Source organism: Adiantum capillus-veneris, chromosome 18 (genome assembly GCF_014529385.1).
Source record: "Adiantum capillus-veneris isolate H3 chromosome 18, ASM1452938v2, whole genome shotgun sequence".
NCBI classification, from domain to species: domain Eukaryota; kingdom Viridiplantae; phylum Streptophyta; class Polypodiopsida; order Polypodiales; family Pteridaceae; genus Adiantum; species Adiantum capillus-veneris.
Genome location: NC_140948.1, coordinates 12,604,508 through 12,748,686, shown reverse-complemented (window position 1 = coordinate 12,748,686; position 144,179 = coordinate 12,604,508). Strand labels below are relative to the sequence as shown.

The window sequence follows — 144,179 nt, the reverse complement described above, 5'->3', positions numbered from 1 at the left end:
TATCATAGCACATGTCATAAAATCTAATATCTAACTAACCCAAATGATTTTCTCATATTAAACTGATCATTTAATGTGGGAGAATAAACAAGAACAAGATTTAGAATAGAGACATGTGCTTTTAGATTTATCTCAGCACGGGACCAAATGCAATGGGTCCACATGGGAGATGGTCTAGCAAAGAGAAATGCCAGCTAATGGAGCTTAAAAGACCTTACAGTTAGCTTCATTAAAGACCTGCAAAGGTTAGTGTTAAAAGTCCTTAAACCTAGGACCTTAGGCAAGCTAGGGTTGAGCTTGAGGTGGGAACCCAGCCCAAGCTTGAGGTGCTTGTCGTGCTTACTAACTAAGGTGCTTGAGGTGCTTGTCATGCTCGTCGTGCTTGCTGACTAAGGTTCTTGAGGTGCTTGTCATGCTCGTCGTGCTTGCTGACTAAGGTTCTTGAGGTGCTTGTCATGCTTATGGGACAAGGTGCTTGAGAAGCTTGAAGTCAAACCCAAGGCCTACAATGAGGGGGGTGGGTCCTACAAGTAGGGGATGTGAGAGACTGCCACTTGCACCCTCTCAAGGGTCACCCCTTCCACAAGAGGCAACATGGACACATGTCAAGCTCCTCTTCATGTTTCCCTCATGGTGTGCTTGAATCCTATTGGCTAGGCTTTAAAGGGATCCAATGAGCATTTAGTTTAACTAAATAATTATCTAGGCATTATCAAGCCCTCTCTCTCAAAGGGGTAAGGAGGACACTTGTCCAAATTCTACTCTTGTTGCTTGATATGCACTAAGCATGTGAAGGCTTGCACGGGTCCAATCAAATTCAATCATGAGCTACAAAGAGGGGTCAACCAAGGCAAGTTGGGGGTGTGCTTGGGGGTATAATCCCTCTCACACACACTCACAGGTTCTCATTCTCACTTTGTGAAGTGCAAGAGCTCCTTCTCCAAGCTTGAGAAGTTGAGAGCCTACATCAACACTCTTGGCTATGGAATGCAAATCCAACCAAGAGCCATGCTTCAATGCTATGCTTTCCATCTTCTTCATCTCCTATGCTAAGCTCTATGAGTGATGGTATGAAAGTACATTACTTCTTTCTTGTATGTTACTTATTCTTCCTCTTCCCTACCCTCATTCCCTGCTAGCTCTCTCCAGGGCCTTTGAAGGTGTTTGAGGTCTTGGGACTAAGGCCAGGAAAAAGTTAATGCTTTCATTAGATTAAATTACGGGCATTATTGTGGTGCATGAAGCTCTTTATCTTCATTGTTCCATCAAGGTTTCAAGGAACACAAAGCTTGTAGTGTACCAAGTCTCTCTTTATGGGAGAAGCTATAATACAAAAGCCTTTTGGAGGCGCGACTGGATCCATATAAATCTGGTCCTCAAGTGGTGTCAAGTTCTCTAATTCTCTCTCTTGCAAAGTATTTTTCATGCCAAGCTAATTAAGTATAATGATTATGTTGCTACCTCTAATCAAGTTCTCTCTCTATTTTCTCAAAGTATTCTCATAAAAATGTTCACTACAGTTCTCTAAATTTTGCTATTCTCAATGTTCATAGTCCAATTTTGTTACATTGGTATCAAAGCTATTGGTTTCTCTTTTCTTGCTTAAGAAGAGAGGTCCTTAAGTTGTCCATGAAAGGTTAGACTTGTTCATTGCAAGAGGGTAAGTGGGAAAAGGACTTAGTTCGAGGTACACCGTTGGGAACTATAGACTTAATAATGGAGTCTCTTGAAGCTTGCCTTTGGCTTCAACCATTATTGAGCTATTAGCAAGCTGCTAGCAAGCTCAAGAGGAACCATAATCAATCGAGCAATGTTAGACCCTCTTCACTACTCTTTGCAATCAACGGTCTCTAAACCATGGGTGTGGCCACTTGAGAGCTAATTTTCAAAGGTAAAGAAGAGTAGCAACTAAGGTTTATTAGGGTACCAAAGCACAAAGTATCATATACATAAATTTAGTTAGCATGGTTGACAATAATAAAGAGAGTAGAATGAATATTGACAACTTTGATTTTGCACATGAAGGTGCTATTGATGATGCCCCAATGTTTGTGAACTATCTTGTTACTAGGTTGCAACAAGCTATGGGCAACCCTGCCTTGCAAGTCAAAGTTACCCAAAAACTTTATAATTATGGGATTTCCCTACCTCTACAAGAAGAGAGAGAGAGAGCTTAGGAAGCCTCTTGTTGAGACTTCCAAAAGAAGACTTTCTCCAATAAGAGAAGAGGTGGAATACGATGAACAAGAAAGAAGTGAATTTTTGAATTCCTTTGAAGATGCGGCTCCACGAAGACGACGGTCTCGACAATCCCCAACTCTCCAAAGAGGAAAAGATCATCCTATAGTCCTTCTCCTCGTCACTCCAAAAGGGGAGAGAGGAAACAAAGGTCCCACAAGCTTAATAAGTTCAAAGAAAGAGGAAAGAGTATCTCTTTTCTCACCTATGATGGCACCTTTGGTGCTACGAACAAAGTATCGGCCTTCATCCAGCAATTTGATGCAGCCTTTGGAGACGAGGGCTTCATTGAGTCCTCCAAGCTACATCATGTAGCTATGCACTTTCAAAAATCTTCTCTTCAGTGGTGGGCTAGTCTTTGTGGCAATACAGAAGCTCCAAAGGCATGGAAAACTCTACGAGTTTCCATCATGAAGCAATTCCTTGCAAGCGACGCCAAAGATAAAGTGCTCAATGAATGCACAATTTAAAGTTACTCTCCAATGAGTCTATCTATCCACGAATATGTAGACAAGTCTTAAGATTTACATCTCAAAGCTACAGTCTTTCAAAGAATAGAGTTCACTGAGAAAAAGCAACAATTTTGTGTGGGATTTCCTGAAGAAATGGCCGAGTATGTCAACTCAACGACCTGGTTCTATCACTGAAGCATCCATCACACTATGGTTGCTTCTTGTATTAGTTTCCAACAAGTGCCAAGTCCATGGAAAACAAAGATAAAAATGATTCAAAGGGGAAGAACAATGCTCAAAGTTCTTCCCAAGGCAATTCCAACAACAACAACAACAACAACAAGACCAAGGAGAAGGGAGTCTACAAAGGTAAAAATAAACTCTTTCCTGAAGAGCTAGAGGCTTTTTGCAAAGATCACATATGCTTTAAGTGTGGGGAGCAAGGACATGATTACCGTTCTTGCTCCAAAAGAAATGCCCATAATGAGACTCCTAGAGCTTCCACAGTCGAAGCTCCAAAAGAGGATGCTCATTGAAAAGGGTCGTCCCTTTCCTATGCTTGGTGAAAGATGAGGGAGCATGATGTCTTCATCTTCTTTTATCCTGGCTCTACTCATCACAACTTCATATCAACGGATTTGGCCACAAAGTTGGGCCTACAAGCTTTTGAGATGGGAGAGATACTGTAACTACCGATGGAGATTTCAAGGGATAGCAAGCCTCCGTTACTCCCTTGATTGGGAAGTTGAGGCTTCATGTTCAAAGCTACACCGACAAAGAAGACTTTTTCATCCCTCCTCTCCAACATGAAGATGTTATCCTAGGGTCACCATGGTTCAACCGCATGTCTACCAACATGAAGTTCCCTAAAAGGAGAATTTATTTCACCTACAGGTAAAGGAACATGTATATAGATGCCAATGAGTCGGGTTGTACCATACCTCTTGTAAATTCACCCACTTTTCATAAGTAAATGAAAAGCTTGGTTTCCTTATACATGATTTTTGTCAAAGAGTATCTAAATGATACTAATGTTTTAACAAAACAAAGTGGTAGGAATCAAGAAGAATTAGACTTGTCTAATTCTCTAAATAGATTCCAAGATGTATTTATTGATGATGTATATCATGATGTTTGAAAAAAGTGTGTGTGTGTGTGTGTGCTTTGATCTGGGTATATTTTTCTTGTTTGTATATGAGTGTGCATGTGTATGAGTGCACACAAGTGGGACAAAAAAGAGAGATTTATTAGAACAAAAGTTGGATTGGATTATTTTGGATTGTAAACCCTCAAAGAGAGATTTATTAGAACAAAAGTTGGATTGGATTATTTTGGATTGTAAACCCTCAAAATTGGCTCCTGCTGTGAATGAGTCAGATGAATGCCTTGCTCGACATATATGATGACGTTTGAAAAGATTGCATGTGCAATGATTCAAGTGTATTTTGATGCTTGTGTATGAGTGTACATGAATGAGGTAGAGAACAACCTTGGTTGTAGTCTAGTTGGTGGTTATTTTGCTGCTTGATATAAATTATGATGTGTGAAAGAGTGTGTGTGTGTGTGTGCGTGTGCACGTGCATGTGCAATGATTTGGGTCTATTTATGTGCTTGTATGACTGTACATGAGAGAGGCAAAAAAAGAGAGAGAGATTTATAAATGATGGATGTTTGATCGAGGTGTGTTCGCCAAGGGATAAGTTGAGAGAGAGAGAGAGAGAGAGAGAGAGAGAGAGAGAGAGAGAGAGAGAGAGAGAGAGAGAGAGAGAGAGAGAGAGAGAGAGGAATGAGTTGGTATGTTCCGACAACTATTCCAGGTTGGTACTTAGAGTTAGTGATATCATACTTAGAAGGATTGGATCAGACTTTAGAATACTGAAAGACAGAATTGGAAATGAAATGATAAGAGACACAGAGACTGGAACTAAGACTGTATTTAGAAGAATGATTAGAGTACAACTAGCAGTGATACTAGAAAGTACAAAGTATGCTAGTGAATGGCTCCAAATATCGTAACAAGACTTTGGGATTACAAGATATCCAAAGATCAAAGTGCTCAAGAAGAGAGGGAGCATAGGATTACAAGGTGTTGTCCAAGACCTGAATAGGTGCCACAAGGTGTCCCAAAAATAAATAGTGGGTCCTATTTATAGGTCCTCAGACTGGTGCATGATTGACTGTGCATTGTCAGTTACTGTGGTAACTCTCTGGTTACTACTTTTGGAAGGCTCTGGTATATGTAAGCCGCCTATTAGAGGTTGTTCCCACCTTCTACATTCCTCCTCCCCTTTCATGAATTTTGGTATGATACCAAAATTTCTAGAAAATGCTGGTGTCAAAGGTAGCTCCACTGCTTCCTTTATCACTTGTATTTGGGCAACCAACCCTCTAATGTCCGCATAAGACTTCAAAGGTGCCTTCTAAAACCATTGGATCTACTTCATCTTGCAAAAGGCCTGTGTTAGAGCACCAATAGCTCAACCAATGCCTGTCCAACAAACCTTCTTCTTGTCAGGTGCCTTCTTCTTTTTAGATGGTGCCTAGGATGCATCTAATGTGGTTGTTCCAGCATTTTTCTTCTGAATCAATCTCAATAGTGCCTCTTGCTCCAGTCGGTCCTTCCTGGTTGTCTTCATCTCAACTTCATAAGGTATTAATGGATTCCATGTCTTGGTGTCAGTGTCATACATAATGATCTTGCTCTTTGTTAGTCTAGCCTTGGCTAGCTTATGACAATAGGATGCAGTGTGCAGCCATCCTTGAGGCAATGGATGGTTAAATTTAACACATGCCTTGAATAGATACTCCACCATTTCTCTGAACTGGGATTTACAGCTTGCCTTGTTAGTCAGTTCTTTCTCTAAAATCTTGGATGCTTCATTTGTCAACTACAGCAGTTGGTTCATGATCTTTATGAGCCTTGTGATTTGGACTTTCCATTGACCCATTAAGAGTTGGAACTTGTGTAAATCATTGAGTAACTCACCGACCACCATCGTCTTTTGGAGTGCCTCTTGTAGCACTTGATTCCATGCCAGCCATTCCAATGTTGCCTCCTCGTACCAGACTTTGAGTCCATCTGCAATCTGAATATATCAATATGGGTCTACCGGCTCAGCATGGAGTGGATAGAGAGCTAGAAAGAAGCGTGGTAACTTAGCTTCTTTGGTTAGCATATAAGAGTGTTTGAGAATCTAGTACAAATTGCATGAAATTCAAGATCGTTTGATTCTCCTGCTGCATCATATTTTTGGAGATCCGCACCATGTGATATAAGTTATTCAAGTGCCACTCTTATTCACCAAGATTTATCCTGGTCTAAGGCCCTAGATTGCTCATAGAATTATTCTCTAACAAAATTTTGATCTGTTGATCCTAATTTTCCCTGGCAGTTTGCATTTGGATGAGCATTTCTTTCATCTGCTTTCGAACATCCTTCATGCACTTATAGGTTGGCATGTTACCTAGCAGCGTTTCTACGTGAACTCTTAGTGACTTAAAATTTGTTGTCATTAAGTCCTTGGCAGCTAGGTTGAAAGCTCTGTCATCGTTTGTTAGTTCCCATTCTAGAGTTCTTTCCAATATAACTGGACATAGCTGGGATGTGGAGGCAACTGGTAGATTGTCTGGTCGTGATAGCTGGCTAAATTCTATGCTGCAACCATGCGTCTGGCTCCGACATAGAACATTTGAAATCTCTCCAGGTTTGAATATATTGACTTATTGTCATAAAATATAATATCTAGCTTTACCAAATGATTTTCTCATATTAAAGTGATCACTTAACATGGGAAGATAAAAGGGGAACAAGAGTTAGTATATATATATATATGTGCTTCTACACCTATCTCAATAGGGGACCGAAAGGAGAAATGGTTGCATCTCAATAGGGGTCCAAAAGGAGACGGTCTACCAAAGAACAATGCACAATAAGTACTTTTAGATTTACCTCAGCAAGGGACCAAGAGAAGAGATGGTTACATCTCAAAAGGGGTCCAAGCGCAGGTAGTCTATCAAAGAGAAACCTGCATCTAATGGAGCTTAAAAGACCTTAGGGTTAGCTTCATTCAAGACCTCCAAAAGTAAGTGTTAAAAATTCCTTTGACCTTACGCAAGCTATGGCTAACCTCAAGGTGGGAATTGTACCCGAGCATGAGGTGCCAAGACGCTTAAAGTGGTCATGGGAACCTTGCCCAAAGCTTGAGGTGATTTTTATTCTTAAATGACTAAGGTTTTTGAAATGTTAAATTCAAAGATAAATTCCCAAGAAGCATGAACATCCATGCTTGATTGACTAAGGCTTGAAGTATTCAATTCAAAACAAATGACTTAAGAAGCATAAAAGACACATGCTTGCTTGATTGACTAAGTCCTCTAAATATTCAACTCAACCAAATGACTTAATAAGTATAAAAGACACATGTTCAAATGATCCTCCAAATGTGGCCCTCATGATGTGTTTGAATGCTATTAGTTAGGTTTTAAAAGGGTCCAATGAGAATTTAGATACATAAAAATAAATAATTAAGTTCTTTCTCTCAAAGAGGAAAAAGAGGACACATGTACAAATGAAATAATAAAATAATAAGAGAGAGAGACACACACACACACACAGAGAGAGAGAGAGAGAGAGAGAGAGAGAGAGAGAGAGAGAGAGAGAAAGAGAGGTGGACCAAGCATGAGAGGGAGGGCATACTCTTCCACACACACACACACACACACACACACACACATTCTCTCATTGTGTGGAGTGCAAAATGCAAGACCTCCATCTCCTTCTCCAAGATTGTTGAGAAGTGGAGAGCCTACACCAACACTCTTGGCTATGGAATGCAAATCCAACCAAGAGCTATGCTTCAATGCTTAAGCTTTCCATCTTCGTCATCTTCATTACTATGCTATTATGCTATACTAAGCAAGAAGAGTGATGATAAGTGAGGAACTATTTCTTTCTCCTATTATGGAATGTTTCCTCTTCCTCTTCCCTCCCCTCATTCCCCGCTAGCTCTCTCCACCTTCGAAGGTGTTTGAGGCCTTGGGACTGAGGCTTGGGATAGTTAATGCTTTTTGCAAAGTTTATGTTAAGCTCTTGATGCATGAAGCTTTCCATCTTCATAGCATCACCATGGTCACAAGGAACATCTATAGTACAAACGCCTTTTGGAGGCGGGACCGGCTCCAAGTAAATCCGGTCCTCAACTATTGTCATGTTCTCTAATACTCTCTCTCTCTTGCAAAAGTATTGTTCATGCCAAGTTAATTAAGTACTATGTTTATGTTTCTACCATCAATTAAGTTCACCCTCTATGTTCTCAAAGTGATCCCACAAAAATGCTCACCTTAATTCTCTTAATTCCGCTATTCTCAAAGTTCATAGGTCATTCCCATTACATTGGTATCAGAGCATTTGGTTTCTCTTTTCTTGCTTAAGAAGAGAGGTCCTTAAGTAGCCTATTAATGGTTGATTTTGTTAATTATATTAGGGTAAGTGGGACTGGGATCTATTATCGATTTTGTTGAGCCCACTATGTGGGATATGGTGCACACCTCGGGAGCTTTGGTCTTAATAATGGGGTCTTTTTAGACTTTCCTACGGCTTTACCATTACTGAGCCATAAGAAGTCCAAAAGGAGCTATCCCTCGGCAATTCTGCTATGTTAGACCCACCACACTACTCTCTATAATTAACCAATTGGAGCCATGGGTGTAGATACTTAAGTGCTTATTTTCAAAGGCTAAGAGGAGTAGCAACTAAGGTTTTGAGTTGCCAAAGAATACACTAAGTAAACACATAAGTATATTTAGCATGGCTGACAATAACCAAGAGAGTTGAATGAACATTGATAACTTTGATTTTGCACATGAAGGTGCTAATGATGATGCCCCCATGTTTATTAATTATCTTGTTACTAGGCTGCATCAAGCTATGCGCAACCCTACTTTGCAAGTCGAAGGTACCCAATAACTTCGTGCTTATGGGATTTCCCTTTCTCTTCAAGAGAAGAGAGAGAGTTTAGGAGGCCTCTTGATGAGACTCCCGAAAGAAGACCCTCCCCCATAAGAGAGGAGGAATACAAAGAACGAGAAAGAAGTGAATCCCTAAGTTCCTCTAAAGATGTGGCTCCATAAGGACGGTGGTCTAGACTATTGCCAACTCCTCCCAAGAGGAAACGGTGAACCCATAGTCCTTCTCCTCGTCATTTCAAAAGGGAAGAGAGGAAACAAAGGAAGAAAAAGGCAAGAAAGAGGCTATTGGGGTATAGGTGCCTGTGCCTTGCCCGGTCGCCCAGAGTCTGGGCGCCCACTGACTTGTATACCTTATACATAGCATAAGAGTATAGGGGGTTGCTCACTCTTTGAGTCTCCCACCCATATCTGTGTGTCGTGTGTCTCCTTCTCTCTCTCACTCTCCGTCTGTAGTGCTCTCCGATCCCCTTCAATTGGTATCAGAGCTTTGTAGCTCAAGTTATGAGCAAAACAGTAGACTGTTGTCAAACTGCCAAAAACTGAACGAGTTTCTTCTGTGCTTCTTTGATCTCATAGAAAGGCTCAAACTCACTTCCAACCTCGATGCGTGAGCTGAATGCATCAATCTCAAAATGCTTCCATGTCTATGGAAGCTCCAAGCTCCAATCTGTCGTCGATGTAGCCGTTGCAAAGCTTGCTGAGAAGAGGGAAGATGCTGTACACAATGGACTGATCTGTAGAGGAACTGTGGACTGATCTGTGAGCACTAGGAAGCTCTTGAGAGCTCTCTTGCAAGCCTCTGTATGGCTATCCACAAGCCTCCTCTATTTCTTTGTTCAGATATGTGACCTCTCCGCCATAGCCGATGAGTTTGATCTTATGTCTACGGATTGCACTTTGTCTTCACATTGGTTACTAGATTCAGATGCTACTTTCCCTGTCACGTCGCATCGTGAGTGGTTTAGCACGTTTTATAGTGGGAGACTTGGGCTTCGCCGATCTTATGTCTACGGATTGCATATTGGATTGCACTTTGTCTTCACGTTGGTTACTAGATTCAGATGCTACTTTCCATGTCACGTCGCATCGTGAGTGGTTTAGCACATTTTCAAGTGGGAGACTTGGTTGTGTGCACATGGATGATGGTGTTGTGTATGACATTGAGGGTGCAGGAGACGTATGCTTGTCCTTGCCCACTGGTATGAGATTTACCCTGCGTCATGTGCGTTATGTGCCAGATCTGAGACGGGATTTGATCTCAGTCAGACAGTTGTTACGGGATAGTGGATGTCGGGTATCATTGCTTGAGCGATCTTTTGCGTTGCATTTGGGTTCGCTAGTGATTGCGAGAGGTGCTAGAGTTGGCACATGGTACCCATTGCACGTAGTACTGGTGCGAGATGGTCGAGTCTCAATCTTGTTACAGCCATGCAGAGAGCGAGAGACCCGGACAGTCTCTTTTGCTCATGGGTTGCAGGGTGCTTTGCATGGAGTGTAGAGTAGTGAGCTCGTTGTGCACACAGTTGGGGCACGACTTGACCAGTCACACAGAGAGGTGACAGATTCAGACATGCATGCTTTGCTAGTGACTGAGCAAAGCAGAGAGTCAGTTGTGCGAGATACTTCTATGCAGGATAGACAGGTAGAGTAGTCTTGCTCTAGTGAGTCACGACAGGAGGAAGTTGTGCAAGAGTCTATGCATAAGGAGTTAGAGCATGAGAGCTCTAATGAGTCACAACAGATTGAGTGGTCATGTTTGCAGTGGATGATTGTAGAGGAGATTGAGATGTCGACGATTATGCAGTCATTCCTTTCTATGCTCGAGAGTTAGCATAGGGATATAGTTGTGCAGGATATGTCTTCCAGCAGACACCTAGAGCAGCTGGTTTGCTCTGAGGTTGCACGACAAGTTGATGCGTCTTTTGCGACAGTCAGGAGATGCATGTGACTAACATGCCTTGTCAGTCAGAGATGCCTATTTCCAGGGATATATATGTTGATGCATGCTCCGTAGAGCTAGCAGAGCTCGCTAGCATTGCATCGGAATTCGGTGGTCTCATGTATGAGATGCTCATCTTGAGACCGAATATCGCAGCTGTAGTGGGAGCATTTGTAGTTGGGGTTGTCAGTCGTTTGTGACTGATGATGGCATAGTGCACGAGGGAGATATGCAGGTATTGCGTACATACTTGCAGTACGTGTGCGGTACGTCTGGTGGTGTATGGACTTACACAGGAGCAGGACAGTCGGATGCACACGATCACAGCCAGCCAGTGGGCATCGATTGAGAGAGGTTTTCTCTCGCCTTTTGTAGTCTTTAGACTAGGTTCTCTTGCTTAAAGGCACAATCACCTTTAAGTGGGAGGTTGTTGGGGTATAGGCGCCTGTGCCTTGCCCTGCCGCCCAGAGTTTGGCCGCCCACTGACTTGTATACCTTATACATAGCATAAGTGTACAGGGGGCTGCTCACTCTTTGAGTCTCCCCACCCATATCTGTGTGTCGTGTGTCTCCTTCTCTCTCTCACTCTCCGTCTGTAGTGCTCTCCGATCCCCTTTAGAGGCCACCCTCTTCTCCTTCTTCTTCACCTTCCTTCTCTTTCGACGAAAGCAATAGTTATTCTCCTAGAGAATACAAGAGGAGAGGACATTGAAAAAGTTACCCTACATGGCAAAGGTCCCAAAAGTTTAAGAAATTCAAAGGGGAAGGAAAGAGTATCTCTTATCTCACCTATGATGGCACCTTTTGTGCCACCAACAAAGTACTGACCTTCGTCCAACAATTTGATGAGACGTTTGGAAACAAGGGCTTTATGGAGTCCTCCAAGCTACACCATGTAGCTATGCACTTCCAAAAATCTACTCGTCAATGGTGGGCTAGCCTTCATGGCAATGCGGAGGCCCCAAAGACATGGAAAACTATATAAGTTTCAATCATGAAGCAATTTCTTGCAAGCGATGCCAAGGACAAAGTGCTCACCGAATGGCGAATTTTGAAGCTGCTCTTGAACCGGTCTATCCACAAATATGTAGACAAGTTTACATCTCAAAGGTACAGTCTTTTTGACAAGCATAGAGTGTGTTTTCTTATTAAGCCTGTCACAACTGAAACAATCTAAGTTGCTTCCCTCGATCAAATTTCAATTTTTGGTATACCACGCATTTTGAAACATTATGTTGTATGTTTACTTTTCATGGTAGACCAATAGAAATACATTTCTACTCCTTGAAGAGTAGATTGTGGAATCCCTCTTTGCCCTGCATAAGGAGAAGCATGGGATTCATACATGACTTTCTTATTATATGGGTGAGTAACACATAGCCTATTGCTATTTGGAAGATAACCATCCTTCAAGGTGAATGGTTCTTTTTTTCTTCCCTAATGCAAAGGTTGTAATTACAACTTAACGTCTTGGTTAGTAGCATACCCATCTATCATAAAAGATAGATCATTGTTGTGAGTTGCTATAGACACCACCTTTTGTTGGGGTATAGGCGTCTGTGCCTTGCCCAGCCGCCCTGAGTCTGGGCGCCCACTGACTTGTATACCTTATACATAGCATAAGTGTATAGGGGGCTGCTCACTCTTTTGAGTCTCCCCACCCACATCGTGTGTGTATCTCCTTCTCTCTCTCTCACTCTCCGTCTGTGGTGCTCCCCGATCCCCTTCAATTGGTATCAGAGCTATGGTGACCGCGGAGAGCACGACGGCTTTGAGAGCTTCGAGGCGATAGCTCACTCGCTCTCGACGGTGGAGTTCGATCGCAGAGTTTCACGGAGAGCGATTTTAGCTTGAGGAGCATTGTCTTTGGAGCTTAGGAGCTTGGTGTGGTCAAGCTTGGTCGAGGAGGTGGTTGCGGCTTCCTTGGTGAGAGGAGCTTTTGAGCTCAGTGGAGCTCGTTAGAGAAGTGCTCGGCGGAGGAGAGCTTGACATTCGAGTGCTTGGATGCTGTTGTGGCAGAGCTCTTGCGTTGGAGCTTGCATTGAGAGGACATTGCATCATGCAAAGTGGAGCAGGAGCAGGTTCAAGACTGTGTGTAGCTCGTTTTTGCCATTTTCGGGCTCTAAAACGCAGTTTTTTTGCGTAGCTCCGTCATATAGAGTCAGATCTACATGATCCAGGAGTCTAGGTCAGGGTTTTGGCACGCTCCGGACGCGATGGTGATGTTCATATGCTGAAATTATGCTTTGAATTACAGCAAGTACAGCAGCAGGTTTATTTGAGCACTTTCGGGTCCCAAAAACACTGTTTTTGGTATATCTCACACACACGGAGTATTTTTTGCAGCAACCAGCAAATTCATAGGTGTACACAGGTTTTTGGATATGCATTTGTCCAGAGAGCCACTCATGCGAGAGTGAGCTATGTTGCCATGGTCTTGGCGGTTTATGTATGCCATATATGGATTTGTGTATTTGTTTATGGCTGAGATTATTTGAGATTTGGCTCAATTTATAGAAGAAACTCTGTTGGATTTTATCCAGGTTCTCGCCATAGCTTCTACGTATCCGTAGGTTGCTCTTTGACAGTTTAGTGGTTGAGTTTACTCCCACTTTGACAGGTGATTTCCAGTCATCATTTGGTTGGAGTTTGGAGTCACTTGTGTATGCCCTTGTGTGCCGTATTTCGTATTGCGCATAGCGACATATCTTGCAAGGTTTTGCGAAATGTTGCTATAGTTATCTGGCAGACATTTGGTCATCGATTGAAAGGTATTTTGGCAGCAATCATCACTCACATGTATGTCATTTGAGGTGTCGTTGAGTGGTACTTCGGCAAGAGCGGGTATGCTCATATGTATGACTTTGTGAGGTGATTCCGGTCGAGTTTATTCCCGGATTGGCCATTGTGGCATATATTATTGTCTCTTTGAGGTTTACTGTTAAGATTTTGCTCCAGTTACAAAGGAGACTCTGCCAAAATTTTGTCAGATATTTATGCGCGATTGAGTCATATTGACTTGTGATTTTGTGCAAGGCTTTGCACGGTTATTGGTGCAACTTTGCATCAGATTTTATAGCCATATTTGCATAGCTTATGCATGTATGTTGAGTGTAGTTTGATGCGCATTGATTGCTCATTGTATTGAGCTTGCAGAACAATGGTTATTTTGTGTTGATAGCCATTGTGCGTCGAAACTCTGGCGAAATTTTCCCAGGAGTTTTATGCGTATCATTTATGTGATCTAGGTAGAGATTGCGGGTTGCACTCAGCATTTGTGTGCGGTGTTCTCTGCAGGTGGGAAATTTGTGCGTGTGTATGCATCGATACCGCACAGTGTGGGCTTGGTGATTAGCTCACAGATTGCAGTGTGATACTAGAGCATGCGAGGCTTGTATTGACATTGCGGGAGCTCTACTTTGGAGTGTGTCTCACAGGTTTTACATTGTGTTTCTGGCCATATTGGTAGACAGTTTTCAGGTGTTGTTGGTGAGGTGGTTTTGCTTTCTAGTTTGCTACATTGTGCTCATGGCAGAGATAGGTGATAGATCAGATTGTGACCTCTCACAGATGCGCATGTTTGATGGGTCAGACTTTGCGGCATGGAGAGAGTGTATGCTTGATGCATTGACACAGCGAGGGTTGCATCGACCATTGAGTGGTGATGCAGGTAGACCTTCAAACATGTCTGACGATCAGTGGCAGGAGCTAGAGGAGATGGCACTATCTACACTCTCTTTGCACCTTGCGGAATCTGTATATGCTCTTGTTATGTATGAGACTACTTCGAGAGCACTTTGGCGCAGATTACATGATATGTATGATAGATCTGAGTCATCAAGGACTCGTGTGAGACATGTACATTCACGAGCACGCCGACACGTGACATGTTGGTATTGTGGTCATTCTGGACACGTTAGACGGTGCTGTTTTGTCGTATGCGACATCGTAGGAGACATGGCAGTCTCAGAGATGTATGTAGTGATGCCATGGACTCAGTTGCTTTGACAGTTGAGGCACATGTAGTGTCGGAGTATACTAGTGACGGGGATGTCACTTTTACCTCGAGCTATGCACGAGATGCTATACATGTGGATAGTGCACTCCCTTCGCAGTGGTTGCTAGACGTAGATGCTACTTTCCATGTCACGTCGCATCGTGAGTGGTTTAGCACGTTTTCTAGTGGGAGACTTGGTTGTGTGCGCATGGCTGATGGTGTTGTGTATGACATTGAGGGTACATGAGACGTATGTTTGTCCTTGCCTAGTGGTGTGAGATTTACCCTGCGTCATGTGCGTTATGTGCCAGATCTGAGACGGGATTTGATCTCAGTCAGACAGTTACAGGATAGTGGATGTCGGGTATCGCTGCTTGAGCGATCTTTTGCGTTGCATTTGGGTTCGCTAGTGATTGCGAGAGGTGCAAGGAGTGGTACAGGTTACCCATTGCATGTGGATCACAGGAGAGACAGTGTTGTCTCTGTGATCACGCAACCAGGTAGAGAGCGAGAGAGCAGGCGAGTCTCTTTTGCTTGTGGGTTGCAGGATGCTTTGCATGGAGTGCAGAGTAGTGAGCTCGTTGTGCACATAGTTGGGGCACGACTTGAGGAGTCACATAGAGAGGTGACAGAGTCAGACATGCATGCTTTGCTAGTGACTAAGAAAAGCAGAGACTCAGTTGTGCTAGATACTTCTATGTAGGATAGACAGGTAGAGTGGTCTTGCTCTAGTGAGTCACGACAGGAGGACGTTGTGCAAGAGTCTATGCATACGTAGTTAGAGCATGAGAGCTCTAGTGAGTCACAACAGATTGAGTGGTCATGTTTGCAGTGGATGATTGCAGAGGAGGCTGAGATGTCAGCGATTATGCAGTCATTCCTTTCTATGCTCGACAGTGAGCATGGGGATATAGTTGTGCAGGATATGTCTTCCAGCAGACACCTAGAGCAGCTGGTTTGCTCTGAGGTTGCACGACAAGTTGATGCGTCTTTTGTGGACAGTCAGGAGATGCATGTGGCTGACATGCCTTGTCAGTCAGAGATGCCTATTGCGAGGGATATATATGTTGATGCATGCTCTGTAGAGCTAGCAGGGCCCGCTAGCATTGCATCGGCATTCGGTGGTCTCATGTATGAGATGTTGATCTTGAGACCGGATATCGTAGCTGCAGTGGGAGCATTTGCAGTTGGGGTTGTCAGTCGTTTGTTGACTGATGATGGCATAGTGCACGAGGGAGATATGCAGGTATTGCGTACATACTTGCAGTACGTGTGCGGTACGTCTGGTGGTGTATGGACTTACACAGGAGCAGGACAGTCGGATGCACACGATCACAGCCAGCCAGTGGGCATCGATTGAGAGCGGTTTTCTCTCGCCTTTTGTAGTCTTTAGACTAGGTTCTCTTGCTTAAAGGCACAGTCGCCTTTAAGTGGTAGGTTGTTGGGGTATAGGCGTCTGTGCCTTGCTCGGCCGCCCAGAGTCTGGCCGCCCATTGACTTGTATACCTTATACATAGCATAAGTGTATAGGGGGCTGCTCACTCTTTTGAGTCTCCCCACCCACATCGTGTGTGTATCTCCTTCTCTCTCTCTCACTCTCCGCCTGTGGTGCTCCCCGATCCCCTTCACCTTTACCCTTGGCCATTGTGAAAGTGCATTGACCACTTGATTGTGCTTGCCAACAATGTGAGCAATATGAAATTTAAATTGCAAAAGAAAATTTACCCAACACATTTGTTTGTCGGAAAGCTTGGTTTGCATCATGAAGTTCTTGAGGCTTTGTGATCCATTTGTAGGATGAATGGAGTCCCTAAGAGATAGTGTCTCCACGTGTTTAGGGCATATAGAATAGCTAGTAGCTCTTTTTCGTATTTGCCCAATACTCACTTATCAAAGTTGAGTCTTTGACTCTCATATGCTATGGCATGCCCTTCTTGAAGCAAAATACCTCCAAGGCAATTACCACAAGCATCACATTGGACCTCAAATGGCTTTGAGAGATCTAGTATTGTGAGCACACGTTAAGAGATAAGATTCTCCTTAAGCTTCATCAGAAGCTTCTTGCACTTTTGCAATCCATGAATACATAATGTTCTTTTTTTGTTAAGTCTTGTAATGGGCTTGCTATTAGCGAATTTTTTTTAATGAAGCATCTTTAGTATGCACACATACCTATGAACTTCGTACCTCCTATAGATTCCTTGGATTAGGCCATCCTTTTATTATCTCTAACTTTGTTGGATCCATACGGGTGCCATCTTTAGAGATAATGTGACCTAAATATTGAATCTCTTGTAGGAAAAATTCACTTTTCTTTTGCTTAATGAAAAGCTTATTCTCTCTCACAACTTGAAAGATTACATGGAGGTGTCACTTGTACTCCTCAAGAGAATTTGCATGGCCTGAAGATTTTTGTCCATCATGAGTTTGAATGCGTCTGGAGCATTTGTCTGGCCAAAACTTGTAAATGATCAAATAGATCTTCTACCCACGGCACGGGAAATCTATTTTTGATAGTATTCTTATTTAGTGCTCTATAGTCGACACACATGTGATATGTGTCGTCTTTCTTTTGCACTAAAAGCAATGGTGAAAAAAATGGAGAGGATCTAGGCCTCACCATCCCTATTTCCACCAATTTATGCACTTGCCTCATGATCTCCTCTTGTTGCACTTGTGAAACTTGATAAGGAGGCTTGTTTGGCAGTGAGCTTCCTAATAGGAGCTCAATTGCATGGTCAAGGTAGCTCACTAGGGATGTCATCAATGAAAACATCTTGGGATCCATTTAGGAATTTAGACAACTCTAATCCTTTTGATTCCCTTTATTGCAAGGATATGGTGTTCCCCGCCCCCTCATTAACATCTATGTACACGCTCTTTTCCATGTATGTGAAGTACATTCTCCTTTCAAGGAAATTCATGTTGAAAGCCATGTGGTTAAACCATGGTGCCCCAACGATAACATTATCATGTTTGAGAGGGGAGATGAATAAATCCTTTTTGTCCACATAGCTTTGGCATGAAGCCTTAATTTTCCAATTAAGGAAGTAACTGAGACGTCTTGTCCCTTGATAGCTCCATTGGCTTCAATGCATCTCCCATCTCATGGGCTTGTGTGCCTAGCTTGGTGGTCAACTCCATGGATATGAAGTTGTGAGTTGAGCCAGGGTCAAACAAAATAAAGGCATCATGCTCTTCCATCTTTCCCCAAGCACAGGAAAGGAGAAATCCTTAGCAATGAGCATCCTCTTTTGGAGCTTCAAACATAGAGGCTCTAGGAGTCTCATTGCGGGCAATTCTCTTGGGGTAAGGACGATAACCATGGCCTTGCTCCCTACACTTAAAACATTTGTGGTCCTTCAAAAAAAAGCTTTTAGCTCTTTAGGAGAGAGATTATATTTACCTTTGTAAACTCCCTTCTCCTTGGACCAATTGTTGTTGTTGTTGGAATAGTCTTGGTCAGAATTTTGGGCATTGGTTTTGTTGGGGTATAAAGCCCAATGTGGTCGCCCAGGCAAGTGGGCGGGCTGCCAGGTATGTACACATATTCTTTTGTAAAAACCTAATAAGAACTCACTATGCTCTACACATTACAGTAGAGCGAGTTCACCATATCGGCGTGCTCTTCTTCTCGCACTCTCTCTCGCGTCACACTTCCGCTCGTACTCCTTCAACTGGTATCAGAGCTCAGATCGAGGCTCGGGGCAGCACTGCAGGAGGCTAGAGTCACCAACTCAGATTGGAGTGAAATTCGACAGGCGAAGACATGGCCCCAATTCTCGTGGGCGAAACGGAAGGGCTCGGTGTTGTCAGAATTTCATTATGAGGTCATCTCGACCACCGTTCGGCTTCGACAAACGTCTGCGCAGGCCATTTTCGACTACGTGGTCTCAACGGGTGCAGATCCGACCCTGCAAATTTGGCGTTTTACGCCTACGACTGTAGGTGCTGAGGATATTGACACTCCCAGAGTGTTGATTTGTGGTTGTCTACACATCAAAGGATGGCTCACAGTTCTTGGAGGCGTGTCACATACGACACGGGCGCATCTACACATAGACTGTAGGCGACATCCACTAGTTCATCAGGTAGCTTGTGTTTGCTGCTTGATATTCCAGATTTCATCCTGACATTGCAGGTACTTCCACGTGGGATGTATTGTCAGAGATGACGTATGTCTGTTGAGGGTTTGCTGGCTGTGAGTCACGCAGCAAACAACCGCCGCAGCGGTTACAACATACAGTGGGAAATTTGTGGATGTATGACTTTGTGGGAAGTCTATGTACTGTTAGATTTACTGCAGCCTTTGTTGAGGGTTGAGTGAGGTTTTATTGAGCTGGGGGATTCTCGAATGTTGAGATCCTTTCGGTGATACAGGTCTTGGAGCGATCCCTCGAGCACCCTTAGATAGGTAGCTAGGATGTATTGACTGTGAGTTAGACAGTTGGGATTTGCATCTTTGCTTTACTGCCGTTGAGGCATTGTCACAGTCTATGCTTACAGGACAGTGACAGGATAGTGAGAGACAGTACAGGGGCAGGACAGGTTTACCCACAGCTTATAGTGTCAGAGAGACAGTGGTTTTTTGAGCTGTTTTTTGGTATGTTTTTAGTACACCAGAGCCATTTTACAAAGGAGACTCTGCCAAAATTTCTGCAGAATCTGAAGCTTTCTTGGTTCATTTGACAGGTTGATTTTCGTTCAGAGGTCAGTTTACAGGGAAAACTTTGCCGAATTTTTCCCAAAAAAGTAAACTACTGTGAAGCGTAGCTATGGCTGGATCACAGGACACTGCTCTTTACAATATCAAGAAGCTGGATGGAACCAATTTCCCATTGTGGAAGAAGCAGATTTGGCACGTGTTGGTACAAAAGAAGCAGATAAAACCTATAAAGCTCAAGGGGATAAAACCAGAAGATATGGACGAAGATGAATGGAACGAAATGGATGAATTGGCACTTTCTACCATTATGCTGACTTTGGCAGAAGCGTTTACTTCAATGTAGCAGACGAGATGTCGGCTTATCAAGCATGGTTAAAGCTGAGTGATCTTTATGAGAAGCAGAGTGCAGCTTCAGGGTATACTGGCTTAAGAAGCTTGTTGACTTGAAGATGAAAGAAGGGACACCTATGTCCAATCATCTGAATGAAGTCAACACAATCTATAGTCAGTTGTCAGCTCAAGGTGTCAAGTTTGATGAACCTGCTAGAGCTCTGTTCCTGTTGATCACATTGCTGGAAAGTTGGGACACTTTTCGCACAGCTTTGAGTAATTCTGCACCTCCATATGGTTTGAACATAGCAGGTGTAGAAGGAAGTCTGCTTACTGAAGAAACCAATAGAAAGACAATGGACAAAGGCAAAGGAACAACCTTAGTTGTCAGGGGAAGGACCAAAGAAAAGTACAAAGGTGGAAAGAGGAATCAGTCTCGTAGCAAGTCCCGCAGTGCTAAAGGCAAGAGTGACATAGAATGCTACCATTGTGGCAAGAAGGGTCACATGAAAAGAGACTGCAGAGAATGGAAAGCAGAAAAAGGCAAAGAGAAAGCTGAAGACCATGGTGAGAAGAACAAGTCCTCAGTGAAGATTCAAGAAATAAATGTGACAAACACTGTTGCAGAGGATGACAGTCTAGTGTGAGGGGACATCTACTTCTTGAAGAATACAATAGACTCAACTCTTCTTACAGCATCTGATGGAAATGCACTGAGTGACTGGATTATAGACTCAGGGGCATCACTTCATGTGTCTCCAAACAAGGAGTGGTTTACCTCTTAAGTGACCACTAAAGATCATGTTCGGCTAGGCAATGGGCAGACATGTGAGATCTTAGGTGTTGGAGATGTTCAATTGAAGTTTCAGAATGGCTCTTCTTTCACGCTGAAGAATGTGAGACATGTTCTCGCAATTACAAAGAGCTTGATCAGCACAGGTTTACTTGATGATGCTGGCTACGTCACCACTTTTGGACAGAACATGTGGAAGATATCCAAGGGTTCTATGACAGTAGCACATGGAGTAAAGTCTGGAGGACTTTACATGATTTATGTATCAAATGTCTCTAAAAATGTAATCAATGTAACCGAGGAGCCGAACGTTTCTTTGTGGCATAGCCGGTTAGGACATATGTCCAAGAAGGGAATGGAAATCTTGTCTCGTTCTGGTTATTTGCCTGGCTTTTCATTTAATGATTTTGAATTCTGTGAACATTGTCTGTATGGTAAGCAAACACAGCAGCCACATAAGCATAGAAGCAGTAGAAGAGATACACAGTTGGCACTTGTTCATAGTGATTTGTGTGGACCTATGCCTAACCTATCTCTAGGGGGAGATTCTTACTTTATGACATTTATAGATGATTACTCGAGGAAAGTATGGGTTTACTTTCTCAAGCACAAGGATGAAGCGTTTAGTGTTTTCAAAACGTTTGTGACACTTGTGGAGAATCAGAGTGGCAAGAAGCTTAAATGCTTACGCATTGACAATGGCGGAGAGTATGTTTCAAAGGCCTTTCAGGACTTTTGTGAGTCAAAAGGTATAAAACGTGAACTTACTGCTCCTTACAATCCTCCTCAAAATGGTGTTGCTAAGAGGATGAATAGGACCATACAAGAGAAGGTCAGAAGTATGTTGTCTAATGCACAGCTGCCAAATGGGTTTTGGGCTGAAGCTGTATCAACAGCTGTTCATCTTGTAAATAGATCTCCTAGCAAGGTTTTACAGAAGGATTCAGTGCCAGAGATGGTATGGTCAGGCAAAATGCCCTCATACAAACTTGAGCGAAAGAGTAGAAAGTGCATCTTTCTAGGCTATGGTAATTCTGGTGAGATGCGGTACAGACTTTGGGATCCCGAATCCAGAAAGGTTGTCCGTAGCAATGATGTTCACTTTAAGGAATCCAAATATCATGTTGCAAGGAAGCAGTGCAAATGAAGGACTCCGGGAATTGGCAATTGGCCATGCAGTCAGAGATGACAACTCTGCATAAAAACAAGACATGGAAGCCAGTTAAATTACCACAGGGCAAAAAGGCTCTACCTTGTAAATGGGTTTACAGGTATAAGATCACCGCTCATGATAGTCAGCCAAAGTACAAAGCAAGGCTTGTTGCCAAGGGCTTTAAGCAAGAACAAGGCGTTGACTTTGATGAAGTATTCTCTCCGGTGGTCAAGATGACTACATTGAGATGCTTTCTTGCATTGGTTGCTATATTAGATTTGGTGTTGCACCAAATGGATGTCAAGACAGTGTTCTTGCATGGTGATTTAGATGTGGAAATTTACATGCAGCAGCCAGAAGGGTTTGTTGAGAAAGGCAAGGAAGATTGGGTATGCCAGTTGTTAAAGAGTCTTTATGGCTTAAAACAATCACCGAGGGCATGGTACCATAAATTCCACAAGTTTATGCTTTCTCAAGGCTACAAACGTAGTGAGTTCGATCACTGTCTATATACAAAGAAGGCTAAGGATGGCAGTTGGCTGATCCTTATTTTGTATGTGGATGACATGTTGATTGTTGGCAAGCACTTGGAAGAAATTTCAGCTTTGAAGTCAAAGATGGCAAAATCGTTTGACATGAAAGACATGGGTGAGGCAAGTCATATACTTGGTATGCGCATTTAGAGAGACAGATCAAAGAAGTTGATTTGGTTATCTCAAACAGAGTATATTGACAAGGTTTTGCAACGTTTCAATATGGAGAAGGGAAAGGCACTGAGTGTTCCATTGCCACCATATGTGAAACTTAGCAAACAAGATTGTCCTGTGTCTAAGGAAGAACAGGCTGAAATGGATAAGATTCCATATGCGTCTGCAGTGGGTAGTTTGATGTATGCAATGATTGCTACTCGCCCAGACATTGCATTTGCAGTGGGAGTAGTAAGTCGATACATGTCAAACCCAGACAAGAAACATTGGGAGGTAGTGAAAGGAATATTGAGATACCTGACAGCTACAAAGAGTATGCGTATATGCTATGGGAGTCAGGAGCTAAGTGTAAAGGGTTTTACAGACTCAGATTATGCAGGTGACTTAGACAACCGAAGGTCTACGTCAGGGTATGTCTTTACATTGGCTGGTGGAGCAGTATCATGGCGTTCTAGATTACAAGATTGTGTTACTCAGTCTACTACAGAGGCTGAATATGTTGCAGCATCAGAGGCATGCAAAGAATCAATTTGGCTTAATCGACTAGTAACAGATTTGGGAATCAAAGAAGAGATGCCTGTGTTATATTGTGATAGTCAAAGTGCTATACAATTGGCTCGCAATCCAGTTTATCACTCAAAGACAAAGCATGTGGATGTGAAGTATCATTTCATCAGGGAAATGCTCGAGGATAAGCAACTTCAGCTTGTCAAAGTTCACACCACAGAAAATCCTGCTAGTTACAAAAGGACTTCCCTCAGAGAGCTTTGCGCATTTCCGCAAGCAGTTAGGTGTAGGGTAGTACATCACTTCTCTACATCTCTTGTATATTAGCTTGTATAGTAGCTTCTCTCACACTTAAAGTACCACATTGGAATTTAAGTGGGAGGTTGTTGGGGTATAAAGCCCAATGTGGTCGCCCAGGTAAGTGGGCGGGCCGCCAGGTATGTACACATATTCTTTTGTAAAAACCTAATAAGAACTCACTATGCTCTACACATTACAGTAGAGCGAGTTCACCATATCGGCGTGCTCTTCTTCTCGCACTCTCTCTCGCGTCGCACTTCCGCTCGTACTCCTTCAGGTTTTGCTCTTGGCATCACTTTTGTCTTTATTTTCCATGGGCTTGACATTCAGTCTAGCCCCTTGTTGGAAATTGATGTGCGAAGCAACCATGGGCTGGTGGATTACTTTCGTGATAGAACCAGGCCGTTGAAAGTTGACATACTCGGCCATCTCTTTGGGTAATCCCACACATAATTTTTTCTTTTGCACCAAAAAGTCTATCTTTTGAAAGACAATAGTCTTGAGATGTAAATCCCAAAACTTTTCCACATATTTGTGGATAGACTCATGAGAGAGAAGCTTTAAACTTCACCATTTGGTAATCACTTTGTCCTTTGCATCACTTGAATTGCTTCATGATGGAAACTCATAGAGTTTTCTATGTCTTTGGGGCTACGCCGTTGCCATGAAGGCTAGCCCACCATTGACAAGCCGATTTTTGGAAGTGCATAGCTACATGGCATAGCTTGGTGGACTCTGTGAAGCCCTCATCTCCAAAGGTCGCATCAAATTGTTGGATGAAAGCTAATACTTTGTTGGTAGCACCAAAGGTGCCATCATAAGTGAGAAAAGAGATACTCTTTCCTCCCTCTTTGCACTTATTTAGCTTTTGTGACCTTCCCCATGTAGGGTAAGATTTGCAATGGCCTCCCCTCTTGTATTCTCTAGAAGAATAACTATTGCTTCCGTCAGAAAAGGACGAAGGTGAAGAAGAAGGAGAAGAGGTGACCTCTTTATTGTCCTTTTCTTCCTTTGTTTCCTCTCTTCCCTTTTTGAAATGACGAGGAGAAGGACTATGGGTTAACTGTTTCTTCTTGGGAGGAGTTGGTGATCGTTTGGTCCGCTGTCTTCGTGGAGCCATATCTTTGAAGGAACTTAGGGATTTGTTACTTTCTTCTTCTTTGGATTCCTCCTCTCGTATGGGAGAGAGTCTTCTTTTGGGGTCTCATCAAGAGGCCTCCTAAGCTCTCTCTCCTCTTGGAAAGGAAAGGAAATCCCATAAGCACGAAGTTGTTGAGTAACTTCGGGTGCAAAGAGAGGTTGCCATAGCTTGTTGCAACCTAGTAACAAGATAATTAACCAACATGGGGGCATTATCATTATCACCTTCATGTGCAAAATCAAAGTTATCAATGTTCATTCAACTCTCTTGGTTATTCTCAGCCATGTTAATTAAACTTATGTGTGCTCTGGCAATTCAAAACCTTAGTTGCTACTCCTCTTAGCCTTTTAAAATAGGCACTTAAGTATCTACATCCACGACTCAAATTGGTTAATTATGGAGAGTAGTGGAGTGGGTCTAACATAGCAGAGTTGCCGAGGATAGCTCCTTTCAGACTTCTTATGGCTCAATAATGATAAAGCCGTAGGCAAGTCTAAAAAGACTCCATTATTAAGACCAAAGCTCCCGAGGTGTACACCATATCCCACATAGTGGCCTCAACAAAACCAATAATAGATCCCAGTCCCACTTACCCTAATATAGTTAACAAAATCAACCATTATTAGGCTATTTAAGGACCTCTCTTCTTAAGCAAGAAAAGAGAAACCTGCCAATGTAATGGGAATGGCCTATGAAATTTGAGAGTAGCGGAATTATGAAATTAGATGAAGCACTTTTGTGAGATTACTTTGTGAGCATAGCGGGTGAACTTAATTGATGATAGCAACATAAACATGGTACTTAGTTAACTTGACATGAACAATACTTTTGCAAGAGAGAGAGAGTTTAGAGAACATGACAATAATTGAGGACCGGATTCATACGGATCCGGTCCCCCCTCCAATAGGCATTTGTATTATAGTTTCTCCCATCAAGAGAGACTTGGTACAATACAATTTTTTGTGTTCCTTGTGACCTTAGGTGATGCAATGAAGATGGAAAGCTTCATGCATCACAAACATAACATAAACTTTGTAGAAAGCATTAACTATCCCAAGCCTTAGTCCCAATGCCTCAAACACCTTCAAAGGTGGAGAGAGCTAGCGGGGAGGGTAGGGAAGAGGAAGAAGAAACATTCCATAGGAAAAAGAAATAGTTCCTCAACTTATCATCACTCTTCTTGCTAGCATACATAATAGCATAGTAATGAAGATGGAGAAGATGGCAAGCTTAAGCATTGAAGCATGGCTCTTGGTTGGATTTGCACTCCATAGCCAAGAGTGTAGGTGTAGGCTCTCACTTCTCACAAGCTTGGAGAAGGAGGTGGAGTTCCTCTACTTTCACCAAGTGAGAATGATCCAAAAAATGAGTGTGTGTGTGTGGTGTATACCCCCCAAGCACCCCCTTGCTTGCTTGGGGTGATTTCTAGCCTTTCCACATGCTTCAAGTTCATTGAACCCTCTCTCCCTAGCCAATCACATGCAACATGCATTCAAGTACATGGGTAGTCTTTGGACAAGTGTCCTCCTTACCCTTAGAGAGGGAGAGAGCTTGAAAATATCTAGATATTTGTTGGATGGAACTAGAAGTTCATTCGACCCCTCTTTAGCCCAACCAATAGCATTCAAGCACACCATGTGGCTAAGCATAGGGAGAGTCTGACATGTGTCCCATGTGCCCCTTGAGAAAAGGGGTGCCCTTTGGGTGAGTGGGAGGTTAAGTCAAAGATTCCCCTAACTTTGGGACTTTCCCCCTCCTTTGTAGGGTCTCTCTTTGACTCAAGCACCTTACCCCCCATGCATGGGAAGCTTCTCAAGCACTTCCTCTTTTAAGTTTGTAGGGTGTCTTTTTGACTCAAGCATCTTACCCCCCATGCATGGGAAGCTTATTAAGTACTTCCTCATTAAGTTTGTAGGGTCTCTTTTTGACTCAATCACCTTACCTCCTCCCATGCATGGAAAGCTTCTCAAGCACCTTCTTCATTAAGTTTGTAGGGTCTCTTTTTGACTCAAGCACCTTACCCCCCATGCATGGGAAGCTTCTCAAGCACCTTCCTCATTAAGTATGACAAGCACCTCAAGTACCTTAGTCATAAAGCATGACAAGAACCTCAAGCACCTTAATCATCAAGAACGACAAGCACCTCAAGCACCTTAGTCATCAAGCACGACACGCACCTCAAGCACCTTAGTCATCAAGCACCTCAAGCTTAGGTCGCGCTCGCACCTGAAGCTCACCTAGCTTGCCTAAGGTCAAAGGACTTTTAAAACTAACCATTGGAGGTCTTTAATGAAGCTAACCCTAAGGTCTTTTAAGCTCCATTAGATGCACATTGCTCTTTCATAAACTAACTCCTTTTGGACCCCTATTGAGATGTAACCATCTCTCCTCTTGGTCCCCTGCTGAGGTAAGTCTAGAAGCACTTATCACACATTGCTCTTTGATAGACCATCTCCTTTTGGAACCCTATTGAGATGCAACCATCTCTCCTTTTGGTCCCGTCTTGAGATAGGTCTAGAAGAACTTATTGCACATTTCTCTTTGATAGACCATCTCCTTTTGGACCCTATTGAGATGTAACCATCTCTCCTTTTGGTCCCGTGCTAAGATAGGTCTAGAAGCACATGTCTCTATTCTAACTCTTGTTCCTGTTTATTCTCCGATATTAAATGATCACTTTAATATGAGAAAATTATTTGGTAAAGTTAGATATTATATTTTATGACATCTAGTTTCCTAAATGGATTCCAAGATGTTTTCAATGATGACATCCCTAGTGAGCTACCTCCAAAACGAGGGGATGATGAGACCATGCAATAGAGCTTCTCTAGGAAGCTCACCTCCTAATAAACCTCCTTATTGAGTCTCACAAGCTCAACAAAAGGAGATCATGAGGCAATTGCATGAATTGGTGGAAAAAGGGATGGTGAGGCCTAGCTCCTCTCTATTCTGTTCACAAGTACTTTTAGTGCAAAAGAAAGATGACACATATCATGCATGTTGACTTCAGAGCACTAAATAGTATCACTATAAAAAAAAGATTTATCGTGCCACGAGTAGAAGATCTATTTGCAAGTTTTGGCGGGACAAATGCTCAGCTGCATTCAAACTCACGATGGACAAAAATCTTCAGGCCACTCAAATTCTCTTGAAGAGTACAAGTGACACCTCCAAGTAATCTTTCAAGTTGTGAGAGAGAATACGCTTTTCATTAATCAAAAGAAAAGTGATTTTTTCCTACAAGAGATTCAATATTTAGGTCACATTCTCTATCAAGATGGTATATTTATGAATCCATCAACGTTGGAGGTAATAAAAGCATGCCCTAATCCAAGGCATCTACATGAGCTAAGAAGCTTTATTGGTATGTGTGCATACCATAGGTGCTTCATAGCAAAATTCTCTCAAATAGCAGGACCATTGCATGAATTAACAAGGAAGAATGTTAAGTACTCATAGACAGCTAAATGCTTTTGACAAGCTCAAAGAGAAGCTTACCTCTCAACTAGTCCTTATGTTTCCGGATCTCTCAAAGCCATTTGAGGTCCAATGTGATGCTTGTGGTGATTGCCTTGGAGTAGTTTTGCTTCAAGAAGGGCATCTCTCATTGTGTGGAGTGCAAAATGCAAGAGCTCCATCTCCTTCCCAAGCTTGTTGAGAAGTGGAGAGCCTACACCAACACTCTTGGCTATGGAATGCAAATCCAACCAAGAGCCATGCTTCAATGCTTAAGCTTGCCATCTTTTTCATCTTCATTACTATGCTATTATGCTATGCTAAGCAAGAAGAGTGATGATAAGTGAGGAACTATCTCTTTCTCCTAAGGGATGTCTCTTCTTCCTCTTCCCTACCCTCAATCCCCACTAGCTCTCTCCACCTTCGAAGGTGTTTGAGGCCTTGGGACTGAGGCTTGGTATAGTTAATGCTTTTTGAAAAGTTTATGTTAAGCTCATGATGCATGAAGCTTTCCATCTTCATAGCATCACCAAGGTCACAAGGAACACAAAGATTTTATTGTAACAAAGTCTCTCTTGAAGGGAGAATTTATAATACAAACGCCTTTTGGAGGGGGCAACGGCTCCAAGTAAATCCGGTCCTCAACTATTGTCATGTTCTCTAATACTCTCTCTCTTGCAAAAGTATTGTTCATGCCAAGTTAATTAAGTACTATGTTTATGTTGCTACCATCAATTAAGTTCACCCTCTATGTTCTCAAAGTGATCTCATAAAAATGCTCACCTTAATTCTCTTAATTCCGTTATTCTCAAAGTTCATAGTCTACATGCTATTCCCATTACATTGGTATTAGAGCATTTGGTTTCTCTTTTCTTGCTTAAGAAGAGAGGTCCTTAAGTAGCCTATTAATGGTTGGTTTTGTTAACTATATTAGGGTAAGTGGGATTGGAATCTATTATCGATTTTTTTGAGCCCACTATGTGGGATATGGTGCACACCTCGGGAGCTTTGGTCTTAGTAATGGGGTCTTTTTAGACTTGCCTACGGATTTACCATTATTGAGCCATAAGAAGTCCCAAAGGAGCTATCCCTCGGCAATTCTGCTATGTTAGACCCACCCCACTACTCTCTATAATTAACCAATTTGAGCCGTGGGTATAGATACTGAAGTGCTTATTTTCAAAAGATAAGAGGAGTAGCAACTAAGGTTTTGAGTTGCCAAAGAATACACTAAGTAAACACATAAGTATAATTAGCATGACTGAAAATAACCAAGAGAGTAGAATGAACATTGATAACTTTGATTTTGCACATGAAGGTGCTAATGATGATGCCCCCATGTTGATCAATTATCTTGTTACTAGGTTGCATCAAGCTATGGGCAACCCTACTTTGCAAGCCGAAGTTACCCAAGAACTTCGTGCTTATGGGATTTCCCTTCCTCTTCAAGAGGAGAGAGAGTTTAGGAGGCCTCTTAATGAGACTCCATAATCTACTCTTCGAGGAGTAGAAATGTATTTTTGTTGGTCTACCATGAATGTAAAAATACAAAGAGTATGTTTCAAAATACGTTGTATACAAAAAATTGAAATTTGATCGAGGGAAGCAACTTGGATTGTTTTAGTCGACAGGTTTAGCAAGAAAACACACTCTATGCTTGTCAAAAAGACTATTAAGGCACATCAAACGATAACCCTCTCTAGATCTCCACTTTCTAAGTATCATGGCTTGCCAACATCCATAGTGTCGGACAAAGATCGTAGAATGACCATTAATTTCTAGAAGGGTCTCTTTGAAAATCTAGGAAGTAGATTAAATTTCTCTTTTGGCCTATTATCCACAAACGGATGACCAAAGTGAAATAACTAAAGATTCTTAAATGTACTAAAAGCCTATGTCATGGAAGTAGATCAACGTTACCAATGAGAAAAGTACCTATCTCTTATAGAGTATGCATACAATGACATTGTACATACTTCTATGGGGAAAGCACCTTTCGAAAATAAAGAGGAAAGATCCAAAAGTCTCCTACTACTTAAGATATATGGGAAGATCTTTGCTGCTGATGAATAATCCAAAAGTCCCCTACTACTTAAGATATATGGGAAGATCTTCGCTACTGATGAATATAGCCGAGACTTACAAGAATCTTTTCCAAAGAGTAAAAATGGTTATATCCATCTTATAGCAAACGAAAAAAGGGTTGTTGCTTATAAGCACAGAAGAGCCTTAACCTTTAAGAAAATAATTGGGTCTTTCTAAAGTTTCTCAAGGCTCATCTAAAACATACTACGGGTAAGATTCTATCGGGCCACCAAGAGTATTATGCTAAACTAGCAAAAAGATACTATCATCCTTTTTAAATTCTTAAGCCAATCAATGAGATGGCTTATCAATTAAACTTGCCCAACCATTGGCTCATTCACAATGTTAACCATGTGAGCCTACTCAAGCCTTACAAAGGAGAGCCACCAAAAGAATCAATAATGGAGGACCCGCTAGAGATCGAAGATCAAGAAGAGGTGTTGTGGTCCAAATCGATTCTTCGACAAAAAGGCAAGGTACTAAGATACGGTAAGATTGTCCAATGATATCTTGTTAAGTTTAAGAATTATCATTTTAAAGATGCTAGATGGATGCAAGGAACCTAGCTTAAAGATAATATGAACCTTGTCAATGCTTACAATGCTAAACTAGAGTAAGCAAATGAAAATGCAATTTAAATGAACAATGTTTTTGTCTTATAAGACTCATTCTCTTTCTTTTATTGTGCACAAAATTTAAGAAGTATGCATGCTTAGGATCATGTTTGTGGTGACGACGTCTCCCAAACACCAAGTAGAACTTGTCACTCTACTTTGGAAGTATGATATGGACTAAAGAGCAGACATACTTACGGCAGCTAAGACTCCCGACCACCAAATGGATTAGTAATCCATTCTGGAATGATGTCGTAGGGTAAAAAGGGATCCTCTACCCGCTAAGAAACATGGACTAATGGCTAAGCTTTATCTTCTCTACCTCATAGTCGAGGTAGTCGAGGATGACTATGATTTCAAGAGAGAGGTAATGTCATAAAATATAATATCTAACTTTACCAAATGATTTTCTCATATTAAACTGATTACTTAATATGGGAAGATAAAAGGGGAAGAAGAGTTAGTATGTATATGTGCTTCTAGACCTATCTCAACAGGGGACCGAAAGGAGAAATGGTTGCATCTCAATAGGGGTCCAAAAGAAGAAGGTCTACCAAAGAGCAATCTGCAATAAGTGCTTTTAGATTTACCTCAGCAAGGGACCAAGAGGAGAGATGGTTACATCTCAAAAGGGGTCCAAATGGAGGTAGTCTATCAAAGAGCAACATGCATCTAATGGAGTTTAAAAGACTTTAGGGTTAGCTTCATTAAAGACCTCCAAAAGTTAGTGTTAAAAATTCATTTGACCTTACGCAAGCTAGGGCTAACCTCGAGGTGGGAATAGTACTCAAGCATGAGGTGCTAAGACGGTTAAAGTGGTTGTGGAACCTTGCCCAAAGTTTCAGGTGATTTTTATGCTTAAATGACTAAGGTTTTTGAAATTTTAAATTCAAAGATAAATTCTCAAGAGGCATGAACGTCCACGCTTGATTTACTAAGGCTTGAACTATTTAATTCAAAAAAAATGACATAAGAAGCATAAAATACACATGCTTGCTTGATTGACTAAGTCCTTGAAGTATTCAATTCAACCAAATGACTTAATAAACATAAAAGACACATGTTCAAATGATCCTCCACATGTGGCCCTCATGATGTACTTGAATACTATTGGTTAGGTTTTAAAGGGGTCAATGAGAATTTAGATACATAAAAGTAAATAATTAAGTTCTTTCTCTAAAGGAGGAAAAAGAGGACACATGTCCAAATGAAATAATAAAATAATACGAGAGAGAGAGAGAGAGAGAGAGAGAGAGAGAGAGAGAGAGAGAGAGGTGGACCAAGCATGAGAGGGGGGGTATACTCTTCCACACACACACACACACACATTCTCTCATTGTGTGGAGTGCACAATGCAAGAGCTCCATCTCCTTCTCCAAGCTTCTTGAGAAGTGGAGAGCCTACACCAACACTCTTGGCTATGGAATGCAAATCCAACCAAGAGCCATGCTTCAATGCTTAAGCTTGCCATCTTCTTCATCTTCATTACTATGCTAAGCAAGAAGAGTGATGATAAGTGAGGAACTATTTCTTTCTCCTATGGAATGTTTCTTCTTCCTCTTCCCTACCCTCATTCCCCGCTAGCTCTCTCCACCTTCGAAGGTGTTTGAGGCCTTGGGACTGAGGCTTGGGATAGTTAATGCTTTTTACAAAGTTTATGTTAAGCTCGTGATGCATGAAGCTTTCCATCTTCATAACATCACTAAGGTCACAAGGAACACAAAGATTGTATTGTAATAAAGTCTCTCTTGAAGGGAGATTCTATAATACAAACACCTTTTGGAGGGGGGACCGGCTCCAAGTAAATCCGATCCTCAACTATTGTCATGTTCTTTAATACTCTCTCTCTTGCAAAAGTATTGTTCATGCCAAGTTAATTAAGTACTATGTTTATGTTGCTACCATCAGTTAAGTTCACCCTCTATGTTCTCAAAGTGATCTCACAAAAATGCTCACCTTAATTCTCTTAATTCCGTTATCCTCAAAGTTGATAGGCTATTCCCATTACATTGGTATCAGAGCATATTAAGAAGAGAGGTTCTTAAGTAATCTATTAATGGTTGGTTTTGTTAATTATATTAGGGTAAGTGGGACTGGGATCTATTATCGATTTTGTTCAGCCCACGATGTGGGATATGGTGCACACCTCGGGAGCTTTGGTCTTAATAATGGGGTCTTTTTAGACTTGTCTACAGCTTTACCATTATTGAGCCATAAGAAGTCCCAAAGGAGCTATCCCTCATCAATTCTGCTATGTTAGACCCACCCCACTACTCTCTATAATTAACCAATTTGAGCCGTGGGTATAGATACTGAAGTGCTTATTTTCAAAAGATAAGAGGAGTAGCAACTAAGGTTTTGAGTTGCCAAAGAATACACTAAGTAAACACATAAGTATAATTAGCATGACTGAAAATAACCAAGAGAGTAGAATGAACATTGATAACTTTGATTTTGCACATGAAGGTGCTAATGATGATGCCCCCATGTTGATCAATTATCTTGTTACTACATTGCATCAAGCTATGGGCAACCCTACTTTGCAAGCCGAAGTTACCCAAGAACTTCGTGCTTATGGGATTTCCCTTCCTCTTCAAGAGGAGACAGAGTTTAGGAGGCCTCTTGATGAGACTCCCGAAAGAAGACTCTCTCCCATAAGAGAGGAGGGATCCAAAGAATGAGAAAGAAGTGAATGCCTAAGTTCCTCTAAAAAAGTGGCTCTATGAAGGTGGTGGTCTAGACTATCGCCAACTCCTCCCAAGAGGAAACAATCAACGCATAGTACTTCTCCTCGTAATTCCGGAAGGGAAGAGAGGAAACAAAGGAAGAAAAAGGCAAGAAAGAGGCCACCCTCTTCTCCTTCTTCTTCACCTTCCTCCTCTTGCGACGAAGGTAATAGTTATTCTCCTAGAGAATACAAGAGGAGAGGACATTGCAAAACTTACCCTACATGGTGAAGGTCCCAAAAGCTTAAGAAATTCAAAGGGGGATGAAAGAGTATCTCTTTTCTCACCTATGATGGCACCTTTGGTGCCACCAACAAACTATTGGCCTTCATCCAACAATATGATGAGAGCTTTGGAAATAAGGGCTTCACAGAGTCCTCCAAGCTACACCATGTAGCTATGCACTTCTAGAAATCTACTCGTTAATGGTGGGCTAGCCTTCATGGCAATGGCAAGGTCCCAAAGACATGGAAAACTCTACGAGTTTCCATTGTGAAGCAATTCCTTGCAAGCGATGCCAATGACAAGTGCTCACCAAATGGCGAAGTTTGAAGCTGCTCTTGAACGGGTCTATCCACAAAATATGTAGATAGGTTTTTGGATTTACATCTCAAAGGTACAGTTTTTGAAAGGACATACTTTGCCAAAGAAAAGAAACAATTTTGTGTGGTATTACCTAGAGAAATGGCCGAGTATGTGTAACAAGACTTGATTTTGAAGTGTTTTAGCAATAAATTTTGTTTTTCTAGGAAGTTTGGTTGTTTTAAAGTTAGTCCACTGTGTAGAAGGATGTGGATTGTTTTCGTCCAATAAATTTTTTTGATACGGAAGGCACTTTCTGGGGCATTTTTGAAGGTGTTAACGTGGGATTTTGGAAAAGTGATGTATGAAGCGATTGAAGCCTGTGTTATGAGGAACAACTTTGGTTCTCTGAGTCTTTAGAGATTTTGATGTTTTGGTGCTCGTTGAGGACCAAAGATTAAGAAAAAAGTGGGATTTACTGTTTTTGCATCGTTTTTGTAGAAAATGTTGTTTTACAGGTTGATTTTTAGCCAATCAGAGCAGGCTATGGAAATTTTCCATCACATAGTCGTCGAAGAGCGCAACGAGGACAACAAGATTGTGTGAGACGGACTTGGGCTGTTTTGGCTCCGTTTGGGAGTTATGTTCAGTTGAAGACAGTTGAATTTTTTTTAAAAAAAAAGTTTCAAAAATCTAACCTTTACGGATCGCTTCGCGATCACATTCTTATCTTATTCTCGCAGGTATACTTGGCGCGCAAGTTGAGTCGACCGAACGTCAAAAATAGAAAAGCGGCTATTTTGAGAGGTCGCATGCTTTTGGAGGCAAAATCAGAAAAGAAAGACGGGTGGTGCGTTTTGGGGATCATTCACCGATCTCTTCTTCTGCGAGTGCGAGTGAGACGCTGCATGCAAGCGAACTGAAGCTCGGGGGTGGTCGGGAGGTTCGAGCTCCGTACAACGGAGTTCGCCCATATATTTTATTGCTCCTCTGTTGTATCAAAACTCTATCAATACAAAGATCTCTTTCTCTATCTTTTTCTGTCTATCTCTATTATTTCGTTCCTGGACAGTATGTCAATTCTCAATGGCCTAGCACTATCACCGAAGTCATCCACCACACTATGGTTGCTTCAAGGATCAATTTCCAACAAGGGTCGAGAATAAATTTCAAGCCCATGGAAAACAAGGATCGAAATGAAGCTAAAGAGAAGAGCAATGTTCACAACTCTTGCCCAAGGCAACACCAACACCAACAACAACAAGGCCAAGGAGAAAGGATCTTACAAAGTTAAAAGAATAATCTCTTTACCAAAGAATAAGAGGCCTTTCGTAAAGACCATAAATGCTTTAAGTGTGGGGAGCAAGGACATGGTTATCGTTCTTGCCCCTAAAAAAATGTTTGCAATGACACTCCTAGAGCTTCCGTGGTTGAAACTCCAAAAGAGGATACTCATTGCAAAGGCTCATTCCTCTCCTATGATTGGGGGAAAGTAAGGGTGTATGATGCCTTCATCTTGTTTAACCCTGGCTCTACTCACAACTTCATATCAACGGAGTTGGCCACCAAGTTGGGCATTCAAGATTTTGAGATGGGAGATACTGTAATTGATGACACAGCTTTCAAGGGATAGCAAGCCTCCGTTACTCCCTTGATTGGGAAGTTGAGGCTTCTGTCCAAAGCTACGTCGACAAAGAAGGATTTTTTTAAATCTCTCCTCTCCAACATGAGGATGCCATCCTAGGGGCACCATGGTTCAATCTCATGGCTGCCAACATAAAGCTCCCTGAAAGGAGAATCTACGTCACCTACAAGAAAAAGAGCATGTACATAGATGCTAACGAGTCGGGAACACCATATCCCTGGTAAATACACTTGCTTTTGATAAGTGAATGAAAAGCTCTATTTTAAAATATATGATTTTGGTTAGAGAATCTGTAAATGATTCTAATGTTTTCACAAGTAGCAATAAAGGGAATCAAGAGAAATTAGAGTTGTTTAGTTTCCTAAATGGATTCCAATATGTTTTCAATGATGACATCCCTAGTGAGCTACCTCCAAAATGAGGGGATGATGAGACCATGCAATAGATCTTCTACTAGGAAGCTCGCCTCCTAATAAACCTCCTTATTGAGTTTCACAAGCTCAACAAAAGGAGATCATGAGGCAATTGCATGAATTGGTGGAAAAAGGGATGGTGAGGCCTAGCTCCTCTCTATTCTGTTCACAAGTACTTTTAGTGTAAAAGAAGATGACACATATCATGTGTGTCGAGTTTAGAGCACTAAATAGGATCCCTATAAAAAATAGATTTCTCGTGCTGTGGGTAGAAGATCTATTTGCAAGTTTTGGCGTGACAAATGCTCCAGCCGCATTCAAACTCACGATGGACAAAAATCTTCAGGCCACATTGCTCACATTGCTAGCAAGCACAATCAAGTGGTCGATGCACTTTCACAATGGCCAAGGGTAAATGTGGTGTCTATAGCAACTCACAATGATCTATCTTTTATGATAGATGAGTATGCTACTGATCAAGACTTTAAGTAGGTAATTACAGCCTTTGCATTAGGGAAGGAAAAAAAGAACCATTCATCCTGAAGGATGGTTATCTTCCAAACGGCAATAGGCTATGTGTTACTCACCCATACAATAAGAAACTAATGCCTGAATCCCATGCCTCTCCTTATGCGGGGCAAAGAGGCATTTGATAATCTACTCTTCGAGGAGTAGAAATGTATTTCTGTTGGTCTACCATGAAATGTAAACATACAAAGAGTATGTTTCAAAATGCGCGGTATACCGAAAATTGAAATTTGATCGTGGGAAGCAACTTGGATTGTTTCAGCCGACAGGCTTAGCAAGAAAACACACTCTATGCTTGTCAAAAAGACTATTAAGGCACATCAAATGGTAACCCTCTCTAGATCTCAACTTTTCAAGTATCATGGCTTGCCAACATCCATAGTGTCGGACAAAGATCCTAGAATGACCATTAGTTTCTAGAAGGATCTCTTTGAAAAATTAGGAAGTAGATTAAATTTCTCTTTTGGACTATTATCCACAAACGGATGACCAAAGTGAAATAATGAACGATTCTTAAATCTACTAAAATCCTAAGTCATGGAAGTAGATCAACGTTCTCAATGAAAGAAGTACCTACCTCTTATAGAGTATGCATACAATGACATTGTACAAACGTCTATGGGGAAAGCACCTTTCGAGATTAAAGAGGGAAGATCCAAAAGTCCCCTACTACTTAAGATATATGGGAAGATCTTTGCCTGCTGATGAATAATCCAAAAGTCCCCTACTACTTAAGATATATGGGAAGATCTTCGCTGCTGATGAATATAGCTGAGACTTACAAGAATCTTTTCCAAAGAGTAAAAATGGTTATATCCATCTTACAGCAAAGGCAAAAAGGGTTGCTGCTAATAAGCACAGAAGAGCCTTAGCCTTTAAGAAAATGATTGGGTCTTGCTAAAGTTTCTAAAGGCTCATCTAAGGCATACTACGTGTAAGATTCTATCGGGCCACCAAGAGTATCATGCTAAACTAGCAAAAAGATACTATGGTACTTTTTAAATTCTTAAGCCAATTAATGAGATGGCTTATCAATTAAATTTGCCTAATCATTGGCTCATTCACAATGTTAACCATGTGAGCCTACTCAAGCCTTACAAAAGAGAGCCACCAAAAGAATCAATAATGGAGGACCCGCTAGAGATGAAGATCAAGAAGAGATGTTGTAGCCCAAATCGATTCTTCGACACAGAGACAAGGTACTAAGGAATGGTAAGATTATCCAATGATATCTTGTTAAGTTTAAGAATTATCATTTTAAAGATGCTAGATGGATGCAAGGAACCTAGCTTAAAGATAATGTGAACCTTGTCAATGCTTACAATGCTAAACTAGAGTAGCAAATGAAAATGCATTTTAAATGAACAACGTTTTTGTCTTATAAGACTCATTCTCTTTCTTTTATTGTGCACAAAATTTAAGAAGTATGCATGCTTAGGATCATGTTTGTGGTGACGATGTCTCCCAAACACCAAGTAGAACTTGTCACTCTACTTTGGAAGTATGATATGGACTAAAGAGCAGACATACTTACGACAGCTAAGACTCCCGACCACCAAATGGATTAGTAATCCATTCTGAAATGATGTCGTAGGGTAAAAAGGGATCCTCTACCCGCTAAGAAACATGGACTAATGGCTAAGCTTTATCTTCTCTACCTCATAGTCGAGGTAGTCGAGGATGACTATGATTTCAAGAGAGAGGTAATGTCATAAAATATAATATCTAACTTTACCAAATGATTTTCTCATATTAAACTGATCACTTAATATGGGAAGATAAAAGGGGAAGAAGAGTTAGTATATATATGTGCTTCTAGACCTATCTCAACAGGGGACCGAAAGGAGAAATGGTTGCATCTCAATAGGGGTCCAAAAGGAGAAGGTCTACCAAAGAGCAATCTGCAATAAGTGCTTTTAGATTTACCTCAACAAGGGACCAAGAGGGGAGATGGTTACATCTCAAAAGGGGTCCAAATGGAGGTAGTCTATCAAAGAGCAACGTGCATCTAATGGAGTTTAAAAGACTTTAGGGTTAGCTTTATTAAAGACCTCCAAAAGTTAGTGTTAAAAATTCATTTGACCTTACGCAAGCTAGGGCTAACCTCGAGGTGGGAATAGTACTCAAGCATGAGGTGCTAAGACACTTAAAGTGGTTGTGGAACCTTGCCCAAAGCTTCAGGTGATTTTTATGCTTAAATGACTAAGGTTTTTGAAATGTTAAATTCAAAGATAGATTCTTAAGAGGCATGAACATCCATGCTTGATTGACTAAGGCTTGAAGTATTTAATTCAAAACAAATGACTTAAGAAGCATAAAAGACACATGCTTGCTTGATTGACTAAGTCCTTGAAGTATTCAATTCAACCAAATGACTTAATAAGTATAAAAGACACATGTTCAAATGATCCTCCACGTGTGGCTCTCATGATGTGCTTGAATACTATTGGTTAGGTTTTAAAGGGGTCCAATGAGAATTTAGATATATAAAAGTAAATAATTAAGTTCTTTCTCTCAAAGAGAAAAAGAGGACACATGTCCAAATGAAATAATAAAATAATACGAGAGAGAGAGAGACAGAGAGAGAGAGAGAGAGGTGTGGACCAAGCATGAGAGGGGGGGTATATTCTTCCACACACACACACACACACACACATTCTCTCATTGTGTGGAGTGCAAAATGCAAGAGCTCCATCTCCTTCTCCAAGCTTCTTGAGAAGTGGAGAGCCTACACCAACACTCTTGGCTATGGAATGCAAATCCAACCAAGAGCCATGTTTCAATACTTAAGCTTGCCATCTTCTTCATCTTCATTTTTATGCTATTGTGCTATGCTAAGCAAGAAGAGTGATGATAAGTGAGGAACTATTTCGTTCTCCTATGGAATGTTTCTTCTTCCTGTTCCCTACCCTCATTCCCTGCTAGCTCTCTCCACCTTCGAAGGTGTTTGAGGCCTTGGGACTGAGGCTTGGGATAGTTAATGCTTTTTGCAAAGCTTATGTTAAGCTCATGATGCATGAAGCTTTCCATCTTCATAGCATCACCAAGGTCACAAGGAACACAAAGATTGTATTGTAACAAAGTCTCTCTTGAAGGGAGAATCTATAATACAAACGTCTTTTGGAGGGGGGACCGGCTCCAAGGAAATCCGGTCCTCAACTATTGTCATGTTCTTTAATACTCTCTCTCTTGCAAAAGTATTGTTCATGCCAAGTTAATTAAGTACTATGTTTATGTTGCTACCATCAGTTAAGTTCACCCTCTATGTTCTCAAAGTGATCTCACAAAAATGCTCACCTTAATTCTCTTAATTCCGCTATTCTCAAAGTTCATAGGCCACTCCTATTACACTTGTCATAAGGACTTCTAGATTTCAAGATGTTTCTATTTCTGCAGGCTCTTGTTTAATATCAACATCTCATTGGAGTTATTGTGGTCAGACTCATAATCAGTTTCCAACAAGATGGCTTTACCCTTACGTTGACTATCGTCTACATGTCCGATAGTTTGTCGATCAAGTGAATTTTGTTTGTCCCTAGCAGGTGGTGCTGCTAGTTATTTGATCAAGTGGATTCTGTTTGTCCCTATTAGCTGGCTTGTCTGTAGCATGATTTGGAGGTTTACTTCCAGTGGTTGTTGAGCCACCTCTGCAGCTAAGCCTATATTGTGTTCACATTGACCATCATCATCATCATCATCCTTCTTATGAGTCCTTTGGTCCTAGGTTTGATCATCATCCTCTTCTTCCTCATCCTCATGGTCTTCATTTTGGTTTTTTTGGCTTTCTAGATTTTCTAGAAGGGCTTGATTGGCTAACGTTGTAGTGTACTGAGTTGTCTTTCCTTGGAGATTAGACTCAGATGTCTCAATAAAATTCTCCAAATCAGTTACATTGAGGGTCAAATCTCCATTCCTATCAACAATCTGTACTAGCTCATGATAAATATATTTTGGCATGATGGCATCCTTCACAAGGTTATGCTTCTGATACAGTTCCATGTAGTATGATCTTTTGTCCTCAAGCAGGGTTTCAAAGCAATCAGCTTCTCTCTTTGCTTCAACCTTCATTTTTGACATGACCCTATTTTCCTCAGTAAGCTTGTTGATTTTATTTTGAAGTCCCTCCATCTCTCTTTCATGTTGTTATTTCTGCATTTGTAATTTCAGAAGTTGAGCTGGCCATCCCGCATTGTCTTTCCGCAGTCTTTCCAACTTAGCATTGGCCTAACGTAGTTGTTCCTTGAGCCTTGTTATGTCTGAGTTGGAAGTGGAAGCCTGGACTTCCATCATCTGGCTGATTGCATTGACAATGGTATTCCAAACAGATTAGATGGCTATAGCACATCCTTGGGTGATGACATCCAAATCGGTCTGGTTTGTCTCATATATAGTCATAGCAAAAGCATAGGATAAAGTAGACCGATTGGGTTTTTTCATGACTAACCTACCTTTAAGAGGTTCTCTTTGTAGTTGTTTCAACTTATTCAGCTTCACCATAGGTAAATTGCCAGTATCGATTATTGGGTTGTTGCCATACTCATGGTGTCCCTCTCCTGCAATGCTACCACTAGTTTGTTGTTTCTCCGTGGTAGTCATTCTTTGCTTAGTAGGCTTCTTTTGTTGTGTTGTTTTTCAATAGTGGTTTGTGCTTTCCTTGTTGTGGTGAAAGTACCCACTAGTTTCTATATTCTAGCCTTGAATTGTTTCAGCAAACTGAGTGGTATTTTGCTTCTTGCTGGTCGGTCCAAATCTTGTCTCAACGAGAGATCTTTTCTCTAAGATGTACTCTTTGGGTTTGTTGGTGACTCTCCTTTGTAAGGCTTGAGTAGGCTCACATGAAAAGCATTGTGTATGAGCCAATGGTTGGGCAACTTGAGTTGATAAGCCATGTCATTGAGTGGCTTCAAGATTTGAGAGGGACCATAATATCTTTTTGCTAGTTTAGCATAATACTTTTGATGGCCCGTAGGATTTTTGCACGGCGTCAAGGCCCTTCTGTGCTTATCAACAGCTTTTTGCCTTTGTTGAGAGATGGATATAGCCTCCTTAATCTTTTGGAAAGGTTCTTGTAGGTGCGGCTATACTCATCGGCAACGAAGATCTTCCCATGTACTTTGAGTAGCAAGGGACATTTTGGTCTTCCCTCTATGGTCTCAAAAGGTGTCTTTCCTGTAGTAGTATGGGTAGTATTATTGTACGCATACTCTACAAGGGGTAAATACTTCTCCCATTGTGAGCCTTGATCTACTTATGTAACATAAGTCTTTAGTAGATCAAGAATCGTAAGATTGGCTATCTCACTTTGGCCATCCGTTTGTGAGTGATAGGCTGAAGAGAAATTCAATTTTGTACCTAGATTTTCAAAGAGACCCTTCCAAAAGTTACTGATCATTCTAGGATCTCTATTTGACACGATGGATGTTGGCAATCCATGGTATTTGAAAATATTTTATATGAAGAGGGTTGCCATTTGGTGTGCCTTAATAGTCTTTTTGACCGGAATAATGTGTGCTTGCTTGCTAAACCTGTCGACTATTGTCCATATTCTCGTATTCCCATGGATAGACTTGGGTAATCCAAAGATAAAATCCATAGATATACTTTCCCATGTTGAATTGGTGATGGGCAATGGCTGGAGGAATTTAGGTTGTTTCCCTTCTCATACTTGGTCTTTTTGCATACCACACATCTTGAAACATACTCTTGTATGTCCACTTTCATGGTAGACCAATAGAAGTATGTTTCTACTCCTCGAAGAGTAGGTTGAATCCCTTGATGCCCCCCATAGGGAGAAGCATCGTATTCATACATGACTTTCTCACCAAGGGAGTGAGTAACACATAGCCTATTGCCATGGAGAAGATAACCATCTTGCAAGGTGAATGGTTCCTCTTTCTTCCCTAAAGCAAGGGCTGACAATATGTCTTTCGCACATTTTGTTACCATATACATGTGGTAGTGATGTGTGTGAGCACACTAGGACCGTCGGGGCATTTTTTCCCTCTTTAGGAGGTTTTTTCCCCCGTGCATTGTATATACGCCCATCACTCTAGGGCTAACTATCTTTCCATTGCACACTAAGTAACACACTCTCTATTGTGTGCCTTGAGCTTCCTTCGTCTTCTCCAAGCTGTGTGTGTTTCTCTGCAACCCTAATTCCAACAATTGGTATCAGAGCAGGTCACGTCCTCCCGGGCTTAGTCGCCAGCTGCTCCAGCACACGTCTGCTCAGAATTTTGATTTGGGCTCATTTCGGCCTCTGTTTCCACTACAGGCAGTACTGCACAGGCTATTTCGTCATTTTGTGCAGATTTTTTGTCAGTGCCGTTTTCTGCATAACAGGTGCCTTATAGTCTTCTACGGTTTGTGCTATATAGCACAAGTTGTTCCCGCTCCATTTCTCCTATTTTCGGGCAGTTTTCACATCAGGTGCAGCATTTACCATGGCTGACAACAACAACACAGATGTGTTCAAGATGTTTGCTGCTGAGGACAGGTTGGATGGGGACAACTACCCTATGTGGGCTTATATGATGCAACATGTTCTTGTGTCAAAAGGTGTCTGGAACATTGTGAAGGGCATTGATGTACGTCCTGGTTCTGAAGATGTAGGCGATGTTGAGGATGTTGCAGGTCTTGCTGCAAGGATTGCAGCTGTTAGAGTTGTTTTGCCTACGGCAGAACAAGCTCGTTGGGATGTTAAGGATGCGCAGGCTCATGCATTGATTGCGTTGTCTGTGAAGCGCACCATTATTCCTCACATCCGTTCATCAAAATCTGCAAAACAGGCTTGGGATATTCTAGCAGGTCTTTATGCAAGCCGCAATGAGGCTAAAATTGCTTTGCTGCGTAAAGAGCTAGAGTCGAAGATTATGCATGAGGAAGATGATATGGACACTTTCCTTGCTAGTGTCAAGGATATCAATGAGCAACTCATTTCTGCAGGTGAAGTCATTTCGGACAGTTCCCTTGTGCAGACTGTTCTTGATGCCTTACCAGATTCCTACCAGACTTTTGCTAGTACTTGGAGACTGATGACACAAGGAAATCCTGAAGTTGTCAAGTTTGATGCATTATGCACATTGCTGTTGCAAGAGTCACTTTCTAGAAAAAACAGGACTAGGCAGCGTGCAGTTGAACAGGCTTTTATTGCTTCTCAAAGAAAGGGTGGTAACAGTAATGCAGCCACTTCTTATGGTTCTGCTGCGAGTGGCAAAAATTCTGTTCCTAATGCTTCTGCTGGCAGCACTTCGTCTGGCAATTCTGGTGATAAGGGCAAAAAGAAGATGCGTTGCCATTATTGTAAAGCCAATGATCACTTGATCAAGTCGTGTCCTAAGTTGAAGGCCAAAGAGGCTAAGAAGAAAGAGGGTGGTTCCACTGCAAATGCTGGTTCCACTACAAATGCAGCCATTGTTGAGTCTTCTGTGAAAGGAGATTGTGATGCTGATGTTGATGCAGAATGGGCTTTTAGCGCAGAGTGCACTTACAATCCTGCTGTCCATGATGCATGCTTGTCAGTTGCTGCAGATTCACATGTGTGGTATTTCGACAGTGGTGCTACAAAGCACATTACCTCACATCGTGAATTGTTTACCTCTCTTGAGTCTGTCCCTCATGGGAATTCAGTCACTTGTGCCAACAACGCCTCTTATCCAGTTCAGGGAGTTGGAAAGATTGTGCTCACTGCTGCTAATGGCAGTTCCTTCACACTTGTTGATGCACTTTATGTACCTGGGATCAAGAAGAATCTCTTGTCTGTATCCGCACTTGCTAGACTTGGACTCGTAGTCAAATTTGTGGATGACAGATGTACAGTTCATGATCTCAGTTTTGGTGATGAAATTGTTGCATCTGGGCTTTTGTGCCGTGGGCTGTATAAGCTCACTTTGTATGACAAGTGTGGACAAAATTTTGCAAATGTTGTTGCAGATTCAAGGGCTATTTCAGATGCAAAACTTTGGCATGCACGTTTTGGTCATCTGAATTTTGCCAGTTTGCTGCGTTTGCAGAAATCTGATATGGTTGCTTCTTTGCCGCCTCTTGAAGCACCTGTCAAACATGTTTGTGAAGGCTGTATTCTGGGTAAAATGCAGCGTTCTAAGTTTCCAAAGGATGGTTCAGTTAGGGCCACATGCAGGTTGCAGCTTGTGCATAGTGATGTTTGTGGGCCCATGCAAACTCCGTCCTTGGGCAATTACCTGTACTTCGTGACTTTCATTGATGATTACTCCAGGCATGCATGGGTATTTCCGCTTAAAGCGAAGTCCGAAGTTTTTATGTGCTTCAAACAATTTTTGGCTATGGCTGAAAATGTCTCAAAATGTACTATGGGCACCCTCCGTTCCGATCGAGGGGGGAGTATATGTCTCATGAATTTAATGCATTTCTGGCTAGTCGTGGGATAAAACACCAATGTACAGTGCCTTATACACCTCAGCAAAATGGTGTTGCTGAGAGGAAAAACAGGTCACTAACGGAAATGGCACGATGTATGGTCAAAAGTCAAGCTTTGCCGCATTCTTTTTGGCTTGAGGCCATCATGTGTGCCACTTATGTACTTAACAGGTGTCCTACGAAAGCTTTGCAGTCTATTACTCCATATGAAGCATGGCATGATAGAAAGCCTTCTATTGAGCACATGCGTGTTTTTGGCTGTTTGGCATATGCTTTGGTGCCACAAGTGCAGCGCAGAAAATTGGATGATAAGGCTGTCAAATGTATTTTTGTTGGTTATAGTGCTGAAAGCAAAGGTTACAGGTTGTATCATCCGCAAACAAAACGTATTCTGGTTTCACGGGATGTAGTGTTTGTGGAAGATTCTGTTCAGCCCTTGCTGTCATGTACTAGAGACAGTAATGTAAGCTCACAGGACATTTATGACACTTTGTTGCCTCTTTTCAGTGGTGGAAATACGAATGTAAGTTCCAATGAGGCAAATGTACAGCCTATGGGGGTTTCTGAAAATGTTTTAGAACAGCCTATTACTGATGCAGATGTACATGATGTACTTGATGAGGAAAGGGCTGAAAATGAGCAGGCTAGAGGTATGCCAAAATGGCTGGTGCACACATTGCGTGACAGTAAATTGGATGCACCTTTATCTAGTCGTACTCGTTCAGGCTCTCGCCATGCATCTTATGCATCAGATTGTTATGCTTTGGCTGTGTCTAGTTTACATGATGTTGAGGAGCCTCTGTCTTTTGATGAAGCACAGAATTCAAAAAATTGGATTGCTGCCATGAAATCAGAATATGATGCACTTATAGAGAATGACACATGGACTTTATGTGATTTGCCTCCTGGCAAAAAGGCCATTGGTACGAAGTGGGTTTACAAGTTGAAACTCAAGCCGGATGGTGAGATCGATCGCCATAAGGCTCGACTTGTTGCAAAGGGTTATGCACAACAAAAAGGCATAGATTATGAAGAGACTTTTGCTCCCACTTGTCGTATGACTACTTGTGCGTTTTCTATGTGCATTGGCAGCTCATTTTGGTTGGGATGTACATCAATCAGACATTGTTACTGCTTTCTTGAATGGTGACATATTTGAGGAAGTTTATGTAACGCAGCCTCGCGGTTTTGTCATAAAAGGACAAGAGGACAAAGTGTGCAAATGTAAGAAGGCTTTGTATGGGTTGAAGCAATCTCCTCGTGCTTGGTATGAGAAAGCTGACACTCATTTGGTTAAACGAGGCTTTCGTAACAGTCCAACAGAAAGCACATTGTATGTAAAGCGTGAGGATGATGTATTTCTCATTGTGGTTCTTTATGTTGATGATTTGCTGATCACTGGACCAAATGAGAGACATATTGTTGAATTTAAGGCTGATTTGAATGCTACTTTCAAGATGAAAGATTTGGGGCTGTTGCATCATTACTTGGGTATACAGTTTAAGCAGTGTGATGGTGGTATTGCCTTGTGTCAGAAAAGTTACATAGAGACATTGCTATGTAAGTTTGGACTTGAGGATTGCAAACCTATTGCCACTCCCATGGAAACAGGTTTGAAGTTGAGTCTACATGATGCTGGCGATCCTGCTGATGTCACTCTTTACCAAACTGTTGTTGGCTGCCTCCTTTATGTATGCAACACGAGGCCAGATATTCAGTTTGCAGTCTCGCAGGTCAGCAGATTTATGCATAGCCCAGGGTCTAAGCATTGGCAGGCTGTCAAGAGGATTTTCCGCTACCTTAGTGGCACTTTACATCTTGGCTTGTTTTATCCCAAGGGGGGATCATTGCCGCCAGACTTACATGCTTTTTCGGACTCAGATTGGGCTGGTTGTTTTGACACGCGAGTGTCCACAAGTGGTTTTTGTTTCATGCTTGGCAGTTCATGTATATCATGGTTGAGCAAGAAGCAACCTACTGTGGCCACTTCGAGTTGTGAGGCTGAGTACAGGGCAGTCTTCACAGCTACGGTTGAGTGTGTATGGCTCAGACGCCTTATGGCTGACTTGGGTGTTGGACAGGACACTGCCAACACTATCTACAATGACAGTCAGAGCGCATTGGCAGTTGCGAGGAACCCTGTTTTTCATGCTCGCACAAAGCACATTGAGGTGCATTACCACTATGTCAGGGAGAGACTCTCAGCAGGAGAGATCAGCTTGGCTTATGTGCCAACACAGGACAACCTTGCAGATCTTTTCACAAAGGCATTGTCTCGTGAGAAGCTTGAAGCTTTCCGCAAAGCTTTGGGCTTACTCCCCTTTGTGGACTGATCCTGTCCTCAGGGCATGGCACTTCCCTTTACTCATGTGCCAGCTCTCGTTCACCGCATCACTCCAGGGGGGATTTGTTACCATATACATGTGGTAGTGATGTGTGTGAGCACACTAGGACCGCCGGGGCATTTTTTCCCTCTTTAGGAGGTTTTTTCCCCCGTGCATTGTATATACGCCCATCACTCTAGGGCTAACTATCTTTCCATTGCACACTAAGTAACACACTCTCTATTGTGTGCCTCGAGCTTCCTTCGTCTTCTCCAAGCTGTGTGTGTTTCTCTGCAACCCTAATTCCAACACATTTACCCTCGATCGTCGCGATAGTGCATTGACCACTTTATTATGCTTACCAGCAATGTGAGCAACATGAAAACTAAATTGCAAAAGAAAATTTCCCACCTCCTTTGTTTGTCGGAAAGCTTGGTTTGCGTTATGAAGTACTTGAGACTTTGGTGGTCCATTTGCAAAATAAATGGAGTCCCCAATAGATAGCGTTTCCATGTGTCTAGGGCATGTAGAAAACCTAAAAGATCTTTTTCATTTATGCCGAAGACCCGTTGATCGATATTGAGCCTTCGGCTCTCATATGCTATGGCATGCCCTTCTTGAAGCAAAACTGCTCCAAGGCAATCACCACAAGCACCACATTGGACCTCAAATGGCTTTTAGAGATCCGGAAGCACAAGCACCAGTTGGGAAGTAAGCTTCTCTTTGAGCTTGTCAAAATCATTTTGCTCTTAAGTAGTCCATGAGTACTTAACATTCTTCTTGGTTAAGTCATGTAATGGTCCTGCTATTTGAGAGAATTTTGATATGAAGTGTCTATAATATACACACATACCGATAAAGCTTCGTAGCTCATATAGATTCCTTGGATTAGGCCATGCTTTTATTACCTCCAACCTTGATGGATCTATATGGATACCATCTTGAGAGATAATATGACCTAAGTATTGAATCTCTTGAAGGAAAAATTCACTCTTCTTTTGATTGATAAAAATGATTTTTTTCCTCAAAGCTTGAAAAGTTACCTAGAGATGTTGCTTGTGCTCCTCCAAGGACTTGGAGCAGATGATGATATCATCAAAGAACACTCCAGTAAACTTGCCATTAAACGTTGAATGTGGCTGGAGCATTTGTCAAACCAAAAGGCATGACAAGATATTCATAAAGACCAAACATTGTATGGAACGCGGTTTTTACGATATCTTCATTCACGATCCTTATTTGATGATAGCCACTTTTAAGGTCAATCCTACTAAAGTAGGTCAAACCTTGTAGCTTATCAAATATATTTTCTATCTGCGGTATGGGAAATCTGGTTTTGATAGTGATACGATTTAGTGCTCGATAGTCCACACACATGCGTTATGTACCATCTTTCTTTTGCACTAAAAGGATTGGAGAACAAAAGGGAGAGGAGCTAGACCTCACCATCCCCTTGTCTACCAACTCATATAATTGCATCATAATCTCCTCTTGTTGAGCTTGAGAAACTCTATAAGGAGGTTTATTAGGCGGTGAGCTCCCAGGTAGAAACTCTATCATATGATCATTGTCCCCTCGTTTTGGAGCTAACTCCATAGGGATGTCATCGATAAATACATCTTGTAATCTATTTAGAAAATTAGACAAATTTAATTATTATTGATTCCTACCACTTTGTTTTGTTAAAACATTAGCATCATTTAGAGACTCTTTGACAAAAATCATGTACAAGGAAACTAATCTTTTCATTGAGTTATCAAAAGCAGGTGAATTTACAAGTGGTATAATATGACCGGACTCATTGTCATCTATATACATGCTCTTTTCCCTGTAGGTGAAGTAGACTCTCCTTTTAGGGAACTTCATGTCAGCAGCCATGCGGTTTAACCATTGTGCCCTAGGATAACATCCTCATGTTGGAGAGGAGAGATGAAAAAGTCTTCTTTGTCAACATAGCTTTGGACATGAAGCCTCAAATTCCTAATCAAGGGAGTAACGGAGGCTTGCTATCCCTTGAAAACCCCTAGATAGTTACAATATCTCCCATCTCAAAAGCTTGAATGCCCAACTTAGTAACCAACTCCGTTGATATGAAGTTGTGAGTAGAGCCAGGGTAAAAAAGGATGAAGGCATCATGCTCCCTCACCTTTCCTGAAGCATAGGAAAGGGATGATCCTTTGCAATGAGCATTCTCTTTTAGAGCTTTGATCGTGGAAGCTCTAGGAGTCATTGCGGGCATTACTTTTAGGGCAAGAATGATAGCCATGTCCTTGCTCCCCACACTTAAAGCATTTGTGATCTTTACAAAAAGCCTCTAGCTCTTCAAGAGAGAGTTTGTTTTTACCTTTGTAAACTCCTTTCTCCTTGGTCTTGTTGTTGTTGTTGTTGAAATTGCCTTGGGAAGAACTTTGAGCATTGTTCTTCCCCTTTGCATCATTTCGATCTTTGTTTTCCATGGGCTTGCCATTCCTTTTAGCCCTTGTTAGAAATTGATATGAGATGCAACCATAGTGTGGTTGATGACTTTGGTGATAGAACCAGGCCATTGGGAGTTGACATACTCGGCCATTTCTTAAGGTAATCCCGCACAAAATTGTTGCTTTTTTGGCTCGGTAAAGTCTATCTTTTGAAAGATTGTAGCTTTGAGATGTAAATCCCAAAACTTCTCTACATACTTGTGGATAGACTCGAGGGAGAGTAGCTTCAAGATTCTCCATTCAGTAAGCACTTTGTTCTTGGCATCGCTTGTAAGGAATTGCTTCATTATGGAAACTCGTAGAGTTCTCCATGTCCTTGAGGCTTCGCCATTCCTACCGAGCCTAGCCCACCATTGACGAGCATATTTTTGAAAGTGCATAGCTACATGGTGTAGCTTGGAAGACTCTATGAAGCCCTCGTCTCCAAAGGCTGCATCAAATTGCTTGGATGAAGGCCAATACTTTGTCAGTAGCACCAAAGGTGCCATCATAGGTGAGAAAAGAGAATTCTTTCTTCCCTCTTTGAACTTCTTAAGCTTTTGGGACCTTTTTCAAGTAGGGTAGGATTTGTGATGTCCTTTCCTCTTGTATTCTCTAGGAGAATAACCGCTACTTTCATCGAAAGAGGAGGAAGGTGAAGAGGGTGACCTATTTTGCCCTTTTCTTCCTTTGTTTCCTCTCTTCCCTTTCGGAGTGACAAGGAGAAGGACTACAAGATGATCTTTTCCTCTTGGGAGGAGTTGGGGATCGTCAAGACCGCCGTCTTTGTAGAGCCACATCTTCAAAGGAATTTGGAGATTCACTTCTTCCTCATTCATTGGATTCCTCCTCTTCTCTTATCGAAGAGAGCCTTCTTTTGGAAGTCTTGACAAGAGGCTTCCTAAGCTCTCTCTCTCTCTCTCTCTCTCTCTCTCTCTCTCTATATATATATATATATATATATATACTTGGAGAGGAAGGAAATCCCATAAGCACAAAGTTGTTGAGTAACTTCGGCTTGCAAGGCAGGGTTGCCCATAGCTTGTTGCAACCTAAGTTCACAAACATTGGGGCATCATCAGTAGCACCTTCATGTGCAAAATCAAAGTTATCAATACACATTCTACTCTCTTGATTATTATCAGCCATGCTATTTAAACTTACGTGTATGCCACTTTGTGCTTTAGTACCCTCAAAAACCCTAGTTGCTACTCTTCTTTACCTTTGCAAATTAGTTCTCAAGCAGCCACACCCGTGGTTTAGAGACTGTTGATTGCAAAGAATAGTGGAGAGGGTCTAACATTGCTCGATTGATTATGGTTCCTGTTGAACTTACTAGTAGCTCAATAATGGTTTAAGTCAAAGACAAGCCCCAAGAGACTCCATTATTAAGTCTATAGTTCCCAACGGTGTACCTCAAACTAAGTCCTTTTCAACCAGGATAATAGATCCATGTCCCACTCACCCTCTTGCAATGAATAGGTCCAACCTTTCATGGACAACTTAAGGATCTCTCTTCTTGAGCAAGAAAAGAGAAACCAATAGCTCTGATTCCAATGTAATGGAAATGGCCTATGAACATTGAGAATAGCGGAATTAAGAGAACTATAGTGAGCATTTTTATGAGACTACTTTGAGAAAATAGAGAGTGAACTTGATTAGAGGTAGCAACATAAACATTATGCTTAATTAACTTGGCATGAACAATACTTTGCAAGAAAGAGAATTAGATAACTTGACATCAGTTAAGGACCGGATTTATGTGGAGCTGGTCTCTCCTCCAAAAGGCTTTTGTATTATAATTTTTCCCATAAAGAGAGACTTGGTACAATACAAGCTTTGTGTTCCTTGAGACCTTGATGGTGCAATGAAGATAGAGAGCTCGAGGCACCACAATTATACTTGTAACTTAGCTAAATGAAAGCATTAACTTGTCCCCGGCCTCAGTCCCAAGACCTCAAACGCCTTCGAAGGTGGAGAGAGCTAGCAGGGAATGAGGGTAGGGAAGAGGAAGAAGAAGCATTCTTATGAGAAAGAAATAGTTCCTCACTTATCACCACTCTTGTTGCATATCATAGCATAATAGCGTAGTAATGATGAACAAGAAGATGGCAAGCTTAAGCATTGAAGCATGGCTCTTGGTTGGATTTTCATTCCATAACCAAGAGTGTTGGTGTAGGCTCTCTCAAGCCTTGGTCACAACTAACAATAGAGGTAGCCTTTGGACAAGTGTCCTCCTTTCCCCTTTGAGAGAGAGGGCTTGATAAATGCTTTAACAATCAATTTAATTGGCTAAATTCCCATTGGACCTCTCTAAGGGTCAACCAATAGGCTTTAGGCACACCATGAGGGCAACCTAGCTAGGGGCTTGACATGTGTCTCTTTTGCCTCTTTGAGCAAGGGGTGCCCTTTGGATGAGGGGGTGGTCACTCAACCCCATCTCATGGCTCGCTCCCTCCTTTTTAGGCCTTGCTTTGACTTCAAGTACCTCAGGCACCTTAGCCCTCAAGTACCTTAAGAATTTCAAGCACCTTAATCATCAAGCATGACAAGCACTTTAGTTAGCAAGCACGACAAGCACCTTAGTTAGCAAGCACGACAAGCACCTCAAGCTTGGGCCGGGTTCCCACCTCCCTAGCTTGCCTAAGGTTCTAGGTATCAGGACTTTTAACACTAACCTTTGGAGGTATTTAATGAAGCTAACCCTAAGGTCTATCAAGATCCATTAGCTAGCATTGCTCTTTGATAGACCATCTCTCATTTGGACCCATTGACTTTGGTCCCGTGCTAAGATAGATCCATAAGCACATGTCTATATTCTAAATGTTATTCCCATTTATTCTCCCACATTAAATGATCAATTTAATATGAGAAAATCGTTTGGGTTAGTTAGATATTAGATTTTATGACAGTTCATCTCAAGGATTCAAGACTAAGGAAAAAAAAATGAAGGCACTAATGACACACCTATCTATCCATGCAAAAAATGTGGGCGTTTACTTTTTTGCTCGCAAGTTACACAAATGTACCATCCAATATGCTCACATAATGGAAATAGAAAGCACAAGAGAGACTATTCTAGATACTAATGTCGTACGTGTAATCACAAAACAAATAGTTCTAAGGTGCCGTTCGAGAGCTTCCACATGTTAGACTTTAACCTAGCACCAGTCATGCAACTTAATTCTATCGAAGCATGCCTTGTCTCTATTTGTATATCGTTCGCAAAGATTCATGAACTAACGTATGATGGCCAATATGGCTTGCGTGAAAGTGTAGTTAATATTCTTGCAAACATTGAAAAAGCACAACAAGTTCTCCCTCGCTTTATCGAAGATGAGGCTTCAATGTTGGTAGGCATTAAACGCAAGTTAGACTTTACACATTGCTACTTATCTGGACTTGTGAGACCATTATTGACATTAAAGGCCACCCATGCTCTTCTTAACAACTCTCTATAGAAAAAGGAGAACATAAGTATGAACAAAAAATGACTTGCCCACTTGCAACAAATCTCGAAAACATCAATTTCCTTGCAGACAAACATGACGATGAGGAATATACTCATACTTATGTTATGCTACACAACATCACTCTCGTTTTATGCTACACAACATTACTCTCGTTGAACAAGTAGTTGATTACAATGACAAAACTCTATATGTAGCACCATCAGAGGGCAACACCCCGTTTGGCTTATTTTTTGATGAGTTTTGTGAAGAGCTTAGCTTTCCTAAAATCTTCTTTGAAGAGACTATGAAGTACCATCATCACTTGTCAAAAAATTACAAACAGTAGCTAAATGGGAGCTTATGCACAAAGATACACGTTTTGCTCTCAATATTGAAAATTTATTCTTCAAGTCCGTAAAAATCATGACACAAAAAATACTAACCTCTAATTGGATACGTCTTTGCAAAGCAAAGCTAGACGGAGCAACATTGTGTGTTGGGAAAGTTTGTCAAGACACAAATATTGAAAAGCTACTATTATCACGACTAGGCTATAGAGATTTTGAAGCACTTCGTACTTCACCTAACTACAAAGAAAATTTGAAAAAGAATGTTTTTGGCATGATTTGGCAGTTAGGTTCACCAAATTTCTTTGTCATATTCTCTTTAGCCAAGAAAAGGTACAAACCCATTGTCACGCATCGCAACAAATAGGTGCACTTGAACAAGAAGACAATGAAAGCGATCGCTCTTTCACAGACGTCTGATCCGCGTAGATCTAGTAATAACAACTCGATTTTATCTTAACCGCTTCGCATCCATGAAAAGACTACTCCTCAACGATAGTACAATCTACGGAAAAGTTGTCGACTACTTCTTTGTCACAGAGTTTCAAAGCCATGGTAGTCGACATGATTATGGCATTCTGTGGGTTGAAGAAGGTCCACTATTTGATTGTGGTGATGAAGATAGCACCATCACTACATTTGTGGATAAGAACACAACTACAAGTATGCCATAAAATCTAATATCTAACCAACCATTAAACTAATCATTTGATGTGGGAGAATAAACAGGAACAAGGGTTAGGATATAGACATGTGCTTATGGATCTATCTCAACACAGGTCCAAGGTTAAAGGGTCCAAATGAGAGATGGTCTATCAAAGAGCAATGCTAGCTAATGGAGCTTTAAGACCTTAGGGTTAGCTTCATGAAAGACCTCCAAAGTTTAGTGTTAAGAGTCCTTAGACTGTAGGCAATCTAGGGTTGTGCTTGAGGTGGGAACCCGACCCAAGCTTGAGGTGCTTGTTGTGCTTGCTGACTAAGGTGCTTGTCGTGCTTGCTGACTAAGGTGCTTGAGGTGCTTAATGACTAAGGTGCTAAGGTGCTCCATGACTAAGGTGCTTGAGGGGCTTAAGGTGTTCCCAAAGTCAACCACAATCCCTACTCATGGAGGGGGGTGAGCCCTTATTGTAGGGCATGAGAGAGAACACACACACCCTCACACAAGTCAAGCATTGTCTAAAGAAGCAACAAGGACACATGTCAATTCTTCTCCATGTTACCCTCAGAAGGTGCCTAAAGCCTATTGGTTGGCCTCTCAAGTGGTCCAATGATAATTTAGCTAATTTAATTAGTTTATTATGCATTTATCAAGTCCTCTCTCTCTAAGGGGAAAGGGGGACACTTGTCCCAAGGCTAGCATGGCTACTTGATATACACTATGCATGTGATTGGCTAGGCTTGTAGGGGCCCAATCAACTTCTAGCATGAGCTACAAGGGGGGGTCGACCAAAGCAAGTTGGGGGTGTGCTTGGGGGGTATAGTCTCTCTCACACACACTCACATGCTCATTCTTGCTTGGCAAAGTGCAAGAGCTCCATCTCCTTCTCCAAGATTGTTGAGAAGTTGAGAGCATACACCAACATTCTTGGCTACGGAATGCAAATCCAACCAAGAGCCATGCTCCAATGCTTAGGCTTGCCATCTATACACAACAAATTAGTGCGCAACAAGCATTTGATATAGCACAATCGGTCATGTACATAAACACTAACTCCTTTGATCAAGGTGCATTGGTCCTAAAAAAAAACCCCTCCTTGCAAAAACTTGATCCATCAAGAAAAGACATATTCTTTCAAACTATTTTCCATAAATACTCTGAAAGACCAGAAAGCCTCCACCATATATGCTTGGCTGAATATACATCAACAATTAAGCAAGATGGAAAAACATACAAAATGCTACGTAAGGGTAAGATCATACGACTCGTGAAATATAATATTCTCAAAAGCTTAGAAGACTACTACAGGGAACAATGCTTACTGTACCTCCCTTGGACCACAAATGAAAACCAACATCTAAAAGAATCCTCTTCATGGAAGAACACATATGATGAATATTCACAAATCATAAAATTAAATGAAAAAAAGTTCAATAAAGATAGCATCCCAATAGAAAAACTAACAAAACAATGTATTCTCTCCCCAACCACAACTAGCATAACAAACAATGACCCACAAGAATCACATCAAATAGATACTCTCAATGACTTAAAAATGCCACAACTCTCTAAATGCAACTGTATCTACACAAATTCAAGTACCTCACAATGACAAATGATGACTACTATGCTGGCATTGAGAAACTTAACCCCCAACAATGACACATACTCGACGATGTAATGCTCAAAAAATGTATACTCCTAACAAAGTAATACATCTATTCCTCACAGGAGAAGCGAGAATAGGCAAAACTTTCACCTTGCTATTTGTAGTAGAAGGATTGCAAAGATTCTATAACCATAAATGTCACCAAATCCAAATTTTCCGAAGGCACTGCTAATGGCCTATATAGGAAAGATAGTTTTCAATATCGGTGGCACAACTATCCACTCCGCTCTTCACTTACCTCTAGTTCCATCTTCACAAACAAGTTTAAGTGCCGAAAATTTAGATGCACTTTCCCTCCTCTACAAAGGTTAAAAAATTGTAGTTTTTGAGGAGGTCTCCTTAATCGGCTCTAGGATGTTCTCAATGGTAGAGTCATGCTTGCGCGCAATTAAACGATCCATGACAAACCATTTGGTGGATTGGATGCCATTCTATGTGGCAATTTATGTCAAGCGAGTTCTGTAAAAGACACATGGATCTTTGGAAAAAAACATACACTGCTAGAAATTGTGTCTTCTACATATTGGCATACATATCCAAAGTGCTATGAGCTCACAATACCTATATGACAAAGCGATCCAATATTCATAAATATCCTTAATAGGCTTCAAGTTCGCCAACATAGCATTGAAAATCTAGATTACCTTAACCAAAACTACTATAGACCTGTTCCAAATAACATTCAAGTTTCTCATTTATTGTACTCCAACAAAGACAAAGACAATCACAACCTTCAAGTATTTAATCAAATAGAACGAGAATCGCACACTTTCATCGCCATCGATAAAAGAAACAACTCATGCAATAAAACAAAAAATATTCAAGTAGATCCAAAATTAACTGGAGGGTTGCATGCCACTCTAAACCTAAACACATGCATGGTTGTCGAGCTATGTGCAAGAAACTTGGACATTCTTGATGGATTGGTTAATGGCGTTGAAGGCGAGTATAAGAATTTCACTAAAACACTTAACAAAATAATAATCTAGGTCTATTTTGCAACCCCTATCGTTGGAAAAAAAAAAAACGCTATGAAAATCAAACACTATACTCATGGAGCATAATGGACTCCAATAGAACATGTCGTATGCGAGTTTCAGGTGGGCAAAAATTACTTGAATACGATGTCAAGATCACAATTTCCAGTGCAACCAACTAGTGTACGAACAATCCACCGTTCACAGGGCCCGAAATTGCAGACCCTAGCTTTCAATCCCAAACACATAAGAACACACGGCCTTGCATACACATCACTGTCATGTGTGTGAGACCGAGCAAACCTACACCTGCTCAAAAGAATGCAACCTTCCCATATCAAAGTCGACCAAATTGTGTTAAAAGAATTAAATCGCCTTCAAGTACAAGCCAAACGGATCTCCACTCAGAAGACATTGGAAGCTTACTCAAACACACATATCATCATTTAATCACTAAATGTCGCGTCTTTCAAAAAACATATTACAAAGATTATAGCAAATTCCACGGTAATGGCATCACATGTGCTCTATTTGCAAGAAACAAAAAAATAACTTGTCACATGCCATACCAGGCTATTTGCAACACCAATTCAATGCAAATATGGACGTCTCTCTACTGCACCGACAAAATCTACCTCACTTGAAATCTGTCCATATCTCTCGTCCAAGAGTAGAGATAATACACACAACCAATACCATAACCGTCGAGGTCGCTTCCCTTTACAGTTCCCCCGCAACACCCTACCAAATTTGATCAATGCGTTATCTCTGATTCTCAAAACCGCGATACAAAAAATTCAATCATTATCCTAGGTGACTTCAACATTGACATTAATGCTCAAAATACTTCATACAATCGTCTGTCCTCCACACTAAATAAATGGAGCATCAACCAATTGTTAAGATATCACAACTATCCACGATCATCACTGCACCACATCTAGGCTAGCTCCACAATCTCCACCTATGAAACAAGAACAAATTTTATGTATTGGTTAGATCACATACATTATGATGCCTTATTAAACCTTTAATATTTCCATTCCACACTCAATCAAGCTCGATCAACTTTGTGCAAGCCACTGGACGTATGTCCATAGCGTATTGGTTTGTAGCCTCTCCTGGATTGCGCTGGCCAGAGATCAAGCACAAGGAGTCTTGGCTGCCCAAATTTTTTTCTGCTGCCGTCTCACGCTGCCAATATCTTTTTGACATATGGCTTCCAGGCCAAGCTTGGGCGGTGTGTAAGCAGCTTAATAATACTGCTTTCTTCTTTTTACATCGAAGCAGAGAAGAGCACCTTGTGTGGCGGGGAAGGATGCAAGGCACGACTACCGGAGCTGGTGTCCCTTGCGTCTCAGTTCTGAGCAACCGGACACGTTCATGCTACGTCTTGCGGGTAGTGGGATCAGTTCGTCTTAGCCCTGCCCATCGCAGAATTTACAACACCACAAGCTTAGCAATTTTTCAGCGAGATGAGAAGAAGGACCTTCTGGCAGGTGTACACAGAGACCATATGCAGTCCATTGCTCGCATCGTGGAACAAGTTCGTTTCTTACCCTCACTATGTTTGCAAAACTGTGCAAAAGATGATGCTAATCATGCATACCACGCACATGTGTACACACAAACTCTCTCCAAGCCTGGAGCTTTGAGATTACCAAGGACAGGCTTCTGGTATTTAGATTCCATCTGCCTATAAACTGAAAAGGAGTCTTTGCTAGCCATGTTGAGTATGGACTCTTTGGATATGAAAGATATTTGCCAGAAAGCAATCATGATTTTCTTTTGACCATAAAAGGGAAATCCCAAGGAAGCTAGACGCTTGTGATTGAGCTGATGGTGCAAATTGATTCCTCAGTTTTGGTTTGGAATGCATATATACAGCGAAATGGAAAAACAAAATAGAAATGCGAAGAGAATGGCCAAAGGTATACAATGAAGGGGGACTAATGTAATTAATATACGGCTGGGACTTGCTTCAGAATCTGAGATAGTGACCTGTTAGGACTGTTTGGGACTGCTTTATCGTTTGCAACTTCTCTCTCTTACTCTCATCAAACATTCATGAATCAGTGATTTCGCCTTCTTCTGTCAGTCTTTGCATCAGTGAATACCTAGCCTTGCAACCAATTTTTTTCTGTGGGGTCTTTTCTGTCCCTTTATATCCTAAACGAAACTTTTGTAAGAACCTTAGTTTCTTCCACTAACAATCTTTTGTGCTCGATTTTGCAGCAATCGCTTAGTTTTTGCCTTAATTGCATGCTACATTGCTCTGTTGCCCTACACCACCTCTGTTAGTACCCTTATAGGTAGTGGGATAGGTGCCACTTGGAAGCTGGCTGCCCTCTCAGCTTGTATCATGTTATTATTGCAGAACGTCAACATGCGGGGTCTGAGGCCTCTTTTTTTGAAGCGATAATGCAGGGTGCTTGTTCGACAAGCTGTCACAAAGTGATGATGTGGCATGATGGTATTGGATCGGAAGAGAGGAGTGAAGGCCGATTGGAGCTGGATTGGAGCATAGGACCGAAAGTCTGAGGCTGGGCTGGCACGAATTGCGATGCGATTCGTGGGACGCTTACGTGGTTGATTTTTTGGAACGCTATAGCTTTTAAGCGGCAGCTTTCGATAGCGATTGCTTTTGGGCCTATGTGCCTTTAAATATGAGGCCTTGGGGGTCTCTGTGAGATCGAGTTGGCTACATCCTACTCTTTATTTATGCTTTCACATGTATGATGTGCTCATATTTTTGGCATGCCAAATTGCTAATTCTTGCATGTTGTAAATGAAAAATAGGTCAATGTAGATGAATGCAAGCTCTCCATTAAGACTCTTAAGAGTCTCAACAAAGATCGTGATCCAGAGGAGGAGCAAATATTTCGAGACCTCTACTTGGAGTTGGAGGAGATTGATCGCCGTGTTTTTCGCACACGGTCCTGCAAGAAGGTGTTTGTGCGAGCTTCGGCAACTACAGGTAGAGGAGCTTCCACTCCGGTTGAGGAGCTTCCACTCCGGTTGCTCCTGGGAGTGGTAGAAAGCGGCACAAACACCCAGGATCTATGTGTGGCGAGGCTCAGGTAGCGGATCTACTATGGCGGCCACCACTTTGGAGAATGTGCCAATTTCTAGGTCTGTGGATGCTAGAGAGCAAGAGTTTGATGATGAGGGCAACATCCTTAGTGAGGGAGATTATGGTCTTGCATCCAATACATTTGATTCAACTAGTGATGAGGATGATGCAACTACCGCTAGCTCAAGCTCGGATTACATCTCCGATGATGAGAGCGATATGTGCACTTAGGACTCTCTCTTTATGCTTTAAAGTTTGCACCCATGGTCCATGAGACTATGAGTTGTGTCACTACTTTTTGTCACTTGTATCTCTCGAGCCTCGACTCTCTACTTTATGTAATGAAATTAAATGCAATCATGATCTTCTTTTTCCGAACATTGCCGTTTCCAATGTCCATGGATACATCTTTCATGTTCTAACTTGTAAGACTTAACTTTTAATTTGTAAGTACTTAGTACTAAGTACTAAGGTCTATGTTATGACTCATAATAGAGTATAGGCTCTAAAGATGTATGATTTTTTTTTTTTTGTATCGTACATTACGTCAACAGACGTCTAAATTTTTTTAGTTCGATTAGTACCGCACGTCTTCGTACGTGTAACCATCGTACGTGACCGTACGTGTCAATCCTGCTGCCAGCTAGTACACCCTCTCTCTGTCCATATGCTCAACTCATGCTCAAGTCTTAGGTGACCCCTCACACATGGCCTTGTTTAACATGAAGGTCAACAAACCATCAATATGATCCCTAGCATGTATGAAATGCTCTATCACAATACCATTATAATCATGCGCCCTCTCTGTGTGCAATTTGTCAGTGGCTCGTCTCACCATCTCTGTTGTGAAGAAAGTAAAAGTGGGAGGACACGACTTTGGTGTGTGGCCGCTTTTGGGGAGCTAAGTTTTTAGCATAATCCGAGCGGGCTCGCTGTTGCCCTCGCCCACCTCCCTCGCGCACGCACTTCACCCCCCTCTCTCGCCATCGCTCTCCCCTCCCCCCCCCCAAAGCCTCCCTCGCGCTGCCCTGCCCGCTGCTTGCTGTCAGCCCAGCGCACAGCCACTGCCGCGCCTCAGCTCGCCCGCCCCAGCCTCTCATTCCCGCCAGCAACCCGTCCCCCCCCCCCCCCCCCCCCCCCCCACTTCTCAGCTCACAGGGAGTCGTCTTCTCAGCTTTCTGGGAGTTTTGCGTCACCTTTTCCCTTCTCGATTCAACAGCAGACACAGATGGCGGCTTCTGCTCCACCTCAGAGGGACTCTACAGAAATCCCCTCGCCCGACACCGCGGAGCCGACCCTTCGACTTGCTCTCTCGCCAAAAGAGCTTCCTTGATGGCCGAAGTGGAAGGTTTGCAAGCCACTTCAGTTATCTGCAAGATCATAGGCACTCTACCCAATCGGGGCGAGGTTCGGGATCTACTTCAGGCCCGCCTTCTCTCCAATGTGGGCAAGATCACCGATGTCCACATCCTTGGGAGAGGGTACTACCAGATAGAGTTCGAGTCTCTAGAGATGACGGCCAAGGTGATTTCGATGAGCCCGGTCGGCATCCGAGCAGCTCGAGCCTACTTTAGACGATGGCATCATGGTTTTGACACCTCTAAAGATGTGCTCGAGGAGGAGGCAGACTTGTCGATTTTGGTCTGTTTCCCAGGCTCGAGACGAGAGTACCTCTCTCTTCTCCACAGGATTGGTTCCATGTTCGGGACAATTCTGGAGTCTTCGCGCATTGCAGCTTCTGCTATGGTCAAGGCTGCAGCAGGTTTACCTACTGTGTGGGTTCTTGTTCGAGACACATTCCCTCCCCAAGGTGGTACTGCTGCCTCGGGTGAGTTGGGGATGGATCAGACAGAGTGCGGAGTATGCGGGTCTCCCGAATCAGTGTTTCATTTGCAGACAGATGGGCCATTTGGCAAAGCCTCTCCTCACAAGAGACCTCGACCCACAACGTATGCGCAGCCTCCCAAGGTTGAGCATGCCCAGCAGCTATATACATAGGACGCACATGCTGGTACCTCGACTGAGACCAGCGATCAGACAACTGATGGTTGGCAGCAGGTGCCTGGCCGCCTCCGACATGGGCGGGCTCGCCCCACTGCTCCCCCTGGTGGCCGACCTTCTGCAGCTCAGCAGCACTTGGTTCCGACCGGGGATTGTTTTGACCCCCTTCAGCAGGACCTGCCTGAGGAGGCCCCGTCCACTTTATTTCCTCCACCTCCAGCTCCTCCTTCCTTAGACGCTGCCGCTCCGCCTCCCTCGCCTCCTCCCCCTCCCCCACCTCCACCCTCGCCTCCTGCCCCTCCTCTCTCCCTGGTGGGGCCCACAGCCTCATCTCCCGACCCCTCCTCCACTCCTCCTCTGACGTAGGGGACTGAACACGCGTTTGCCGCCGCGAGGCGATCTCTTCGTAGTGCTTTTGCTACGAGTTGTGTAGCTTGAGAGGGACAACCCGACCCGAGGCCGCCTTTTTTGGTGCAGACTTCTCCTTTTGCAGTAGTCCCTAGAGGTTTGGCTAGCTTTGACATTCGCAGACGCTGGGACTTGAAGACTACAGCTCCACATGGTTCTTGGGTGACTCTTCTCCTGACCTGGAGGAGGCTTTCTTTCGAGTCCACGTCCTCTTTCTTGCAGCTAGAGGCATTGAGGCTTTGGACATAGCGGTGGGTTTCTTCTTTCCGCTGTGCGGTAGGGATCCCACAGAGTGGACCCTGCACATAGTTCTTGACTGGCTCCAGATTCAGGCTACCGAGTTCTCACACCACACAAAGGACTTAGGGGTGACACATCTGGTGCAGACACTTTTGCCTCTTGCCACGTTCAGCATGACGCCTCCGCCCTCCGCATGCAGCGGGTTGCAGGCACATTGTGATGTAGTTGTTTGCTGACACTGAGAGCCCTCCTTGTTATGTATTTGTTCATGAGGATTCTTAGATAGAGGATGTAGCCCTTCGGGCTGCACGCTCGGCTTGGGCCTAGGCGGGACAGTCACTCCTTTCGCGCTTGTCTAGGGGTCGTTCGGATGCGGATTACTCCCCATCCAAACCGGCCTCAAAGATAGCGAGGTTGGCTGCTGTTGCAGTATTTGTTTTCTCTCTGTGACTCCATGAGGATCATCTCATGGAATGTGCATGGATTAGGAGGGCCCTAGTTTCAACGTCAAAGGGGTCTGCTGCATCAGGACCTTCAGAGATGCCTTTGTTGGGTGTTCAAGCCCAAGTTTGGTCCAGTGTGTCAAGCCCGTGGGAACATCTCCCAAAGCATGCAGTTAACACACTTAGTTTGCATGGAAGGTTTAATCTATATATATGTAACACTTATTTTTAATCAAATATATCATAGCGTGTCTTCATATTGTGTCGACTCTCTCTCTCTCTCTCTCTCTCTCTCTCTCTCTCTCTCTTTCATCTCCTCTCTCGTTCTTTGTGTGCTGCATGCCTCCAAGGCCTCCATGGATCCTCATCGCCGACATCCACCATAGCCGTTGCACCCAACACTCGTATCAAAGCCCCAGGTTGGCTAGGGCGTTGGCATGTGGCGCTAGCAGAGCCCAGGCGTAGGTGTTCTAAAACGCTCTCTCTCAAGCGGCTCCCAGGCGGGCAATACGCAGGTGAACTGACTCCATCGTGGGCAAAAGACATTTCAAGACGCAGGGGCAATCGGCAGTTGTAGTGCATTTCAAGAAGCCGTTCTTGGCGCAGTTTCCAGAGCACAAGCGGCGCTTTAACATGGTTGTGGAGCCGCAAACGTGAAGGCGTTTTTGCTGGCGTATCAAAACACCGCTAGAGAAGCTGTCATTGGTGGCGCAGGCAAAACAGCCTCCGATAGTGTTTTGAAATACTATTGCAGCAGGCCTAGAGGACGTTCAGCTCAACAGGCTGCCCGTGGAGCAGTCCTCTGCAGAGCGTGTTAAAACGCCTATTGTAGAGTGGGACGAGCAAATAAACAAGCTTTCACAATTAATATCCAACTCTCTTACTCTATTGAATACCGCAAGCCTCCAAAGGTTGTTAATAGTGTTAAGAGTATCAACATGATTATCTTGTGGGTGTTACGCTGCCCATTCTTGAGGGAGATGAAGACCGCACAAATCGAAAGTTTGCTACAACACATGCAGAGTCCACAAACTATTTTTTCAGTGTCATAGAAGTTTTTTTTCTATTTGTCAACACAATCATATACTTTTTAGTCGAAGCCTTCTTTTAACTTGTCTGTTGTCAGTTATTTCCATGCAGTCAAAATTTTGTAAAGGGTTATAGACACTGCCACAAACAAAAGTGGTAAGACCTCCCTGTTTTGTTTGGTCAAGCTCTTGTTGTCTCACATTGATAGCTGTTTGAGGGAAGTACACACCTATGTTGTTGTCCAGGGGGGGACTTCTACTCATAGTTTCAGGTGATTGGACTCTGCCATGGTCTGTATCAAGTCCATAGTCAGTGGTTTGGGCTTGAGGGGGGCTTTGTTTGGTCCAGTGTGTCAAGCCCGTGGGAACATCTCCCAAAGCATGGAGTTAACACACTTAGTTTGCATGGAAGGTTTAATCTATATATATGTAACACTCTTTTTTAATCAAAAATATCATAGCGTGTCTTCATATTGTGTCGACTCTCTCTCTCTCTCTCTCTCTCTCTCTCTCTCTCTCTCTCTCTCTTTCATCTCCTCTCGTTATTTCTGTGCGTGCTGCACGCTTCCAAGGCCTCCATGGATCCTCACCGCCGACATCCACCATAGCCGCTGCACCCAACAGCCTTGTGGGTGGTGAGATTGACATTCTTATGCTTTAGGAGCATCATTTTTGTGAGAGTTGCATTAGATAATGTGGTCAGATTTTGCGTGGTAGCTATGAGACGTTTTGGTGAGCTACTATACAAACTGGTGACATGGCTAGCCCCGTAGACACGCAAACTATGGCAGTAATGCCACGTTGCAATAGGACGGAATCCCTGAAAAATGCACTGGTAGGCTGACATGGAAAAGCGTACGGAAATTCCGCTTTTTACGGTGTTGGTAACGTGGCAGCGTGTACGGATTTCCGAAAAAAAGCACTGGATGAATTAATTGCTTTATGGAACTATTGCTTTTGATTTTGAAGCTTTTAGGGCTGTGCTTTTAGCATCCCTTGTAACCTTCATAATGTCTGCAGAGCATCTGGACGCAGAGTCTGAGAGCGAGCACCCGCGGGAGTTGTACTTTGCTCAAAGATTAATATAAAAAGAAATACTGAAAGGGGCGCCTGTCTTTGGGGCCAAAACCTCTTGGCACGGAACTCCGCCGGGCCGTGTCATATCAATTGTGAATTTTGTGAACTGTTTTGAAGTGAGACTCTGCTGTGTCGCGGTAGAATCTTGACTTAGAGTGTCCAAGTTTGTTACAGTGGTATCAAAGCGGAGAAAGATTCTTCTTCTACGGAGGATCCAATCCTTTTTACAGCGCACACAGCTTTTGCGAAAGAATCTTCATGCCATGACCTCGAACTTATTAGCCACTCCCACCCTCATACATCGCGTATCGGGCACGCTCCCGTCTTCATTGCTCTGTCTTATAGGGCATAAAGCCATTAAAAATCCCAGATTACCCGGGTTCTGGTGAAGAATCTGATAGAGATGACACCTCTTAGTGGGAAGGCAAAGAAAAGTTGAAGATCCGGCACGGGTACTGAAGAAAAGAATGAAGATTTGAACAAATTTTTTTTCAGACAAGTTTGCCAGAAAAGGAGTACAAACGTCAATTGCAGATTGGCATATGCGTGAACAGATTGATTAAGTACTCCAAGGACCGATACACCTGAAGAATTACCAGATTGATAAGATTTATTTGAGACCGCGTGTGGCCATTGCTTCTCCTCTCAGGTAGGGAGTGAAGCCGAAAAGACAGACGAGTGTAGAAAAGCAGAACCTATACTCGTTGAAAGACATGGACAAGCGAAGCAAAAAAGCAAAGCTTCGGAAAGGGCAAGAAAAAGGCAAAGCAGCCTAGATTTCGCCCAGTTTCTGACTGTCACGAGGACGTGGCAATTGCTAACTTGAGTTGTTGGTTTCTTTCCGATGATTTTTGTTTATTTTTGGGACCCTCTTTTTGAAGTTGCAAATGGTCAGACATTGTATGGCTAGTGTGAAACGGCCGAGAGTTTCACCCGCAATCGGGAAGGGCAGGTCACCATGAGTTGGTCGGGCCAATCGGCACTGGAATCCGAGCAGTAAAAGGGTGTCTAGGCTCAGTTCAAAGTCATTTAGGCCCCTCGCGACACTTATAAATTGGTGGGTACTAAAGAATTAACTCAAAAGAGGCAAACTGGACACATGGCGGCTCCTGAGAAGCTTTCCCAGTCTGCATGAAGAGGGGGCGCCCATTTCAAGAGAGGGGGCTGATTTCAGCCCATAAGTGAGTGCTACAGTTGTGTGAGTAGTGGGTGCAGGTGCTCACAACTTTAATGGAAAGCTTGCCTTCTCCCTTGCTCTATGTAGCGCGACGATTTGCTCTCGCGCATCTCTCCCCCCCCTTTGCACATATGGTAATGCCCCACTAGTTGGGCTTCTCAGATGACCATGTACAGTTCTGGGGGTTTATGCGCGTTTGCCAAGCAAGAGCCTTCTGTACTAGGAACTGGATTAGCTAATTGGTAATCCCCTTCAAGTATGCACAGTTCCATAGTGAAGGAATGTGAATACGGAGAGTTTTCTCACGTGAAAACTTGTCCGATTTACAAGGGAACTGTCCCATTGTGTGTGGGAGTACCTGAGACGCGTAGGCGTGTTCGCTCCGTCTGAAACGGTCCAAAACAGAGAATTACAGCCTGCTGTGTTTTTCTGCAGGTTTAGAGTTTCGCACCTAAATTGCAGGAAATTGCCATTATTTGCCAGGGGAGCCTGGGAAAGGCCTTGGGATGCGTATACAGGGCAGTAGGCACCTAATAGTGGCCAAACAGAAAATTATAGTATGCTGAAATTGACCTGCAGCTCACTGGAAAGCTTCCATACCGCAAGGGAAATTGTCCTTGACGTGTACTTTTGACCTACAGGGATATTTGCGCCGTTATGTTGGCGAAATTGGGTCAAAAACCTGCAATTACAACCATGGACAGGTTTTGACAACTTGGTGAGGGTTAGGTGGAAGCGTTTGGATCGTTTTTTTTTTGCCAGGGGAGTCTCGGGAAAGCATTGGGTGCTTGTACAGGACAATTTAGAGAGATTTCTTGCGAGGAATCTCGTCTAATTCAAGGGGCAAGTGACCCTGCAGGTGCAAGAGCTCGAGGGCTACCCAAAAAAGTGATCGGCACGCGCATCGGAGCGCAAAACAGAGAATTCAGCGAGCTGCAATTTCTCGCTAGGCTCGGCAAAGAGCTCTAAAGTGTGTGGAAAGTCAATGTTTGCTTGGGATTTTGTCCGTGGAGGATTTTCAGCCCGATAAAAGTGTGACAGCTAGAAGGTTACAGGTTTTTCTCAAGTTTAATAAGAATAAAGAAATATCAAAAGGGGCGCCAGTCTTTGGGGCCAAGCGGTGTCGCTGTCTGCTTGGTAGCGCTCTAGCTGCCAGGCTGTGGTTTGTCTTGAAGTGTTGAATTCCTCACAGGTTTATTCGTGAAGTTCCTTTGTGTTGTAAAGTTTCGGGTGAAAGCCAAAACTTACTGCCCTAAGGGCGGGCCGGTTTCACTGACAATTCTACCGAGGACTCATCTTCAGATACTTCGGACTCTGACGATCACATGTTTTATGCAAAGAAACATTTTTATAAAGCCAACCAATATGACTTCCTCGAAGATAAAAGCAAGAAAGTAAAAGAATTTAAAGAAGGTGGACACTCGATTTGAATCCTTTCCGAGATGCTCGAACATGGTGGTTCACTCTTCTATTGAGAAAGGAAGCTTCGGTTAAATGGTTGAAAGGTTTTTTATTTCTTCTTGGCTGACTCGGGAGTACGAAAGAGATATACGAACTGCTTGGAATTATCTTCGGATGACCAAGGGAGATTCTTTGGACGCTTATTGCGAGAGATTTTGGAACTCTTTTCTACCAGCCTCTTCATTTACGAAGGTCTTGTTTAAGGAACAGATTGAGCGGTTTTGTTGTGGACTTCCTACAGAGTTCCGACACTACAGCTCGGAACAGAAGTTGCATTCTTTTGAAGAATTGATGGGTCATGTGAAACGGGGTTTTTGCGATACAGTCGGGAAGTTTGACTTACCCCACGGATGAGATCTTGACTCAGAGAACGCAACAGATCTTTCACAATGAGAGTAGAAAGAGAAAGAGTTCCCAGAACAAAGAAAAGAATGATAGACGTCCCCGACAGACTCTTAGAGAAAGGGTTATCTATCTCAAAGAGGGGAAGTGTTTTGGATGTGGGGAACATGGGCACATCTCCGCAAAGTGCCCCAAAAAGGCACAGCAAGAACAGCCTACAAACAAGCCAGAGAGTTCTAGAGTAGCAGAGGCATGTGGCAGAAAAGGTAGATGAAAACAGAACTAGTACCACATTGCGTGGGACCCGAACCAGCCAACTTCTTTTCACTTGAATTGGCGGCTCGATTTGGGATTAAGCCCGACAGGCTGAGGCCACAGGCGGAGGTAGTTCTAGCGGCACCCGGACGGGATGATGCCATTACATCGATCATTAGCAAACTTCGTTTGCAATGTCAGGGGTGTTTAGGGCACGAGGACTTCTATGTAATGCCCTTGGGAGGTTGTGACGTCCTCCTTGAAATCCCTTTGTACCATACGACAATGCTGTGGTTGACTCTCGGGCTGAGAAAGCGACTTTGACAAATGAAGGGCACAGAGATTGTATTTGATGAAATTCAGCTTCTTTCCTCTTTTTCTGGAGAGAACTGAATGATGATTGAAGGTCGAATATGTTTTGACCTAGAAAAAGAACGCCAAGATTTTCTCCACACTTATGCCGATTGCTTTTCTGACGGCCTGCCAGGCGAGTTGCCACTAGCTCGTCCTGAGGATCATACCATTGATCTGATACCTGGAAGCATACCACCGAACCGGCCACCTTACCGTGTGAGCCGAGCCCAAAATGAAGAGATTATGAACCAAGTGAAAGACCTCCTGGAAAAAGATCTTATTCAGCCGAGTACTTCACCTTATTACTCTCTGGTGTTGTTGGTTTTGAAGAAAGACGGATCTTGGAGAATGTGCATCGCTATAGAGCTCTCGACAAAATCATCATAAAGAGCAGATTTCCGATTCCTAGGATCGATGATATTCTAGACCGACTACAGGGATCCTCTTGTTTCAGCAGGATCGATTTAAAGAGCGGACATCATCAGATCCGAATCGTGCCGAGAGATGTCTATAAGACAGCTTTTCAGATGACTTTTGGTTTATCTGAGTTTTTGGTGATGCCTCTTGGCCTAACCAATGCTCCAGCGACATTTAACTGAATGATGGACATGATTTTTTGAGAGTACAAATTATTTGTTGGCACTTTCTTTGACATCATTGTTTTCTCCAAGGATGAGACAAAACATAGAGAACATCTGCTACGGGTCTTTCAGGCATTACGAGATCACAAGTTGGTGATTAATGCAAAGAAAAGTGAATTTTTCCTACCTGGAGATACACTTTTTGGGACACATCGTCTCACCAGCAGGAGTGCAGATGGACCCGGCCAAGATAGAGACCATTCGTGATTGGCCCGATTTGAAGAATGTCTATGAAGTTGGAAGCTTCTTGGGCTTATGTTCTTACTATCGGCGGTTCATTAGAAAGTTTGCAGAGGTTGCTTCCCCTTTGCATATCTTGACACAGAAAGGAGTCCCTTTCTCGTGGGGACCCACAGAGGTGACTGTCTTTCAGACATTGAAAGAGAAGTTGACTACAGGACCAGTTTTGACTTTGCTGGATTTGCAGAAGTCATTGAAGTATATTGTGATGCTTGTGGTCGTAGTCTAGGTGCGGTCTTAATGCAAGAAGGCCATGTCATTGCCTACGAGAGCCGATTGTTCTCAAGGCCGGAATTGACAGCACAGATTTATGAGAAAGCTTTTGGCGGTTATCCATGCTCTTACTCAGTGGCGACATTACCTACCCGGAGCCGATTTTACGGTCTTTACAGATCACCAGAGTTTACGCTACTTCTTGTCACAGAAGCAGCTATTGAAAAAGCAGATGCGGTGGGCGAACATCTTGTCATAGTTTCACTTCCAGATTGTCCATGTACAGGGACATAAGAACTTGGTGGCAAAGAAAAGGTCTCGGAAGCCGTTGGTTCTTGCTATTTCCTCGATACATCATAAGAGCTTCGAGGATATGGTCGATCAGTATGCCACAAATACAGATTTTGCAGATATTTTCACTCGGGTACGGAATGGAGAGATATTAGCGGGATATTCCATTCGGGATGGCTACTTGATGAAGAAAATTATGTTGTGGGTTACACAGCTGTTAAGGGAAAAGGTTTTAATGAATGCCAGTGTCCACCTTTTACGGGTCACCGTGGCATTGCTTCCACCTTGAAAGGTGTGGAGAGATACTTCTTTTGGCCGAGATGTCACAGGACGGGCACCACGTGCCAATAGAAAAGAACAGACTGAATAAACTTTTAGCACTTCAATAACAACTGAGAGAGAGAGAGAGAGAGAGAGAGAGAGAGAGAGAGAGAGAGAGAGAGAGAGAGAGAGAGAGAGAGAGAGAGAGAGAGAGAGACACGCGACACGGAGTGGCGGAATTCCACCCAAGAGAGTATTGGCCCCAAACCTTGGCCCTTTCGGTATTTCTTTATATTGCATCAACACAGTACAAGCCGGTACTCGAGACTTTGCACCTTCTTTAGGAAGCATACCAAAGAATGAGCCCTAACCTCATATTTAAAGGCCCTAGACCCCAAAAGCAGTTTACAGTAAAAAGCCTTTAAAACTCAAAAGCTTCCGGTCCAAAAGCAATGCTCAAAAGCTACCAACGTAAATCACAGAAATCCGTACAGCCTGCCACGTCATCAGCTAGTGCAAAACGCAGAAATCTGTACAGCATGCCACGTCATCATGCCAGTTCAATTTTCGGATATCTGCAACGTCATCAGTTTTTGCGTGTGTGCGGGTCCTGCTTCATTTTAATCCTTTGTCACTTGGGGCCCCATCGGACGGGGTCCCCATAAGTTGGGCGGACTTCTTCTGTTACTTGTTCTTCTTAGGGTTTAGGCCCCTCGGCCGGCATCTGCAAGTTGGCTCCATTCTTTAGGCTTTGACACGTCAGCAGTTTGTTACACGAGACTCAAGGACCGCCATTTGAGATTGTTGAAGGTGCTGCGAAGGTTCCACCCTTCTTAAGCACGAAAGATAAGATTTTTGAAGCGGATGAGTACACACACGATTTAGATACGGCTTTTGCCAAAGTCCGCGAGGCTTTACAGAAATCTCAAGAAGGACAGAAAAAGGCAGCGGATCGCCATCGTCACGATTTGAAATTGAAGGAGGATGATTGGGTGCTCTTACGCTTTGAGAAGGCACGCCTCAGAAAGAAGAAGGGAAAGGAGAGGTTTTTTCCAAAGCTTAGTATGAGATACACACGATTTAGATACGGCTTTTGCCAAAGTCCGCGAGGCTTTACAGAAATCTCAAGAAGGACAGAAAAAGGCAGCGGATCGCCATCGTCACGATTTGAAATTGAAGGAGGATGATTGGGTGCTCTTACGCTTTGAAGGCACGCCTCAGAAAGAAGAAGGGAAAGGAGAGGTTTTTTCCAAAGCTTAGAATGAGATTTGAAATTGAAGGAGGATGATTGGGTGCTCTTACGCTTTGAGAAGGCACGCCTCAGAAAGAAGAAGGGAAAGGAGAGGTTTTTTCCAAAGCTTAGTATGAGATACTACGGATCTTTCTAGATCTCTGAAAAGATCAATGATTGTCTCCTTCTTATTGAAACTGCCCGACACTTGGAGGTTTTACAATGCATTTCATGTGAGCCTCTTGAAACCTTTTAAGGGTGATGTGCCTGAAGATGGGGAGCCTGATGAGCAACCCGAAGTGGAAGAAAACGAGGAGATCCTTGTTCCTCAACAGATTTTGGCACATAAGACACAAAGAATAAAGGTTAAGTTCGAAGGCGGTTCTTGGTTAAGTTCAAGAACTATCCTGCATTGGATGCGAAGTGGATGGAGGAGGAGGACCTAGCAGATACTCCTCAGATTGTGAAACTTTACCTCGAAGCTTTTGATTTATCATAGTCTATCCAAATGGAACCCAGAATTCAGCTTGGCCGGAGATCTGGTGTAGTGGGATGCACAAGAGGGGAGTTACTCCGCTCCTTTCTCAACAGATGCCTTGATTTTTGAATACTAGAGTCACTGATGTCTCTTTGAGCTTCAGGGTACTGAGAGTTGATAGTATTCTGCTCGATGACTTTATGAAATGAAATTCCGGAATATGAAACTGATTTGTTCTTGACTTGTTTTTAAGTGCAGGAACTGATAGGCGAAATGACTGCAGCATTTTGGTCTAATTAATCTCGAATAGACATGGTTGCAATAGGGGTTAGTCAATCGGGCATCGATAAGGTCTCGACTGGATCTAGATGCTATTGCTAGCTACATTACCGATAAATCATGGTCTAAGATCCGAATGAATGTTGAATGTCATGTGATGTCCTGTGATGTCGTGTGATGTGACTGTCGATTGGTACATGTGCTAGATGTGTGCTCCTAGTACGCAGGTACTAACAATCAGTGTCTGCTAAGACGGTTTATGGCCTCTGTCTGTTTTGCAGGCGTAATCGAGGGTGATTACAATGCTTTCAAGAGGGGAGTAGGTCACAAAGTGATGATGTGGCTGCCAGAACCCTAATTCTGCTGAAACCCTAACTTTAAAATAAAAAACCCTAATTCTTTTGAAACCCTAACCCTAAAATCAGAAACCCTAATTCTGTTGAAACCCTAACCCTGAAATGCTGACTGGCTGGCTGCAGCGTAAAACACGGAAAGGCTGCCACGTGGAAGGCTGTACGGACCTCTGTGATTTGCGGCAACAGCTGGACTTGCTTTTTCCACGCAAGTTGGGAGAAAGAGAGAGAGAGGCTTTTTTGGCTTTATTTTTAAAAGCTAAATATGGCTTTTTGGCACTTGCTTTATTTTCATAAGCAAGAGAGAGAAAGAGCCTTTGCTTTATGGGAAAGCTTTTGATTTTCAGCTTTTGGGGCTCTACTTTTGGCATCCCTTGTAACTTTAAATATGTGAACAGGCCTCTCACAACTCAGAGCATCTGGACGCAGAGTGTGAGTGTGAGCGCCTGCCCGCACTCTTGTACCTTGAACTCAGCTCAATACAAAAAGAAATACCGAAAGGGCCCCCAGTCTTTGGGGCCAATATCTCTAGGCACGGAACTCCGCCGGGCCAGTGTCGAATAAAATTGTGAACTGTGAACTGTTTTGAGGTGGTTATTTGGTGCTGTCGTGGTAGATACTTGACTTGGAGTGTCCAAGTCTGTTACAAGGGCAGCTCTGATCGCATGTGGGAGCGTAGAGAGGCTTTCCTTCGACTCTGGCGCCCTGAGCCTTTCTTCACCATGGTCCAGGGTGGGCTTAGATGACACTACCGTCCACCTATGTGGCTTTTCCCTCCTCCCATCTCTTGATTTAGCCTCATTGTACATATGCTGTTTTTCATTGGGAGAGTCTCCCCTTATGATTGTTGTAGCCCTCTCTAGCAGAGGTGGTTGTAGCCATATGGACAGTTTCATGAACTAATAGAAGGATCTCTCTCAGAAAATAAAAAGTTTTTAGCAGTTCTCCTGCTTTTGGGGGTGCCCAGTTGAGGGGCCCTCTTGTACCTGTAAAAGTGCCTTGAGAGTGAGTGTTTGTTTGGCAAATCATCGCATGGTTGCAAATTGCAGAGCTTATCCCTTTTGGCGGTTGTAACATGTGATTATTAATAAAGAAAGAAGTACTGAAAGGGACGCTAGAGTTTGGGTCCAGTGCATCTGGAGTGGAAATGCGCCGCTCCATATCGACTCTTCTTTCTCTCTCTCTCTCTCTCTCTCTCTCTCTCTCTCTCTCTCTATTCGGTTCGAGTTTGTTGTAGTTTTTGTTTGTGTGTTGCTATTGATTTCTCGGTCCAAGTGGTATCAAAGCTCCTGGGCTACGGAGGATCCGATCCAATTTGTTGCAGTACACATGGGTTCCAACTGTGAATCCGACAGAGAAGAACACATCCCACCTACTACCATTTTGCGGGAGGATGAAGAGCAATCACATCCCAGTGTGGAGACGGAGAGGACCAACGGAGACTATAACGAGGGCAAGCCTTTATCTGATGAGTCAGGAGAGGACCATGGCAGGCCTTCGATAGAGGATCTTGAGAGATCAGAATACAAGCGACAACGTTAGGCATACAAGTTTGCAAGGTGACTTGTCAAATGCTCCAAGGATCCGAAGTATGTGATGTAACAGGCTTAGACACTTCAAGCGAGAAATCGATAGCAACACACAAACAGAAACTTTATAATCACTGAACTTTTGTACAGATAGAGAGTCGACACGGCCCAACGTAGTGCCAATAGAGATTGGCCCCAAAGACTGGCGCCCCTTTCGGTATTTCTTTTTATATTAATCTTTGAGCTAAATACAACTCCCGCGGGTGCTCGCTCTCAGACTCTGCGTCCAGATGCTCTGAGAAGTGAGACCCTTGGGACTTATTTATTGATACAAGGGGTGCTAAAAGCAGAGCCTCAAAAGCAGTTAAATTCAAAAGCAATGGGTTCTCAAAAGCTACTGACTTTCAGAGGTGCCAAAAAGCACTAGCGCTTTCTGCGGAAATCCGTACAGCTGCCACGTTAGCATGGTCAATGCAAAAAGCGGATGTCCGTACAGTGCCACGCCAACAGATCCGTACAACCTGTCCGTACAGTCCACGTCAGCAGTCTATACACTACCTCTCCGTACAGTGCCACATCAGCAAGGTCGTGCCATGTCATCATTTTGTGACATACCCCCCTCTTGAAAGAATGGTAATTGCCCTCGATTACGCCTGCAAAACAGACAGAGGCCATAAAATATTTCAACATACATTGACTCTAAGTACCGACACACTAGATACAACACATCTAACACTTGTACGAAGACGACAATCACATCATTGCACATGACATCACAGGACATCACATGACAAATCAATCACAAAGAAATTCATTCCAAATCTTAGACCATGACTTCTAGCAACGTATTTAGTAACCGCATCTAGATCCATCTCGGACCTCACTGATGCCGGATTATGTCTATAGAGATTTATGAGACCGAAATGCTGCAGTCATTTCGTCTTTCAGCTCCTGCACTCAAACAAGTGAGATGAGAGAGTACAAATCATTCATGTTCAATTTCGGGAATTCCATTTCATGAAGTTATACAGCAGAATAATGTCAGCCCAACAGTATCCCTGAAACCCAAAGGGATATTAGTGACTCTATTCAATCCAGGTAATCTGTGACAAAGGAGTGGAGTGACTCCCCTCTTGTGAAATCCCTCTGTACTAGATTCAACCTTGCTGATCTGCTGGATCTCTTGGAGTAGACATAACTAAACCGAATGCTTCAAGGTAAAGTTCCAAAATTTGAGGAGTATTTGCTAGGTCCTCCTCCTCCATCCACTTCGCATCTAATGCCGGATAGTTCTTGAATTTAACTAAGAACGGCCGAATCACTTTACCTTTCGCTTTTCTTTCCTTGTGTGCCAAAATCTGTTCAGGAATGAGTATCTCCTCGCTCTCTTTCACTTTGGGTTGTTCATTTGGCTCCCCATCAACTGACACCTCACCTTTAAAAGGTTTCAAGAGATTCACATGGAATGCATTGTGAATCTTCCAAGTATCGGGCAGCTTGAGTCGAAAGCAGACATCATTTATCTTTTCTTTAATCTGGAAAGGGCCATAATACCTCATGCTTAGCTTTGGAAAAAGCAGCTCCTTTCCCTTTCGTTTCCTTAGGTGTGCCATTTCAAAATGAAAGAGCACCCAATCGTCTTTCTTTAGTTTCAAGTCTCGTCGATGTCGATCTGCTGCCTTCTTATGTCGTACTTGAGACTTCTCTAAAGCCTCGCGGACCTTGGCAAAAGCAATATTCAGAACTAGATCATACTGACCTACTTCAAAAATCTTATTCTAGGTCTGGGGAATGTTCTGATCTACCAGCTGATTCCCTTTTTCCTTTATTTCCTTGTGCCCTGGGACTTGCGGGTACCGTCTTTTGCTTCCCCTGTCCATTGGCACGTCAATGTCAATCATCGGAACCCTAAAACGCACTATCATCTGATTTCTTGTTCTTTGGAATCCTTTGATGAACTTGCATTTGGTTCCCTTAGTTTGTCGGAACCCTCTGATTCTTTAGAATTCGGTGATGAGCTGTCATCCGGTTCCCTTGATTCATTCTCTTCGTTGGCAAACTCTTGCCTTTTTGAGGTGGATACTATCTTGTTCGTCGCATAAGTCAATGAGCCGGCATGCATTTCAAATCGTTGCTTAGTCATGTCCCATAAGTCTTCGAATGGAGTTAGACTTCTGGTTCAAAGGATAGTCTTGAATCTCTTTAGCAAACCACAACAAAACCGCTCAATTCGGTCTTTCGAAGTAATCTTCCGAAATGAAGACACTGGCAAACAAGTATCTCAAAACCTCTGACAGTAGTCATCCAATGTATCTTCTCAGTCATTTTCAAGTGATGCCAAGTCGTGATGACATCTCTTGCATATTCATCTAATATCCAAGTTGACGTGAATTTAAAAAAAAAAAACCACGTGGCATTGCGTTTCTCTACGTAACAACAAAGTAGATCACCATGCCTGCACCGTTCCTTTCAAGTAAGATGCCGCCTTTCGCTTCCTGGAATGTTCTGAGAACCGCTCTCCAGAGAAGGCGACGTCAAACTGTTGTACAAACTCAAGGGCTTGATGGGTGTCCTGGTAGCTTGGAAACGTCTGAAACCTGACGACTTGACTCCCTTCCTTGACCTCCTTGGTTTTCTTGTTGATCTGGTCATTGTCAAAAGAGGACGAGCTCTCCTCCTTTAAACGGTTAGATGGCCTTCCATGCCTGCTAGACTTTGTTTCAAAAATCTACTTCAAAAGAATCTTGTCTTAGGTAATTCTTCAGGTGTTTCGCCAATCTTGGGTCCCTGGATTACTTAATCAATCTGTTCACACATATGCCAATCTACAGTCAACATTTGTACTCTGTTCTGGTAAACTTTTCTGCCGAAAAATTTGCCCAAATCTTCATTCTTTTCTTCAGTTCCCATTCCAGATTTTCAACTTTTCTTTGCCTTCCCATTGAGAGGTGTTATATCTGTCAGATTCTCCACGAGAACCCATGTGTAATCTGGGATTCTTTATGGCTTTATGCCGTGTAAGACAGAGCGATGAAGACGGGAGCGCGCCCGATGCGTGATGTACGAAGGGTGGGAGTCGCTAATAAGTCCGGGATCGGGGCACCAAGATTCTTTCATAAAGATCTTTCACAAAGAAAACTTGCGTGTGCTTCAAAAAGGATCGGATCCTCCGTGGAAGAAGAATCTTTCTGAGCTCTGATACCACTGTAACAGGCTTGGACAGTCCAAGCTAGAAATCGATAGCAACATACGAACAAAAACTTCATAATCATTGAACTATTGTAGAGATAAAGAGAGAGAGAGAGCCGACACGGCCCGGCGTAGTTCCGTGCCAAAAGAGATTTGGCCCCAAAGACTGGCGCCCCTTTCGGTATTTCTTTTTATATTAACCTTTGAGCAAAGTACAACTCCAGCGGGTGCTCGCTCTCAGACTCTGCGTTCAGATGCTCTGAGAAGTGAGACCCTTGGGACTTATTTATTGATACAAGGGGTGCTAAAAGCAGAGCCCCAAAAGCAGTTAAACTCAAAAGCAATGGGTTCCCAAAAGCTACTGGCTTGCAGAATTGCCAAAAAGCACCAGCGCTTTCTGCGAAAATCCGTACAGCTGCCACGTCAGCATGGTCAATGCAAGAAACAGGCGTCTGTGTAGTGCCACGTCAACAAATTCGTACAACCTGTCCGCATAGTCCACGTCAGCAGTCCATACACTACCTGTCCGTACAGTGCCACGTCGGCAAGGGCGTGCCACGTCATCATTTTGTGACGTGAAGTATTGACTAATCATTCGATTCCTGAGGTAATAGGTAGAGATGGCAGAAGGTCATCAAAACACCGATCAAGCTAGCAATGAAGACCAAGGCAAAGCGAAGTGCAGAAAAGTGGAAGCTTTATTCCATGGAAGAGTTTGATGAAGCTCTTGAGATGAAAATCAGTGAGTTGATGAAATCTAGAAAGCTCTCTCAGAAGGGAAGCAAGTCAAAGCATTATGCTGGCTATTTGGTAAAAAAATTTCTTTTGAGGCGGCAAGGGGATTAAAGAAATGTGTTCACTTGGAGGAATCAGGATGATCCCAATTCTTCTTCTTCTTTGTCCAATTCTAGTTCCACTTCCATCGAGGATGAGAAAAGACGGTCGAAGCGAAGAAAAAAAAGCAAATCAAAGAAAATAAAATCTAGAAAGCACAAAAAGCATTATTCTAGCAGCTCGGAAAGGACTGTGTTCACCTGTGATAGTTCTGACAATGATACCCACACTTTTGGTACCCTTTATGGAAAAAGAAGAATTAACTATAACGAGTTACACAGTACGACAACTTGGAAAAGAAGATAAAGGAGACAATAAAGTTCAAGGATGGTGGCCAAGCGGTAAAGTTTTATACTTTTTTGGGCTACAAAGATGCTTCTCGAATCTCGAGCTCTCTTTCATACAACAGTTTGAGAGAGGAAAAAAGAATCGAAGGAGACAGAGGATAAACCAGAGAGTTCTAAAGCGGCAGAGGAGCGAGCAAAGAAACGAAAGACAAAGGCAGGACTTGTTCCGTATTTTGTGGAGGCTACCTTAGACCATGGGGATGAGAGTACCGAGCTCTACAGAGTGCGGGGCAATGGTTTCCTTACAGCCTTGTAATTCCTCTTGGTGATAGGCTCACATGAGCATTCCTAGAGGTCTACATGTACACAGTAGACAGCTCCTTGTAATTCCTCGTGGTGATAGGCTCACATGAGCATTCCTAGAGGTCTACATGTACACAGTAGACAGCTCCTTGTAATTCCTCTTCGTGACAGGCTCACATGAACATTCCTAGAGGTCTACATGTACATAGTAGACAGCGTCTTTTTCATCAAGAAAAAAAAAGAAACAAAGTGAAAATGTTCATGGATGTCTGCGAAAGGCCTAAAAGACCTATGGGGCCGAAAACTTATACCATTGATACATGATCCAAATTCTGATGCAAAAGACTGTCTATGGTAAAAAATGTCCAAATCGTGGACAAACAAATGAATCAGTGGAGCCATATCTCACAAAGCCTGATCTTCTGAGTAGGCTGTCACTAGACACTCCTTTATTTTATAACTACAATAAAGAGAATGGAGTACCACACATAATAAGAAATGTCAAACAGACATGCAGCATTTTGCCAAATTTCTAACCTCTTTATCATTGAATCATTTTCACAGTTGCCTAATCCAGTACATGTGCTCCCTGATCAGACATTTCATAACATGAATAGTTCACCTGCTGTTTTGAAACAGGCATGTTGAGAGTGAACAACTGTGTGGGTATAATTCTGCTCTTGTCCCGAAATGGCTGCAGGCAAAAACAGCAGCTGCTAGATGGGAGATCATACATTCCGACTTTCTGACCCCACCAGCAATTGAAGATGCTTCTAGAGTGCTAAGGCGACTCTCAGATGTTGGCACTGTTGTGTCTGGGGGCTATCCCCAGGTAACTTTCTACACCCTGTGTTATGTCTTGCAGCTGAGAGCAAAGTTCTCTCTCATGCTGATGTCCTGCCTGTTCTCATTCTGTCAGCATAGGCAGAACGTTGTAGGCTCTCATTAGGGCATAAAGAGGCATTTCTTTCAAGTATCCTAACAGACAACACTGGGTATCCTGGAGCTGTTGTAGCAGTCAGGTATTCTCATCCTCTCACAAGTTTTTAAGGTTTTACCCATTCTATTTCTGATGGATGGGGCTCTTTAATTCTTGTCATGGCCAAATTTCAGCATTCTGGGAGACTTTATGGTTGACCGTGCCACACATAGTGATTTTCTTGGTTCTATCTTGGGAACAGGCATTGCCCGAGAAAAAATTGGCGACATACTTGTGCAGGTTGATGTTAGCTTCTGGTTTTTTGATTGATAAAACTTTGTATGGGGTGTTCAATGTTACCAACTCTATACTTCACTTTTTTGCATCTTCTTTATATCTTTGTTTTTACAGTCTTACGGATGTCTTATTCTAAGTATTAAATTAAAATAATGCAGGGTGACACTGGTGCTCAGGCAATAATTGTTCCTGAGCTGATAGATTTTCTAGAGACCTCCCTCACACAGGTACCATCTATGTGGTCATAGTACTTGTTGGATATTGGGCTTGATGTAAAGATTGTTATTGAGTGGTGTGCAGGCAATTTCCTTCAAAGTTTGGCAGCAGCTGCATTTCATTTTGTTTCATTTTTTCTGTGGGACTGCCACAAGCGATCATTTCATATGATGTTGTCAAAATTTCTGTTTGATTCTGCTCGATTCAATATCTCAACAAGTTGCTAATCTGGCAGCAGAGATGATGATGTGGCAGCAGGTGCTGACATGGCAGCAACACTGCTGATTGTGGCAGATCTCACATGGACCTGCACAAACTTTAGAAGGCAACATCAGGAGCTATAAATGAGAGCTGGGTGCTCACTTTTTTACCAAAAGAGAATTTCTGGTTGACCCTCTCTTGCAAAAAGAGGAACTGTTATAACTCGCTTGAGTACTACAGAAAGAAATACTGCCAATGGCACTACTTAGGGGATGGTATTTCTATAGAGGGAACTCCGCACCACTTTGTGCAGTGTGCAGGTGATTGTGTCTTTTTCATTTGTTAAGGAAAGTTACTTACAGGTTGTTCTCCATCCATAAGGTCAATTACATGATCGCGCTTGGAAGGGTAGAGGGACAATCATCCTTGAGAACAAGTGATTAAAATTTTAAAATAAAGTCCCATACTCGTCAGGAATACAGAAATTCTTTGCTGTAGGGCTGACATAGATGATCGCTGCCTGGGCTCCACAACATAGCTCTCTCTTTGGTTGGATGTGTGAGGTGGGAGGATGAGAAGGAATACCGCTGTTTCTCCCTATTGTAATGGGTTTCAATCTGCGAAACCACTTTTTGCCCCAAATAACATCACACCCAGCAGTTTAGAGACTACAATCGTCGGGTGTTGTTTGATTTTGGAGATCACAAGATGTTATAAGTGAGCTGAAGTCCAGAATTTTGTCTTCGCGCTACCCACGTTCCCATCTTTCCAATGCAAGGGTGGCGCCTCTTGCTCTCACCAGTGTAACATTGTCAACTTGATCATTCAGAAAGCAAAATTTACTACTCTTTGACAATTGACTTCACCTTTTATGAGTTCCTCATCATTGAAAGTCACCCTTGCTTATCTTCTGGCTCTACCAAACTCAAGGCGTCAACCTGAGGGGTAGAACTAGAAGTCGAAGCAATAGAGTCAGTTTTCTTTATTTTAGTAGGGCACTTTTTAAGTTCTTTTTCATGTGACCTTTATTGCGACAATGAAAACACCAATGTTCTTTCCCATACAACGCTTGTTGGGCCCCTCTGAAATTCCTTGAGATGTTTTTTCATAAGAAGAGACTTAAGATCTGTGAGATTTACCCTTATTTGAAGCGTTTTCATTTGTAGAATTAGAGGGAGAAGCTGATCGAGAAGATCGTATTGATTTATTGCTACCATGTCCATTAGATTTCTCGTCTTTAGAGGAATCAAGAGAGGAAGAGTCCGTATTATGCTTCATCTCTTGAAGCTGAGCTGACCGGATAGCTTGCAACAATGTCTTTGGGTCTTTTGCTTCCACGTTTTACTTGATTGAGTGGTCCAACCCAAATAAGAAAGCCTCCAACCTCTCATCTTTCTTCCTCAATTGCCCACCTAGTTGCAACACTTGGTTAGCCTAAGGCATAAGAGGTTTGCATTTGTAGCAAAGTCCGAAAGTCCTCGTTCCATCTTTTCAAGTATTGTGGAGGGAAGGAGAGAGATCTTTTTGGAACTCTTTCCACTCGTAATTGAGAGGGATTTCCTGAATAGACGCTTCATCCACTCTTCTTTACATATATTGGTGTCACCTGGAAAGAGGCATAGAGGCAAGAAGAACCTTATTATAATTTTGAAGCTGGAATAACTTCAAAGCATTAAACTGATGCAACCAAGAATAAATGACGTTAGTATCCATCTTACCATCATATTAATTCGGGTTCTCCTAAGAATTGGTGCTTCAGTAGTAGCCTCCACGATGGTTTTGTAAAGTCTTTTTTCATCCGGCTTGGAAGATGCATCAGACCAATGAGTTACACATAGCCTTTTGATCCTGCCTGCAGGCCTTGTTTTGGTGACCAAGAATTGTGCATTCGCCTCCAAGGGCTTTACCTCTTCACTGCCTCCTCAAACAACCACTCACGGTCTAAGACCAACCGTCGTCTCTCTTGCTTCGCCGCCGCCTCGTGCTTCTCTTGACGACGCACCTCATCTTGCATGTTTAAAGACGCCTTGGGGAAGTTTTTTTTGTCAGTTTAGTGACGCCCTAGGAAAGTTCTTCATTAAGGTTTTGATGGATTCTCAAGTAGGATTAGACTCTCAGCAAATACACTCAGATTCATTTATAGTTGAGTGGCTACACTTGAAGCATGCTATTCGGTATGCAAAGAGGTTGGAGAGTGGCTGTCGGCGAGCCAGGCTTCTAGATTTCCTCAGAGCTGCCTCTGCCTATACGGAGAGGACTCTGCTTCCTCTGCTGAACCCATTTCTAGGATTGTGATGATCTCTCCGTTGGGAGAGGATGCTACAGGGTTCAGTTTTAGACATCGGACAAGGCTTGCCTATAGAGTCCCCTCAGCATCCGTGGCTTATTGTTATTTGTATAGGTGGAGGCAAGGGATGGATTTAGCTAGCCTTGGCAAGAGTTTTGCAGTTTTAGTAAAATTTCCAGGTCTATTGTTCGAGTTTCATTTGCATGTTACAAAGATTGGCAGTAGCCTTGGTGTTGTGTTGGTTTCGATTCTTCACCCCTCTCTCGTGAAGAGTCCTCCTCGATTCCTCTCTATGGCTATTATCCATGGAGGTGACATACAACAAAAGGTAATTCTCATTGGTTTACCAGGACATTGTCTTGTATGTGGCAGAGCAGGTCATAGGGCAACTGGACGCACTAGGAGGATAGACAACCAATAGTGTTTTAAGAGACACAGGAGGTATTATCAGGATTGAGGAGGACAGAGGCTGAGAGACCTAGGAGGAGAGAGGCAAAGAAGAGGAGAAGAAGGCGATAGAGGTGCCTCCAGTCAGATAGGTATACAGACGCAAGGATCCACTGCTTGATCCACCTCTACAGGCTTGCCCTTATTTGGCGAAGATATCACTTGCTTCATCAGAACCCATTAGGGTTCCTTGGGATTCTACCGTACCTGCATGTAGCGATGACAGAGATGATGTTCCTCTTGCTCTACTTATGACATAGTATGAGGAGAGCTTTGTGGATCAGATTAGAATGCATATGTTAAGAGATCTGAGAGACTTTCTTTGAAACCTAAGAACTAATCTTGGGCACTTATTGTATATTTTATGGACACTTTTTGGGATCATACTTCTATGTTAATCAGCTTTGTACAGTTATCTTGAAGCTGTGCTCTTGAGATGTTTAAGATTTTCTCTTGGGAGGGGGGGGAGAGAGAGAGAGAAATGAAATGTTATATGAAACGTCTTCAAAAGGCCAAAACGATCTATGAGACCAAACTGATACAATTCTTGTGGACCTAATCCAATGTCTGGGTACAAAAATAAAATGAAGTAAAGTGAGACCAAACTAAAAGACTAAAATCCTCAGACTGAAATCATCGTCATCATCATCTATGCCCAAGGATGCCTGGCATCGGGCGTTGTCCAAGAAAGTATTGCCGGTCGCTGAAGAGATTCGTCTGGTGTGCACATGGCTGGCCCTACCTTTTAAAAACACTCCCGAGTAACTCTTATCACCCAACCTGGGTCCACTGAGATGCTTGCTGATGGAAGGCAAACTCATGTCGCCGCTCCTCAATGCTAGCCACCTCCTGTCTAGCCTGCTGCGTCCGTTCCTTCAACCAAGGACTGTCTGGATGTTGCTGCTGCATCCTCTGCACGGAAACTATGCCCCATTAGAGACGCTTCTCCTCCTCCCTGGCTGCAGCCAAGCAAGCTGCAGACTCCTGGAGGAAGAAGCGATTGAGCTCAGCCAAGTGAGAGGCCACTCTACCAGTAGGGGTGTCGTGCGTGTCCAAGCTCTCTGACCAAAGTGCCTCCTCTTGCTCTCTAAGCTCCGGATCCAGCAAGATCCTCTCGAGGATGCGTAGCATCGCACCCTCCCTCCTCTGTCTGTCTGTCACGGTGGAATCACTGGCGCATGGTCGGAAAAAGTAGTCCTTGCCAGGATACAAACAGACCCCCCCATGTCACAAATGTGGTCACTGGCGTAGAAGCGATCTATCCAAGATAGATTCGCTCCTCCTACTCCGTGGTAAGAGCGAGAGAAAGACAAGCTGTCTCGGGCTCTCACAGAGCCCGAGTGCTGCCAAACATCAGAAACTGTCAGTCATACATAGGTGCTCCCAAGCTGCCAACTCAGCCCCGTGCACAGTAGCATGACCACCTCCAATCTTGTCAGAGGGATCCTCCAACATGTTGAAGTCTTCCCCAACACACCACTGCTCTGCATGCGGCAAAGACTCTACAATAAGAGACCAAAACTCTGCTCCTGCACTTGCCACATTGGGCGCATATATGTTCAGGAAGCCCATGAGGCAACCCTGAACCTACATAGTAATTCACTGAGCCCTGCCTGGCCCACAATGGCCTGTTGCCATGAGTCCGCAATAGTCATACATACCCCTCCCTCGATACCACCAAGTCCAAATGCAGCTGACCAAAATGCCTCATAGCAACCATGCAAAATCTGACCACATCGTCTAATGCGTCTCTCACAGAGAGATGCTCCTGTAGCATAAGAATATCGATCTCACCACCCACAAGGCATCGCTGAAGCTCCCGACGCAATCGACCCCTTTGACGTTGAAACTGGGGCCCTCCTAACCCTTGCACATTCCATGAGACGATCCTCATGGAGTCAGTGAGAAAAACAGATGCTGCAGCAACAACAAACCTCGCTATCTTAGAGGCCGGCTTGGATGGGGAGTAATCCGCATCCGAGCGACCTCTTGACAAATGTTGCTGAAGTGACTGTCCCACCCAGGCCCAAGCCGAGCGTGCAGTTCGTAAGGCTACATCCTCTTTCCAAGAATCCTCATGTACAAATACATAGCAAGGGGGGCTCTGAGTGTCAGCAAACAAGTGTACCACATTGTGTCTGCAACCTGTTGCATCCAGCGGTGTCACACTAAACTTGGCTAAAGGCCAGACTTTCTGTACGAGAACTCAATAGCCTGGATGCGGAGCCAGTCAAGAACTGTGTGCAAGGTCCACTATGTACGGTCCTTGCCGCACAATGGAAAGGAGAAACCTATCAGTGTATCCAGAGCCTCAATGCCTCGGGCTGCTAAGAAGACGACGTGAACTCGAAAGAAAGCTTCCTGCAAGTCCGAAGAAGGGCACCAAGGAAGCATGTGAAGCTGTAGTCGAAGAAGGCCTATTGTCTGCGAATGTCGAAGTTGGTCAAACCACTAGGGACTATTGCAAAAAGAGTGGTCTAGACCAAGAGAGGCGTCCTTAGGTGGGGCTGTCCCTCTCGAGCCATGCGACTCGTAGCAAAAGCACTACCAAGAGAACGTCTCGCTGCGGATGTGTGTCCAGTGCCCTACGTTTGAGGAGGAGTGTGAGATGGGTTGGGAGATGAGACTGAATGCCCCACTGGGAAAGAGAGGAGGCGGAGTGGAGGAGTCTGAAGGTGGAGGGGGGGGAGGTGGTGAAGGATTTGCGCTAGAGGGGGCCTTCTTAGGGGGCTCCTGCTGGAGGGGGTCAAAACGGTTCCGTGTCAGAACCAAATGTTGCTGAGCTGTATGAGGACTGCCACTAGGGGGGGCAGTGTGGCAAGCCCGTCCCTGTCTGCGTCGGGCACCTCTTGCCAACCGTCATCTGGCTGATCGCTGGCCTCTGTCGAAGTACCAGCCTGTGTGTCCTGGGTACCTGTCTGCTAGGCATGCTCAACCTTGGGAGGCTGCGCATGTGGTGTGGGTCGAGATCTCCTGCGAGGATAGGCCTTCGCTAAGTGGCCCATCTGTCTGCAAACGAAGCATCGGCTCCGGAGCCCCGAATACTCTACTCTCTTGCGTAACCATCCCCCACTCACCCTAGGTAGAAGGACCACCTTCGAGAGAGTGTGAGTGTCACGAACCAGGACGTGAACTGAAAGCACACCGACAACCTTGGCTGCAACTAAAGCTGCCGTGCGCGGGGTCTCCAAGACTATCCCGATCTTGGAACCAATTCTGGAAAGAAGCGGTAAGTACTCCCTCCGTTGGCCAGGGAAGTAGATTGAAATAGGCAAGTCTGCCTCCTCGATAAGAACATCCGATCCTGGATCGAACCCATGGCGCCACTGTCGGAAATGAGCTCTGACCGCTGGAATGGCCAACGGCCTCATCGAGGTGACCATGGAAGCCATCTTGGGAGTCTTAAACTCTATCTGATAGTATCCTCGTCCGAGAAGCTGGATGTCAACCATCTTCCCCACCTCTTCTAAAAGGCGGGCGTGCAGAAGGTTTCATACCTCTCCTCGACTAAGACGATTGCCAATAATCTTGCAGATGACAGAGGTGGCTTGGAGGCACTCCACCTCTGCTACGAGGCTTGCTTGTTCTGCTAGCGACGGGCTCTGCGGGGTCGGTCGAGGGGGCTTCGTCAGAGTCCCTTTGGTGTAGCATGAGTCTCCATTTGTGTCTGCTACTGTGGAAGAAGGTGAGTGACGGGGGTGATGGAGTGTTTGCCGACGAGCTGAAATCAGCCCACCAACATTGCTGCCGAAACGAAAAGAGAGGGGGGGGGGAAGGGAAGGGGGGGTGGAGGGTGGAAGGTGGATGGATAAGAACGGCGGGGCACGTGGCGCTGGTTGGCAGATAGCTCCGGGCTGGTGCGCAACATGAGGCGGGAGGGAGAGGGGAGGGGATAGCGATGGCGAGAGGGGCCAGGTGCATGGCAGTGGGGGGGATGATGCGCATGTGAGCGGGCGAGAGGGAGCGGGTGCAGGGCAGCCGGCGGGGTGGATGACCTGCAAGCAAGCGGGAGCAGCAGCGAGGGCTATCAATCGTGGATACCCCTCGGCCATCCTTGTCAAACTCTTTCTACAAGTACAGTTTCTGCTTTTTTGCATTTGGCTTTGCTTTCTGTTTCGTTACCGACTTGCCAAGCAAATGGATGGCCTCTCGCCATCTGGAGTGAACCTGGTCAATTCTTCACATATTTTGGGTCTTTGGAGTACTTGATCAATCTTTTCATACACGTGTTAACTTGTAGTTGACATTTGTACCCTGCTTTGTCGAGATTCTCGGCCGGAAATTTGTCAAAATCTCCGTTGGTTTCTTTATGCCCATGCTCGAATTAGCTTTTTTTCATCTCCCCGCAGACCAAAGGTCGGAGGGGTGTTGTCTCGATCAGATTCTTTGCGAGAACCCATGTTTGCCACAGATTGGATCGGATCTTCCATAGAAGAAGAATCATTCTGAGCTCTGATATCGTTGTTACAGGGTTGGACACTCCAAGCGAGAAATCAATAGCAACGCACGAATAGAAACTGCAAATTACTGGAGAGAGAGAGAGATTTTATTATCGTCCTCGGGGGTCAAATATGACCTATGGGACCAAAGTTACATGTGATGTAGTATGTGTATGGGTGACGAGTGACTCTCGATGCTCCAAAATTGTGGTGATGAGAGTCGCAATGGAGAGCCCACACTGTGGCTGGGAGAGGAAAGTGTAGGTCTAAGTCATGGCTGAAAATGTGAGAAGCAGTTCGGATGCGACCAAAAGCTGAGCACTCTAGTAGTGTGTGGTACTCAGACTCTCGAACTTGCAGTGAGCATAATGTGCACAATCGATTTGACTCTTCTCCATTGCCCCAACGCCTTGTCTCGCATCGAAGGAAATGGGAGCTAAGCCGAATGGTTGCGATAGTGCGTATCGCCGACAAGGGGATAGGCTCAAGCATGTAAGTGAGTACGGTTTCCTCTTTTAGCGAAGAACATGGTTTTGTAGTTGGGGGCAATATGGGTGGTGTAATGTATGAAGCGTGACCCACAGGATTTCTCCCAAGCCGTAATACATTGGCGTTGTAGAAAAGCTTCATTTACTTGGGAGTCATTTGAAGCATCATGTAGCAAGTGTAATGCATCCCATCTCCCAAACCACTTCTATATGTGTTGCATCCATCCCGTGCTCAAGATCTTGCTTTTATGCGTCTTTTGAACTTTTTTGCTTGCTTCCCATGCAATTGTAGGAAGTCGATGTGAGGGGTTTTGACGCATCTTTATCCTGTACTCCACAACCCTTTCCATGCCCATAACCTCAATTGGAAGACATCCCACCTTAAGAAGTAGGAACATATATGGTGTTTGTGTCTTAACTTGGAGAAAGTTTGTAAGAAAACGCTTTTGGACATTCTCAAACTCTTTCCAAGTAGACTTTGAGATGCTCTTACCCCACACTTAAACTCCATAAAGAAGAACCAGTGTCACCAATGCATCAAAATGGTACTTCTTGAGAATCCAACACTTGATGTTTCCCTCAGTACACATGTTCTCAAATGCATAATATGCTCTCTTTCCCGCTTCCAAACAACGCATAGAACATTCATGCCACGATTGGACTGAACCTCAAGGCCAAGGTACTTAAAGCTCTCAACAACTTCAAGTGTCTCATTGTTGTACACAATGCATGGCTTCTTCTTATGGTTGGTTTTCACAAGCATAACCTTTGTTTTGGATTCATTCACAATTAGCCCACTATGCAAGCAAGAGTCCTCAAGGACAACCATAAGCTTTTGTACATCTTCTAAAGTGTGTGCTAGAAGCACTACACCATCCGCATACAACAAAAGCATGATTATTGAAACCGGCCCGTGGGACGGTAGGCTTTGGCTTTAACACCCGAAATTCTTTACTCTAGACACACACAGAGAGAACGTGCAAAGAAACCTACGATGGGAATTAACACTTAAGTACACACACGGCTTGGAAGCTAAAATGCTCCGAGCAGACGCCGAAAACCTGTAGGCCCCAAACTTGGCGCCCCTTTCGGTATTTCTTTATACTTTGAGAGGGTAAATTACAAAGTAGAGTCCTGGGAATCCTTTACCTGTATGCCGCTAGATACTATTTGATTTGGCCAACTTTTGGCAGCATAACAACCCCAAAACTTACGCGAAACCAATTCCCCTGCTAGAACTCACTTCCATTGGCGTATACCCTCCGATTCCTACCCAAAAACAGTAGATTCAGCCCATTGTATTTACTGGTTTTTGCATTGTTTTTAGCCCCAAACAGTCCCCTAGCTGTCCTCTGCGAGTGGGGCACGATTCCCAAGGGTTCCAGCGTCTGTATGACTGAAAAACAGTCAATTTACAGCGCATACACAGCGCTGAATTCGCACCTGTACGGTGAGGTTATGACCCTCACCGGTGCCTGCTTTGGAGTAGCAGCTAGCTACCCTTGTTCCTGCTCAAGGAGGCTCTTGCCTCAGACAAAAGCATAAACCCACACAGCTGTACATCAGTCAAATGAAGAGCCCTCTTGTGGGGCATCACATAACTGCACGTAGGGGAGATAGAGAGCAGTGTGTAGCGTGCAGGGCATCACTCCTAGCACCACACTGTACATGAGAGGGAAAGAAAGCACTCCATAGCTCTTAACCTGTGACAAAAACCAAATGAGGCCTCTTCCCAGCTTAAAATTCAGCGCCTAATTTTCTGATTGAGGCAAGTGCATGAAAATTTGCCACTTGGCGCAGTTACAAGCTTTTGCCTGTTTCATGGTTGTCGCTAAAAAATCTTCCGACTGGTTGCCCAGTTGACTTCGCGGCAGAGTTATTAAATGTTCCCCTGGTCATACCGAAGGTAATGACGTGAACACATTTCATGGCCCAAAATAGCAGTTCCCTAATTTTTAGGAGATGCTTCCGTTGGGCTCGCACTGGTCATCTGACCATCCATCCTCATTGGGACCGCATCCAAAAGTGCAATGTGGCCCAAGTGTCGGATACTTTCTGTTGGTAGTCTGACCTTGACTTTATGCCTTTATTGAGTTTACTTCCTAGTATCCACCAACTTGCTAAGTTCGAAGGGGGGACCTACATGATCTTGCTCTTAGCCTAGACATCCTCTTACTATATGAATTCCAGTGCCCACCACTTCCCGTCTGCGGGTGAAACTACCGTTCACATTGGCCATACAATGTCTGACCATTTGCAACTTCAAAAAGAGGGTCTCAAAAATAAAACAAAAATCATTGGAAAGAAACCAACAACTAAGGTTAGGGATTGCCACGTCCTCGTGACATAGTTAACAACTGTCATAACACATAGATACAAATGACTTAATGAGACCTTCATACTTTTGTCATTTTCATCTATTACACTGAATTCATATGTACATTTGATGTGCTAGCTCTATCATTACCCCTCCTTTGCACACGTTGGGTAGGGGCATAAGTAGGTTGTAACCCAAAGGCTTCAAGGTAAAGCTGCAATACATTTGGTGACTCTGACAGTTCATGCTCTTCCATCCACTTTGCATCCATAGGCGGATAGTTTCTGAACTTCACCAAATAACGTCTTGCAACTTGTCCTTTAATTTTTCGGTCCTTATGTGCCAAACCTTGCTCAGGTACTAGGATCTCATCAAGTTCCTCAACTTTTGGCTGATCCTCATTTGGCATATCTTCTGGCACATCACCCACGAAGGGCCTTAGAAGACTCACGTGAAACGTATTATGAATCTTCCACGCATCAGGCAATTTCAGCCTGTAAGCCACATCGCTGATCTTGTCAAGCACTTGAAAAGGCCCATAGTAACGCATGGTGAGCTTAGGAAACATCCATTCCTTGCCCTTCATCTTCTTTAACCTTGCCTTTTCGAACCTTAACGGTACCCAATCACCAGGTGATAATAGCAATTTACGACGGTGACGATCAACAACCTTTTTCTGCTTTGCCTGAGTGTTCTCCAAGGCAACTTTAATTTTCTTATACATTTCATCCATGTTCTCAACATATCGATCTGCCTCAAAGATCTTGTCCTTTGTATGCAAAATGGGAGGAACCTTTTTGCCGCCTCAAAAGGTGCTTTGCCAGTTGACGAATGCACCGTATTATCATACGCATACTCAAGCATAGGCAAATATTGTTCCCACTTGCCTTTATTATCTGACACATAGCATTTCAATAGATCTAAGACATTAGAATTAGCCTCTTCTGACTGTCCATCAGTTTGTGGATGAAACGAAGACGAGAACTTGAGCGTAGTGCCCATGTTCTCAAACAATCCTCTCCAGAACAAACTGGTCATGCGAGGATCACGATCACTGACAATCGATTGTGGCATACCATGGTACTTAAACACATTGTACATGAACAAGCGTGCCATCTGATCAGATTTTATCTTCCTCCTGACAGGGATAAAATGGGCCTGCTTGCTGGATATGCACATAATGGTCCATATACCATCATTCCCTGTTGGTGTTCTTGGAAGATCAAAGATAAAGTCCATAGCAATGCTTTCCTATGGCTTATCCGGAATCGGCAGTGGTTGTAACAACCCTGGTGCCTTTTGCCTGTCAAACTTGACCTTTTGGCAAATTATGCATGCTTGCACGAAGGCATCCACATCTCTCCTCAAGGTAGGCCAATAGAAGAATGTCTCTACCGCCTTAACTGTCGCATCAATACCACGATGCCCTGCATACGATGGGACATGACTCTCTTCCATGACCTTATGTCGCAATGGCCTAGTGACACAAAGTCTGCCATGCATCATCATAAAACCATCTCTGAGGAGGTAGTGCTCATGATGTTGCCCCTCTTGCAATTGTTCAAAGATCCTTGCAAAATCTTCATCAGTAGCATACTGTTCCTTCATGTCATCTAATTCATGATGATAAGGGATTGACACAGCTGAAATTTGTGGCTTCCTTGATAACGCATCAGCCACAACATTCTTCTTGCCTTCCACATGCATAATCTGGAAGTGGAACATAGAAAGAATGTTTGCCCATCGCATATGTTTTTCGAATAACTTTGACTGTGTCAAGAAGTACCGCAAGGTCTGATGGTGTGTCTGGACAACAAAATCAGCACCTAAGAGGTAGTGCTTCCAGCTAGAAAGCGCATGAATCACGGCCAAGAGCTCTTTCTCATAGGCTTACATAGTCTTATCTGGCCCTTGCAAAATTCGGCTTTCATAAGCTACTACCCGTCCATCTTGCATTAGCACTGCTCCGATGCTACTGCCACACGTGTAACAAACTGCTGACGTGTCGACCTACTGAAGAACGGAGCTACTGGCCAAGGGGCCTAAACCCTAAAAGGAACAAGCAACAGAAGAAGTGTCACAGAGTGATGACGTGGTTGATCGAGAGCAGAAACCCTAACCCTAATTTCTGCCAAAAACCCTAACTGCTGAAACCCTAATTCTGGAAACCCTAACCCTAAAACCTGCAAACCCTAATTTTGAAAACCCTAACCCTAAAACCTGCAAACCCTAATTTCTGCCAGAAACCCTAACTGCTGAAACCCTATTTCTGGAAACCCTAACCCTAAAACCTGCAAACCCTAATTTCTGCCAGAAACCCTAACTGCTGAACCCTAATTCTGGAAACCCTAACCCTAAAACCTGCAAACCCTAATTCTGCTGCCAAAAACCCTAAAACTGCAGAAACCCTAACCCTAACCCTAAGGACAGATTTCTGCGTTTTGCGACATGGCAGGCTGTACGGATTTCCATGATTTACGCTGGCAGCTTTTTGGCTTTGCTTTTGAACGAGAAGCTTTTGAGTTTTAAAGGCTTTTTACTATAACTGCTTTTCAGGCGAAGGTCCTTTAAATATGAGGCTAGGGCTCATTCTCTGGCATGCTTCAGTACGAAGGTGCAGAGTCTGGAGTACCGGCTTGTACTGTGTTGATGCAATATAAAGAAATACCGAAAGGGGCGCCAAGGTTTGGGGCCAATACTCTTTGGGGTGGAATTCCGCCACTCCGTGTCGCATGTCGTCTCTCTCTCCATTTCAGTTCAGTTGTTATTTGAAGTGCTTAAGGTTGTTCAGTCTGTTCTTTTCTATTGGCACGTGGTGCCCGCCTTGTGACAGTGGTATCAGAGCATCAGGCGTGTGCTTTTCTGAAAGCATACCGGTCCTACAAAAGAGCAGACAGAGCTTTATTCGAGGATATCTTCGCCCTCCAACCCGGACTTATTAAAGAGCAGACAGAGCTTTATTCGAGGATATCTGCGCCCTCCAACCCGGACTTATTAGCCACTCCTCCAACCCGGACTTATTAGCCACTCCTCCAACCCGAACTTATTAGCCACTCCCACCATTACTTCATCGCGCATCGGGCGCGCTCCCGTCTTCATGGCAGTGTCTTACAGGGCATAAGCCAATTAAGATCACTTGCAAGAGAAGGATCCAGATTTGTTTCAAGTCACTGTTTTTCTCAGAAGCAGTGCTATGCAGATGTTGATTTCTACAGCTACCAAGCAGCATACTCCAAGTACTTGGTAAGCTTTCAAGAAAATTTTTGCCCAAAGTTGTATGGTTTCTGACATCTTCCTTCGGAGTGCAACTTCTGGCAAAGTGGGGTATCTTGAAATGCTTGCCATGGAAACCCTAGCAGATTATAAATTGAAATTTCTCGACATCTCTCAGTAGATGTCTCTTCACGAGCAGATGACCTTGGAGGTTCAGTGTGATTGCTATCTCTTGGGACTACCATCGCCGCCAAAGAAACACTGTATGTCCAAGAGCTGATGGACCATGTTGTGCTTGGCTACGACCTCATGGAAGGAACCTAACCCTAATTTTTGGTGCAGGTTTCAAGATGGAAAGTCAGTCGACTTTTCGAGCTCGATTGATGTCGAGATTGCTTTTTAAGTTTAAGTTCTGTTTGATCTTGTTTGGTGATCCTGTTTGGAATTTGTTTGAAATGGATGATATCTGTTTTGAACCTGTTTTGGTGCCGATTTGAATTGTTTGACTCTGGTTTGATACTGGTTTCAATGATTGGTGATTTTACTCCCGGGTGGAGAAGTGAGCAATACTGTTTTGGTATTGTTTGAACCTCGGAACGACGCAGGCCGATGCCTGGGGAGCGTTTGGTTGTATGCTTGTAAAATAATTGTTGGTGTGACTCCCGGCCCGGACCTGGATGGTTATGCGGGAGGAGTATTAAGAAGTCTGAGCAGTGGTTACTCTCAGCACCTCCAAACGACGCAGGCTGCGGTCTGGGGGGCGTTTGGTTGTAAAAGGCCTCTATATCTCCCGGCCCGGACCTTTCTAGGTTATGCGGGAGGAGTGATGAGGGAGTCGTTGAATATCTCCCGGCCCGGACCTTGTTAGGTTATGCAGGAGGAGTGTTCATCGACGGCTTTATGTTTCTATGTCCTATAACATGCATATGTGAGCATTTGTGTTGCATTGTGATGTGCCAACCACTGAATATTCCTAATTGGATGAGATTGCCTGGGTATGTAATTTTAGTGCATCAAGACACTCGAGGAAGATCAGTACGGTCTGGGTGTGATGGCTAATTTTACTACGCCGGAATATCAAGAGTTCCGATCTGGACGAAAGGAGAAGCTAACTCCTTGATCAAAACAGCCGATAGGAGCAGCTAACTCCTTGATCAAAAGAGCAGAAAGGAGAAGCTAACTCCTTAATAAAAAGAGCAAATTGATTGTCCCTCGGAATGTCCCTCGGAATGACCCTCGGAAATTTTTGAACTAACTTGAGTTGTTTTGCAGATATGCTGTAATCGCGGACGATTATTCTCTTTCAAGAAGGGGAGATGTAACAAACTGCTGACGTGTCGACCTACTGAAGAACGGAGCTACCGGCCGAGGGGCCTAAACCCTAAAAGGAACAAGCAACAGAAGAAGTGTCACAGAGTGATGACGTGGTTGATGGAGAGCAGAAACCCTAACCCTAATTTCTGCCAAAAACCCTAACTGCTGAAACCCTAATTCTGGAAACCCTAACCCTAAAACCTGCAAACCCTAATTTCTGCCAGAAACCCTAACTGCTGAAACCCTAATTCTGGAAACCCTAACCCTAAAACCTGCAAACCCTAATTTCTGCCAGAAACCCTAACTGCTGAACCCTAATTCTGGAAACCCTAACCCTAAAACCTGCAAACCCTAATTCTGCTGCCAGAAACCCTAAAACTGCAGAAACCCTAACCCTAACCCTAAGGACAGATTTCTGCGTTTTGCGATGTGGCAGGCTGTACGGATTTTCATGATTTACGTTGGCAGCTTTTTGGCTTTGCTTTTGAACTAGAAGCTTTTGAGTTTTAAAGGCTTTTTACTAAAACTGCTTTTCAGGCCAAGGGCCTTTAAATATGAGGCTAGGGCTCATTCTCTGGCATGCTTCAGTACGAAGGTGCAGAGTCTGGAGTACCGGCTTGTACTGTGTTGATGCAATATAAAGAAATACCGAAAGGGGCGCCAAGGTTTGGGGCCAATACTCTTTGGGGTGGAATTCCGCCACTCCGTGTCGCGTGTCGTCTCTCTCCATTTCAGTTCAGTTGTTATTTGAAGTGCTTAAAGTTGTTCAGTCTGTTCTTTTCTATTGGCACGTGGTGCCCGCCTTGTGACAACACGCGTCACACTGGACCACAAATGACTTCCTGAGATCTGGCAAAACAATTATTGGATCTGAAGTCAACTTTTTCTTTAAGAGACTAAAAGCTGAAATCTCTTTTTGGGTCCAGTTGAAAGTGACCTCTTTCTTTTGCAAAGTGTAAAGAGGCGATGCTATCTCTGCAAAATTCTTGATAAACCTTTTATAGTAGGAACACAATCTCAAGAAGCTTCTGACATCGTGCACAGTCTTCAAGTCTAGCCATCTCTTAATAGCTTCGACCTTTGCGGGATCCATTCTGACACCATCCTTTGAGACTATGTGGCCAAGAAAGTGGATCTCTTCCAGGAAGAATTCACTTTTCTTAGGATTGACAAGTAGCGTGTGTGACTGCGTAGCTCTTCGAACACAATGGTTAAATGACGCCATCATGTCATCGAAGAATGTCCCAACAAACTGCTAATGCGAGTGGAAACTCCGGTCCATCATTCTGTTGAACGTGGCAGGAGCATTTGTTAGACCAAACAGCATCACTAGAAACTCATAAAGACCAAATGTCGTTCTAAAAGCAGTCTTGTGCACATCCTTTGGCCTTATACGAATGTGATGGTACCCACTCTAAAGGTCTCTCCTGCTGAAAATTGAAGCACCCTCTAAACGATCGAGAATATCATCAATTCGAGGAATAGGAAACCTATTCTTGATGGTATTCTTATTCAACGCACGGTAATGAATACACATGCGCCATGAGCCATCCTTCTTCTGCACTAGGAGCACTGGGGAGCAAAAGGGTGATTAACTAGGCTGAATCAGCCCCTTCTCTAATAACTCCTCAACCTGGCCCATAATCTCTTTCTGCTGCGCCGTGCTAACCCTTTAGGGAGGTCTATTTGGTGGGCTACACCCTGGCACCAAATCTATCCGATGGTCCTCAGGTCTCTCTGGCGGCAATTGCGACGGTAATGAATCAGAAAAATAGTCACTAGACTTTTGCAAAAATGCTGACCTTTCTTTATCTAACACCAATAAATTTGACTGATCATGATCTGAGACATTACGTGCAAAAATCAAGTACACAGAAAGATGATTCTTCATTACAGAAGTGATAGCAGAAGCAGATACAATAGGGACTGACTCTCCTTTTAGCTTTACATCCAAGACATGAGTTTTGCCCCTATGCTGAAGGGTGATTGTCTTGTCGAAGACATCCAGCACGCCATGTACTCTGAACATCCAGGAATCCCAAGTAGCGTGTCGCACCCTTCCAATGGCATGATATAGAACTCTTCTGTGTCCACATACGACTGAATATGCAGACGCAGCTTTCCAATAATGGGAGTAACACACTCTGAGTAGCCAGGACATGCCAACCCTGCCTGTGCTGTGTACCCTCTTCAGCTTTGATGCCCAGCTTCATAGCTAACTTTGGTGAGATAAATTTGGCTTTGGCATCTGGATCAAAGAAGATGAGTGCCGTCTGATCCCTAACTTCATGCCCTGCATAACTCACTGGCATCTGTGCTGGGCCTATCACCCACCATATCTGGCACCAAACCTGCTGTGGGTTTAGGCTTCTTGCCTTTCTGGTCTTCTTTATCATCTGAGTCAGCTAGTCTTTTCCTTTGTGGACAATTGGTAGCAAAGTGACCAGGCTGCTCGCATATAAAGCATTTATTTTCAGCCATTAGGACCTTCTTTTCCTCGAGCGACTTGCGCACAAAAGGCTTCCTTTTCTGTTTCTTTGCCTGCGCTCCAGAAGTCCCGGCTGAATCCTTGTCTTTGGTGGCCTTTTCTGATCCCTGTGACGCTTCAGGAGTCGTTTTTGCGAAGGGCTTCTTTGCTGAATTTTTCTTCTGCTGCCCTCCTTTCTCGTTGCTTGGAAACCCACTGTCCTCTCCTTTCAATAAGGCAAGACCAATGTTAGCAACTTCCATAAGCTGAGTGAGGGTAGCCACTTTGTTCTTGGTACAGTAATCACGAAGCCCTTTAGGCAACCCACAACAATACTTCTCTATCTGCTCTGTCAATGGCACAAATCTGTAGGAGGTCACTGAGAGTAACTCTTTACAAAACCTCCGATTGTACTCCAGTAAGCTCTTGCATGAAGCTGAAGTAAGTTGGTGCCAATCTGTCATGACGTCGGCTTCAAATTCATTTGACTGCCAAGCAGATGCAAACATTTGCTTGAAGTAAACCCAAGTTGTGGGTGCCTGTCCTTGCATTAACAATGTCGTCCACCATGTAAACACATTGTCCTTTAAGAAAGCGGCAACTTTCCCGACCTTCGAGGCCTCTGTAAAATTCCCTCCTGCATAAGCTGTATCAAACTGTTGGAGGAAAGTGAGAGCCTTTGCTTTATCCTCAAAGCCACTGAAGGTACTGAACTTTACAGCTGCACCACCTTCTTTGTAAGCTTTCGGCTTCTCCAGTATCCCCAAGTTGTCATAAGGAATGGTCTGCAACATGGACACTGTAGTAGGCATGATCGGCATATCTTGACCATTCACATTTTGTGTCAGAGGTGCGATATCTGGCTGCTGTCCAGAAAAACCAGCCATGCCAAAATGACCTTGTGGCACCCCAAACTGGCCTTGGTTGCACTGAAAACCGTGTTGCATGCCGATACTACCATACATGGGGTTTGGCATGATGCCTTGTATACCCCCAAACACTGTTCTTGGCATGTACGGCTGACTTCCAGGTGCATAACCAACCAAACTTTGGAACACTGATCCACCCCCGAAATACCCAAGATGTACCGTTGGTGGTGGAAAAACTGAGTGCATAGCCTGGTATCCAGTTCCTTGTCCATTCAAGACAGCAAGCGGGCTCTGAAAGGTGGCGGGCTGAACTGGCATTACCTGTGGAATAGGCGTTCTAGCCACCTGTTCAAGCACGGGAGAAACCTGTTTTGGAGCCCCTGACTCCGCAACATGCGAGTGTTCCCTATCCTGCTGAGTCGCATGAAGTACTTGGGCTTGAGTCTCAACAAGCTCTGTACGCGGTGTAGGTTGCCTATTTTGCTGTTGCATTGGTGGCGCTTGCAAGAACTCCATAAACCTTGGATTCTGCACCAATTGCGAAAAGACATTCACCGCGGCAACTAACTAAGTCCTGAACGCATCATCCTCAAGTTGCCCAGCCATGAAGCCCTGTACTACTGGAGGGACATTCACATCGACAGGAGGTACAGCCTGACGTGGCCGTGAGCTCTCGCCAATCTCAAAGACCATAGGGATTTCTTGTCTCTCCTTTGAAGAGGAACCCTCTTCCATCCTTTGTCGGCCATAGTGTATTGTGTAATCCCGCGTTCTTGTACTCTATGTCTTTACCAAAACAACCAAGGCTCACTCTTTGAGGACAAAGATTGATATCCCGGCAATGGAACCTTGAAACCGTCTCGTGGGGCGGTAGGCTTTGGCTTTCACCCGAAATTCTTTATTCTAGACACACACAAAGAGAACGTGCAAAGGAAACCTGCGACGGGAATTAGCACTTAAGTACACACACGGCTCGGAAGCTAAAATGCTCCGAGCAGACGTCGACAACCTGTAGGCCCCAAAATTGGCACCCCTTTCGGTATTTCTTTATACTTTGAGAGGGTAAATTACAAAGTAGAGTCCTGGGAATCCTTTACCTGTATCTCGCTAGATACTACCTGATTTGGCCAAATTTCAACAGCATAACAACCCCAAATCTTGCGCGAAACCTATTCCCCTGCTAGAACTCACTTCCACTGGCGTACTCACTTCCACTGGCGTATACCCTCTGATTCCTGCCCAAAAACAGTAAATTCAGCACGCTGTATTTACTCGTTTTTGCCTTGTTTGCAGCCCCAAGCTGTCCTCTGCTAGTGGGGCACGACTCCCAAGGGTTCTGGCGTCCGTATGGCTGAAAAACAGTCAATTTACAGTGCATACACAACGCTGAATTCGCACCTGTACGGTGAGGTTATGACCCTCACCGGTGCCTGCTTTGGAGTAGCAGCTAGCTACCCTTGTTCCTGCTCAAGGAGGCCCTTGCCTCAGACAAAAGCATAAACCCACACAGCGGTACATCAGTCAAATGAAGAGCCCTCTTGTGGGGCATCACATAACTGCACGTAGGGGAGATAGAGAGCAGTGTGTAGCGTGCAGGGTATCACTCCTAGCACCACACTGTACATGAGAGGGAAAGAAAGCACTCCATAGCTCTTAACCTGTGACAAAAACCAAATGAGGCCTCTTCCCAGCTTAAAATTCAGCGCCTAATTTTCTGATTGAGGCAAGTGCATGAAAATTTGCCACTTGGCGCAGTCACAAGCTTTTGCCTGTTTCAGGGTTGTCGCTAAAAAATCTTCCGACTGGTTGCCCAGTTGACTTCGCGGTAGAGTTATTAAATGTTCCCCTGGTCATACCGAAGGTAATGACGTGAACACATTTCATGGCCCAAATAGCAGTTCCCTAATTTTTAGGAGATGCTTCCGTTGGGCTCGCACTGGTCATCTGACCATCCATCCTCATTGGGACCGCATCCAAAAGTGCAATGTGGCCGAAGTGTCGGATACTTTCTGTTGGTAGTCCGACCTTGAATTTATGCCTTTATTGAGTTTACTTCCTAGTATCCACCAACTTGCTAAGTTCGAAGGGGGGACCTACATGATCTTGCTCTTAGCCTAGACATCCTCTTACTATATGAATTCCAGTGCCCACCACTTCCCGTCTGCGGGTGAAACTACCGTTCACATTGGCCATACAATGTCCGACCATTTGCTACTTCAAAAAGAGGGTCTCAAAAATAAAACAAAAATCATTGGAAAGAAACCAACAACTAAGGTTAGCGATTGCCACGTCCTGGTGACATAGTTAACAACTGCCACGTCCTTGTGACAATTACCGCATTGCAAATAGTGACCTCTTTAATGCATTCTTTTTGCATAAAGTCAAGTACCATTTGTTCCAATTGATGGATGCATAGACCAAAGAGAGTTGGTGACAATGGACATCCTTGTTTAACCCTAATAGTGCTTTACAAAAATTTCTAAAATTTCTCTTTTTATGCGCAATTGACAAATCACCTTCTCATAGTTTCGAGAAACCGCAAGCATATACTCACTTGGCACTTGGAGTTCTTCCATCCTTCTCCACAAATTGTTACGTGGAATCATATCAAAGGCTTTTTTAAAGTCCACAAAAAAACAATACAATCGCTTGCCTTTTAAACGACTTTTCTCCGTGAGAACACGAAGAGTGACAAGATGATCAATGGTGCTATGGCATCGACAAAAACCAGCTTGTCCTTTTGCACTCTTGTCATTCTCTTCAGCCCAATCACTCAATTTCATCTCCATTATGCACCCAAACAACTTTGCCATAAGAGACCCAATCATTATAGTTCGGTAGTTGTTTACATTCTTTACATCCCCTCCTTGATGGAAAGGCTTAATCCAATTAGTACTCCAATCATAAAGCCTACCATGATGAAGTGCGAGGTTGAACATATCACACATCCACTCATGGGTAAAATCTCCCGTCCATTTGATCATCTTTAGCTTGATATCTTGAAGATCTCCCGCTTTGTGAGTGACTAACTTTTCAAGCCTACCGCATACATCCTCAATAGTTAAAAAAAAAGAGGGCATACATGGGAGTGAACCAAAAAATGGCATTTTTCAGCATTTGCTTGCTCATATAATTGCCTACAACGTGTGTACATATCCTCAAGAGTCAAGTTACCAAAATTCTCAATCCGCTTGTGCATCAAGTTTCTTCAAAATCTTCCCCATGCATGTGCTTTTTATTGGACTTGAAAAAGTTGTTACTTTACTTCTCATCTTCTTCTCTTCTTTTGAATCGATGCCTTGTATGTATGCAAATGACTTTGATAGTTGTTGTTGTCCATAGTTGCATCAAGCTTTATCAAGGACGTTCGAGCATCTTGACATTCTTTATCAAACCACCTTTTGCGTGATCTATCTTTGTTGATACCATGGAGATGCTTTATGGCAAAGCATTCCTCGGCACAAGAAGAAATAACTTTCTTGAAAGCTTCCCATTTAGTTTCCAATGGTGCGTCATATGGAAGCTTTGTCATCCATAACTTTTGCTCAACCATTTTAATGTACATTGGTGTCCGTTTGAAATCCATACATAGTGATAATTTCTCTTCCCTTTGGCTGAGATTATCATGCTTAGTTGCTTCTCCACATGAAAGGTCAATACATAAGATCCGATGGTCGGATTCTGGGGTCCATTGGCCAAACATAAAACTTTTTATGCGATACATAATGGCTTCGGAGAGTAGCATACAGTCAATCACACTATCCCCATTATGTTTCCTACATGTAAATCCATTGGTTTCACTCCACAAAGATACACCATTGGCAATGAGCATACCCGTGCTATTACACATGTGTAAAAGTAACTTTCCATAGTGATCCGACTCTTTCTCGTCCATTGAAGTACGATCATACAAGTGAACTTCCTCCAACTCCCTTGAAATGTATGGCATATTAAATTGTTGAATATCATGTTGCAATGTTTTTGTGCGAGCATTCATATCCCGAAATACAATAACATCACCTTTGCCTTTGAAATAAGCAATGTCCTCTTGTAAATAAAAAATGGATGATCTCTATCCATGCAAGCATAAAAGGGGGAATCATGATGAGAAATGTAGCAACCGGCTACAAAAATGGGTGCTCTTTTTGGTGTCATAATTTTCAGCTATACATAATGTTTGTACTTGTCATCTTTCATAATTGATACAAAGTCTTCCAATCCTTTCTTAACTATACATGCTACCCCTCCTTGCACTCTTCGTTGCTTGAGATTCTTTGACCACGTCAATAAATGTACATTGTAATCCTCCAAGCCGTTAATCCTTTGTGTATCATGCTGTCAAGTTTCAACAAGAAGTACAACATCGGCTTTGCTTGTTAGTTCATCAATGCCAACCCCCGCATTCTACGGGTATCCATTATAATTCCAAAAGCATAGTTACAATTGTAACTCGGTCCCATAGGTTGCGCATCCCTATTTGTTCGAGGGACTTGCCTCCTCCTTAGACACATTTTCTTTGTGAGGGATCTCCTTGCATAAGCCTTGCGACACATATTTTGTTGCTTAATAGTGCGATCTTCACATATAAACATTTTGTATCCCTCAAATAGATCCAATTAGTATAATCTTTCGTTTGGTCTCATCCGGCATGGTGCATACAATTGGCTGTTCTCCCGAGCGAGGAGCTCCTTGCTTACCCACTCTATGTGCTCCATAGACCATAACTCCGGATATGCCAAAGTCGGTTTTGAAGAAATCTTCAATAACAATGGCAAGAGAAAGAGGTGTCTCTAACTTCTCTTTGGGAATTCCACGAATAACAATGTTCTTGGAACGTCGCTCTCATTCCTTCAACTCCTCCACATCCACATTCTCAACATCCTTTGTTTGAACCACAGCTTGCATGAGTGAGGAATTAGGAACCACATTGTTACCACATACATCAGTCCAAGACTTGTTTGTGCATACATTTTTCATGTCATATACATCTGGGTCAAATTTCTCCTCTTTCAATACATGATCATGCTCTACTTTGCTCATGTGCTCCTTCAAAGCATTGAAGTGAGCGTTTACATTCCTTGACTTCCTCTTCAAGTTGCATCAAACGTGTTGTTTGCATCTCAAGTATCTTTTTGAGATTCTCATTCTCAATGACAAGTACCCTTAGTGTGCCATTCTCCATTGCAAGTGCCCGTAAGTCTTCGCCTTGTTTGTTTACGGTCTCTTGCAACGAATACCAAGTATGCCAAGATCATGGTTTCCGATGTCGTTGGTTGGTGGTTGTGGTGCTATCTCCACACTTAGGAGATTTTGGATCATTTTCCACAATGGTTGTGGACCTTGTTGAAGAAGAAGAACCCTTGCGAGTACTGAAGACATTGTATGTAAAATAAGAGATGAGAGTCAACTTTCCTGAACCTGTTCACTTCAGAAATGCTACTACAGAAACGCCTTCCATAACTTTGAAAAGAGAGAGAGAGAGAGAGAGAGAGAGAGAGAGAGAGAGAGAGAGAGAGAGAGAGTCGGTCTAGGAGTTCGAAACTCTTGGATGATGGCTTTACCGTCTCGATAGACCGTACATTTGCCTTGTTTACGTGCTTCGTGCAACTTCTTGAGCTTGCTTGCCTTAAGCTTAAGTTGATTTGGAGCCAGTGCCTTGGCGATCCAAAGTGTCCCTTCCTTGAGGAGACGAGATTGCCATAATCGCTTCATCCGCTCCTCTTTGTCCTTGAATGTAAGGATGCATTGCTTAGGTGGCACCTGTTTGGCCGTGTCGTTGATCTAAGAGATTGTGTCAGGCTTGATGCGAATTGGGTGGAGAATATCATTGAGCTCGATGACGGCTTCACCGAGTGTATCCTCGTCGGTGCACCATGTGGGGTTGAGCCCATGAGCCTCAACAAGCTCTACTGGATGAGAATGTTGTCTTGCCTGCTATGACACTTGTGAAACTTGCAGAAACTCTATAAACCTGGGATTTTGCATCAACTGAGTAAACACATTCACAGCAGTTACCACTGTGTCCTGAACACGTCCTTATCTAGTCGCCCAATCATTATTCCTTGAGCTTGTGGCGCATTCACATCCATAGAAGGTATGGACAGTGGTGGTCGTGAACTTTTGCCGACTTTATACACTGTAGGAATAGCCCGGGCGTCTTTCCTGTGAAGAGGAACCCTCTTCTCTGGTGTCATCCTTCCTGTCGGCCATAGTGGAATTCCAAACATATGTGTACTTTTTGTCTTCACCCAAAACAAACCAAGGCCCACTTCTTGAGGAAAAAGTGATGTAGTCCCGGCAACGGAACCATAAAACCGGCCTATAGCTTTACTAAAGGGTAATAAACTATGTTTTCACCGATAAATAAACCATCTAACTTTCCTTGTACTATACGACACAAAGTAACTTCACAAATAAACCTGGAACTGGAATTCTCCACTTCAAAACAATCCACGACATGGTAGCTAAAGCTCCCAAGTAGACAGACACTGGCACCCCTTTTGGTATTTCTTTATTGAATTGCAAATAAACAACCCGAACACCTGTACCAAACTCTCACCAAGCTGTCCAAACCTATCAAGGGCTGAAACTGCAGGTTCTCGACCCAATTTCGGTGGCATAACGGCGCCAAAACCCTTGTTGGTCAAAAGTACACGTCTAGGACGGTTTCCCTTCCATTTTAGAAGCTTTTTGGTGAGCTGTAGGTCAATGCCAGCATGCTGTAATTTCCTGTTTTGGTCACTGTTAGGTGCCCGAAGCCCTGTATAAGCACCCCAAAGACTTCCTTGAGGCTCCGTTGGTGTTATCTTGCAATTTAGGTGCGAAACCCTATCCTGCAAATAAACACAGTAGGCTGTAATTTTGTGTTTTGGATCGTTTTGAGTGGAGCAAACACTCTACGTGTGTCTCAAGAGCTCCCACATGCAATGGGACAATTCCCCTTTGGTTTGGATCTTTTTGGCTTAGCTGCTGTCCATCACTGTCGAACCTCGCCTCTTTCACTTCAGAATAAGTTGTTCTTGACTATCTTATGTACAAAACACTAGAATGATACCTTATTCTAGTGATGTACAAATGTCAAAAATGAATCAAAAACTGAATTGTTTTTGTGCTAATCATCGTCCTTTGTCTAAAACCAGCTGTCTTTTGAAATGTTATGTTCTTTTGTGTATAAGTGTAAGTCTAAAAACAACAACACACACACACAGTACTCACTTATGAGCTTCAAATCAGCCCTCTCACAATTTTAGGGGTCCCCATCTGGGATGAGTCTTCTCTATGTGTGTGTTGGCTTGCAGGTTGCTCTCCTACTGCCATGTGTCCAATTTGCCCCATTTGGTTTAATTCCTAGTACCCACCAACCTATAGAGTATCGTTGAGGGGCCTAAAAGACTTTAACCGAGCCTAACCACTTCTTTACTAGTCACATTTCAATGCCGTTCGGCCCAACCATCTGGTGGATGCGTGGCCTTGACTCCTGCGGGTGAAACTTTTGGTGTTAAAGTCACCCCCAATGCACCATTGCTTTGCATGAGGCAACGACTTCACAAGATGTGACCAACACTAGCATGGTTAGGCACATAAATGTCCAAGAAGGCCACGGTGCTACCTTGAACCTGCATAGTGATCCAATGGGCCCTGCTTGGCACAATGATACCTCTGCCCACGATGGCCTTTTGCCATGAGTCCGCAATAGTCATACATACACCTCCCTAAATGTCTAGAGGCCCAAAGGGAGTTGACCAAAATGTCTCATAGCGACCCCGCAAGATCTGTCCACAACGTCAAATATGGCTCTCACAAAGGTGATGCTTCTAAAGCATAAGAATATCTATCGTGCCACCCACAAGGCATCCCTGAAGCTCGTGTCCCTGTCTACCCTCTGGAGTATAAACTAGGGTCCACCAAACCCCTGCATATTCCCCTACACATCCGAGTCTACCCCTCTGGCGTATAAACTAGGGTCCACCAAGCCCCTGCACATTCCATGAGACAATCCTCATGGAGTCAGTGAGAGAAAAGCAATGTTGCCGCAACAACCAACCTGGCAATCTTCGAGGCCAGCTTGGATGTTGTGTAGTTCGCATCTAAGCGACGTGAGATAGGCGTGCTTGAAGGGTTTGTCCAACCCATGCCCAAGATGATCGTGTAGTTTGTAGAGCTACATCCTCAGTCTAGGAATCCTCATTTAGATATACATAGCAAGGTGCACTATGGGTGATAGCAAAGAAGTATACCACAATGTGTCTACAACCTGTTGCAGCAGGCGGTCCCACAGAGAACTTGGCCAGGTGATCATAGTGTATGTATCAGTTCTATCACTCCCAAGTCCCCCGTGTGGTGAGAGAACTCAAGAGCATGGACATGGAGCCAATCCAACACTGTATGCATAGTCCACTCTGTGTGATCCTTGCCATACAATGGAAAAGAGAAACCAACCGTTGTGTCCAAGGCATCTGTACCTATGGCTGCTAGGAAAAGAACATATACTTTGAAGCAAGCTGCTTCAAGGGCGGGAGACGGGTCTATGGGAGGAGAGGGTGGAGGAGGGGAAAGTGGGGGGGCGGGGGGGGGGGGGGGGGAAACTGGCAGTGGTGAGGCTGAGGCGGAAGGAGTCTCCTCAGGGACATCCTGCTGTAGAGGTTCAATTCTGTTTCTTGTAGGAACCCAATGCTGTTGGCCTGTCTCGCAGGTCGGCCACCAGGGGGGACCTGTGTGACGTGCCTGTCCTTGGTGGCAACGGCCATGCACTTGCTGCTAGCCATCAATTGGCTGAGCACCCGTCTTTCAGGAGGGTGCGGATAATCTTGCCTCTGCTCAGCTGGGTGTCGATAATATTGCCGATGACATAAGTGGTCTGAAAGAACTCCACCATTGCTGCAAAGCTCGCTTGCTCCGTTTGCGAAAGAGCAAGTCGGATGGTGGGCTCCAGGGCTTGGGCGAGGGGGGTTCATCTGAGTCCCCATTAGGTGAGCCGAAAGCGGGGGTGTCGATGTCGAGGGTGGGTGATGCACGCGCGCACGCCCACACTTTTTTTGTAAATCTTGTTGATTCAAATTACAAGTGGGAAACCTCAAAGCAAGAAAAACCCACCATGCAGAAAAGATACCAAAATTGGAGCAGCATAACACTCCAAGGGCTAGAAACAGTCAAAATAAATCTTGTAGGCATCAAGCGAGGTGTCCCCCGCATCATAAGCAAAATGCAACGCTTGCCTGACCCAACGAAAATTTGAAGTAGGGAATCGGGTCAACAACGCCTTGAAACATCAAGGAGTTGCGATGGTGCCAGATGGTCCACAGAACCCAAAATCTGACCCAGCCAAAGAAAACTGTGAATGGTGACTGTAGAGACTGAAGGTCCCCAAACAGCCAAAACCGTCTATGAAAAGTGGTGGAGGGAAAACACAACTGGAGAGTAGTAGACATGTCATGTGTACGTGGACAAGCTACTTCATGATTAGGAAGTGTTCTGGCACTTTTGTGAGTCTGTTCGCAGACCGTGCATGTCCAGGCACTTAGAGTACATGCATATCCTCTGGTTGCACACAGCATGATCATCAGATTACCATAAGAACCCATCAAGAGCATTTTTACAGTGCACAGACCTATTTTCCCTATTTTAGCCATTTTTCACTTATTATTAATAAGTGACTTTGTTGGGAAACTGGGTAGGGCAATTCTGGTAAGTTACTATATAAGAAACCTAGCACTAGCAGTTTCTGGCAAAAGAGGCAGCAGAGACCACAAGTCTGACAGTGCACCTTCTCAGCAAGACCCCCTAGCAGGCAACCTATTGTTTTCAGCCACCAAGGACCATCATTTTTCTCAAATGCAGATCAGCCCCAGCGTTTTGCAACTTGCAAATTAGCCTGGCGACGGCAGAATCCATGGTGTTTTTGCAGCAGATGTCCCATCAGCCATAGCGTTTTTGGAGTTGCAGATTAGCCCTAGCGTTCGTAGTTCCTTGACGACAGATCCCAGATTTGCATCAGCGTTTTCAGTTTTCAGCAGTTAGCCTCCGTACCGTAGCCCCCAAACCTCGCAGATCTCACCTTCCCGCAACAGATCCTCGCCGCACGGTGAGATCAGCCAGCGTTTGCAGATTCAGCCCGCTATTCGCAGATTTCAGCATCTGCGTTTTCAGCGCATCGTTGTCATCGCCTCGTCACTGACATAAGAGTCAGAATTCAGCAGATACAAGATTTGCAGATTTCAGCCCTTAGCGTTTTCAGTTTTCAGCCGTCTCGTTGCCGTCCTCATCGTCGTCGACATCGTCGGCAAGTCCATTGCATTGTAGAGGTTTGTGCAATCAATAGTAGACCGCTCTCGCCATAGAGAGTGGGGCCTTTGGAGGAGGGTTTGACAACATTCTGGTGTCGTATTCTTCTCTCTCTATCTCTCAGTCTCAGCACCTTCATTCATAGTGTTTACCACTTTGTTTGTGATCATTTGCACTCTCTCACTAAAGGAACGTAAGGCTCTCCCTTCCATAAATAAAAGGAACCCTTGAGCATAGTTCGGAGCACTCATCTTGAGCAAAGTTCAACATTCACATCCGGTGCACCTTACATTGGTATCAGAGCTTTGACAGTGATCTGTATCACTCAAGCAAAGAACCACAAGAATTTTTTTTTGCTTGTTGTGGTCGCATGCAACCCAAGTCCACTTGGGCGTGTCGATTCCTAATCGTGTTTTTGAAGAGTGACAGGAAATCCAAGAAAGAAGGGCTTGTCCAGCCTCCCCTTGTTTCTCTTTTCACTCGTTGAGAGCGGACCGTGCACTTAGCGGCCGGCCAATCGGCGTAAGGTGGGAAAAAGCAACCTTGGTGTGAGTGCAAGGCCGCCAAGGGGTGCGCCCGCGAGAAAGAGAAGAGCTGGGGTAAGAGAAGATCCTTCTCTAACACAGATTGCAAGCTAAAGAAAGAACCTTAAGAACCTCAAGAACCCAAGAGTCCAAGAACCACAAGAACCACAAGAGTCCAAGAACCACAAGAACCCAAGTTCCTCGTGAACTTAAGAACCCAAGACTTCAGTGTATGGTCATCACCCGAAGTGGAATGGATACTTCGCATGGAGGTGATGAGCATGGAAGTGGCGAAGAAGAATTTTTCCCACCAGGAGGTTTTTTCGACCCTCCCCCCTCCCTATCTACACCAAGGATTGCACCAAATCCTATGGTGTCTTTGGTCAAGACGATGATGGACATGATGTTACAGCAAGAAGTGCAACGCGCTGCCTTGGAGCACGAGCGTGAAGAAAGAAAAGCAGAAAGAAAGGCCGACTTGGAGCGTGAGCACGAGCAAGTGCGCTTGGCGGCTGAAGAAAGAAAGGCAACTATTGAGCTTGAGCGTGAGCAAGCACGCGAAGCCCAACGCGTAGCGGCCGAAGACAAATGAGCGGCCTTGGAGTTTTAGAGCGTGAAGCGCAGAGAGACCAACGCATGCAAGAGTTGGTTCTACATGTACTCACCTCAAAACCCGAGCCGGCCAAAGATGTTGGTGGTTCATCAAGTGGTGCAAGCCGAGATTCGGACTCCAACAACCCCGTCACCGAGAAGTTGACGTTCAGTAAGTATGACGGTAAGATGGATGCTACTATTATTCATTCTTGGTTGCATCAATTTAATGCTTAGAAGACAGGGAATAGCAAGCTTTTAACGGTAGCCATGTACCTTGCCGGTGATGCCATTAATTGGTACCACGCATGGCAAGAGGCATAGTTGGCCGCGCACCTATAGGAAGCCGACGGAGACGGACCCCTTTCCTTCAATTGGGCGGACTTCCAAGACAAGCTCAAGGCGTGGTTTATGCCACCACAATACCTAGCACGATTGAAAGACGATTGGCACGGTCTCAAGCAAAATGGTATGCCAGGTATGTCTTTCTCTAATCGTGTTTTGCAGCTCGGTACCCAATTACGCAAATTGGATGATGAGCGCAAAGAGGCATTCCTTTATGAATTGGATGAGTATATCAAGTATGATGTCGAAGTACTTTGATCCAATCGATCTCAACAAGGTGGTAGCAATTGCTCTCGCACAGGAGATGAAGCACAATAAGGAAAAGCCGAAAGAGAACAAGACTTCTCAAGGTACCACTCAGACTTCTCAGAACCCTCAGAACGGTAAGAACTGTAAGAATGGTAACTCTTCTAACCAATCTTCCTCTAGTCTCTCAAACAAGAACTCTCCAAATGAACCTAAGGGTAAAGCAAACAAAATTTGCTAAACCTAAGCTCACTCTGAAAGCGGGAAGCAGAAGGTACCGGTAGGTGCGCGTCGCGATGTAGTGCAGGATTGGGGTAAGAAGCAGGAGGCGTAGTGCATCAGAGAGGAAGTGCTAGGGATCGAAGCAGGGAGAGAGAGAGAGCTCACGTTTTTGGGGAAAACTCAATAAGTGAGTTTTGGGTTTTCCACTTTTATTATAAGTGACTTTAAAAAAATGTGTCCAAGTTCACATTGACAAAGTATAAAAATGTACAAAAAAGGGTTATTTAGGCCTTTAACCCAACAACCTCCCACTTAAAGGCATAAGTGACGCCTTTAAGTTAACCAACTCCCACCAGCTGTATGCAATGCTCATGTTGAGCCTTAGCAAGACTCTTGCTGAGAACATCTGCAGGGTTATCCTGTGTATGGATCTTAGTCAAGGTGACTAGACCATCCTCCAATACCTCACGTATGAAGTGGTACCGCACATCTATTTGTTTGGTATGCGGATGAAACATGGCATTTTTGGCTAAATAGACAGCACTTTGACTATCACAACCCAATACGGGTGTATGAGCAAGCATGCCAAGTTCTTTCGCAAGTCTGCCCAACCAAATGGCTTCCTTTGAAGCTTCTGTGGTTGAAATGTATTCAGCCTCAGTAGTACTCAATGCCACAATTTTCTGCAACCTGGAACACCAAGAGACTGCACCACCATCAATAGCAAATACATATCCACTGGTAGATTTCTTGGTATCCATGTCACCTGCCATGTCGGCATCACAATATCCCTGCAACTTTAAGTCACTTTTTCCATAACAAATACACTTTGATTGTGTACCTTTCAAATATCTCAAAATGCATTTGACAACTTCCCAATGCGCTTTGCCAGGATTCGACATGTATCGACTAACAACTCCCATTGCATAAGCAATGTCGGGAGGAGTGGCAACCATACCATACATAAGAGAACCACAAGCTGATGCATTTGGGATTCCCTTCATTGCTCTCAATGCCACCTCATCCTTTGGGCAATCTGCTTTGCCAAGCTTAGTGTATGGAGGTAAAGGTACTCCAAGAGGCTTAGCATTAGCCATATTAAACATGTCAAGTACTTTTGCAATGTACCTTTCTTGAAATAAAAACAACAATTTCAGCTTTCTATCTCTTTTAATACGCATGCCCACTGCATCACCCAAATCCTTCATAGCAAATGCTGAATTTAGCTTACATTTCAGAGCATCAAGACTAGTCTTATGTTTCCCGGCAAGCAGCATGTCATCATATAGAGAACAAGAATGATGAGACTACCATCTTCATCCCTTTTCGTATACAAACAATGATTTGCATGGCTGCGTTTAAAGCCTTGAGACATCATAAAAGTGTCAAACTTCTTATACCTCTGCCGTGACGATTGTCTCAAACCATACAGAGCCCTTTTCAGTTTGCATACAAGTTCCTCGTGTGTAGGGACTACAAAACCTTCAGGTTGTTTCATGTATATGTCCTCTTTAATGTCACCATGCAAAAATGGTGTCTTTACATCCATTTGATTCAATTCCAAATCAAGCACCGCAATGAGAGCAAAAAAGACATGTAAAGTTGTAAGCTTTACAACAAGAGAAAAGATTTCTTGAAAATCAATTCCTTCTTTCTGTACATATCCTTTTGCAACCAATCTTGCCTTGTACTTGGGTTTTTCATCCACAATCTTAATCTTGTATACCCATTTGTTAAGAAGAGCCTTTCTCCCTTTAGGCAATGGCACAAGATCCCAAGTATCATTTGCATACAAAGATTTCATTTCCTCTTGCATTGCAAGCTCCCACTTACTGCTTGACTCACATGACTTAGCCTCTTTATAAGTAAGAGGTTCACCCTCATCTGTCAACATTACATGATGCAAAGAGGAATTAAATCTCTGCGGTTGCCTTCACCTAATGATCTCCATTCTCAGGCAACGGTTCTACATCATAAGGCAACTCATTTTCAGCTCTATCATGCTGCTGAAAATAATTTTCAGCCAATTCAGGTGGTTGTCCATCTTCATTAGGAGCATCAAAATCATGTCCTACCTCTTCTGGCTCAAGGTTAACGGGCGGATTTTCAATTTCAGCTTGTGGTAATGCATCATGAGGCTCTTTTTCAACGTCAATGGGTGGCATGGAAGGCTGAAATCTGACTGTTTTCTTATCAGCATCAGATTTTTTAGCATTCTAAGCAATTTTGCCTCATTGAACACTACATCTCGGCTGCTTATTATCTTTCTAAACTGTGGTAACCACACTCTATAGCCCATTTCACCTTCTTTCCCATAACCTGGAAAGACTCCTTTAATGGACTTCATATCAAGATTTGTTCTCAAGTCATTGCGTACATGAACAAAAGCTTCGTAGCCAAATACTGTCAAATGATGATAAGAGGCAGGTTTGCCATACCAAACCTCCTCTGGAAAGTCATTTTTCAGCCTATTAGGCGAGCGATTGCAAATATGAACTGCAGTTTTCAATGCCTCCCCCCAAAACTCTTGGGAAAGATTAGCGGTGGACAACACGCAACGCACTCTAGCATAAAGTACGATTATACCTCTCAGCCACACCATTAAAAGACGGATTATGAGGGGCTGTCAACTCCCTTTTAATCCCATTTTCATCACAAAAACGTTGAAATTCAGCAGATACATACTCTCCTCCATTATCAGATCTGAGACATTTAAGCTTAGTACTCTTTTGCGTAGTGACAAAAGCATGAAACTTCTTAAAAGCATTAAAAGTCTCACCCTTACTTTTCAACAAATGCACCCATTCTTTCCTAGTGCAGTCATCAATGAATGTAACAAAATACAATGCACCACCAAAAGACTAAACTACTATAGTGCATACATCGGAGTGAATAAGATCAAGAGGATTAGCTTTGTGAGAGACACAAGAGTAATAAGAAGATTTCTTTTGCTTTCCATAAAGACAATCGTTATAAAAATCCAAGTTTTTGCCTTTTATATCAACCCTCTTCAGAGTGGAAAGCGCATCAATACCCTTTTGGCTCATATGGCCAAGTCTCTTATGCCACAATTCCGTGTGTGAAGCAACTTCAGTGACAACAAGAAACTTGACAGGCAAAGCTTTGCGAAGATAGTACAAAGTACCTCTTTTAGACCCTTTTGCAATAAGCATAGAGTCCTTAAGCAACTTCCATGAACCCCCAGCAAAGATGGTAGTATAACCATGTGCATCTAATTGGCCAACAGATAGCAAACTTTTCTTAATGCCTGGTACAAACTTGACATCGTTCAACAGAAGCTCTTGAGCATTGTTAAGAGCCAAACGCATAGTACCCATTCCCTCAATATTGCAAGTAAAATTATCACCAAGGTACACCTTGCCATAATTGCTTGCAGCATACATAGCAAAACACTCCAAAGATGGAGTCACATGGAATGAAGCACCAGAATCTACTATCCAAGACTGGGATAGGCCATCATTAGCACTAAGCAATACATCAATGACATCTTTCTTTGAGATAAGCATTGCGTCTTCTACATTAGCTATCACCAAATCTGAGGGGCATGAAGCCGTAACCAAAATTTCCTCAACGTCTGACAACTTCTCAATGACCACACCAGAGGATACATTTGCATTCTCAGTATCCTTGGAGGAATCATCTGTTGATTTTTCCCCTTTCTTCTCATCTTTCTTCTTCTTATCTTGCGTTTCCTTCTTCCTTTCCTGCTCTTTCTTGAAATACCTGCAATCGGGTTTCTGGTGACCGTTTCTACCACATTGATAACAAGTGACATCCTTATCTTTTGTCTTGCTCTTACTTCTATTTTGAGTCTTGTTGCCCGCATCACGCTTTTGATTTCTACCTCTTGCATTGTAGGCAGAACTGCCACCTTCCCCACTAGACTTGCGTTTAATCTCTTCATTGAGAATAGACCCTCTCACACCGTCATAAGTGAGGGTGGGACTGTTATTCAATGAGACAACCAAAGTTTCCGAAGTATCTGGCAATGTCATAAGCAAGGAAATAGCTTTCAACTTATCATCGAATTACTGAAGTCAACTATCCTGACTCAACACACCTGTAAAAGCACTCAAGTGCTCAGAAGCTTACTTCGAGTCATCAAATTGCATATTCACCAACTTTCGTATCAATGCACCTGGTTCAAAGGCGTGGTGTTCTCATAATTGGCCTTTAGCTTTTGTCATATTGCATAAGCAGAGTCCAAACGCTTGATGTCCGTCAAAATGTCATCATTGATAGCCATTTTGATGTAGGCCATAGCCTTCTTATTCAACCTGGTCCACTCTTCGTCAGACAAAACTTGCGGCTTATTCTCTTCCATGCATCTTCACAACCCTTTAAGAAAAGGATACCTTGCATGCGTTCTTGCCAGAGGTCGAAGCCTTGACCATCGAACCGTTTGATTTCCATCAAACTTTTAGTGCCAGATGCAGAAGAGGAAGAAGCCATCTTAATTCAACCACAAGTGTGTATACAAGAGAGATGCAATAGGTTGAAAATTTCAGCAAATAGGAGCAACCACAAGACTTTCCATATGATAAACCACAATTTCTTTACATGAAATTGTCCAAATCTGAAATTTCAGCTGAAATGTGCAATTTCAGGCACCTATACTCAGCTTTTCACTCAATTTGTCACGAAAAACATCAATACATGTGATCCCACAGCTTTGGTACACCTTTGTATTGCTGTCATAACCTGCAGATCACCTGTTTTGACCTAAAAACATGTTTTGGGCTGTTTTGACAGTTTTGGTGATCTTTTTGACCTCGGAAGCAAGGGGCTTCGCGATGGAAGCAAAATTGATTTCGGGAGAGCAATTTTAACTTGCTGTCCAGCAGACTGCACAGGGCTGTTTTGAAACCCTAGGACTGATACGAGTTGAAAGCGCGAAGCAGAAGGTACCGGTAGGTGCGCGTCGCGATATAGTGCAGGATTGGAGCAAGAAGCAGGAGGCGCAGTGCAGCAGAGAGGAAGCGCTAGGGATCGAAGCAGGGAGAGAGAGAGAGAGCTCACGTTTTTGGGGAAGACTTAATAAGTGAGTTTTGGGTTTTCCCACTTTTATTATAAGTGACTTAAAAAAAATGTGTGTGTCCAGGTTGAATGTGAACCTGGACAAAGTATAAAAATGTACAAAAAGGGGTTATTTAGGCCTTTATTCAACACAATGTAGATGAACATGCAGAACAAGGAATTTTAGGAGGATACATCACGTCGAAAGAACAAAGCATTTATTTTAAGGAAGGTCGATGTGATCATTGTCACATCAAGGGTCACATAAAAAGAACATGTTCTAAGCTTGATTCTAATGAATTTAAAGAATCCACAAACCCACATCCTCTGTCAATGCAATAAATGAGAACACGAGTGTGACCCAAGTTTCTCATGATCCTCCCATTGATGAGTCTCTCATTCAGTATTATGGTCATGTGAAGGGTCAACGTTTTGTCATATTGTTTGACTTAGGCAGTATGCATGATGTGATTAGTGACTCTCTTGTCGAAAGAGCCCGCTTGGAGGTTAGCAAGAAATCTCCTTTCGAGGTGTCGGGCTTCGCTCCCGTACGGACTCTCTCATCACGCAAGAGTACCTTGATGTTTTGTTCATTGTTCAACAAGCGTCCTTCTGCAGAAAATTTGTAGTCTCTCCTCTTTCAGGATGTGATATGCTTTTAGGCATTCGATGGATAACCCTCTCATTGATTGGGCAGCTAATACTTTCACTTTCAATGCCAAGAGTGACTCTTCCATTGTCATTCGTGGGGAGCAAGTTGTTCATTCTTTATCTCTCATTTCTAATGTGCATGCGAAGCTTGAAAAGAATGAGGAGAAGGAGACTTTCTCAGTCTTGTCTTCTCCAAAGCACGACACATATGATTTGTATGATCAAGATGCGATTATTCACAAGTATGATGATTTGTAGGATAAAGATGTGATTGTTCACAAAGATGATGGTTTAGTTGATGCTTTTTCTAGTGAAGCTAACCTTATTGCAGATTAGATCAATCACCAAGAACCGATCTTGGCTCTCGAGTCGAGGTCCCAAGAACCCCCACAAGAAGTATTATGTGTGCGCATGATTAGTCAGCACGCATTGTTCGAGTGTTTCATTTGTGATGGTTTCCTGTATTTTAGTCACCGTCCTTATGTGATCCCTTTTCATTGGCATGCCATATGGTACGATGGACACGATTCACTCATGAATGAGCACGGATGTATGCGGATTACTCATGAAAAGATGAAATGTTTGCACCCAAGGAATTCACATTCCATGTCTCTTCCTTGGCATGACACAATATCCGAAAGAGCACAAGAAGGATTGAGCATCAAGCATCGGCATTTCCATTGTGATTTGCCACAGTTAATAGATTTAGATCAGAAAGACAAGTTTCGATTCTATTATTTGCGTGTGTTTGATGAACGGTTTAGCACTTCGTCTATATGTTCATCTACATTACATGCACAATCTTTAAAGAAGAATCAAATTTTTTCAGTCACTTTCCATGAAATGGGTATGTTCATGTTTTTGTGTTGGAACTGGTTTCAGGAATTTTCAACGGAGATTCTTGAAGAAGGTAGATGCATGACTATAGACGAAGTTGAAGCATTGAAGGAGCCATAGATGACTTTGTCGCTTGCAGACCTTTATGAAGTTCAAGTATCGCATGACCCACGCATCAGAGTGGGTCGGCGAAGAGTCCTTTCCAGGATTCCAGAGATTGTTGGCGATCTCCCTCGACGCCATCTAGTTTGGTACCAGTACCTCACTTTAAAAAGGAGGGGATGTCACGTGTACATCTAACCCTATGTGTATGTGGACAAGCTACTTCATGACAAGGGTTCAGTTAGCTTAGGAAGTGTTCTGGCACTTTAGTGAGTCTGTTCGCAGACCGTGCATGTCCAGGCACTTATGAGTAGATGCATATCCTTTGGTTGCACACAACATGATCATCAGATTACCATCAGAACCCATCAGGAGCAATTTTACAATGCACAAACCTATTTTCTCTATTTTAGCCATTTTTCAGTTATTGTTAATAAGTGACTTTGTTGGGAAATTGGGTAGGGCAATTCTGGTAAGTCACTATATAAGAAACCTAGCGCTAGCAGTTTCTGGCAGAAGAGGCAGCAGAGACCACAAGTATGACAGTGCACCTTCTCAGCAAGACCCCCCCCCCCCCGGCAGGCAACCTAGCGTTTTCAGCCACCAAGGACCAGCGTTTTTCTCAAGTGCAGATCAGCCCCAGCATTTTGCAACTTGCAGATCAGCCTGGCGACGGCATAATCCATAGTGTTTTTGCAGCAGATGTCCCATCAGCCATAGCGTTTTTGGAGTTGCAAATCAGCCCTAGCGTTTGCAGTTCCTTGACGACAGATCCCAAATTTGCATCAGCGTTTTCAGTTTTCAGCAGTTAGCCTCCGTACCGCAGCCCCCAAACCTCGCAGATCTCACCTTCCGGCAGCAGCAGATCCTCGCCGCACGGTCAGATCAGCCAGCGTTTGCAGATTCAGCCCGCTATTCGCAGATTTCAGCATCTGCGTTTTCAGCGCATCGTCGGCGCATCGTCGTCATCGCCGTCTTCACCGACATAGAGTCAGAATTCAACGATACAAGATTTGCAGATTTCAACCCTTAGTGTTTTCAGTTTTCAACCGTCTCGTCACCGTCCTCATTGTTGGCGACATCGTCGGCAAGTCCATTGCATTGTAGAGGTTTGTGCAATCAATAGTAGATCGCTCTCGCCATAGAGAGTGGGGCCTTTGGAGGAGGGTTTGACAACATTCTGGTGTCGTATTCTTCTTTCTCTATCTCTCAGTCTCAACACCTTCATTCACAGTGTTTACCACTTTGTTTGTGATCATTTGCACTCTCTCACTATAAATAAAAGGAACCCTTGAGCACAGTTTGGAGCACTCATCTTGAGCAAAGTTCAACATTCACATCCGCTGCACCTTACAAGACACTTGTCGAATGAAGGATTGAGAGCAGCGACAGCCCCACAATAAGTGCGGCATAGTCTCCTCAACATCATGACATTTGAGAGAATGAGAAGGCGCAATATACCGAGCACGTAACAAGCTGCCAATAGGTAAAATTCCACCAAGCAGAGCCACAAGAAAATACGTTCCCTTAAAAGTAGATGATTGGGCCAGATACCAGCCAAGGTTCGCTTCTAGCACAAGGCTGATTTGGAGAGAGACCACAGCTGATTACCATGCCGCACAATCCATACAGCAGATTGTAATAGAGCATGAACATTGGGAGTAGAAATGCAGTCCAGCCTCAGGTCAGCAAGCTTCCAGTCAGAAAAATGTGAGCCCACATTCAAAGGAGGAATAGGGGAAAAGTCAGCAAGCATCCTCTGAATCTCCTGCCAGAGAGAAGAATAATGGTGCCCCAAGCGAAAGCGAGATGCCTCATTCGGAAATGAAAGAACATGTCCAGTATCATCCACCACCTGATGCACCTAACAAATTCCTTTTTGCGAAAGAAAATAGACCTGGCGAGGAGACCGCTGAACCAAAGTCCAGGAGAAAGCCTTGCTCCAATGCAAACTCTCCAATTGAAGGGAATTGCCAAGCAGGTGTTGGCGACCATGCCATTGCATATGCGAGGTGACAACCTTCCAGTCCACAAAGTAAAGGGACATCCTGGAATGTGTCCTTGAAGCTGCTAAAAAACAACCTCCCAATATGTCAGCTGCCAATGACCAAATGATGGCGTAACAATATGCTCACATATGTGACACCATAAGTTTCCAGGGCTGCCGCTGTTGCACCAAGATTGGTAACAACATAGCTTTGTGAGCCAGAACATGAGTGCACAAATCCAAAATATTCAACCCGGGAGAACACAACTTATCCAGGGACAAAAGTCGAAGACCTTTTTTGTGAAATGAGGTATGCCATAAGTGCTCCCAAAAAGTAGACATGAGGGCCTGCAAGCACAACGGAGACCAGGGTAACATGGGTAATAAAAACTGCACATAAGCCATGAGAATGCACTAGATAATTCTGAGACGTACATGTTATGGCCAAGTGGACAATTTCCAATAATGCAACTTCGAATGTAGACGCTGAAGTACCCAATCCAATTTATGTGCAGCTGATACATTCCAAGCCAGCGGATAACCTAGATGGCGAACTATGACATGCGGAGGAACAATCTCCCTTGGCCATAATAGCTTATGCCAATCATACTCATTCAAAGGCAATAACTTGGATTTGCAAAAAATGACTTTGAGGCCCACCGCCAATCCAAACAAGTGAAGAGTATGCATAATCAGTTCTACATCGTCAAAATGAATGCAAGGCATAAACAAAGAGTCATCCGCATAGGCTTGACCAACAAAATGCTTCCTAGATGGAAGTGCGAGACCATTCAATCGACCAGAAGAAGTCAAGAAATCCAGATACACAAGCAGGGGGTGGGTAGTGATTGCATAGAGCAAAGCACTCAGTGGACAACCTTGTCTTACTGATCGTCCCAGAGGCCAAGGGTTTGTGAGAGAACCATCCAACAAGCCTGCGGAAGAACTATGTGCATAAAAGAAAAAAACCACGCAGGAAAGCTTGGGCCCAAAGCCCAATTGTTTCATAACATTTGCAATGTAGTCCCAAAGAACAACATCAAAAGCCTTTTCAATGTCAACCTGCATAACCAATACATCTTGTTGAGTATATTTTGCATATTCCATGCCTAACATGGTATTGGCCAGATTATTAGTACTTTGACGGCGCGGAATGAAGCCATATTGAGATTGATGTAGGCCTTCATGCACCCTTGAGATGATTAACAATCATTTTAGCCATCAATATACCATAGGCATGAGCGCAATTGGTCTCCAATGAGAGAACTCTTCACATAGTGCTTGCTTAGGTATCAACTTGAGGAGGCCTTCTTTCCAGGAGGAGGGCAATTTATGCTGTTCCCAGGCCGTATTCATCATTATCAACAGTAGCAACTTCAAGTCATCCCAGAAAGACAAGAAAAATTCCACCATAAGACTATCCCAACTAGGCAATTTCCAACGGCCCAAATCAAGCAAGCTGGCATACAATTTTGACTCAGTAAAAGCAACCTCCAAGTCTTGAGCCTGCTGAATTGAAAAAATGGGAGTAACATACGAAAGAAACAAGTAACGCGCTTTGCAAGCTTCCTGTGTGGGAGGTAAAGGACCCTCAAAGATCTTGCCATAGTGAGACTGCAGAACCTGAGCCAGCTCCTTACCCCTGATGAAAGTTTGATTCTCTTAATAGCTTGAGATTGCCCAGAATGATGCAAATGCTGGAAGAATTGCTTAGAAGTGGGCGCACACGCGCGCACACACACACACTCACACACTCCCCTCCCCTCCCCTCCACAAGAGAAGGACAAGAGGAGGTGGAGGCTAGGGTGGGATGCGGCCACGGGGGGGGGGGGGGGGGGGGGGGGGGGGGGGGGGTGGTGAGGGCTTTAGCGAGCGTTCTCTGTACTAGAATCAGGCTAGATAATTGCACCCAGTACAAATTTCTCTGCTGTCAACTATTTTTGAGTGCTGGGTACTACAAAGGGTTTTCATATTAGTTGATAGAGGTTATATGTGACATGGAGAGCTGCACTCAATGTCTAGAGATCTTTAGTTTGGACGGTTGAATCAGTAGAATTAGGAAACAAGAGCCATCATGGTGGGGAAGCGGCAACACTGAGCTGATATAAATGTGGCAATTTTTTTATATTTAGGATGTCCAAAATTGTCTCTCTCAAATAAAGTAATTCTTTCCCTAGAAAGATTGTCAAAACTTTCTGAAACAAAGTCAAATTATAGACTGCTTCTGACTTGCAGTTGCATGTCATTGACTATTGAGCATCATTACATATGTTTTTCTTCACATTTAGAATGGTCATTAATATCACCAAACAGTCATCTGATGAAAGTGTAGCTTCAGCTTGCTTGCTACAGTATATCTCGGTCGAATGTGATAAGATCAATCATGGTCACTTTCAGAAGTAACTAGTTACAGTAATTATGTTGTTGTTTCTCAAGCGCACTCTTAACTAAACTTCTGACTCTGTTATCTATGTAAGTTTATGGTCACTTATTGATGTTTCTCAAGTGGATTTTTTTGCTTTATCTATAAAGGTTCGCAAGACACCAGTGCTTTGCAAAACGATTCCGTTGAAGGATATTCATTATCAACCTCCTAGGTTGGACCTCTCCTTATTACATTTCATAATTTGCATGTACTTGATGTTTTCTATTCATTATCAACCTCCTAGGTTGGACCTCTCCTTATTAGATTTCATAATTTGCATGTATTTGATGTTTTCTATTGGTTTTGCTCATAGATTACAAATCACCAAGTCTGTTGAAGCCTCTCTTAGGGTCGATGCAGTGGCAAGTGCTGGTTTCAAAATTTCACGTTCAAAGCTAGCTGATTTGATCAGGTTAAGTGTCTTGTTGCGTGGATTCTGGAATCCATATACCTGGCTAACACTGAGTTTTCAGCCAAACACGCCATTATAAGAATGCAAATAAGGTCATCCTATTCTAGCTCGTGCTAAAAGAGATGTTTTATGGTGCACCATTCAGTGCAGGAGATGTTCGTGTTAATTGGAAAGAGGTTACCAAGAATGGACTTTTAGTCAAATCTGGAGACATAATTTCAGTAAACCAAAAAGGCAGGGTAGAGGTGAGCATTGCTTTGCAAGGTATGCCTGTATCATACAGAATGTGGCTCTTTCAGTGGGGCTTACTGACTGGCACTGGCTGCAGGTTGGGCAAATTGGTACTACGAGGAAAGGGAGGTATCATGTGGAGCTGCTGCGGTATATGTGAAAAAGAGACTTCATTTGTGGCAATGTAATGTGTTGACTACCTTCAAAGTGAATAATTTGTAACTTTGAACCATCCCATACTAGATTTGAGGCTGTTTCATGAAAAGCCGGCATTATTTTTTGCAGGAGGGAGGAAGAGGGAAGATTTTCCAGTCTGTAGTATCTATGGCTAATTAAGCTGCACGCAGTTTTATATGCTTCTCCCGTATGACATGTCCTTTAATCTCTCTCTCTCTCTCTCTCTCTCTCTCTCTCTCTCTCTCTCAGATATTGGACCCCCAGAGGAGCAGACACCATTGCAGAGCTCTGCCCGCACTCATACTACCGCTACTGGCATTCTCATAGACCGAGCATTGGAGCTAGGGAGATCTAGACGCCCCGCGATTGAGGAGAGGAGCTACACAAAACTGACGGAGACTACAGCAGAGGATTTGAGCCATACTCTCTCGACGTCCAGAGTGCAGATGAGGATGGATCTCCTCCATATCTTCCCCCCTTCTTTCATTGTACTACACATTGTATTTTGTTTCAGTTCTTTTTGATTCCGAACATGGTATCAGATTCACTATGTTGTAACGGCTTGGTCTCATAGGTCATTTTGGCCTTTTGAAGAGGTTAATATATCATTTCATTTCATCTCTCTCTCTCTCTCTCTCTCTCTTTGAGATACACACCCACCTTTTGTATGTGTACCCTCAGGCTCTTGATACCCATCTTTTACAGCTCTACCAGTGTTTTTGTTTACTTTCTTTCTTTTTATCCAGACATTGTATCAGATTCACTCTGATGTAAGTCTTTGGTCTCATAGGTCATTTTATCCTTTAGAAGACGTTAATATAACATTTCATTTCATATCATCTCTCTCTCTCTCTCTCTCTCTCTCTCTCTCTCTCTCTCTCTCTCTCGTAGAGCTACAAGCACTTAAGACGGATTCACAAGCACTTAGAGAAGAGGTCACAGCCCTCAAGCGAGAGCTTGCGGATAGAGTAAGCAGTGGATTGGAAGAAGGGGAATTCCAGCCCTCGGTGATAGAGGAGATCAAGGTCATCAAGGAGCAGGTATGGATGATCATAGAGGAGGAGAAACAGAAGGTGGTAAAGACGTCTTTGTGGATGGATGTGATCACGAAGACACAGAAGAAGGCGGATGAGGTCGAGAAATGGATAGAAGTCGCTAAGAAAGGGAAAGGGAAAGAAACCACATTCGTACCCACTCCTACAATCATCAACATGACTCTAGAAGAAGAGCAGCGAAGGAAAACTAGAGCCTTGCATATAAGAGTAACCGGTCTAAAAGACCGAGATGATGTGGAAGGGAAGTCGAAGAACTTCTCCGCATGATGGGTAGTGAGGCTACTCATACAAAGGCATGGAGGGTAGGGAAGAAGACACAAGGCAATGGGGAGACTTCAAAAGGGAGAGCTTTAATCATTCGTTTCCCATCCATGGAGGCAAAGAAGGATTTCTTGAAGAAGTGCCCTACACTAAAGAAAACGGGCATATTCCTTGGAGATGACCTCACTCTCACACAGCTTGCGCATATGAGGGAGGTAATGCCAGAGATTCAAGCGGCAAGGGAGAAGGGAAAGACGGCCTTCTACAGAGATGGCCGAGTGGTGATTGTAGAGCGGCGCTCCACATGACGGTGCGAGACCTATGTGACCACACTCAAAGTTGCCACCTGGAATTGTAATGGATCTATGTGCCTTGATGTGGGTGCTTTTGAGGATAGTTTTACGGGAAGAGACATCGTCTGCTACTCTGAGACACATCAGGCCCCGGGGCAATCTTTGCCTCACATTAGTGAATATAGGTGGGAGACAGCCTGTAGACAGGAGACAGGATCAGAGCACAGAGGGCGGGGCTGAGGAGGAGTGGCAGTGTTATTCAGGGAGGAGTTGCAGCCATTGATACATGTAGCCCGCAGGGATGAACAAGCTAGGCACATGTGGGTGAGATTGAGAGCAGAGACAGGCAGATATCTTTACATTGCTATTTGCTACTTTCCCCCGAGTACGTCAGTTTATGCACCACCTAGAGGACAGTCCCCCTTCTCTATTTTGGATGATGATATATGGGAGTTCTCTAGAGATGGTGACATCATCATTCTAGGGGATTTCAATGCTAGGACTGCACATCATCAGACAGTCTTTTATGATACTTCAGAGGAGATGCTGAGAGAGTTGGATGCTGCAGAGACGGGCCTATCCAGACTATCACAGGATGGAGAACACACTGAGTATGGACGACACTTGATAGACATGGGGACTGCACATGGATTGGCCATCTTGAATGGACTACATAGATTTCCCGCTGCGGGGGGTTTTACATGCTTTCCACACAGACATGGAGCCAGCACAGTGGATTATGTCATGGCACAGCCGAGCCTCATCTCCAGTATCCAAGATCTCACGGTTGGACCCAGACCTGTTGGTGTGGCAGTGGACCATGCTCTTGTGTCGTTGACCATCTCTTTTCAGTTTAGTGTAGCGCACAGGCTACGGGCAGCAGCCCCTACTCGCTACACCTTCACGTGGAAGACGGATTCTGTATACATAGATGAGATCTACAGACGCTTGTGCACAGAGGAGCCAGGGCGACCGCTGGAGGAGCTTACTACTATACTGACATAGGCACTACATGAGGCAGCAGCAAAGGCATACCCACATACCCAACCTGAGCAGAGATGCCATTCGGGGAGCATGCCCCATAGCAGTTGGTATGATGAGGAATGCCGGGACACTAGAGCTACTAGACTTTAGAGGGAGGTGCTTTTGGGGGACATCACTCACAGACAGTCACAAATTGACTTTTGACGCCTAGTGTGGCGGAAGAAGAGGGCATTTTTGGCTCGCCTAGAACAAGATCTATACCAGCTATTCTTGAGTCAAGACTAACGTGAGGCATGGCGGCTCTTTCATGAGCACTCCCCCCCCCGCCATCAGTTCTACAGAGGCTTGGGGCCAATATGCATCATCTCTGTACACAGTTCCCGAGCAGCCCCCCCTTCCCGACCCCCCCGATCCATGCCCACACACATGTGCTTTTTTCACCGTTGAGATGGTGAGGAAGGCCATTGACAGGATGAGGACTGGGAGAGCATATGATCATGATGGCTTAGTGGCTGAGCATTTCACGCATGCCAGAGATTTACTAGCAGAGCTTCTAGCAGTTATGTTTAACCGTGCCATGTGTGAGCGCTTGCCTGATACTTGGAGCCTATCTACTATTGTACCTATCTTCAAGGCGGGAGACCCTATGGAGCCTGGGAATTATTGCACTATCATGATTGGACACACATTGGTACGGTTGTACGCATCTATTCTTGAGCAGCAGCTGAGTAGATGGGCAGAGAGGGAGGGGATACGTGCAGCCGGGCAGGCAAGTTTCAGGAGGGGTTTTTCTTCTCTTGACCATATCTTGACACTCAGAGCCATCATTGAGGAGGGCAGATTGCGTGGGAGAAGGATCTATTGTAGTTTTGTGGATTTCCGCAAAGCATTTGACATAGTGCCCAGAGCTAGATTGATGCGCAGATTACAACAGATGGGAGTACCCACTGAGCTCATTTGGGGGGTCATGGCATTATACAGGTCAGTAGTAGGGCATGTACGCACACCAAAGGGTCTACCAGCTCTCTCCTACTCTATTTGCTATGTATGTAGATGAGGTTTCTGACTACATTGAGAGAGATGGGGATAGAGGTGCATAGCTGGCAGGGACATGGATTCCACTATTGTTATATGCTGATGATATTGTGTTGATCTCTAACTCTCCGGAGGGGATGCAACGTCACTTGGATGCTTTGCATAGGTTTGCCCAGGAAAGTGGTTTGTTCGTCAACCTTGGTAAAACCAAGGTCATGGTATTTAATACCACCTCATAGTGGATCAGGAGGTCAGGGCCAGCATTCACATACGGCCAGCAGAAGGTGGAGTATACAGATGCTTACACTTACCTTGGAGTTGTATTTAGTGGGCCAGCATTTTCATTGAGGAGGGCAGCAGAGACTAGATTGACCAGAGCCTATGCAGCATTAGGTAGATTGGAATGGATGTGTTCACAGGTTCAGTTTCAGGAGCCTCGGACGAAACGAAGCTCTGGCTCTTTGACACTTTGGTGGCTTCTGCATTGCTTTATAGAGCTGAGATTTGGGGACCTTCACTGGATCATCACGGGAGGACAGGCCGCAGTGATGGGTGGGGGGACATGGAGAAGCCTCTGGTCTGTATGATCTCGAGGCTCATTAGAGCCAAGGCTTCAGTACCACGTGCTATTGTACGAGCAGAGCTAGCTGCCCCCCCACTAGTGGTTGAGGCGCTCACCAGATCCGTCTCCTTCATACACCGCATGTGGGAACTTCCCAGAGACAGATATGCACGCCTTGCACTTGAGTCCTCTCGACAGTTAGCCATGCAAGGAGATACAACATGCTGGTATGGAGAGATGACATCATGTTTCAGGCACATGGGTTCAGCATAGATAGATTGCCTCCCTTCCAGTACTCACTGGATGCGCCCTCTCTGACTCTTACACAGTCTGAAATCACCAGGCTCATTCGCCAGGACTTGACTCAGCTAGACACCAAGAGGACATGGATACAGCCAACGCAGGAGCTGGGCACGAAGATGGCTTTCTACAGAGAGCATCTCCTCCAACTTATGGAGGATGGTTTTGTGACGAGGCCCAGATACATGGACACCCACTTGTCTCATGGGATACGATGTGCTATTGGCCAGATACGCACATCCTCACACCAGCTGCGGATCGAGACTGGGAGATATAGCGGAGTACCAACAGAGGCCAGGACATGCCTCCTGTGTGACATCGAGCCTGAGACAGAGTTGCACTACACATGCCACTGCCCCGTCTACTATGAGATACGAGGCCGCTTCCATTGCTTGTTTAGAGAGGGCTTTGGACGATTCTCTAGAGTCATGCGGTACGAGGATCAGAGATGCCTGGGTTTGTTTTTGCTCGAGCTGCGCAGACACAGAGAGAGCCTGATGAGAGGAGAGGCTAGCCAGTCTCAGAGACAGATCACAGACTTCTTTAGAGCTGCCACTGGACACCCGGAGGAGTTACTACCACAGCAGAGCTCGTCGCCTCACACCAGAGGCACATTGATCGACCGAGCGACTGAGCTGGGGAGATCCAGACGCCCACGACTGTGGAGGACTACACAACATCGATGGAGGTTGCATTAGAGGATTCGGATCACTTTGGCTCGACATGCACGACGCCCGGTCAGACTACTGACCATGGAGGAGATTGATGAGATCCGCCAGTCGACCGATGCTGGATCTCCTGTGATCTAGCTATCCCAGCTAGCTGTTTAGCTGCTTAGTTCACACCTAGCACTTCAGGATTCCATAGTATTTTATTTTTTCATTTTTTGTCATTTTGTCATCTTGTTACTCTGACTTTGTATCAGATCCACCACATTGTAACTTTCTGGTCTCATAGGTCACTCTGGCCTTTTGAAGATGTTAATATAACATTTCATTTCAATATAACATCTCTCTCTCTCTCTCTCTCTCTCTCTCTCTCTCTCTCTCTCTCTCGTGCTCTCGTACCAACATTTATCTTATTTTTATGTTCCCTGGATGTAACGTTTTGGTCTCATAGGTTGTCAATATAACATTTCATTTCATCTGCTTGATTGGGCGATAGAGTTGGGGAGGTCCTGTCGCCCACGGATGAGGGGGCCCTCTCGACATCGACGCACATTGCGACAGAGGATCCATACATACTGACGCGACATAGGAGCCGTCCTTTTGGATATTGATGTATATGTATATGATGCCGCTACTGTCAGAGATCTCCATTGTATCAGCTCACCCCCCCTTTGTGTCCCCGTTGTATGAGCTTTCACCCCACCCCTACCGCCCTTTTTCTTTTCAATTCTTTGTACTTTTTGTACCCAGACCTGGTATTAGATTCACCACATGTAACCTTTTGGTCTCATAGGTCATTTTGGCCTTTTGAAGACGTTAATATTACATTTCATTTCATTTCTCTCTCTCTCTCTCTCTCTCTCTCTCTCTCTCTCTCTCTCTCATGCTAGAAATAGTCTATCTTGCAGGTTGTACGGAACTGGAAAAAAACCAAATGTGGATATGGAATAATCTACCAAAAGCAACCCTTCAAGGTGGGGTATGAGAGTAGTCCGGGATGAACCACTGCATAGTGAGTAGACCCATTGTATGTGACCTTTGACAAGCCTGTGCTCCCCGGTTGCCCTCGAGGAGCCTGCTGCCGAATCCCACAGGCTACAAAGAGTGGATAATATCCACCCAAATGTCTGGTAGGAGGTCCACGATAGGGGATGATGCAGCACTGAGAACATGACGACAAGGAGCTCACCAAACGTTCCACAACCATGAATGTAATGGGGACTAGCATGCAGAACATCTCATCTCGGAACCGACGAGCATCATGCTGTGCATCTTCTCTGGGTATCATACTCATGTTGAGGGTGTCAGCATAGTAACTGGATCTGTGCTATCACCCTAAAAAATCACATGATTGCAAGGACAATGCATCAATCACGAGACTGCTCCCTGTGTAATAGAGTTAAATTGGACCCCCGCTTTGGAAAGAAGGTATGCAAGAGCTCTCCAAACAAGGAGTGATGTGAAGCATCCTTAAGGTAGTGGTTGGGAGTCTCCACAATCCTATATGTACAGCTTATACGCCGATCTGTACAGCGTTGAGACTTCTCTGATCCAACTATCCGGAAAACCCCTCGATAGGAGGGATCCCTCAAGAAAACTCCAGTCTACTCTGTCATGCACCCTCTCAGAATCGAGGAGGAGGATCACCAGTGGCGTATGGGACGATCGAGCCCACTCTATTGCCTGATGAAAGCAAAATAAATTGTCCAAGCTACACCAATCTTGAATAAAACCTGTCTCAGAACTGTGTATAGGCAGAAAAGGACGCAATCTAGCACTAATAAATTTGGCCAAGATCTTATGAACCGAAGAGAGGAGTGATGGGTCACCACTTATTTGCCACTATTGCAAACAAGTGGCGTCTCCTCCTTTCGATTTAAGAGATATATGGCTTGAACACATCAACTGCGGCAATAAGACCCGTATGGAATATACCGTGGCAGCCTCTCGAGAGCCACAATTGTACTACATCCCAATAAGTCATGAGAAAACCTCTAGTGAGACCATGATCACTTGGACAAAAGGAATGAGCCAAACTATGCACTACATCTCGCAACTCATCCAAGGAAAAATGAGCCATCAATTAAAGGCACATGTGTATAGTCACTTGCCTCCTTGTGAAGTGCCAAACCTTAACTCTAGCCTATAAAACCTCTGAAGTGACTACCTCTACTGTGAACAAGTGCTCATATAAATTCGAAGCAATAGCTAGCACCTGATACGGCTCTGTATGTAACCCCCCTGCATAATCCCTGATCGAACGCATCGTAAAGCAAACTAGCACAACAAAGAAATTCTTATCCCCTCTCAAGATCCAATGGTTGCTGAAGCATGAGAGTAAATTTTGGATCTCATGTCGTAGAGCTGGCATAGCTCCTCTAAAATTTGTGTATGTCTGCCTGCAGATTCCTAGAGGATGCACCCCATAGGGCTGCGGGGAGCATGTAGAGCACGCTTCCTGTGTTGAAGCTCTCTTCAATTAGAACATGTGATCTCCCTACATAAGCAAATGGACTCCATGATGCAAGATGCTAACAACTGTGCATGTGAAGCGGTAGATGGAGCCTTCTCTGACCAAAGCTACGATAAGTGTTGACGTAGATCGTGTTGGGAAAGAATTCGCTCTAGGATCCGAGCACCTCTTCTTGGGGCCGAAGGAATGATGTAAGTGAAACAGGGAAATGATCTGACAATATGGTACGAGCCCAAATTGCAGTGGCGACACCCCTTGAGGCTACCTAGGCACCAACATAAAATCAATCTAGACGCTCCAGCAGTCTGGCTGCCCCCCTGAATCCCCATGAGTAGCAAAGAGATCTCTGACAGAGACCACACCTCGGAATGTGCCAAGTATCCATAGAGTGTGCCAACATCGGAATGTGTTAAGAGTATCCAGAGAGTGCGTCACTAAAAGAAACTGCTCCCGTGCCTCCTGTTCCAGGGGGAAATCAATGAAAATACTGGCTTGCGTGCAAAACACCATTCCGCATCATGTTGTTGAAATCACCACCAATAACCCAAGCAGTCAAAGGAGTTTGAAAACGAGCATGACCACGTGGCCTCTTGGGAGCATAGACTGGAAGGAAACCTACCAAAGTCTCATCAAACTGAATAGTAGCATACATTGCTCTACCTTCTACCAAGGTGCCATGGTGTTTCACAGAACCAAGCAAGCATGGACCAACCAAAATGCATACACCACAACCACGAAACAAGTGTCCACTTGCTGGCTCCCAAAAAGTCGGCAAACCAACTTTCATGAAGGTGTAACAAGCAAAACATCCACCTCACCAACAACTTGTCTCTGCAAGTCCCGTCTCAAAAGCATCCTCTAGACCCGCTTAATCTAGATATATGCAACCCATTTGTGTTCCAAGCCATCACATATGTACCCATAGCATAAACAATCATCACAAGAACTTTGAACCGTCCCATAAGTATACATCTCCAAACATGTAGGAAGGTCTCTCCAAGACTGTCTCCACAAGGAACAAAGCCTGTAAGGCACATGGGCCAAGACAAAACCACGATATGCATGGATAGAACCACTGTAAACAATCCTGTGTGATACATACTTTGCATACGACCGACTTACTATGCCACATCATGCATAATATAGCTTGTATCAAAAAGGCCTAAGACTTGTGAATGCACCACGAGTATACATAAAAACCATGCAATCCATCAAAAACTGGTATAAACAACCACCATCGCCTCTGCAATATCTGAGCATACATCAACCTAAAAACAAACTGTAAGCTGTCAAGCTTAGTGATGCTGCCTCTTGACAGAGGCAAAACGGTCAAAAGCTAGGGCATCTGAGGGCAAGAGCGGTTCATGTTTGTTGGTGGAAATATATAATCTCAATGTACCATGTGCGTAGCATGACCTGCTTGCAGGATAGTACACGACAAACCTCCTTTTCCCACATACTCGTAAGTATGGAGGCAAAGGTGAACGAGTAGGAATATAGAGCACCATCGGTAGATAGAAACAATCCTCACTATCAACCCACTCCAACAAACTTGTGCATGAAGAAAATTGTCCCAAGAAAAGATTAATCATCATCCAGTGGCCATTGAACCACTCTGTCAACCTCTGTGATTTGTAATGATGTACAAACTGTAAGACTACCTTCTCTATCCAAAAGTCCTCCCTTGTAAAAGGAGGGTAAAAAGGCAATAAGGGGACTAACTTGCCCCCTACCCTGAAGTCGCGAGGGAGGTACAACTGAGTCTGAAGGGGCCCATGCCCATCACCACTAGCCTCAACCCTGTCTATCTCCTAGGAAGGAGGGCAATGTACTAGAAACTGCGATGTAACCCTGGCATGCAAAGCAGAAGTTGTAGCCACTTCCGGCGAGTGATGGGATGGAAACACAGGGAGATAACTACAATCTACACGCTTGGAAACACTTCAACACTTCAAAACAACTTGAACAACTCTGTGTGTGTGTGTGTGTGTGTGTGTGTGTGTGAGAGAGAGAGAGAGAGAGAGAGAGAGAGAGAGAGAGAGAGAGAGAGAGAGAGAGAGAGAGAGAGAGTCCACACGAGAGACACGCAGTGGCGGAGTTCCACCCCTAGACGGCACTAGTCCCAAAGACTTACTCCCCTTTTGGTATTTCTTTATTTTTGCTTCAACAAGGTTCAAGTCTAGGACCTCTCCTTTGCTTCTCTACGCAATATAATGCCAGAGAGAGACCCTTGCTTACATAATTAAAGGCCCTTGGCCAAATTCAAAATCTATATACGAAAAGCACTGAAGTATCATAATAACTAATATCTAATTCTCTTAAATGATTTTCTCATGTTAAACTGATCATTTAATATGGGGAAACACCAAGGGAGAAAAAGCTAGAATATTGATTAAGTTGGCAGACCGGCCACATTTGGGGTCCAAAGGAGAGAAAATAGGGATCCAAAGGGGGGGCCATCTGCAAAAGAGCAATGTGCAAACAATGGGCTTCAAAGACCCTAAGGTTCAGCTCATTAAGACTTCCAAAATGCTAAGGTTCCAAAATTCGAAGGTTAGGTCCAATGGTCAAAACCTAGGGTAAATTGGATGCTTGTGGGAAGACTCAAAAGTCTTCCCACATCCAAATCTTGGAGGGGGCGAGCCTTTCTTGTAGGGAATGAGAAAGAAACACACACACACTCTAGCAGGTTCCCTTTACACAAAGAGTATAGGGGACACATGTCAGCTCCCTAGGCCAGTTGTCTCCCAAGATGCATTCAATTCCTATTGGATGGCCATAGGTGGACCAATGAGAATTAGGCTAGAGTACATCTAGTTTAATTCATTTTAAAACACTTGATAAAAGAACAAATAGAAATTAAGCTCTCTAGAAGACTATTGGATAGTCTCCCAAGGGGTCCAATGAGCATTCAACAGTCAATGGCTTACCTGATTTCTATTGACCAGAAGAGTTTAATTGCATTAATTAATTAGATAAAGATCTCACAAAAGGGGAATGGGGGACACATGTCACAAGGCTATCACTTATGCTTCTTAGGCTAAGCTTTGCAGGGTCCAATGGGATACCAACATGAGTAAAATTCATGAGGGGTCGACCAAGAGAGAGAGAGAGGGGGCTAATTTTGGCAAGGCATTATCACACACACACACACACACACACAGAATCTCATGTGTGAAGCAAAGAAGACTCTCTCTCCTTCTCAAGCTTTAATGGAAAGCTCATCACCTACTCCAAGCTTGTGAGAAGGGAGGCCTACACCAACAACTCTTGGCTTTGTGATGCAAATCCAACCAAGAGCCAAGCTCCAATGCATGCTCATCTCCTCTACCATGCTGATTACTAAGCTATGCTAAGCTTTTATGAGTGATTATGTGAGGAGATATACTTCTTTCCCATAAGAATACTCCTTCCTCTCAATCTACTCTCATACCCCGCTAGCTCTCACCATCTTCTAAGGTGTGTGAGGTCTTGGGTCTGAGACCGTGAGGGAATTGATGTTGTGTTTTATAAGTGTGTGCATGGTGCTTGAAGCTTCCATCTTCATTGCAACAGCAAGATATTGAAGGAACACAAAGTATTGTATTGTAAAATGTCTCCCTTGATGGGGAAAACCTATAATACAAAGCCTTTTGGAGGGGGGACCGGCTCCATGTAAATCCGGTCCTCAACTGTTGTCAATAGCTTAATTTCTCTCTTTTGAAGTATTGTTCATGCCTATCTAACTAGGTGTTATGATTTTTTTGTTGCTCTCTCCATCTAAGCACTCTTGCTATGCTCATTAGGAATGTGTTCTAATGAAATGCTCACTGTTTATGTTATTTTCCGCTACACACAAGTTCTAGGCCATTAAATGTTACATTGGTACCAGAGCACAAGGTTTCTCTTTTCTTGCTCTAGAAGGGAGGCCCTCAAGCTAACAATAAGTGGTTGGTATTATTAATTGCAATTGAGTAAGTAGAATATGGATTTTTCATCCTTGCAAAGCGCCTGCTTTATGCAGATAACATGGTATCACTGTCGAGAGCTATGGTCGTAATAGTGAAGTCCTACGGAGCTTGCCTACGGCTTAACCACTATTGAGCTGTTAGAAGGTTGACAGGAGTCGATACTATTTTGGTGTTGAAAGACTCTCTCTTCTATTCCTTGCAATTAATGATATTCGAGCCACGAGTACAGGAGCTTGAGTGCTTTTCTAAAGGGGTTAAGAGGAGTAGCAACTAGGGCTTGAAGTGCCAAAGTACACCTAAAAAAGTTTACACTTAAAAGTAAAGAGAGTGAAATTAATGTTGATAGCTTTGATTTTGCTAATGAGCAAGCTATTAATGATGCCCCTATGCTTGTTAACTACCTTGTTTCTAGGATTCAACAAGCCATGGGCAATCCATCCCTCCAAAGTGAAGTGCAGCAGCAGCAGCTACGTGCTCACGAGATTCTCCAAACTCTCCACCAAGAAGAGAGAGTACCTAGGAAGCCTCTTGTGAGACTTTTAAAAGAGGCCTCTCTCCGATTCAGGAAGAAGAAGAGGATCCATATGAAGGGCTCAAACATCTACTACTTGATGATGCATCTCCTTCCCAAAGGAGAAATCAAGTGCCCCCACCAAAAGACGAGAAAGAAGTGAGTCTCCTGCCACCTCGGCGGAACTGGCTCCACGAAGACGGCGGAAAAACGCTCTTCGACACCCCCTAAATGGAGAAGACCATCGCACACTTCTCCATACCATAATTCAAAGAGGGATGACAGAAAACAATAGAAAAAAAAGGCAAGAAAGAGGTCACCCTCTTCTCCATATTCTTCATCCTCTTCCTCTCATGAAGAAAGTGATGGTGCAGACAAGGAAGACCAAGGGAAGAAAAAGGCGAGAAAGAGGTCACCCCCTTCTCCATCCTCCTCAAATTCTTCCTCCTCTAAAGAAAGTGATGGTGCAACTTTCGAACCACCAAAAAGAAGAGGCCATAGGAAATCCTAAGCCGCGTGGAAGAGGTCGTCCAAGCTCAAGAAGCTCAAAGAGGGAGGAAAGAACATCTCTTTCCTTACCTACGATGGCACCTTTGGTGCTACGGACAAAGTTTTGGCCTTCATCCAACAATTCGATGCGGCGTTTGGAGATGAGGGCTTCATGGAGTCCTCTAAGCTACGCCATGTAGCTATGCATTTTCAGAATTCCACCAGGCAATGCTGGTCTAGCCTACGGGCAAACGGTGAAGCTCCACAAACATGGAAACTTTAAGAGCTTCCATCATGGTGCAGTTTTTGGCTACCGATGCCAAAGACAAAGTACTTACTGAATGGAGAAGCTTGAAGGTCTCTCCTTACAAATCTATTCACAAATATGTAGAAAAGTTTTGGGACTTACATCTCAAAGCCACTGTCTTAAAAAATATGGATTTTGGAGAGCAAAACCAACATTTTTGTGCGGGCTTAACTGAAGATATGACGGAGTATGTCAACTCCCAAAGGCCACGCACCATATCTGCGGTCATACACCATACCATGGTGGCTTCAAGAATCAATTTCCAACCAGGGGCTAAGAGAAATCTTAAGCCCACGGAGAACAAGGACCGTAACAATGAGCCTAAGGGGAACGACAATGTCCAAAAGTCTCCTAAAGGCAACGCCAACAACAACAAAGCTAAGGAGAAGGGAGTTTATAAAGACAAAAATAAACTCTCTCGTGAAGAGCTTGAGCGTTATCGTAAAGATAATCAATGTTTAAGTGCGGGGAGTAAGGGCATGCTTATCGTGCTTGCCCCCACAAGAATACAAGAAATGAGCCTCCTAGAGCTATCTTGGTCGAAATCCAAGAAGAGGATGCTCATCACAAAGGATCTCCTCTATGCCATGCTTGGGGAAAGGTAAGAGAACATGATGCTTTTATTCTCTTTGATCCTGGTTCTACTCACAAATTCATATCGACAGAGTTGGCCACCAAGGTAGGCATCCAAGCCTATGAGATGGGAGATGTCCTACCCGCCGATGGTGCTTTCAAGGGGCAAGAAACTTCAGTCACTCCCCTTAATTGGGAAATTGAGGCTCCATGTCCAAAGCTATGTGGACAAAGAGGACTTCTTTATCTCTCCTCTCAAGCATGAGGATGTAATCCAAGGGGCACCATGGTTTGATCGCATGGCTGCCAATGTTAAATTCCCTGAAAGGAAAATCTACTTTAGGTTCAGGGAAAAAGATATTTACATAGATGCTAAGGAGTTGGGTAACACCATACCCATTGTACATACGCAAGCTTTTATAAGTCAATAAAGAGCTCTATTTTCGTGTACATGATTTTTGTTAAAGATTCTCAAAATGAACCTGGCTTTAGCAAAAGAAAATATAAACAATCACAAGGAATTAGAGTTATCCAATTTTCTCAAGGGATTTCAAGATGTTTTTATTGACGACATCCCTTGTGAACTACCTCCTAAACGAGGCAATGATGACCATGCAATTGAACTTCTTCGAGGAAGTTCACCGCCTAATAAACCTCCTTATAGAGTTTCTCAAGCTCAACAAGAGGAGATTATACGGCAAGTGCATGAGTTTGTTGAGAAGGGCATGGTTAGGCCTAGCTCATCTTCATTTTGTTCACCCGTGTTATTAGTGCAAAATAAAGACGGCACATATCGTATGTGTGTCGATTATAGAGCACTAAATAGGATCACTATCAAAAATAGATTTCCCGTTCCACGGGTAGAAGAACTATTTGATAAGCCACAAGGGTCGACCTACTTCAATAGGATTGACCTAGTTGATCAAGACATTGTAAAGATTGCATTTTGCACCACGTTTGGTCTTTATGTATACATTGACATACCTTTTGTTTTGACCAATGCACCAACCACATTTAACTGCTTGATGGAGAAGCTATTCAGGCCTCACCGAACCTTTAGTGGAGTGTTCTTTGATGATATCATCATCTACTCTAATTCACTAGACGAACACAAGCAACACCTCCATGTAATATTTCAAGTCTTATGAGAGAATAAACTTTATATTAATCGAAAGAAAAGTGAGTTTTTCTTACAAGAGATTCAGTATTTGGGTCACATTATCTCTCAAGATGGCATTCAAATGGATCCATCAAAGCTAGAGGTAATAAAAGGATGGCCTAATCCAAGGAATCTTCATGAACTAAGAAGCTTTATAGGTATGTGTGCATACTATAGACGCTTCATAGAAAAGTTCTCACAAATCACGGGACCATTACATGACCTAACAAACAAAAACGTTAGGTATACATGGTCTGCCAAGGAGAACAATGCTTTCGAAAAGCTTATCTATCAACCTGTGCTTACATTACCGGATCTCTCAAAGCCATTTGAGGTCCAATGTGACGCTTGTGGTGATTGCCTTGGAGCTGTTTTGCTCCAAGAAGGGCACGCCATAGCCTACGAAAGTCGAAGGCTCAACCCTATTGAGCAAGCTCTAGGCATATATGAAAAGTGGAACTCCTTGCAGTCCTACATGCCTTTCACAGTTCTACATGACTCATGGAAGCACTATTTACTGGGGACTCCTTTCATTCTGAGGACGGATCACCAAAGCCTTAAGTACTTCATGATGCAGACCAAGCTCTCCGACAAACAAATGAGGTGGGTAAATTTCCTTTCGTAATTTCATTTTCATATTGCTCACATTGCTGGAAAGCATAATCAAGTAGCCGATGCACTCTCAAGATGGCCGAGAGTGAATGCGGTTTCCATAGCAACTCACAATGATCTATCTTCTATGATAGATGAGTATGCTATTGATCCCGAATTTAGAGATGTGATTTCAGCCCTTGCACTAGGGAAGAAAGAGGAACCATTTACCTTATAGGATGGTTATCTTATCTATGGCAATAGACTATGCATTACTAACTTACTACGTGAGAAAGTATGAATCTCATGCTCCTCCTTATGCAGGGCATAGAGAGATTCAGTCTACCCTAAAAGGGATAGAAACATATTTCTATTGGCCTGGCATGAAAGCAAACATACAAGAGTATGTTTCTAAATGTGTGGTATGCCAAAAGACATAGTTTGATAGAGGGAAGTAACCTGGATTGCTTCAAACTTTGCTAATACCTAATTCACCATGGGAGAGCATATCCATGGATTTTATCTTTGGATTGCCCAAGTCTATCCATAAGAATATGGGAATATGGACGATAGTAGACAGGTTCAGCAAAAAACCTCATTTTATACCTATCAAAAAGACTATCAAAGCCCATCAAATGGCAACCCTCTTCATATCACAAATCTTCAAGTACCATGGCTTGCCAATGCCCATAGTGTCGGATAGAGATCCTAGAATGACTAGTACTTTTGGAAGGGTCTCTTTGAGAATTTAGGGACAGGGCTAAACTTCTCTTCGGCCTATCACCCGCAAACGGATGGGCAAAGTGAAATAGCTAATCTAAAAATTCTTGATCTACTAAAACCCTACGTAATGGAAGTAGATCAAAGGTCCCAATGGGAGAAGTACTTACCCTTGGTGGAGTATGCCTACAATAATACTGTACATACCTCCACGGGAAAAGCACCTTTTGAGGTAATTGAGGGAAGATAAAAAACTCCCCTGCTACTTAAGGTACACGGGAAGATCTTCGCTACAGATGAGTATAGCGGAGACCTACAAGAATATTTCGAAAAGATTAAGGATGCTATCTCAATCTCACAGCAAAGCCAAAAGGTTGCTGCTGCTGATAAGCACATAAGAGCCTAAGCCTTTAAGGAAAATGATTGGTTCTTGCTTAAATTTTCCAAGGCTCGATTAAGGCACACGATGGGCAAGAATCCTACGGGACACCAAAAGTACTATGCTAAGTTAGCAAAAAGGTACTATGGTCCCTTCCAGATTCTTAGACCAATCAATGAGATGGCCTATCAACTTAAGTTTCCCAGTCATTGGCTCATATACAATGCTTTCCATGTGAGCCTACTAAAGCCTTACAAAGGAGAGCCACCTCAAGAACCAACTATTGAAGACCCACTGGAGATCTAGGACCAAGAAGATGTGCTGCAGCCCGAGTCCATTCTCCGACATGAAGACAAGGTATTGAGAGGCGGTAAGATTATCCTACGGTATCTTATTAAGTTTAAGAACTATCCTTTTGAAGATGCTATATGGATGCAAGGCATACAATTAAAGGATAACCTAAACCTTGTCAATGCTTAAAATGCTTCCCAAGAGTAAGCAAATGTACAAATATTTATAAAGAACAAAGTTTTTGTCTTATAGGACTCTCTTTTTCTTTATTGTGCACAAATGTTAATTAGTATGCATGCTTAGAATGAAGATTGATAGGACTAATGCGCAGACATCCTTGCAGCAGCTTAGGCTCTCAAGCGTCAAATGGATTAGTCATCCATTCTAGAACGATGTCGTAGGGTAAGATAGGGATCCTCTACCCGCTAGAAAAAGGACTAATGAATAGGCTATTTTCTCTACTCCATAGTTGAGGACGACTATGATTTCAAGAGAGAGGTAATGTCATAATAACTAATATCTAATTCTCCTAAATGATTTTCTCATGTTAAACTAATTATTTAATATAGGGAAGTACCAGGGGAGAAAAAGCTAGAATATTGGTTAAGCTGACAAACCAGCCACAGTAGGGATCCAAAGGAGAGAAAATAGGGATCCAAAGGGGGGGCCATTTGCAAAAGAGCAATGTGCAAACAATGGGATTCAAAGACCCTAAGGTTCAGCCCATTAGGACGTCCAAAATACTAAGGTTTCACAATTCAAAGGTTAGGTCCAATGGTCAAAACCTAGGGCAAATTGGATGCTTGTGGGAAGACTCAAAAGTCTTCCCACATCCCTATCTTGGAGGGGGCGAGCCTTTCTTGTAGGGGATGAGAGAGAAATACACACATTCTAGCAGGCTCCCTTTACACAAAGGGTTCAAGGGACACATGTCAGCTCCCTAGGCCAGTTGCCCCCAAGATGCAAGTTCAATTCCTATTGGATGGCCATAGAGGTGGACCAATGAGAATTAGGCTAGTACATTTAGTTTAATTAATTTTAAAACACTTGACAAAAGAACCAATAAATATTAAGCTCTCTAGAAGACTATTGGACAGTCTTCTAAGGGGTCCAAGGAGCATTCAGCAGCCCAATGACTTACCTGATTTCTATTGGCCAGAAGACTAAGGCGTCCAATGAGAGTTTAATTGCATTAATTAATTACCTAAAGCTCTCACAAAAGGGGAAAGGGGGACACATGTCACAAGGCTATCACTTATGCTTCTTAGTCTAAGCTCTGTAGGGTCCAATGGGATGCCAACATGAGTAAAAATTTATGAGGGGTCGACCAAAAGAGAGAAGGGGGTGATTTTGGCAAGGCATTATCACACACACACACACACTCACACAATCTCATGTGTGAAGCGAAGAAGACTCTCTCTTCTTCTCAAGATTTAATGGAAAGCTCATCACCTACTCCAAGCTTGTGAGAAGGGAGGCCTATACCAACAACTCTTGGCTTTGTGATGCAAATCCAACCAAGAGCCAAGCTCCAATACATGCTCATCTCCTCTACCATGCTAATTACTAAGCTATGGTAAGCTTTTATGAGTGATTATGTGAGGAGATATACTTCTTTCTTGTAAGAATACTCCTTCTTTGTGTCAATCTTCTCTCATACCCCGCTAGCTCTCACCATCTTCGAAGGTGTGAGAGGTCTTTTGTCTGAGACCGTGAGGGAATTGATGTTGTGTTTTATAAGTGTGTGCATGGTGCTTGAAGCCTCCATCTTCATTGCACCAACAAGTTATTGAAGGCACACAAAGTATTGTATTGTAAAATGTCTCCCTTGATGGGGGAAACCTATAATACAAAGCCTTTTGGAGGTGGGACTGGCTCCATGTAAATCCGGTCCTCAATTGTTGTCAATAGCTTAATTTCTCTCTCTTTTGAAGTATTGTTCATGCCTATCTAACTAGGTGTTATGCTTTTTGTTGCTCTCTCCATCTAAGCACTCTTGCTATGCTCATTAGGAATATATTCTAATGAAATGCTCACTATGTTTATGCTATTTTCCGCTACACACAAGTTACTAGGTCATTAAATGTTAGAGAAGTCTAAAAGCATATGGTCCCAAAAGTAAGCGCCCCATAGGCTATCCATATGTTTTTGCCATGTCATCAGTCCTCAACGCAAAACAAGGTCCATACACCATGCCACGTCTCAATCTTCACGCAATTTTTGGAGGGTGTGTGTGTGTGTGTGTACGCTCTATTTAGTTTGGACATCTATCTTGTTGTTAGGGGGTAGATTTTTAATCATAACCCATTTATTATTTGGGCCACTCGATAGAGATCTATAAGTTGGTAAACCTTCTGTTCTTCGCTGGAGTCTCGAAATGACTTCGGGTTTTGACCTAACTTAAGGGGCCTAAACCCTAGCAGTGTTTCTCACATGCAATACAAAAGATCATAGATGCAAGTACATGACATAAAGAGAAGAATCTGAACACAACATAAAGGATTCTGACTCTAACAAAGAGATTAGCATGGAACAACTTTCTAAGGAGAGAGAATCTGGGAGATTGGCTAAACAAAAAAGGGTAGATGCTATGGTGAGAGGGTATTTGGGGAACAACTGCCAACTCTCAAAGTCCTAGTTGTGAAGCGAGGGTACCACGGAGTCATAAAGAGATCTCTAGTGCCTAAGACAATGGGAGCACGAGATAAGAGACCTGTAGCTAGTAAAGAATCTCAAAGCTATAACATGAAATACCCCTGCCTAGTAAGGTAACCTCCAGAACCCTACTTGGCAAAGTACTCATGGCAGACTGGCACCAATCGTGTAGAGATGCACGAGGAAGAGCGGGTCCTGTTATGCAGGCGCAATCTGTGAGTAGCTGTGTCTTCACCCAAAAGTTAGTGAGAAGCTCTCCGGTATAAGGTGAGGTGATCTGGGCCGTCAGATGTGCATTTGGTAAATTCGGGGCGTTTGGTAAATTCGGGGAGAAAAGTAAATTTGGGTAGGCTTGTAAATTCGGGTCGATACGCACCCCATGTCTTGAACCCCCGACCTCCCCACCACGAGCCATGTGCACTAACCACTACGTCCTCATGCGTATATTGAAATATAGGGGATTCGAGTATGTCATATTGTAAATTTGGGTCGATTAGTAAATTCGGGCCAAATTTGTAAATTCGGGAAAACTGGTAAATTCGGGGCAACCTCAGATCTGATGGTCTATGATTGACGCACCCCACCTTTTCCTCCTCCACCATTGATCCCATTTGACCATGCCCGTGTGGTATAGTGCTTGTCACACATCAACACATAAAGGTTGCAATTAGGGTTCACGAGGTCGCATTTGGGTGTGCACACTGCAGGCAGTACGTTCATCGTGTCACTTCCACCCACCACATGTTACTCAGCTACGCTCACAACCTAACCTTGCACACCCCCTTACACATCAACATATAGGCTGGGTTCACATTGAGGAGGCGGAAGAGAGGCTCCAAAAGTTTCTTTTCCGGGTGGTAGAGTTACATAATGCACACTTCCGCCATCCATTTGTTCACATAGAGGGTGGAAGAAAAAGTCACTCGATTTTCTTCCGCTGTCTTGTGTGAACATTGGGCGACAACGGAACAAAGAGAGTGAAAGGAAGAAGCATTAGCATTTGCATCAATAAAGCATAGTACAAACCGTAGTATAAAAATTATTAAAGTGAATGGATTTGCTACAAAAGCTCTAACTTGAAGATGATAATGAATCTACTTCCTTTAAAGGATCATTACTAAAAATTTCTTGGAAATTCATCCGTGCCTGCTCTTTGTACATTGCCTTTTCAATACTGTCTCGTCTTTCGGAGCCTACTCCAAGGTCATTGGAACCTCCTTCATCGCTGCCTTGAGCACACTTCATAGCCTCCTCTATTCCGACTTCCGATGTTGCCATAAGCTCCATCATGGGTGTAGCACCTGCTCTTCGATCCTCTGCCGCACGCCCACCGTGACCCGCCAATTCTGCTTCTATCTCCCGCACCCACTCCATATCAAAAGATTCTCCATGGAAAATACAAAGGTTGTGAAGCACAAGACAAGCTGCTACAAGATCTGGCACATAGAGTAGATTCATGTCACATCTTTTTAACAAAATTCTAAACCTTGCCTTCAACATTCCAAAATCTCTCTCAACTAGCATCCTTGTACTTGATTGAATGAAATTCTAGTAGTACTTGAGGTGTGATAGCCTTTTTTTGCACCCTTTGAAAGGCACTAGCATATATGGCCGTGCCAGATAAGCGCAATCACCAACTAGACAATAGTTGCCTAGCTCCCCTTTTGCACATCTTTGTCCTAGCTCACTTCTAGCGAAATTCAAGTCATGCACTGATCCGCTGGCCCATCCAACATCAAAATTCCATATTGAACAATTAGCAGATACGGTTGGTTGCAGCAAAATAGAGTGGAACCCTTTTCGATTGAAGTAGTCAATATGGGTGTCCCTTGGTGCAATGATGGGGATGTGGGAACCATCTATTGCACCAACAACAAAGGGGATTCCTCTTGCAGCCTCAAACTCGAGCACCAATGTTTGCAAGTCGAGAGCTTGAAGGCCATCTGATGTACATATCCCGAAGGCCAGATTTCACGATTGCCTTGCAAAAATCAAGTACAATCCCACAAGATGTACTCTTGGCACATCCATAAGTGTTTCCAAGGCCCAAGAGTCCATCTCCAGTAGCAAGTCTGGTAAGAGCAATGGCTACTCTATCTTCTATTGGCACAGCCTTGCAAAAGTTTGTGGATTTCTTTTGCATGAAGGGTGCAAGCTTCGCACAAAGGTAATTGAAGGCTTCTTTGGTAACCCTTAGACGCCGCTTGAACATGCTAGCATTGTAAGCACTTAGGAGATAGCATCAAACAAAGCCTTGTGGACGTGGGTATGCCCACGCCTGCCATAGTACATGACCTGTCCTTCGGTTTGCGATCTTCTTGAGGCTTACACACCGTGCCATGCACTTGCAAACATGCAACCAAGTTTGCACTATGGACTCATTATTGCGAAAGTTGGGCTCCTTTCGCAATTCATAAATGGATAAAGAACACAACCATGCACAATAGAGAGCCATTTCCTTGAATATGGCCATTGAATCTTGCAATCATTGAAAGGGTGCAAGATATTTAATACATGGTCCACTTTAATTTACTGCATTTTTATCATACTTTGAAACCTTGAGACATTTTTATACACTTCGAAAGCACAACAATTACATCTGAAAGATTTGAAAGCTTTGACAAATTACAACAAAACTTTGAAAAACACAGAAGCTGTGAAACATGGCTAGCTTAAAACTACTTGTCACCCCCCCTAGACTCCTTCAAAAAATCACTCATAGTCATGCGCATTGCAGCTAGCGGTCTCCTTGAGATGCTCCAAGAGAAGTTTCCCTGTACCGGCCATCTCGGCCAAGGACTCCTCGTACTTCGGAGCGACTTTATGGCTTGACGACAGGCTCAAGGGGTTCACTATGTGTAAAACTACCATATCACGTGCGTTCAAGACATGTTTGTAAAACCCCTTATCTGTGAGCCCTTTTCTCTTAAAATC

At 43.6% G+C, this 144,179-nt stretch overlaps 3 protein-coding genes across 5 annotated transcripts in view; 1 reads left to right on the top strand and 2 right to left on the bottom strand.

Annotated features, from left to right (window-relative positions):
• Nucleotides 1–57,691: 57,691 nt before the first annotated feature.
• Nucleotides 57,692–122,170, top strand: LOC147435243 (RNA-binding S4 domain-containing protein). Of its 3 annotated transcripts, XM_086488329.1 has the most exons (10): nucleotides 57,692–58,005; nucleotides 79,148–79,279; nucleotides 79,372–79,469; nucleotides 79,561–79,666; nucleotides 79,822–79,890; nucleotides 121,277–121,341; nucleotides 121,483–121,581; nucleotides 121,727–121,826; nucleotides 121,910–121,996; nucleotides 122,098–122,170. In XM_086488329.1, exons 1-9 carry the CDS (start codon nucleotides 57,778–57,780, stop codon nucleotides 121,970–121,972), a joined length of 960 nt encoding a protein of 319 aa, XP_086344455.1. In that variant the 5' UTR covers nucleotides 57,692–57,777; the 3' UTR covers nucleotides 121,973–121,996; nucleotides 122,098–122,170. The 3 variants fall into 3 exon arrangements, with proteins under 3 accessions (XP_086344455.1, XP_086344454.1, XP_086344457.1); XM_086488328.1 differs by having other exon boundaries at nucleotides 121,910–122,170; XM_086488331.1 differs by having other exon boundaries at nucleotides 57,799–58,005; nucleotides 79,087–79,279; nucleotides 121,910–122,170.
• A 20,146-nt stretch (nucleotides 122,171–142,316) lies between these two features.
• Nucleotides 142,317–142,745, bottom strand: LOC147435242 (uncharacterized). The gene has a single exon (XM_086488239.1). It carries the CDS (start codon nucleotides 142,743–142,745, stop codon nucleotides 142,317–142,319), a length of 429 nt encoding a protein of 142 aa, XP_086344365.1.
• Nucleotides 142,746–143,788: 1,043 nt separating this feature from the next.
• LOC147435241 (uncharacterized) overlaps nucleotides 143,789–144,179 on the bottom strand; it is a 1,485-nt gene continuing 1,094 nt past the window's right edge. The window contains exon 2 of the mRNA XM_086487926.1: nucleotides 143,789–143,899. Within this exon, the coding sequence (XP_086344052.1) occupies nucleotides 143,789–143,899 (111 nt within the window). The remainder of the gene's footprint in view (nucleotides 143,900–144,179) is intronic.

What these genes read in the sequence shown, in the direction of transcription:
- LOC147435242 (XM_086488239.1), bottom strand. Translation starts at nt 142,745, where the DNA reads ATGTTGAAGGCAAGGTTTAGAATTTTGTTAAAAAGATGTGACATGAAT.
- LOC147435243 (XM_086488329.1), top strand. Translation starts at nt 57,778, where the DNA reads ATGCAAGGCACGACTACCGGAGCTGGTGTCCCTTGCGTCTCAGTTCTG. An exon ending in TTGGCGACATACTTGTGCAG is followed by an intron (nt 79,667 to 79,821) that starts GTTGATGTTAGC and finishes AAAATAATGCAG; the next exon opens with GGTGACACTGGTGCTCAGGC. An exon ending in ACCAAAAAGGCAGGGTAGAG is followed by an intron (nt 121,827 to 121,909) that starts GTGAGCATTGCT and finishes CACTGGCTGCAG; the next exon opens with GTTGGGCAAATTGGTACTAC.